At 42.5% G+C, this 144,179-nt stretch overlaps 4 protein-coding genes and 1 pseudogene across 8 annotated transcripts; 2 read left to right on the top strand and 3 right to left on the bottom strand.

Annotated features, from left to right (window-relative positions):
- Window positions 1-15,367: 15,367 nt before the first annotated feature.
- Window positions 15,368-33,080, bottom strand: LOC120056756 (glutaredoxin domain-containing cysteine-rich protein 2). The gene is made up of 3 exons (XM_039004964.1): window positions 32,727-33,080; window positions 16,241-16,480; window positions 15,368-15,612 (listed from the first exon to the last, which is right to left on the bottom strand). The coding sequence occupies exons 1-3, from the start codon at window positions 33,078-33,080 to the stop codon at window positions 15,436-15,438; spliced, it is 771 nt and encodes a 256-aa protein (XP_038860892.1). The 3' UTR covers window positions 15,368-15,435.
- Window positions 33,081-53,029: 19,949 nt separating this feature from the next.
- LOC120056442 (cornifelin homolog A-like) lies at window positions 53,030-56,091 on the bottom strand. Of its 3 annotated transcripts, XM_039004602.1 has the most exons (6): window positions 55,977-56,091; window positions 55,562-55,693; window positions 55,177-55,421; window positions 54,668-54,804; window positions 53,732-53,836; window positions 53,030-53,524 (listed from the first exon to the last, which is right to left on the bottom strand). In XM_039004602.1, exons 2-6 carry the CDS (start codon window positions 55,594-55,596, stop codon window positions 53,513-53,515), a joined length of 534 nt encoding a protein of 177 aa, XP_038860530.1. In that variant the 5' UTR covers window positions 55,597-55,693; window positions 55,977-56,091; the 3' UTR covers window positions 53,030-53,512. The 3 variants fall into 3 exon arrangements, with proteins under 3 accessions (XP_038860530.1, XP_038860529.1, XP_038860528.1); XM_039004601.1 differs by having other exon boundaries at window positions 53,030-53,836; window positions 55,562-55,611; XM_039004600.1 differs by having other exon boundaries at window positions 53,030-53,836; window positions 55,977-56,089.
- A 1,353-nt stretch (window positions 56,092-57,444) lies between these two features.
- LOC120056755 lies at window positions 57,445-93,659 on the bottom strand (annotated as a pseudogene).
- Window positions 93,660-93,803: 144 nt separating this feature from the next.
- Window positions 93,804-110,015, top strand: LOC120056863 (RNA-binding protein 27-like). 3 transcript variants are annotated; one of them, XM_039005115.1, is made up of 21 exons: window positions 93,804-93,986; window positions 94,866-94,984; window positions 95,139-95,266; window positions 95,358-95,440; window positions 95,705-95,895; window positions 96,144-96,431; window positions 97,226-97,456; window positions 98,097-98,258; window positions 98,951-99,097; window positions 100,829-100,994; window positions 101,144-101,327; window positions 101,490-101,714; window positions 101,878-102,006; window positions 102,137-102,265; window positions 102,378-102,452; window positions 104,207-104,377; window positions 105,925-106,029; window positions 106,901-107,110; window positions 107,318-107,401; window positions 107,513-107,632; window positions 107,754-110,015. In XM_039005115.1, the coding sequence occupies exons 1-21, from the start codon at window positions 93,925-93,927 to the stop codon at window positions 107,838-107,840; spliced, it is 3,096 nt and encodes a 1,031-aa protein (XP_038861043.1). In that variant the 5' UTR covers window positions 93,804-93,924; the 3' UTR covers window positions 107,841-110,015. The 3 variants fall into 3 exon arrangements, with proteins under 3 accessions (XP_038861043.1, XP_038861041.1, XP_038861044.1); XM_039005113.1 differs by having other exon boundaries at window positions 101,875-102,006; XM_039005116.1 differs by lacking the exon at window positions 98,097-98,258 and having other exon boundaries at window positions 101,875-102,006.
- An 8,239-nt stretch (window positions 110,016-118,254) lies between these two features.
- LOC120056864 (POU domain, class 4, transcription factor 3-like) lies at window positions 118,255-119,587 on the top strand. The gene is made up of 2 exons (XM_039005117.1): window positions 118,255-118,374; window positions 118,688-119,587. The coding sequence occupies exons 1-2, from the start codon at window positions 118,255-118,257 to the stop codon at window positions 119,585-119,587; spliced, it is 1,020 nt and encodes a 339-aa protein (XP_038861045.1).
- The last annotated feature ends 24,592 nt before the right edge of the window (window positions 119,588-144,179 follow it).

Here is a 144,179-nt window from a genome sequence, read left to right as displayed (position 1 = left end):
CCTCTGGCCGTGTGGCTGTGATCCCGTGTCACAGCTGTTCTTCCGGACGTATGGCTATGATCCCGTGTCACAGCTGTTCCTCTGGCCGTGTGGCTATGATCCCGTGTCTTTCTCTCGTTCTGCCAGAGATGATACGATTTAGCGCTGCTTCATGAAGGCAATTATTTTTCAGAACAAGTTCAATATTTGACTCTGACATTTAAATTTTTGCTGCAGATTATTTCAAAAGGTCTTAATCACTAGATCATGCAAATTATCTCATTTGACACATACATAATAAACTTGATAAGCTTTGAGGCATTTTGCTTCTGTGGGGTTAGAAGGGTTAGATGTGCTTTCATTGCTCTCATTGCCATACACACACACACGCACGCACCACTCTCCTCTACCAATGTAGACCCTTATAGTCAAACTACCCATCCATTTTCAATCGCCGCCCTTCTCGATACAGGGAGCTGCAGCTGCTTCCCATTCCATTATAAATTGGAGAGGCGCCCGACAGGATGTTAATTGGCATCTCATCATCTTCCCGAGCGCTGATTACGCTCCAGCTCCTGAAGATGAGCACCTTCTGTGCTGCATGGCACCGGGGCGAACCAGTGGGATTCACATAGAATGGATCATGGCATGTCCAAAAGCCATGCCTATGAAAAAGAGACGGATATGGACTGGAGTTAGCTATGCGAAAATTATATTTCCACAGTGTTTACTTTAGATACATTTGCAATTTCACACTTCAGAGAAAGATAAATGAGCTATGCATTAATCATGTTCTTCTGGAACATACAGTCATTTTTCTTCCTAAGGCTTATCTCACAGCATAAACAAAATTCCCTTTGCCCTCTCTTTTGAGGTTCAGAATGTATGTGTTTTGTGGAAATCTGGCTTCATGGTGGATCTTGATGAAGCATCCTGTGAAGATTGAATAACATTAGGTCTTCAGTGCAGAGCTAAAAGCAGCACAAAAAATTGCAGAAAACTTAACAATTATCCTGAAATTCAGGCAATTGTTATAGTTCCTACATTTTTGTCCGATCTTGATTTACAAGTTCTCCAAAGTTCTCAACATGAGAGTCTGTAGACTAGATCTGACAGCTTTATTAAAGTGCTCTGAGCCTAAAATGAAATCAGAGCTGTATTACAATTGGTTACGGTTTGGGTCAAGGTGGGTGTGTTTCAGAAGTATATAGCATTCTGTAAGAGATGTGAATTACTGGCATGATTGCAAAGCACTATAAAGACCCTGGCTGGGATATTATTGTACTCTAGACAAGGAATTGTTTAATCTAGACTAGATGACGATGCAGAGACAGTCTGACTTGGATCCGGTAATATTTTTGTCAATAAAGAATGTTCTTGAAGATTCGTCTAATGGAATTGGAACTGAGAGAGAGACTGCCAGGCAGTATTGCACTGATTAAAAATTAAATCGAATTCTTATTCCACGTAGGCTGTTATGAGGTATGAGTAATGAAGAGTGCTGAAGTCTGCATAATACATTATGAATTGGCTATATAGAGTTATGAACATTTATAATGGATCATAATGAAGGTGCTGTCAAACTTTTTGTTATATCCAACCTTGGTTACTGAAAGTTTGTTAGACTCAGACTTTACTGCTAAATCCAGATCAAATCAACGTTTATTTGTTGCATACACATATTAGCAGATGTTAAAGCAGGTGCAGCAAAATGCTTGTATTCAGCGGTGCAGTACATGTCTAACAGTACAATACTAATACACAAATAATCCCAAGGTGGGGCTATGGTGGGCAAAGTTGAGAGGATGGATGACCTTGTTTCACCCAGATCAGTGATTTTGAAAGGGACAACAGATGCACTGGTATTTCACATATGTACAGTACGTAGCTGTGACGTCTGGCCTGATGGTGGGCGGCAGTTAGCCTAGCGGTTAGAGCATTGGGCCAGTAATTGAGCCAGGCACTTAACCATAATTTCTCCAGGGTCACCGTTGATAATGGCAGACCCGGACTTGACCCTGGCCGTTACCCCGCTCTCAGAGGGTGTCTCAGGGAGAGTTGGGATATGCAAAAAACACATTTCCAATTCACACTTTAATACACACTTTAATACACACTTTAATACACACTTGTACATGTGTGAAACAGGACAAATATACACACCACCAAAAGTATTATTACGTCACCAGGCCCTCCCACTGGTGAAACAACAACACAGTGCCTAATGGGAAAGGTTCTATTCAGAGACATCCGTTGACTCATTTCCTCTAGTAGACTGAGTGGTATTCTTCTGTGAAAGAAAACTGCAGTCAGTGCCCTCTGACACAGTACACATTCTACTATGATAAAGTCCCTGTAACTCTGAGTTACCTTTGAGGTGTGCACATATTCCCCTCACACTCTAGTACAGAACAGGTCACTTGGGAACTAGATGGAGAATTAGGTCATGGTAGTCCAGAGCTCTGTTCTGTTCCACTTGACCCAAAGGCCCTTGGATGTACTGAGAGTAAAGACAGTGTTTGTGATAAGGCCTAACTTTAAGTGATGTGTGACAAATTACTTTAAAATTGACTTTGCCTCTTGTGTGGCACAGGGGTCAAAGGCACTACATTGCAGTGCTAGAGGCGTCACTACAGACCCTGGTTTGTTCCCAGGCTGTGTCACAACCGGCCGTCATCGGGAGTCCCATAGGGCGGCGCACAATTGGCCCAGCGTCGTCCGGTTTAGGGGAGGGTTTGGCCAGGGGGGGTAGGCCGTCATTTTAAATAAGAATTTGTTCTTAACTGACTTGCCTCGTTAAAAAAAAGGTTAAATACATTTTTAAATGTAAGTAGAACAAGTAGAACTCTAGTTAAAGTCCCAGAGTACATACCGTAGTTGTGCCAAATACCTTCCAAAGTAGTAATCCCGTTATATGCTTTGTTGTTCATTGGGCAATATTTGGATCCTTACAGACTTGTATTTTTCCCCACTCAATCTTAAGTGTAAGCTATTGATGTGGTTGCCAAAAACATTCTTTGTGAGTTGAAAAGTAAGATTTTCTTTGTGTCCGTTTGTAAAAGGCTAAACTAGCGTTCTGTAGTTTGAACACGTCCCCTGGCGTATCCACCTCTGGCCTCAGCACACAAACTAGGAGACATATTTATCCCAGCAGTTTTTGTTGCTCTTTGATAGAAAATGTACCCTTTGTTCTGAGAGGCGGGAAACAAAACCTGGACTCTTTAGTATTCTTCAGGGCTGTGTCTTTCTCCCAAGTGAGGAGAGTATACTCCTTTGAGCTTTCTGCATCATTTTCCCCCCATTTATTTATTTGTTTAAAGAAATAAAAAGGAATAATATGAAAAGGATAAACAGTGAGGGAGAATGCAAATGCAATTTTCAAAAGCAGTCACGCTAGTTCCTCGGGCACAACTACATAGCACAGCAGAGCAGTTGCTCTTGCTTAAAGCACCTCAGTCAGGTAGCGCAGGAGCCTGTGGTTAAGCTGCAGTAGTTACATTGTTCCTCTAACCAACTGAAACAGTATCAAAACACAGTGGACAGATTGTTCTTCAGATAACATCCACCTGGAATCTGTCTGAACATTATAGGGTTTGTTTTTGCAACAGATGTCATCATTTTTATTAAATTGTGGGCAGATGTCAAGTCTTTGATCTCTGTCAGAGAATGACAACTATCTACAGTAGATTCAGCCTTGCAACGATTTCTGTCGGAGCGGAAGGTTAGCGAGCCAGAACATAAATGTAATAAATGACACACTGCAAATTGAACACAACTAAGCCCAAAATGAGATTGTATTTGAAAAGAATAACAAATTCATACCTTAATTACATTGAGACGCGATAACATACTGTATATAAGTTTTTTTTTATTTTTTGCTGGTTTCCTGGTGATTTTACAGTCTTTTTTTACCCCCCAAAAATCACTTGCAGGGTGGATTTAGTCCGCTGGCCGCCTGTTGCCGACCCCCTGCATACTGTATATCCCCAGCTATGAACCCAGCCCGACCCCCTGCATACTGTATATCCCCAGCTATGAACCCAGCCCGACCCCCTGCATACTGTATATCCCCAGCTATGAACCCAGCCCGACCCCCTGCATACTGTATATCCCCAGCTATGAACCCAGCCCGACCCCCTGCATACTGTATATCCCCAGCTATGAACCCAGCCCGACCCCCTGCATACTGTATACTTCCAGATATCAACCCAGCCCGACCCCCTGCATACTGTATACTTCCAGATATCAACTCAGCCCGACCCCCTGCATACTGTATACTTCCAGATATCAACCCAGCCCGACCCCCTGCATACTGTATACTTCCAGATATCAACTCAGCCCGACCCCCGGCATACTGTATACTTCCAGATATCAACTCAGCCCGACCCCCGGCATACTGTATACTTCCAGATATCAACTCAGCCCGACCCCCGGCATACTGTATACTTCCAGATATCAACTCAGCCCGACCCCCTGCATACTGTATATTCCCAGCTATGAACCTAGCCCGACCAATGGCATACGTATATTCCCAGCTATGAACTCAGCCCGACCAATGGCATACGTATATTCCCAGCTATGAACCCAGCCCGACCAATGGCATACTGTATATTCCCAGATATGAACTCAGCCCGACCAATGGCATACTGTATATTCCCAGCTATGAACCCAGCCCGACCAATGGCATACTGTATATTCCCAGCTATGAACTCAGCCCGACCAATGGCATACTGTATATTCCCAGCTATGAACTCAGCCCGACCAATGGCATACTGTATATTCCCAGCTATGAACTCAGCCCGACCAATGGCATACTGTATATTCCCAGTTATGAACTCAGCCCGACCAATGGCATACTGTATATTCCCAGCTATGAACCCAGTCATCATAGGCATTTCACTGTTGATAGACATCATAACGAAAAATATTTTCTTTCTCTAGTTGATTTAATTGGAAGGGAAATTTGTCTAATTTACTGGCATTAAAATGTGCCAGCATCACAAAACTTTCACTGGCACTGAATCTCAATATCGCTTTCATCTCTACACCCATGGGACTAAACTGCTGGCTTAGCAGATCCAATATAGCCTACATCAGGATCTTAATATACATGTGGATATGTCAATATACAAGATTCATCTATAGCTGTACAACCTGTTTTGTTCCCCATTCTCCTTTAACCAGTCAGATGTGCACGGTCTAAGATGACCCCATAGAATCCCATCGATGTACACCACCCCATGATTACAGCAGGCCTGTAAGATCTACACAAGTTGAATGATTGATGAATTACCATATACATGGTGCCCACTTTGTTTTGTGTGTGTCAGCAAAATCCTGTGGTGCCTCATTTGTAGAGGAGTTCTGAGCGATTAGCGAACTCCCCTGGTGAGTCTGTGGGGAACGGCTCCCTTTTGAAGGCCAAGCACCACATTGCAGCTCCGTGCCGTTCTCCCGAGGCCACACGGTGCCCTGACCTATAGAGAGAAGGAAATCCAATCTAGTGACACAATGGCCTGAAAAATATCACTCAATGGCCCGAGTTCATTGAAAGCGGACTCTGGACACCGAGGTACGGGTAGCAGTGGCGCCGCTGCGATGGCCTCATCTGAGAAAAAGCAGCTGGCAGGAGAACTGTGTGCCCACAAGCAGATAATAGAGCCTCTCTCTTTTCAACTATTTTTCACAGGTGCTTAATGGACGTACCAATGACTATTATTACTGGTCTAACGACTCTAAGTGAGTTTCCATTTTCAAATCAAATCAAAGTTTATTGGTCGCTTATACAGTTTTGCAGATGTTATCGCAAGTGCAGTGAAATGATTATGTTTCTAGCTCCAACAATGCAGGAATATATAGCAATACAATAACAATGCACACAATATCTAAAAGTAAAAATAGAACAAGAAATTAAGACATAACAGAACGAGCAATGTCAGAATCCGGAACATAAATATATATATACAAACATGCTCAAATCTGTTGGTACCCTTCCACAAAAAACGAAGAATGCAAATTTTTCTCTGAAATAACTTGAAACTGACAAAAGTAATTGGCATCTGCCATTGTTTATTCCATATTTAATAGAAATCAGACTTTGCTTCTGATTTTTTATTCTACATATTATTGTAAATAATAAAACAAATGAAAATGGCATGGACAAAAATGATGGGACCCTTAACCTAATATTTTGTTGCACAACCTTTAGAGGCAATCACTGCAATCAAACAGCTCTGCAATCTGTAGCTCTCAATGAGACTTCTGCACCTGTTAACAGATAGTTTGGCCCACTCTTCCTGAGCAAACTGCTCCAGCTGTCTCAGGTTTGATGGGTGCCTTCTCCAGACTGCAAGTTTCAGCTCTTTCCGTGGATGTTCGATAGGATTCAGATCAGGACTCATAGAAGGCCACTTCAGAATAGTCCAATGTTTTGTTCTCATCCATTCTTGGGTGCTTTTAGCTGTGTGCTTTGGGTCATTATCCTGTTGGAGGACCTATGACCTGCGACTGAGACAGAGCTTTCTGACACCGGGCAGATCGTTTCACTCCAGAATGCCTTGATAGCCTTGAGATTTCATTGTTCCCTGCACAGATTCAAGGCACCCTGTGCCAGGAGCAGCAAAGCAGCCCCAAAACAGAACCCAGCCTCCTCCATGTTTCACTGTAGGTATGGTGTTCTTCTCTTTGAAAGCTTCATTTTATGTCTGTGAACATTAAGCTGATGTGACTTGCCAAAAAACTCCAGTTTTGACTCATCTGTCCAAAGGACATTCTCCCAGAAGGATTGTGGTTTGTCAATATGCATTTTAGCAAATTCCAGTCTGGATTTTTTATGTTTTTCTTTCAAAAGTGGAGTCCTCCTGGGTCTTCGTCCATGGAGCCCACTTTCGCTCAGAAACTGACGTGCCTTCACCTTGGACTTCAGCTTGTATCTCTTTGGCCTTGGTTCTTCATTCACACTGTCCTTCTGTTCAATCTGGGGTTGATTTTCCTCTTGCGGCCGCGCCCAGGGAGGTTGGCTACAGTTCCATGGACCTTAAACTTGTTAATAATATTTGCATCTGTTGTCACAGGAACATCAAGCTGCTAGGAGATGGTCTTTTAGCCTTTACCTTTACCATGCTTGTCTATTATTTTCTTTCTGATCTCCTCAGACAAATCTCTCCTTTGCTTTCTCTGGTCCATGTTCAGTGTGGCACACAATGATACCAAACAGCACAGTAACTACTTTTCTCCATTTAAATAGGCCGACTGACTGATTACAAGATTAAAGACGTGTGATACTAATTAAAGAAACAAATTAGTTTGAAATATCACTATATTCCAATTATTTATTATCTTTTCTAAGGGGTACTAACAAATGTGTCCAGGCCATTTTAGGATATCATTGTAGAATAAGCAATAATTCATATCTTTTCACAGCTTCTTTGCTTTATTCTATGACATACCAAAGGCATGCAAGTATACAAGATAAAATAGCTTTTAATTGCATCACTTTTCAGGAGGAATTAAGCATTATTTCAATGAGCTGTAAGGGTACCAACAAATTTGAGCACATCTGTATATGTACAGTATACAGTATACAGTATGGACAGCATCTGAATAGGAAAAGTGTGTACAGCAGTAGTTATATAGGATAAGCCATGACTAGAATACAGTAAAAACATATAGACTGGGTTAAACAGTACGTAAACATTATTAAAGTAACCAATGCTCAATGACTATGTACATAGGGCAGCAGTCTCTAAGGTGCAGGGTAGAGTAACTGGGTGGTAGCCGGCAAGTGGCAGTGACTAAAGTTCAGGGCAGGGTACTGGGCGGGGGCCTGCTAGTGGTGACTATTTAACAGTCTGATGGTCTGGCGATAGAAGCTGTTATTCAGTCTCTCGGTCCCAGCTATGATACACCTGTACTGACCTCGCCTTCTGGATGGTAGAGGGGTGAACAGGCTGTGGCTCAGGTGGCTGAGGTCCTTGATGATCTTCTTGGCCTTCCTGTGACACCGGGTGCTCTAGATGTCCCGGAGGGCAGGCAGTGTGCCCCTGATGATGCGTTGGGCTGAACGCACCCCCCAGTGTGCCCTGCGGTTTTCAGCGGTGCAGTTGCCGTACCAGGCAGTGATACAGTCCGACAGAATACTCTCAATGGTACATCTATAGAAGCTTGTGAGGATCTTATGGACCAAGCATAATTTCTTCAGCCCCCTGAGGTTGAAGAGGTTGTACCTTCTTCACCACACTGTGTGTGTGAAGGGGCTATTTCAAGTCCTCAGTGATGTGCATGCCAAGGAACTTGAAAGCTTTTGACCATTAACACTGCAGCCCTGTCAATGTGGATGGGGGCATGCTCTCTCTGCCGACTCCTGTAGTCCAAGCTTCTTCATTTTGTTGATGTTGAGGGAGAGGTAATTTTCCTGTCTCGTCGTTGTTGGTAATCAGGCTTAACACTGTTGTGTCGTCAGCAAACGTAATGGTTGAGTTAGAGACATGGGTGAACAGGAAGTACAGGAGGGGGCTGAGCACGCACCCTTGTGGGACCCACGCGTTGAGGATCAGCATGGTGGAGGTGTTGTTGCCTACCTTCACCACATGAGGTCGGCCTGTCAGGAAGTCTAGGACCTAATTGCACTGAGAGGGGTTTAAACCCATGGACTTGAGCTCAGTGATGAGCTTGAAGGGCACTGTGGAATTGAAGGCTGAGCTGTAGTCGATGAACAGCTTTCTTACTTAGGCATTCCTCTTGTCCAGGTGGGATAGGGCATTGTGCATTGTAACGGTGATTGCGTCATCAGTGGATCTGTGGGGCTGTATGGAAATTCTAGTGGGTCTACTCCAGGGTGTCTGGGATGATGGTGCTGATGTGAGCCATGACCAGCCTTTCAAAGCATTTTATGGCTACTGATGTGAGTCATTTAGACAGGTTACCTTGGTATTCTTGGGCATAGGGACTATGGTGGTCTGCCTGTAAGTATTACAGACTGGGTCAGGGAGAGGTTGAACATGTCAGTGAAGACACTTGCCAACTGGTCAGCAGATGCTCTGAGTAAGCGTCCTTTCCCCAGGGCCTTGTAAATGTGAGTTATCTTACACAGTGTTGAAACTGTCCATGGTGCTGATCATGGTGCAATAACACCAAATAGAGTCTTTAAGAAATATCATACTGTAGTAGAGAAAAACAACATGGCAGGAAAATAAACCCCCTGAACATACACATTAGGAGCACCTACAAAGCATTAGGAACACCTGCTCTTTCCATGACATAGACTGACCAGGTGAAACCAGGTGAAAGTTATGATCACTTATTGATGTCACTTGTTAAATCCACTTCAATCCGTGTAGATGAAGGGGAGGAAACAGGTTAAAGAAAGATTTTAAAGACAATTGAGACATGGATTGTGTATGTGTGCCATTCAGAGGGTGAATGCGCAAGACAATATTTAAGTACCTTTGAACGAGGTATGGTAATGGTAAGTGCCAGGTGCACCGATTTGGTGTCAAGAACTGCAATGCTGCTGGGTTTTTCACGGTCAACAGTTTCCCGTGTGTATCAAGAATGTTCCACCACCCAAAGAACATCCAGTGGTGGGAAGCATTGGAGTCAGCATGGGCCAGCATCCTTGTGGAATGCTTTTGACACCTTATAGAGTCCATGCCATGATGAATTGAGGCTGTTATGAGGGTAAAAGGGAGGGGTGCAATGCAATATTAGGAAGGTATTCTTAATGTTTTGTACACTCATTGTATATTCCAGGTACAGTATATGGAATATGTCTACCTTCAAGATCTATACTGAACAAAAATATAAACGCAACATGCAATAATTGAATAGATTTTACAGAGTTACAGTTAATATTAGAAAATCAGTCAATTGAAACAAATTAATTAGGCCCTAATCTATAGATTTCACATGACCGGGCAGGGGCGCAGCTGTGAGTGGGCCTGGGAGGACAGAGGCCCACCCCCTGGGGAGCCAGGTCCAGCCAATCAGAATTAGTTTTTGTCACGCAAAAGGGCTTTATTACAGACAGAAATACTTCTCAGTTTCATCAGCTGTCCGGGTGGCTTGTCTCAGACAATCACGCAAGTGAAGAAGTCAGATGTGGAGGTCCTGGGCTGGTGTGGTTACACGTGATCTACAGTTGTAAAGCCAGTTGAACGCACTGCCAAATTCTCTTAAACGACGTTGGAGGAGGCTTATGGTAGATAAATTAACATTCAATTCTATGGCAACAGCTCTGGTAGACATTCCCGCAGTCAGCATGCCAATTGCACGCTCCCTCAAAAATTTTGCCATCTGTGGCATTGTGTTGTGTGACAAAACTGCACATTTTAGAGTGACCGTATATTGTCCCCAGCACAAAGTGCACCTGTGTAATGTTCATGCTGTTTAATCAGCTTCTTGATTTGCCACACCTGTCAGGTGGATGGATTATCTTGTCAAAGGAGAAATGCTCACTAACAAGGATGTAAACAAATGTGTGCACAAAATTTGAACTAAGCTTTTTGTGCGTATGTAAAATGTCTAGGACCTTTTATTTCAGCTAATGAAACATGGGTGCAACAGTTTACATGTTGTGTTTATATTTTTGTTCAGTATAGTTAGGCAAACTGATGTGAACAGTAATATACTCTAAATGAGACATATTACATATTGATGAAGGTCCTGACATGAGGAGATATCAGGTAGGGTTAAATGGCTGGAATCCGGTTACTGAGATTGGCCAGAATTCTTTCATGCAAAACCACTCCCTTTTCCCAGGATAAATAACTGCGAGAAACCGGTAAATTATCATTAAAAAAATGATATGAACAGCAAGGCGTGAAATGGAACTGTTCAATTATATGTGATGTCTAAATCTGGCTTCTCTACGGCCTCTGCATGATTAATCATCAACACTCAGGGTGGGGACAGACATCTCTGTATGGAGCACAGTTCACAATACATGTAGACCTATCACCTCATGCTAACTTTTTTTATTTTACCTTTATTTAACTAGGCAAGTAAGTTAAGAACAAATTCTTATTTACAATGACGGCCTACCCCGGACGATGCTGGGCCAATTGTGCACCGCACTCACGGCCAGATGTGATGCAGCCTGGATTCGAACCAGGGACTGCAGTGATGCCTCTTGCACTGAGATGCAGTGCCTTAGACCGCTGCACACCACTCGGGAGGCCTACCTTCTTGTGACAGGTAGGCCTACATTTGCTGCAGCATAGCCTACGCAACAGTAATATAAAGACTGAATGTGTGTCTAATTTACCCATCTCCATCTGGCTTTCAGGGCTCACCATGTTTTTACATTGTAAAGATTTTAAAAATGTTATTGCAGCTGCAGAGTACTAAAACACTTGAATATCGTTGCTTTAAAACAGTGTACTCGCAAGCACTCTCTCGCAGTCTTTCTTTTTCTCTCTCCATCAACCTCATACAAATTGCATCCAAAATGGGTAATTCTGTTCTAGATTGATATATAACCCTATACAGTAGATGTCCTAGTCTATGCAGTATTAGCCTTATATTTAGCTAATAAATGAAGAGTTATGGATAATAAGCTTCTAACTTATAGTCGCTGTCTCTTGTGCAATACGCAAGCACCTGTGCTCCACGTGCCTCTCCTTAAAAATAATTCCTTAGCTCTTGGAGTCCCATGCAGGAAAAGCTAGACTAGAATAGCTTGCTGGACATAATTCTTTTTTTGCATTTCTTATACCAATATAATATTAGAAGAAGAATGCAAGCTCTTTTTTTCTGAATGTGGAATACAGCAGCCAATAGAGCTCACGGATGGTTTAAAAGAAGAGCAAACGTGCCATGGCGGTAGGCTACAGAAGATATTAATGCAGACCCAACCATTCAATCTTTGTGAAGAGAAGTGAAAGACTTCTGCATCTAATGACGGCCTTTCAGGTTATGTCGATATAAGACTTGTTTTACTGTGCATATAGATACTTTTGTACCTGTTTCCTCCAGCATCTTCACAAGGTCCTTTGCTGTTGTTCTGTGATTGATTTACACTTTTCGCACCATCTCTAAGAGACAGAACGCGTCTCCTTCTTGAGCGGTATGACGGCAGAGTGGTCCCATGGTATTGTTTGTACAGATGAACGTGGTACCTTCAGGCTTTTGGAAATTGCTCCGAAGGATGAACCAGACTTGTGGAGGTCTACAATTATCTTTCTGAGGTCTTGGCTGATTTCTTTTGATTTTCCCATGATGTCAAGCAAAGAGGCACTGAGTTTGAAGGTAGACCTTGAAATACATCCACAGGTACACCTCCAAAAAAAAATGTCACTCTTTACGCGATGAGCAATGCAGAGAACACTGGAAGAAGAATTATAATTGTATTACCGTAGTGAATTATTGTAAAGTTTGTTTGTGTCAATTAATCCCTTAAGGGATGAGTTGCCAATTGGCGATTTGACACGAAAATACAATTTTATTAATTAATTAATTCATTGTAATGTTGTAGGCCGCATGTTTTGCACCAGAATCTCATGTTCTCTCCGTGCTTTATCATGGTTTGAACTATGTGCATAATTCCAGTCCATATAATACAGTATAATACAGTACAGTAACACAGTTCACATCAAAAGAGATTAGCCTACTGGAGCTAGTTACATTTATTTACCCAAGAGAGCATATGGTAAGCTACATCTATGGGCTTTCTGTTTTTCTGTTGTGTGTAATGGGCAGTAGCCTACATCATATATGTATTGGATAACGGCAAAATCATTTGGGCTTTTTTGGACTTGGGCTCATTAAATGTCATTCATGTATGGCTCATCAGGCTCAGATAGCATCAGGTTTTACTTTTCATGCTGATCAAAGCTCCAGACATTTCTATGTTTTATAATGCTTTTGAATGATACTTCCGGTTTTGGCGGGAAATACAGGGTTACCCCGGGTTGGAACATTTGTAAAATAATATCAGGTGACTTGTTGTCATGTAGGCCTACACATCGAACACTTTCCTATCAGTGGAGGCTGCTGAGGGGAGGATGGCTCATAATAATGTCTCGAACGGAGTGAATGGAATGGAATCAAACGTGTGTTTTTTATGTGTTTGATGCCATTCCATTCACTCCATTCCTGCCATAAAACTCCATTCCAGCCATTATTATGAGCCATCCTCCCCTCAGCAACCTCCATTGTTTCCCATCCCATTTTTGCATTTCAAGATGGAGTGGATTTACAGTAATTTACAGTTGCTTCAGACATTTATGATCAACATTTATCCTCCAGATTTGACCATTTCAGGGGGAAAACGTGACTAGTTTGAATCCTTGGGATGTTCAGAGTACCTTTCTCAACTGCTTGGATAATGTACAGTTTATGTGTGTAGCCATTTGCATTCCACAATACTAGATGGATTATACTCTGGATAACACAGAGGTTATGTCACCCAAAGAGTGGTTATGAGGAAATCATTATGAGAAATATATTCAGTTGTATACTGATAGATCTTTTCTTATTCTCAGCTTCCTCAAACAGTAGGCCTACAAGTTCAAGGGCTGCGTAGCCTATTACAGTATCACAACATGTCATGTAACAGCATCATGTAACCACATCATCATGTACCTTGTAACAACAAACTTAACACCATATCGGTCTAATGTAACAACAAATAGTTAAGGGTGTGCTGTGGTTCGTATTGCTATCAGTGTTGAATTACTGACTGTTATTTTCAATTGCTCTGATTCGCTGGGATCCTCAGAAGACCACTGTGGACAAAATGAAAGGAGAACCACCAAGACAGAGGTCAATCTAATGAGCGCTATATCTGCTGGATGAAAACGGCCGCAAGCCAAAAGGTCAAAGTTGTGTGTACAGCAAACAACAAACAAGGCCTCAGAGGACTATCATAAGAAACATAAGGGACAAAACAAAATTATCCAAGAAACTAGTCTGAGCGGAGTCTCTTTGGCCACATTCCAGCACAAACAACACCATGTTTACATTTTCAGTACATTCTGAAGTCTTTTTAATAACAAGCCATCTTAACATGGGTCCTTTGAAACTTTGCTTCACACGTGCATAAGCTATCTGATTATCACCAGTGATGAGGGAGGCTGTAAACTTGTGAATATTTACCCACTTCACACTTTTCTATGTGTGAATAAGGAAGGTGTTGCATACACATAGTTTAGCCGATTGAGAACAGAAGGAAACCCTCACAAATAGAGCATAAAGACATCTTCCCATGTTTGGTTATAAACAGACTACATTTGGAGAGAAAAAACTCCATATAATGACTAGAAATTATTCATGAATGTTCAAATGAATTGGAATAACTTGGAATGTGAAATGAGCAGCACAGTTCACGAATGCACACAGCACATGAATCCAAGCGATCTACCATCTGATGAGAGATTTCCAGCTGCCAGTATTCCTGTTCTGATATGAAAGGCTAAGGGTTGAACCTCGCAGGATTATTGAAGCTAGCGCTCCATGCCGCAGGATGGATCCATGTAAGAGCAGCAACTCAAAGCTTTGATGCAGTACTATCCCCCACCCCACACAGGAGATGAGAGAGAACGAACGAGACCAGCTCTTTGGAAAAAGAGAGGAAAGAAAGCATTTTTGTGACTATGGTAAAGTATGTGTTCAGCTGAGATAAAGCCAAAAAGAAAGCCACAGCAACAACTGTATATCTGCTAACTTCTCTCAGGGATATTTGCTGAATCACTCATCAAGTATCTCCATTTTATACTAGTAAAAACAGAAGGCTATACATTCGGGGGTATACACATAGAAATAGAATGAATAGAACGGGCTTGGAACCTCTAACCCTGGCAATTTGAATGGACACCCATTCTATTAATTATGTTTCTATGAGTATAAGTAGATTCCTTCATTGACTAAAAAGAAGAGCCAATGAAAATAAGGCATGTGTCCATTTTATTCATTCTCACCAAGACAACTCTGGAAGCAATTACCTCAGCATTAGGAAGATAAAACACTAATTCATTTCTTTCTACCTCCAGAGCTGCCCAAAAGCCTCTCCATAATTTATTGAAAGTCTTCCCCTCTCTCCAAATGAAAGCATCAATTAGCCTTATATATAGGCCTAACATGGGAGATAAAAGCGGTTTTCTCTCTGGTGAATGTGGGGATGATAGGACAGCTTCCCTTGTGGATAAAATGCAATGGTTTTACATTATTTTAATTAAAATGATAAGTCATCATGAAACCAGTTGGAAGTTCATGTTATCTTTGCAGAGACTCAGATGCACCACCTACCACCAATAGAGTGAATCTGTTGTCTTATCATGTGTCTTTGTTCTCTATGGTTCAGCCAGCTGCACGTATGGTAGCCTCCTTCCCTTCCAACAATTGGATTCTGATTCCTTACAAAAACATATGCAGTGCTCCAATAACCATCATAACCATTTTATATTACAGTGCTATTACATCAGGAGAGACAATGGGCACACACACAGCCAGTGGTTGGTGTTATTTGGAACAGGACTGGCACCTCTCCAGTCCATCAGGGTAGCAGGCCTGGCATCGCAGCACACTGATAGACTCATTGAAGCGGTTGGCCAGCATGGACAGCTTACTGCCATGGCATAGAGAGCAGGGGGCACTGCCCGAACCTCCACAATGCTGGCAGTCAGACACTGCATCCTGCTGGAGGCACACACACATACACACAGTGTCACTAACAACCCAGAGAAGCACTGCCACCCATGTCAACTCATATGACATATCATTACTAATGAATCCAACAAAATGGTAGAAAAGTACAAGTCAAAAAAAGATGACCTGGGTCCAAACAGAGAATGTTAAAAAGGCAACAAAGAGAGAGAGAAAAAATGAAATATTAGAACATATGGAGAGGCAGAGGAAATGAGAAACCCATTGAGAGAAAGAGAGATGAGTTAGGAATGGAAAGACAGAGAGAGAGAGAGAGAGAGAGGGAGAGAGAGAATGGGGGGAGCGAGGGGGAGAGCAAGAGGGAGGGGGAGAGGGGAAGGGGGAGAGAGACGGAGAGCGAGAGGGGGGAGGGGGGGGAGGGGGAGAGAGGGGGAGAAAGAAGCAGAGAGTGCAACTGGCAATCAGTTGAAGAAGCGACCATGGGGAATTACTGAGAGTATCCCGGCTCATAAATGGCAGCAGAGAAATTGAGTAGTCATCACTATCTGCGCAGTCGGTAGGCAGAGACGGGAGACCATGTGGTTAGTGAAAGACAGAGAAGAGGATAGCATTGCTGAAGCACATTAACACGGTGCAAGGTGTTCTGGTCAGGCATTTTTACCCCGTCCTGTCGATGGGTGCTCTGCTCCTCCCCGTCCTGTGGATGTGTGCTCTGCTCCTCCCCGTGAGCACAGAGGGCGTTGGGCCTCCTCTTGCCCCCTCTGATACGCCCCTGTGAGTACTCGTCCACTCCCCCCGGGGTCTGAGGATGTCGCCCCGTTCCTTTTTCCCTCCGAGGGGCCCGGATGATCCGCAGATTGCTGGTGTAGATTATTATCTTTCCGAAGTCCAATACTGAAGACTAGAGGGCAAACAAAAAGCATGGTCATGGCCTTTGATGTGCATTACTTAGTACAAAGTAGTTGATGTCTCTTTGTTAACAACAGAGGCGTCGCTCCTAATGGCCGGTGATTTTAATGCAGGAAAACTGAAATCCATTTCACCTAATTTCTACCACCATGTCACCTGTGCAATTTGAGGGGTGATAAAACTCTAGATCACCTTCACTCCACACATAGAAACGCATACAAAGCTCTCTCTCATCCTCCATTTGGCAAATCTGACAATAACTCTATCCTCCGGATTCCTTCTTACAAGCTAAAACTCATACAGGAAGTACCAGTGACATGCCCAATACGGAAGTGGTCCGATGAAGTGGATGCTAAGCAACAGGACTGTTTCACTAGCACAGACTGGAATATGTTCCGAGACTCATCCGAAAGCATTGAGGAGTTTACCACATCAGTCACTGGCTTCATTAATAAGTTTATCGACAACGGCGTCCCAACAGTGACCGTACGTACTTATCCCAACCAGAAGCCATGGATTAAAGGCAACATCCACACTGAGCTAAAGGCTAGAGCTGCCGCTTTCAAGGAGTGGGACACTAACCTGAACGCTTATAAGAAGTCCCGCTACGCTCTCTGACGAACCATCAAACAAGCAAAGCGTCAATACAGGACTAAAATCGAATCATACTAAACAGGCTCTGATGCTCATTGAATGTAGCAGGGCTTCAAACAAGATGCCCAGTTACATGAGCACACCAGACTAAATGCCTTCTATGCTCACGTCGTGGCAAGCAACACTGAACCATGCGTAAGACTGTGATCACGCACTCCGTAGCCAATGTGAGCAAGACCTTGAAACAAGTTAACATTCACAAGGCCGTAGGGCCAGATGGATTACCAGGATGAGTACTCAGAGCACCCACTGACCATCTGGCAAGAGTCTTCACTAATATTTTCAACCTCTCTCTGACCCAGTCTGTAATACCTACATGTTTCAAGCAGACCACCATAGTCCCTGTGCCCAAGAACTCCAAAGGGAACCTGCCTAAATGACTATTGCTTCTTAGCAATCATATCTGTAGCCATTAAATGTTTTGAAAGGCTGGTCATGGCTCACATCAACACCATCATCCCAGACACCCTGGACCCACCCTCATTTGCATACTGCCCCAACATACCGACAGATGATGCAATCTCTATTGCACTCCACACTACCATTTCCCACTTGGACAAAAGGAACAGCTACATGAGAATGCTGGTCATTGACTACAACTCAGCATTCAACACAATAGTGCCCTCCAAGTTCATCACTAAGTTAAGGACCTGGGACTGGGACTGAACACCTCCCTCTGCAACTGGATCCTGGACTTCCTGACGGGAAGCCACCAGGTGGTGAGGGTAGACAACAACAGATCTGCCACGCTGACCGTCAACACGGGGCCCCTTAGAGGTGCGTGCCTAGTCCCCTCAAGTACTCCCTGTTCACCCACGATTGTGTGGCCGCGCACAACTCCAACACCATCATTAAGTTTGTCGACGACACAATGGTGGTAGGACTGATCACTGACGACGATGAGACAGCCTATAGGGAGGAGGCCAGAGACCTGGCTGTGTAGTGCCAGGACAACAACCTCTCCCTCAACGTCAGCAAGACAAAGGAGCTGATTGTGGACTACAGGAAAAGGAGGACTGAGCACGTCACCATTCTCATCAACGGGGCTGTAGTGGCGCAGGTTGAGAGCTTCAAGTTCCTTGGTGTCCACATCACTGATCTATCATGGTCCAAACACACCAATACAGTTGTGAAGAGGGCACAACAACGCCTCTTCCCACTCAGGAGGCTGAAAATATTTGGCATAGGCCCTCAGATCCTCCAAATGTTTTAGAGCTGCACCATTGAGAGCATCTTGACTTGCTGCATCACTGCTTGGTATGGCAACTGCTTGGCATTCGACTGCACGACGCTACAGAGGGTAGTGCATACGGCGCAGTACATCACTGGAGTCGAGCTCCCTGCCATCCAGGACCTTAAAACCAGGCGGTGTCAGAGGAAGGCCAAAAAATTGTCAAAGACTCCAGCCTTCTAAGTCATAGAATTAAAATATGGCACCGACAGATAGGGCAGCTGTGCTTCTAGCTCCTATGCAACTTAGTATTTTGTATTTTGTTATTTTATATATTATTTCTGACATTATTAGCCCAGACATTTTTTTGTGTTATTACATACAACTGGGAATAACATTTGGATATCAGATCGGCGGTAACTCACCGGCATTACCAGCATTACGATCAGGAGTACGACTTTCCCGAATTGGATCCTTTGTTCGTACTCCCCAGGGCAATTTAACTGATTCCAGAGGCTGATCCAAAATACAGCCAGCGTAGAAGAGGTATTTGGAGTGGACTCTTAGTCCGACTCAGGAGGCGCGCACACCACCAACCGCTTCCGAGTATATTACTCGCTAATGTTCAGTCTCTGGATAATAAAGTTGACGAGCTCAGGGCGAGGATCTCCTTCCAGAGAGACATCAGGGATTGTAACATACTCTGTTTCATGGAAACATGGCTCTCTCGGGATATACTGTTTGTGTCCGTACAGCCAGTTGGGTTCTCAGTTCATTGCGCAGACAGGAATAAAGATCTCCCCTTAAGAAGTGCGGGGTGTATGTTTCATTATTAACTAATCATGGTGTGATTGTGATAACATACAGAAATCCAAGTCCTTTTGTTCACCCGACCTAGAATACCTCAAAATCAAATGCCGACCGTATTACCTCCCACGAGAATTCTCTTCGGTTATAGTCACAGCCGTGTATATTTCCCCTCAAGCCAATACCCCGACGGCCCTCAAAGAACTACACTGGACTCTATGCAAACTGAAAACCATCTATCCGGAGGCCGCATTTATTGTAGCCAGGGATTTTAACAAACCTAATCTGAGGAAAACGCTACCGAAGTTCTACCAACACATTGACTGTAACACTCGCTCTGAGAAAACATTGGACCACTGCTACTCAACTTTTCAAAATATCTACAACGCCCTCACCCGCCCCCCTCCCTTTGGCAAATCTGATCACGACTCCATTTAGCTCTTCCCTTCCTATAGTCAGGAGCTCAAACAGGAAGTACCGTGCTACAGAGTATTCAATGCTGGTCTGACCAACCGGAGTCCATGCTTCAAGATTGTTTTGATCACGTGGACTGGGATATGTTCTGGGTAGCCTCTGAGAATAATATTGACGAATACACGGATATGGTGACTGAGTTTATCAAGAAATGTATATTAGATATTGTACCCACTGTGACTATTAAAACATACCCAAATGAGAAACCGTGGATAGATGGCAGCATTCGCACAAAACTGAAAGCATAAACCTCCAAAGGATAGAATTTGTAGATAATTGGCCCTCTTTCTGGGACTCACCCACAAACAGAACCAAGCCTGGCCTGTTGAGGAATGACGGACTCCATCCTAGCTGTAGGGGTGCTCTCATCTTATCTACGAACATAGACAGGGCTCTAACTCCCCTAGCTCCACAATGAAATAGGGTGCAGGCCAGGCAGCAGGCTGTTAGCCAGCCTGCCAGCTTAGTGGAGTCTGCCACTAGCACAGTCAGTGTAGTCAGCTCAGCTATCCCCATTGAGACCGTGTCTGTGCCTCGACCTATGTTGGGCAAAACTAAACATGGCGGTGTTCGCCTTAGCAATCTCACTAGAATAAAGACCTCCTCTATTCCTGCCTTTATTGAAAGAGATCGTGATACCTCACATCTCAAAATAGGGCTACTTAATGTTAGATCCCTCACTTTAAAGGCAGTTATAGTCAATGAACTAATCACTTATCAGAGATGAGATGCTTGAGATGCAGAGATGCTTGTTCTAGGTCCCAAGAAACAAAGAGATCTTCTGTTGAATCTGACAATTAATCTTGATGGTTGTAAAGTCGTCTCAAATAAAACTGGGAAGGACCTCGGCGTTACTCTCGACCCTGATCTCTCTTTTGACGAACATATCAAGACTGTTTCAAGGACAGCTTTTTTCCATCTACGTAACATTGCAAAAATCAGAAACTTTCTGTCCAAAAATGATGCAGAAAAATTAATCCATGCTTTTGTTACTTCTAGGTTAGACTACTGCAATGCTCTACTTTCCGGCTACCCGGATAAAGCACTAAATAAACTTCAGTTAGTGCTAAATACGGCTGCTAGAATCCTGACTAGAACCAAAAAAAAAAGAAGAAAAAGATTTGATCATATTACTCCAGTGCTAGCCTCCCTACACTGGCTTCCTGTTAAGGCAAGGGCTGATTTCAAGGTTTAACTATTAACCTACAAAGCGTTACATGGGCTTGCTCCTACCTATCTTTCCGAGTTGGTCCTGCCGTACATACCTACACGTATGCTACGGTCACAAGACGCAGGCCTCCTAATTGTCCCTAGCATTTCTAAGCAAACAGCTGGAGGCAGGGCTTTCTCCTATAGATCTCCATTTTTATGGAATGGTCTGCCTACCCATGTGAGAGACGCAGACTCGGTCTCAACTTTTACGTTTTTACTGAAGACTCATCTCTTCAGTGGGTCATATGATTGAGTGTAGTCTGGCCCAGGAGTGTGAAGGTGAACGGAAAGGCTCTGGAGCAACGAACCGCCCTTGCTGTCTCTGCCTGGCCGGTTCCCCTCTCTCCACTGGGATTCTCTACCTCTAACCCTATTACAGGGGCTGAGTCACTGGCTTACTGGTGCTCTTTCATGCCGTCCCTAGGAGGGGTGCGTCACTTGAGTGGGTTGAGTCACTGACATGATCTTCCTGTCTGGGTTGGCGCCCCCCCCTTGGTTTGTGCCGTGGCGGAGATCTTTGTGGGCTATACTCGGCCTTGTCTCAGGATGGTAAGTTGGTGATTGAAGGTATCCCTCTAGTGGTGTGGGGGCTGTGCTTTGGCAAAGTGGGTGGGGTTATATCCTTCCTGTTTGGCCCTGTCCGGGGGTATCATTGGATGGGGCCACAGTGTCTCCTGACCCCTCCTGTCTCAGCCTCCAGTATTTATGCTGCAGTAGTTTATGTGTCAGGGGGCTAGGGTCAGTTTGTTATATCTGGAGTACTGTCTTATGCAAATGAATTACTTAAAAATCATACAATGTGATTTTCTGGATTTTTGTTTTAGATTCCATCTCTCACAGTTGAAGTGTACCTATGATAAAAATGACAGACCTCTACATGCTTTGTAAGTAAGAAAACCTGCAAAATCGGCAGTGTATCAAATACTTGTTCTCCCCACTGTATATATATTTTTAAATCCGTGTCCAAAAATACCGATTTCCGATTGTTATGAAAACTTGAAATCAGCCCTAATTAATCAGCCATTCTGATTAATCGGTCGCCCTCTATTCTTAATACCATTCCTTTACTTTAGATCTGTGTGTATTGTGTGTATTGTTGTGAAATTGTTAGATATTACTTGTTAGATATTACTGCACTGTAGGAGCTAGAAAGACAATCACACCCGCAATAATATCTGCTGTGTATGTGACCGATACAATTTGATTTGATTTCTTTCTGCTACCGCACGGCAAGAAGCATTGACCCTTTTTTGCACTAACTTTTTGGCCTCATCACATTGGCTGCTGCTACTGTTTTTGTAACGGGCTTCCTCCTTCTCTTCATCCGAAGAGGAGTAGCAAGGATTGGACCAAAGTGCAGCGGGGTGTGAATTCATAATGATTTATTAAACAAAAACGACGAAACACGAAATAACACTTTAGAAATACAAAATAACCAAAACGAACTAAACAGACCTAAACTTACGAACTTACATGAAACGAAGAACACACGAACAGGAACAGACAAACCGAAACAGTCCCGTGTGGTAACATGTACTGACACGGAAGACAACCACCCACAACAAACAATGTGAAACAACCTACCTTAATATGACTCTCAATCAGAGGAAACGCCAAACACCTGCCTCTAATTGAGAGCCATACCAGGCAACCCATTAACCCAACATAGAAAACACATAACATAGACTACCCACCCAAAACTCACGCCCTGACCAATTAAACACATACCAAACAACAGAAAACAGGTCAGGAACGTGACAGTTTTCCATCTGTCACTGTATTCCTAGTTATATTTACATATCTACGTCAATTACCTCGTACTCAGGGGCGGACTGGCCATCTGGCATTTCGGGCAAATGACAGATAGGCTGGTAAATTTTTAGCCTAGTGGGCCTGTCTAAGCTAGTTATTTTTGCACAAAATGATCCTGATCTTGCTAATGATGGGGGCCTGTCATGCCAAATAGTCCCCCCCCCCCCCCCCCCCGCATCACAATGGGATTTAATGAGTTAACAGACTCCACTGATATAGTTATACATCTGTCATATTAGGGTGTCTAGCTATAAATTAAACGTGATCAATCAAATGGATAGGTGTAAGCAATTTTGGTAATTCCAAATGCCCTTAACTAGGTGTCTGTGCTAGACAGACAAAGAGAGAGGGGGGGGGGGGGAAAGTAAGAAAGAAAGGATGGAAGTGAGAGAGGGAGAGAGAGGTGGGAAAAGAGTGGAAGACAGAGAGAGAGATGAAGAGAGAGAAACAGAGAGAGAAAGACAGCAGTGGAAATGTACTTAGACTTGAGTATTTCAACAACCCTTCTCTTCCAACTTGTTAGGCAATCATATGTACCTACGGGGGAAGGATGGCCAGCTACACAGGAGGGTGATTTTTACTAAGGAGGAGGAGGCCGTGCTGACCGAGATGCACGCTGGCCATGTTGGAGTGAAGCACATAATTTTTTTATTTAAAAACAATTATAATTACCCCCTTTTTCTCCCCAATTTCGTGGTATCCAATTGGTAGTAGTTACTGTCTTGTCTCATCGCTGCAACTCCCATACGGACTCGGGAGAGGCGAAGGTCGAGAGCCATGCGTGCTCCGAAACACATCCCAACCAAGCCGCACTGCTTCTTGACACAATGCACATCCAACGCGGAAGCCAGTCGCACCAATGTGTCGGAGGAAACACCGTACACCTGGCCACCTGGTCAGCGTGCACTGCGCCCGGCCCGCCACAGGAGTCGCTAGTGCGCGATGAGACAAGGATATCCCTGCCGGCCAAACCCTCCCTAACCCGGACAACGCTGGGCCAATTGTGCGCCGCCCCATGGGCCTCCCGGTCGCGGCCGGCTGCGACAGAGCCTGGGCTCAAACCCAGAATCTCTGGTGGCACAGCTAGCACTGCGAGGCTGTGCCTTATACCACTGCGGCAACCGGGAGGCCCATGAAGTGCATGATTGCCAAATTCTTCTGATGGGGAATTGTCAAGGAGGTGGACAGCTGGGCAAATGAAATAACCTTTTGTTTATCAATCACATTCTATTATATCTGAATTTATTATAATTTCAATGAATGTCATATCTGAGAGTACACAATGTTTCAATTTGGCACTTTTTGCTTAAAGGTCAGTACCCTGTCTAGCCTGCCAAAAGTTTGAGAGGGTGAAGACTGTGGCACCGGAGTTGAAGCCCATCAAAGTTGTTTCACCATGGCACATGATTGGTATGTGTCCCAATTCAAATTTTGCCCTGATATGTTGTTTTGTAATGGTTGCTTTACTTGACCACAGCAGAGTTCAATATTATAGCACGTGTGTGTGTGTCAGTATGCTTACAAATATGAAAATCTGCATTCTGTATGACACAGATATGGGTAAGAATAAAGTAATCTTCTCTCTAACACTTCTCTCCACACAAATGTTATGGGTGGACCTCATCGGACCCTTCACGAAATCCAGAAATGGCAACAGCTGGTGTCTGCCGGCGACTGATCACTTTACCAAGTGGGTGACGGCAATACCCATTAAGGTCAGTAAAGGAAGAGTATGTGCTTAACTCTAAATTCCCTTCTATAACCCATTAAAAGGGTGATTGGAACCAAAAATAGATATTTGTTTTGTATGATACCCATCAAGTACGAGACTGGCGAGGCCACCTCCAAGGCAATGATAGACATCTTCAACACCCACGGTTCTCCTGAGGTCATCTTGAGTGACCGAGGTCATGAACGCTGGAACAATGTACGGATGTTATAGGTTATATTCTGTCAACAATGGTTTGTTTTATTTATTATTTACAATTCGTTTTTTGTTTTTCCATGGTACATAATCTGACATATTTCAATATCTTACATTGTCAATTGATATCCCTTTCCTACCCTCTCCTCCAGGTTTGGTGAATGGACCAACCAGACCCTCAAGACTGCCATGGGCAAGTACCTAAATTGGTACCAGGAAGGGTGGGCGAACAACCTGAAGGTAATTCTCACACATTCTACTTGGTTCTACTTGGTCACAATCCCGGATCCGGGAGCACCCCCATCAGTAAAAAAGCTGACTAGCATAGCCTAGCATAGCGTCACAAGTAAATACTAGCATCTAAATATCATTAAATCACAAGTCCAAGACACCAGATGAAAGATAGACATCTTGTGAATCCAGCCATCATTTCTGATTTTTAAAATGTTTTACAGGGAAGACACAATATGTATTTCTATTAGCTAACCACGATAGCAAAAGACACAACTTTTTTCTTCCACCATTTTTTTCCTGCATAGGTAGCTATCACAATTTCGACCAAATAAAGATATAAATAGTCACTAACCAAGAAACAACTTCATCAGATGACAGTCTGATAACATATTTATTGTATAGCATATGTTTTGTTAGAAAAATGTGCATATTTCAGGTATAAATCATAGTTTTACATGGCAGCCACCATCACAACTCTCACCAAAGCAACTAGAATAACTACAGAGACCAACGTGAATTACCTAAATACTCATCATAAAACATTTATGAAAAATACACAGCGTACAGCAAATGAAAGACAAAGATCTTGTGAATCCAACCAATATTTCAGATTTTTTAAGTGTTTTACAGCGAAAACACAATATAGCATTATATTAGCTTACTACAATAGCCAACCACACAACTGCATTGATTCAAGCCAACAATAGCGATAACGAATAATCCAGCAAAAGATATTAATTTTTTCACTAACCTTCTCAAACTTCTTCAGATGACAGTCCTTTAACCTTTTCTCAATAGGGGGTGCTGTTTGCACTTTGTAAAAAATTTGTTCCCAAATTAAACTGCCTCGTACTCAATTCTTGCTTGTACAATATGCATATTATTATTACTATTGGATAGAAAACACTCTCTAGTTTCTAAAACCGTTTGAATTATATCTGTGAGTAAAACAGAACTCGAGTTGGAGCAATTTTCCTATGAGGAAGTGAGAAATCTGAAATCTGCAGGCTGTTCTGAGGTCGGTTTATTAATTTGCATGTCTTCTATTGGTTGAGATGCACTGCATACGCCTTCCCCTGGATGTCAGCAAATAGTGAGAATTGGAATGGAGTTGCTAGGCAGATCTGAGGCCATATAAATGGGCTCGGAACGGGGGGTCCTCTCTTTCCTTTGTTCGCCATGACGCAAGACAGACCTCAGGATGGCGTTCTAGAAAGCTCCCGTTATAGCCCTTAGATATATCCGGCTCTGATTTTATTCGATATAGGTGTTAAAGACATCATAATGTTGTTATTTTAAACCGAGTTATATCAGTTTATATCAGTATATTGCGATTTTCGGATATTTATTTGTGCTGCGTTCTAGTCAGTTTGGCACGTCTGGGCCACATGGCTAATGTTTACTGCTAATTCCAAAGTTGAAGGCGACAATCTACAACCGAGCAACGATTCTTTTGGACAAAGGACAACTTGCCCAAGATTCCGATGGGAGCTCATCAAAAAGTAAGAACTATTTATGATGTTAATTCGTTGTTCTGAAAAATGTAAAACTCATATTCCGCCATTAATTTCGGTGTGGTCTCGCTTTAACGCACGCTGTATGTCGTAGTAACGTTAATTTAAAAAATCTAACACAGCGGTTGCATTAAGAACTAATGTATCTTTCATTTGCTGTCCAACCTGTATTTTTTAGTCAAGTTTAGGATTAGTTACTGATTAGATTAGGTGCCTCTCCCAAGATTTCTCCCGACATATTGTTGGCAGCTTGGCTACTATTCTCATTGTATAACCACGATTTGTGCCGCTAAATATGCACATTTTCGAACAAACTCTATATGTATTGTGTAATATGATGTTATAGGACTGTCATCTGAAGAAGTTTGAGAAGGTTAGTGAAAAAATTAATATCTTTTGCTGGTTTATTCGTTATCGTTATTGTTGGCTTGAATCAATGCTGTTGTGTGGTTGGCTATTGTAGTAAGCTAATATAATGCTATATTGTGTTTTCGCTGTAAAACACTTAAAAAATCTGAAATATTGGCTGGATTCACAAGATCTTTGTCTTTCATTTGCTGTACGCTGTGTATTTTTTAAGAAATGTTTTATGATGAGTATTTAGGTAATTCACGTTGGTCTCTGTAGTTATTCTAGTTGCTTTGGTGAGAGTTGTGATGGTGGCTGCAATGGTAAACTATGATTTATACCTGAAATATGCACATTTTTCTAACAAAACATATGCTATACAATAAATATGTTATCAGACTGTCATCTGATGAAGTTGTTTCTTGGTTAGTGGCTATTTATATCTTTATTTGGTCGAAATTGTGATAGCTACCTATGCAGGAAAAAAATGGTGGAAAAAAAAAGTTGTGTCTTTTGCTATCGTGGTTAGCTAATAGATTTACATATTGTGTCTTCCCTGTAAAACATTTTAAAAATCAGAAATGATGGCTGGATTCACAAGATGTGTATCTTTCATCTGGTGTCTTGGACTTGTGATTTAATGATATTTAGATGCTAGTATTTACTTGTGACGCTATGCTAGGCTATGCTAGTCAGCTTTTTTACTGATGGGGGTGCTCCCGGATCCGGGATTGTGTGCAAGTAGAAGATAACATCTTATTACACAATACATATAGAGTTTGTTCGAAAATGTGCATATTTAGCGGCACAAATTGTGGTTATACAATGAGAATAGTAGCCAAGCTGCCAACAAAATGTCGGGAGAAATCTTGGGAGAGGCACCTAATCTAATCAGTAACTAATCATAAACTTGACTAAAAAATACAGGTTGGACAGCAAATGAAAGATACATTAGTTCTTAATGCAACCGCTGTGTTAGATTTTTAAAATTAACGTTACTACGACATACAGCGTGCGTTAAAGCGAGACCGCACCGAAATTAATGGCGGAATAGTATTTTTACATTTTTCAACAGAACAACGAATTAACATCATAAATACTTCTTACTTTTTGATGAGCTCCCATCAGAATCTTGGGCAAGTTGTCCTTTGTCCAGAGGAATCGTTGCTCGGTTGTAGATTGTCGCCTTCAACTTTGGAATTAGCAGTAAACATTAGCCATGTGGCGAAGACGTGTCCACCTCACTATAACGCAGCACTAATAAATATCCGAAAATCGCAATATACTGATATAAACTGATATAACTCGGTTTAAAATAACAACATTATGATGTCTTTAACACCTATATCGAATAAAATCAGAGCCGGATATATCTAAGGGCTATAACGGGAGCTTTCCAGAACGCAATCCTGAGGTCTGTCTTGCGTCATGGCGAATGATGAAAAGACTGGACCCCACGTTCCCAGACCCTTTATATGGCCTCAGATCTGCCTAGCAACTCCATTCCAATTCTCACTATTTGCTGACATCTAGGGGAAGGCATATGCAGTGCAACTCGACCAATAGAAGACATGCAAATTAATAAACTGACCCCAGAACAGCCTGCCTAATTTCAGATTTCTCACTTCCTCACAGGAAGTTTGCTCCAACTTGAGTTCTGTTTTACTCACAGATATAATTCAAACGGTTTTAGAAACTAGAGAGTGTTTTCTATCCAATAGTAATAATAATATGCATATTGTACGAGCAAGAATTGAGTACGAGGCAGTTTAATTTGGGAACGAAATTTTTACAAAGTGAAAACAGCACCCCCTATTGAGAAAAGGTTAATTTCTTTCATCACATTCCCAGTGGGTGAGAAACTTACATACACTCAATTAGTATTTGGTAGCATTGCCTTTAAATTGTTTAACTTGAGTCAAACATTTCAGGTAGCCTTCCACAAGCTTCCCACAATAAATTGGGTGAATTATGGCCCATTCCTCCTGACAGAGCTGGTGTAACTGAGTCAGGTTTGTAGGCCTCCTTGCTCACACACGCTTTTTCAGTTCTGCCCAAACATTTTCTATCGAATTGAGGTCAGGGCTTTGTGATGGCCATGCCAAAACCTTGACATTGTTGTCCTTAGGCCATTTTTCCACAACTTTGGAAGTATGCTTGGGGTCATTGTCCATTTGGAAGACCCATTTAAGACCAAGCTTTAACTTCCTGACTGATGTCTTGAGATGTTGCTTCAATATATCCACATAATTTTCCTGCCTCATGATGCCATCTATTTTGTGAAGTGCACCAGTCCCTCCTGCAGCAAAGCACCCGCACAACATGTTGCTGCCACCCCCGTGCTTCACATTTGGGATGGTGTTCTTTGGCTTGCAAGCCTCCCCCTTTTTCCTCCAAACATAACGATGGTCATTATGGCCAAACAGTTCTATTTTTGTTTCATCAGTCCAGAGGACATTTCTCCAAAAAGTACGATCTTTGTCCCCATGTGCAGTTGCAAACTGTATTCTGGCTTTTTTATGGTGGTTTTTGAGAAATGGCTTCTTCCTTGCTAAGCGGCCTTTCAGGTTATGTCGACATATGACTCGTTTTACTGTGGATATAGATACTTTTGTACCTGTTTCCTCCAGCATCTTCACAAGGTCCTCTGCTGTTGTTCTGGGATTGATTTGCACTTTTCGCACCAAAGTACGTTCATCTCTAGGAAACAGAATGCGTCTCCTTCCTGAGATTTTTTAAATATAAATATGAACTTTATCGAACAGAACATACATGTATTGTGTAACATGAAGTCCTATGAGTGTCATCTGATGAAGATCATCAAAGGTTAGTGATTAATTCTATCTCTATTTCTGATTTTTGTGACTCCTCTCTTTGGCTGGAAAAATGGCTGTGTTTTTCTGTGACTTGGCTCTGACCTAACATAATCGTTTGTGGTGCTTTCGTCGTAAAGCCTATTTGAAATCGAACACTGTGGTGGGATTAACAAGAAGTGTATCTTTAAAATGGTGTGAAATACTTCTATGTTTGAGGAATTTTAATTATGGGATTTCTGTTGTTTTGAATTTAGCGCCCTGCCAAAAGCCCTTTCACTGGCTGTTGTCATATCGATCCCATTAACGCGATCGCAACCAATAGGAAATCGGTGGAGTGGTTAAAAAACTAGTTGTAATGTCTCCAACCTAAGTGTATGTAAACTTCCGACTTCAACTGTATTTGTTCCACATTATTCATTGTTGTATACTGGGACCTACAATAGATACATATATATTCAACCACAAGGATGTACTAATGAGCTATGCAAGATATATATTTTCTATCATAATAGAGGACTTCTGAAATTATATTATTTCAGTGTAGATAACAGAAGGGCAGGTTGAAATACAAACATGACAGCCAGACAAGCCAGTGTATGAATAAAAAGGATTTGCATATGAATGAAGTGGAAATTTGCTGATTTAGTGATCTGTAAATTAAGTCATTTTAATGTGTCAAGCAGATTACATGTTTTCTTTGCCATTTCCGAAACATAGCAACATTTAAGAAATGGATTTCATGGTAACCAAAAGTAGTTCGAAGTTTTATTAGCTAAATAAAACTTGTTTATACAGCAAAATTGTTGCAGAAATCAGCCTTGTTTGCAGAGCGATGATGAAAATAACGTCATTTAGGCTGTAACGATCTCCAAAATTCTATTCAGTACATCATCACACCGTTGACATAGCGACAGATGCTAATAGTTTATCGAATCCCATTGTGACGCAGAGGGGGACACTTTTTGGCATGACAGGCCTCAAGGAAAATAACAGGCCTGTTTTGGGGGCCTCAAGGGAAATAATGGTCTGGTGTGTTAGAAATACCAGGTTTTTGGTCCCAGTCCAACCCTGTTCGTTTTCCTGCACATTGACTCAGTACTGGTACTACTTGTATGAAGCCTAGTTATTGTTACTCATTGTGTATCTATTACTACTTTGAATATTATGTGTTTTACTTTTCTATTATTTCTCTCTACATTATAAGTAAGCATTTCACTGTCAGTCCACACCTGTTGTTACGAAGCATGCGACTCATAACATTTGAATCGTTTTGATTTGATAGACGGACTTGAATAAAAATGTCTGTTTTAGTGGTTAATACCTGTGTGATAAAATACTAATTTGCTTGTTTACAACGTTTTACTGTCTCTTTTTAAGTGTATTTATTTGCTATTCAGCGGACAACTTGACAACACTCCGAGGGCGTTTGTAAGTGTACAATCAAACTTTTTATTGGACTGTGTGATACTTGCCTTAGTCTTTTAGTCTTTTCATTAAAAGTAATTTGGAGAAATGTGACATAGTGATAAAAGTAAACATCTTATGCTTTTCGTATTTTGTTCAGTCTGAACTTCACAGGACAGACTAAAGTAAAGACATTTATCCTGACTGGCTCCAGAGAATGAAACACTGAAGATGTGACTGTTATCTGATCAGCTGATACTTTATTGCTGTATTGCCACAATATTGTACACACATTGAGGTCGGTAAATAACAGCATAAAACAAAAACATTGTTGTGTCCTTCATTTTAACACAGTTTCATAAGCTATAGCCCAACAGCTCATATGGTATAATGAAATGCTTTGCAATTATGCAGAATTAAAATTGTACAGCCTTTTAATTTGCAGGGATGGGCACTCTTGAATGTCTTAATTATAGGCTACCCCAACTTGCTCTGTTTCTTACTTCTATCATGTTAAATATTAGCCATCACTAGGCCTAATAACCACATATTAAACTGCCAATGTACTGTTTGTTCCCTTCAGTTGCTATAGCCATTGTTTTGTTAACCTTCATTAGCTTCCTCTGTAAACGCTGTCACGGCCGTGTGGTTGTTGCTGAGGATCATTAGTAACAGTTGATAATATAAAAAAAGTAATGCAGGGTAATTAAATCGTTATGGACCGGAGCGCAGACCAAGCCATAACAGTTTGAACCCGACGCATGGCTCAATACTTGGTTGTGTCATCCACAGTTCCATGGTTAGTGCAGGCAATAGACGAGGGTATAACCTACTAGTGTACACTATTCTCCCTATTATAATTCTATGTACACTCATCTTCTAACATTACCATGGGTTAAAGAACTGAATGAATCAAACCACTGTTTTCTTTCTTTTGTGTGTAAAGGCTATCCAAACCTGTTTTTATGATTCATAAATACGTTCCTTAACCTAAATAATCAAATAATTTATCTACCAATTGTTGCTTAAATGGAGATGAATATGCATATATTTATATATATATATATTATATATATATATATAACAAACTCTGAACCAATTATATTAATTTGGGGACAGGCTAAAAAGCATTAAACATTTATGGCAATTTAGCTAGCTAGCTTGCACTTGCTAGCTAATTTGTCCTATTTACCTGAAATGCACAAGGTCCTCTACTCCACCAATTAATCAACACATAAAACGGTCAACCGAATCGTTTCTAGTCATTTCTCATCCTTCCAGGCTTTTTCTTCTCTTGACTTTATATTGCAATTGGCAACTTTCATAAATTAGGTGCATTACTGCCACTGACCTCATTCGTCTTCAGTCACCCACGTGGGTATAACCATTGAGGAGATGGCATGTGGGTACCTGCTTCTATAAACCAATAAGGAGATGGGAGAGGCAGGACTTGCAGCGCGATCTGCGTCAGAAATAGAACTGACTTCTATTTTAGCCCTTAGCAACGCAGACGCTCATTGGTGTGCGCGAGCAGTGTGGGTGCAATAATTGAATAATATAGATTTCTACATTTATTTTGCAACGCTCGCGCACGCGACGCGAGTGGTGTAGTAAGCCTGTAAGTCTGAATCTCAAATACTGAGAAGTGAGGAGGAGAAGTGAGTGCATTTCCTAAGTCTGAATCGGCCCCTTAGATTCTAATCGGCAAGCAGACACCCACCAGGATAGAATTCATTACTGATCTAAGACAATTAACCATGCATTCCAAAAGGCAATGAAAGCAAATAGGGGTGTGGTGAAGGTTGTGTATTGTGCTACAAATCAACAGTTTCATAGCAGGGTTTTTCAACCAAGCCACAACTACTCACATTGGGGACTCCCTCCGGTGTATCGCTGTGGGCAGAGGGTCTGTAGTTAGCCCCCCCCCTGTAGACGTTGATCCTCTGGGCCATCAGTCCGGTAGGGGGGTACAGACCCTGGTCCTGCATGTCCTGGAAGCCACAGAGCTGCTCCATCTCCAGGTGTCTGGGCATCTTGTGGCTGTGGAAGCTATGGGGGTATTTCTCCTCTGGGCTGTCCAGCTCCTGGCCATCCTCGTACACATGCTTCAGCACTCTGCCGCTGACCGACGAGGCCAGCTTGAACCTCACCTTTCTGGGTTTGCTGTCATACAGCTGATCGCTGTCATACCTCTTGTCCAGTTTCCTCTGGAGCTCCTCCATGGTTCTCCTGCTGAAAGATGTGACTTTGAGAATCCGCCTGAGACCCTAAGGACCCTATATACTGTATCTACCTGAACAAGGAGCTGATATGATACGGGAGTGTTCCATGGACTGCTTGAGATCAGCCTACCTCTACCTGCTGTCTGTCTTTAGCTATCACAGCTGAATTATTCAGTGTCAGATCGTATTCACTAAAGGATAATGGGGAAACTGAGACCATATCATCAAATAATCATGTTTGCAGGAGTAGTGGAGTGTTCCTAAAAGCAAGAATTGTGGGCATGGAGCAGAGTGTGAATTACGAGGGGCCCAGGAGGTTCTCAGGCCCCCTGAATGAGACACGAATCCCCCTAAATGCAACAAAGTATAACTGGGGAGGGGGTCCTCTAAATAATGCTAATTTATCCATTCTCCTATTTGTTTAAAATGCAATTTCTACTGCTACAGTGGTACATATTCAAATTAAACAAACAAATTAAACAAACACCCCCAACCGCTGAGTCATGGTTTAAAACATTTTTCTTTTTTTTCGTGGCTGCATCCTGGAACAGTCCCGTATTTCAGCCACTTTTCAAATCAAATCAAAGTTTATTGGTTGCGTACACAGATTTGTAGTTGTTTTCGCAGGTGCAGTGAAATGCTTGTGTTTCTAGTTCCAACAGTGCAGTAATAATACCTAGTAATACAAAACAATTTTCACCAATCCAAAAAGTTTAAAGAAAGAAATTAAGAAATATCAGAATGAGCAATGTCAGGGTCCAGAATATAAATATACACTGAATGTATAAAATATTAGTAACAACTTCCTAATATTGAGTTGCACCCCCCACCTTTTGCCCTCAGAACAACCTCATTTCATCAGGGCATGGACTCTGCAAGGTGTCAAAACGTTTCAAAGGGATTCTGGCCCATGTTGACTACAATACTTCCCACAGTTGTGTCAAGTTGGTTGGATGTTCTTTGGGTGGTGGACCATTCTTGAATACCAAATACTGAAAAGTGAGTATAACGACTTGGAGCTAGCCAATGTAAGTTCAGAGTCACTCGCCCCAACAGTGCGTATGTGCTGGAGGCGAGCAAAATCTCGGGAGAGAGGGGTGAGTGTGGTTGGGGTATCAGATAGGGTGAGACAGGCCAGGGCAGACGGTGAAAAGATTTCCAGGTCGAATCCAAGCAGCAGTGCAGCAGGCAACGGGAGTAGGTGTCACCTATTTGGGAGAAGCTTTTATTTCTAGAGGGAGATTTCTTGTAGAAAATCCCAGTGGACGGTCTCTGAACAGTGGGAGGGGGCTTCAAAGGCCCCTGGATTTGGGTGGGGTAGGCTGTGAGAGACTCATGCCAATTGTTGGGCTTGAAGGCTTCGACACCTCTCACTTCACACCTCAGTGCTAATTGAAGTTGTATCTGGTCTGTCTCAGTTCCGGGTTGGATGGTGTCTCCAGGTCTCTGCTGTTTGTTTGCCAGAGCACCGTCTATATAGCTTGGAAAAAGGAATCCTTGGTAGTAGTAATCCTTCCAGGTAATTTTGTCCAAAATTAGGTTGTAGGTTTGGAGTTTTGAATCTGGAGTGAAGGTTATGCTGTGGAGGGTAGCATCTTGTATACAGTTGAAGTCGGAAGTTTACATACACCTTAGCCAAATACGTGTAAACTCAGTTTTTCAAAATTCCTGACATTTAATCCAAGGAAAAAATCCCTGCCTTAGGTCAGTTAGGATCACCACTTTATTTTAAGAATGTAAAATGTCAGATTAATAGTAGAGAGAATGATTTATTTCAGCTTTTATTTCTTTCACCTTCCCACATTCCCAGTGGGTCCGAAGTTTACATACACTTAATTAGTATTTGGTAGCATTGCCTTTAAATTGTTTAATTTGGGTCAAACGTTTCAGGAAGCCTTCCACAAGCTTCCCACAATAAGTTGGGTGAATTTTGGCCCATTCCTCCTGAAAGAGCTGGTGTAACTGAGTTCAGGTTTGTAGGCCTCCTTGCACGCACACGCTTTTTTGGTTCTGCCCACACATTTTCTATAGAATTGAGGTCAGGGCTTTGTGATGGCCACTCATACCTTGACATTGTTGTCCTTAAAGCCATTTTGCCACAACTTTGGAAGTATGCTTTGGGTCAAGGTCCATTTGGAAGACCCATTTGAGACCAAGCTTTAACTTCCTGACTGATGTCTTGAGATGTTGCTTCAATATATCCACATCATTTTCCTACCTCATGATGCCATCTATTTTGTGAAGTGCACCAGACCCTCCTGCAGAAAAGCACCCCCACAACATGATGCTGCCACCCCCGTGTTTCACGGTTGGGATGGGGTTCTTCGGCTTGCAAGCCTTCCCCTTTTTCCTCCAAACATAACAATGGTCATTATGGCCAAACAATTCTATTTTTGTTTCATCAGACCAGAGGACATTTCTCCAAAAAGTACGATCTCTGTCCCCACGTGCAGTTAAAAAACCGTAGTCTGTTTTTTTATGGCGGTTTTAGAGCAGTGGCTTCTTCCTTGCTGAGCGGCCTTTCAGGTTATGTCGATATAGGACTTGTTTTACTGTGGATATAGATACTTTTGCACCTCTTTCCTCCAGCATCTTTACAAGGTCCTTTGCTGTTGTTCTGGGATTGATTTGCACTTTTCACACCAAAGTACGTTCATCTCTAGGAGACAGAGCGCGTCTCCTTCTTGAGCAGTATGATGGCTGTGCGGTCCATTGGTGTTTATACTTGCGTACTATTGTTTGTACAGATGAACGTGGTACCTTCAGGCGTTTGGAAATTGCTCCAAGGATGAACCAGACTTGTGGAGGTCTACAATTTATTTTCTGAGGTCTTGGCTGATTTCTTTTGATTTTCCCACGATGTCAAGCAAAGAGGCACTGAGTTTGAAGGTAGGCCTTGAAATACATCCACAGGTACACCTCCAATTGACTCAAATTATGTCAATTAGCCTATCAGAAGCTTCTATAGCCATGACATCATTTTCTGGAATTTTCTAAGCTGTTTAAAGGCACAGTCAACTTAGTGTATGTAAACGTCTGACCCACTGGAATTGTGAAAGTGAATTTTAAGTGAAATAATCTGTCTGTAAACAATTGTTGGAAAAATTACTTGTATCATGCACAAAGTAGATGTCCTAACCGACTTGCCAAAACTATAGTTTGTTAACAAGAAATTTGTGGAGTGGTTGAAAAACGAGTTTTAATGACTCCAACCTAAGTGTATGTAAACTTCCAACTTCAACTGTATGTCCCTGCCGAAAAATTATGCAGCTGTGTCTCTCTCTCTCTCCCTCTCTCTAAACGTGATGCATTAAATTTACTAGTTACCTGTCCAAAATTGTAACCAGTAACGTAACTTTTGGATTACCCAAACTCAGTAACGTAATCTGATTACATTCTGTTCTTTTTAGATTACTTTCCCCTTAAGAGACATTAGAAGAAGACAAAAATGTATGTTACCAATTCAACGACATTTATTGCAGGATAAATCAATGTTAAAGGTTACATAGCTGGCCATATATGGATGTTAATTTTACTTTATGGGTTGGTTATGTAGGCTTCTTCTAACCCATCGCTTTCTACTACATATAATAATATGATTCAATTATATATGTACATTAAAAACCAAAGTCTATTAGAATTCCAGTCATTCCAATAAATGTTATACCCCTTGATCCTCAAGAATAGGACTTGGTAATATGGAAGTATAGATTATCCAAATTGTTTTACCCAAGCATGACCCCAAACCTAAGGACTTATTAGCCAGCCCTACTCTCTTGTTTATGATTTTGTTGTCATGGAGGACTGATTGGGCTCATTGATTTGAGTTGAAAAATAAATGCTGCGCTCATGGAATGGCATGCTTTCAGCACTACTGAAAAGTTATATTTACATGTGAAAAATGAATGCCATATGCTGCATTTTCAATAGGCCTATTGTTTACCTTTTTGTTTGCGACACTTTGATATCTTGATAATATGCAGCTGTTTAAAGGGCAAATCCATTGATGAAACAATAACAAAACGGTTGCCCCGCCTCTATTTTGGGTAAAAAGCTGAGGGATGGGCCTGGAGAAATGTAACCACTCTCAGAATAATAGACAGAGCTATGGATGCAAGGACTAACCATCCATGATATAACAAGTATTGTTTTAACCATGTTATGAGGCTATACAGTGTTAGTTTACATTTACAATGTTTACAAACATTGGAGTAAAACAAGGTTATTTTCTGGGGTTCTCATGGAGTGTGACAGTTCATGGAGTGTAACTAAGCTCACGAGTTATATTCTTCAAGAATCAACGGATATATATAATTCATAAGTCCAAAAATGGATGTAGCAGCTACAGATTGTCCCTTTAAGTCTATCAAAAGTGTGTGAGTTTGAGCAAGTGTCCATTAGGTCTATGGATAAAAAATGTTATCAGCATGAATTAGATTGAGCAATAAAAGCCCCACTTTTATTCCATAGATTTGGATCTGCACTATGCAGCTGTTGCGAGAGCCCATTCTTCACTGGCTACCCACTGGTTTCAAAAACAATGATTGATAGGCAGCTTAAACTTCTTGAATTCAACCATTATTGGGTTCAAATACACATTTAGATTTGTGAACAGCCATCCACAACAACCACAATCCGTAAGGCACAAATAGCTAAATGAGAGAGCAGCAGTGTGATTCACATCAATGCGCTACGTATATATTAATAATAGGTGATATCCGTATCGCTGTAGACCACAACACTCCTGTCATCTTCACCTCCAAGCGTTTATTCCATTTGGATCATCTTTGGATGCCGACAGCAGTCGCACCATTGGAAGACATAGCTTGGACTGTAGCCTACAAAAGCCTATTCGTGATATTTTCCCGTGATCCATCAAACACATTTGGTGTGTCATCATCGTGGTCTTTGACTTGTGGTCAGACTCACTCAGGTGGAACAAACTTAAACTAGCACCTTTTTTCAATGCTGATTTGAATGTCATTGAGAAAACAGAGAAGTGTCAAAGATGTTTTTTGCAAACCTCCTTTCTGAATTTAGAAGCAATCGTCGAAGTAATCATCTAGTTTTTCAAAAGTATCTGTAATCTGATTACAATATTTTAGCTGGTAACGTAATGGATTACAGCTACCGTTTTTTGTAATCCCTTACATGTAATGGATTACATGTAATCCATTATTCCCCAACCCTGTCCTTACTGAAGTATGCCCAGTTTGTCATTTATCAACTTTAACAGATCGCTTTCCACCCTTACCAGTCCCGGTGGTGAAAAGCATAAATCGTCTGTATCCGTCGAGGAGTCGTATTTTTGGGGGGGGAGATTGATTCTCCTCGTTTACTCTCCATCCTGTCTGAGTGTTGCTTGTTTTCGTAATATTTGTTGATACTTTTCTCTTGCCTTATGATTTGTTTTCTGTTAATATCCAGATCGAAGGATATTAACTACAAGTATATGAAGTGCTAATATTTAGTCCAATTTACTGACATTGAATATTATGTTTTTATCTTGAGGCGATCTGCTCCGCTGTGTTCAGTCCGCCATTTTAAGAAATTATTGGCAAAAGAGCTGATCTGATTGGTCAAAAAAAAGATCAGAATTGTGCTGCCTGTGTAAACATAGCCATAAATATTCAGACTATCATGCTCCCATGGAGTGTGTTAATATCTCGGTTTAGAAATCTCAAATGGCATTAGTAACTTTTAGGGTTGGGGCTTAATGCCTGTGGAGAGCCATTTTAGATAGGCCCACTAATCTAATCAATGGCTGCCATTAACCCCCGTGCATGTCTAAATCAATCTTGCAATTATCTCCACGGAGGACTGTTATTGTATTATGCTTAGATTAATCCCCTTTTTTGTTTCCTTTTACCCAGTCCAAGTCTGTGTAATCTGTTTGCGCTACAACTGTGGGCTCGTTCATGCAAGAAATTGTTTTGGGTGCTTCAAAGTAAAGGAATAACTTAAAGTGTCAGGAATCCTACTGGTTTGGTTGAAATGATTGACACTGTAATCTACATGTAGGCTATGATGTATATTATTAAAGCAATTTGACACAAGGGGGTGTGGTATATGGCAAATATACCACAGCTAAGGGATTTTCTTATGCACGACGCAAAGCGGAGTGCCTGGATACAGACCTTAGCCGTGATATATAGGCCATATACCACACCCACTGATGTGCCTTAATGCTATTGTAAACTGGTTACCAACGTAATTAGAGCAGTAAAAATACATGTTTTGTCATACTGGTGGTATACGGTCTGATATTCCACGGCTGTCAGCGAATCAGTATTCAGTGCTGGAACCACCCGATTTATAATATTCCTTTTAGCACTCAAATGATGCATTTCATATATGTTCATCTAATAAGGCCATAATAAATAACAGTTTTCAGGTACACATCCCGCAAAGTATACCTCTGCTTGTCTTCAGCATGCGCTTGCAGATACAATAAAGACTTGAATATATTCCATGTCTGGGCTAAATAATATATTGTATATGGCTTAAAAAACACACAAAAAAATGAAGTCATGACTATCTAAAAAATAAATCGGAACTATTTTTGAAGGCCTTTACAAGGTTTTACACTACATTATTTCTCATTTCAATGGCCTCTTATGGTATACAATCTGGAAATAGGATTGAGCCCAATTTCAAATTCTCCCATGTGTTAAATCATATATAATCCTAATAGGACATAGCTGAAAATCTGTCAGAAGATTTAATTCACTAAAAACAGGGGCAAAGTTACTGAGAGAGCCCTACCAGAGTTACTGAGGAACAGCTCCTCTTTGTAAGATGACTTCAATAGGCTTTCGTGAGTCCAGCCCAAGAAAATACCATTTCTGAATGGCAGCCAATATAGTTCCCTTTTAGAATCTCATCCATAATGCATTGCAGGTGATTTGTTCCAGGCAGACATTACGGGTCTATTACCGTCCTGCACATGGAAGTGAAGTTGTACTTTTTGACTTTGTCATCACACTCCAGCCTCCTCTGAAAAGAAGGGACGCTACAGATGAGCATGCAATATTCATGTCTGTCTTAAATGACTGGCAAACTGATTCAATACATCATTATTTTGGACTGGGATTTGGTATTTTGGTATTGGTATTTTATTAGGATCCCCATTAGCTGTTGCAAAAGCAGCAGCTACTCTTCCTGGGGTCCGACATTTGAATAGCATTTATTGCAGCACAATGGATTTTATTTGGCGAACAGACAAAGAGATGATTCAGGAGTTTCAGACGTGTTGAGGGAATCTGTTGAGCAGGGACAAAGCACAAACATACCATTTTTACAGGGTAGGTGATCTATTAGGCTGGTATTCAACAAATAGTAAAGTATTGAATAAACATAATTATCTTAATTACAGCATCTATCAAATGACAAAATGTGGTTAGTCCTTCTCATATTAATATAAGAGCACAGTGCCAGGCCTGATGACTCACAGTGCCAGACCTGATGCCTTACAGAGCACAGTGCCAGGCCTGATGCCTCACAGAGCACAGTGCCAGGCTTGATGCCTCACAGAGCACAGTGCCAGACCTGATGCCTCACAGAGCACAGTGCCAGGCCTGATGCCTCACGGAGCACAGTGCCAGGCTTGATGCCTCACAGAGCACAGTGCCAGGCCTGATGCCTCACAGAGCACAGTGCCAGGCCTGATGCCTCACAGAGCACAGTGCCAGGCCTGATGCCTCACAGAGCACAGTTCCAGGCCTGATGCCTCACAGAGCACAGTGCCAGGCTTGATGCCTCACAGAGCACAGTGCCAGGCTTGATGCCATAGGCAGAGAAGACACCCAGAGGCTGCTGTTTGGACAAGAGGCTGCTGCTGGTAAGAGGGCAACATATAGGTAGAGGCAGATGCCTATTGTGACAAAATGCAGTATGTACTTGGACAAGAGCATGTCAAGTGAGGTGTAGAAAAAGTAAAACATTAAGGTTATCCAACTGACAATATAATCATTCCTGGACCTATGTACTGTCAGTCAATTGTTTTACAGACCAGGTTGAGAAACAAGGAATTATGAATGTTGAATGTGATTCCATGTGATACCCTATTGGCACTTTCACTGCCTCAATATCTTACACTTTGGCTTGAATGCCATCAAAATGTAACCTGCTAGGACTAAAGAGGATAACTTTAGCAACATGGATTTTTACTATCATATTACCAGCAGTGAGTTAGGAATATGTTTTCCTTCTTCATTCTCATTTTAATTGCCCTAATGATAGGCGGCTGGGAGCCCACTGCTACCACTCAGTATAGTGTATTCAGTATAATAGAAGTGCTTTAAACTATCACTAATTTCCATTATTCATCAAGGAGCTCTTTTAGTGCAAACCCAACAGTGCTTAATTTAGAATGCAGAGCCAAGGCACATCGCTCACTGTTTCTTAGACCAATTAAAAAAATTCTGTTTACATGTGTTATTTTAGCAAAAAAATAGAAAAATAATAATACTTTTTTCAGAGAGATTCAGTTTTTGTCTGATGAGGGTGTTTTCACTGGCCGTGTGCATCTGGATACAAAATGAGCAGTTAGTATTTTTGCATCAAGAGGACCCACAGATAACTCCGTAAGAGACCAACTGAGAAGTTGCAGTTTGAAAGAGCAGAGCTGAGGGAGGTTATCTATAGTTTGACACATTCCACTAGATTCTGTCGGATAATAAGTACAAAGCATCGTTTTTTTAGGTGACAAGCTTTAGTCTGTGGGAAGCAAACTCAGAAGTTTATTTCCTTGGTGCTAAAGCTCCCGAGGAATCATCTCTTTAAAAAAAAGCTCTGACTAGCTGTTTGAATGGATTATCGATTGAATGGCAGCTGCCAATATCAGATAAGACGGTGGATGACTCCCAAATGGCACCCTATTGTCTACATAGTGCACTGTTTTTGACCAGAGCCCTTTGGGATGCAACCTGTGTCTGACTGAATCACAAGCTTCTTCTGGTGGTGGTGAACCTCACTCTGAGCCCATGACGCTTGACTGGTGAAGACTAACAGAGCGTGAAGACGCTGATGGCCTTTCCCTCTCAGTGGTTCTCTAACACATTACTGGGACGCATTATCCCAGCCTGTATGTCTTGGCAAAGTTGTGTCCATTCTTGAGCCTTCCTGCACCTAACCACAACAGCCTTCAGGCTTCCTGCATGCTGTAAGATAAAGGGAAAGAACACAGGACATCTACCTAAAACCAGAGTGAGGAGCTGAACCCACACCTGCCAGGTGAGGCGCCCAGGAAAGAGGGAAGTCGAGCAGGAGAAGTGTCTTTCAGACTCTTTGAGACTTCTGTCTTTCATATCACTTTGCTCTACACCTGGCTGGAGCCAAGAGCTAAAATAAGAACTGAACTTCTGAAAGAAACTATTCCAAGTTTCAGGAAGTTGAGGGCAGAATCTGGGCTATGGCAGTTGAGTTGGGTCAGCCATTTGGAAGATACTGTGCAACTACCATCGGGACCCACACTGAGTCGTCTCACCTATATCTCATGCAGTACTGTAAATTACTGACTAGCCATGCATGTTTGTTTTAGCAGTACAGTACTGTAAATTACTGACTTGCTATGCCTGTTTGTTTTAGCAGTACAGTACTGTAAATTACTGACTAGTCATGCCTGTTTTAGCAGTACAGGGATGTAAATTACTGACTAGCCATGCCTGTTTGTTTTAGCAGTACAGGGATGTAAATTACTGACTAGCCATGCCTGTTTGTTTTAGCAGTACAGGGATGTAAATTACTGACTAGCCATGCCTGTTTGTTTTAGCAGTACAGGGATGTAAATTACTGACTAGCCATGCCTGTTTGTTTTAGCAGTACAGGGATGTAAATTACTGACTAGCCATGCCTGTTTGTTTTAGCAGTACAGGGATGTAAATTACTGACTAGCCATGCCTGTTTGTTTTAGCAGTACAGGGGATGGACGCTCGATCATAGAAGCATTGAGATTCTCAGGAATTCCTAAGGAGGTGGACCTGTCTTTTGAGTGATGGCCCTTGTGGCTGAAATTGAACCTTCATATGACACTTATTGGGAGAGAACAAGTAGAGTAATTCTGCGTGTGTGTGTGTGTGTGTGTGTGTGTGTGTGTGTGTGTGTGTGTGTGTGTGTGTGTGTGTGTGTGTGTGTGTGTGTGTGTGTGTGTGTGTGTGTGTGTGTGTGTGTGTGTGTGTGTGTGTGTGTCAGGTCCACTGTTGCTGACCTCACAGATGTTTCTCTCCAGGCCCACATCGACCCAGACCACTGTCACAATGAACAAGTCTTATTACAGGAAACCGAGACAGTCACGCTGTGAGCTCATTGGGTTTTATCAGTGTTATTAAGACGTCCTGCAGGCACCAGCTCTGAGAACCAGTAGCGATGCAGGCCAGGATATGGATAAGCCATTTATGACCTGTCTAGAACTCATGCCTCAAACTCTGAATAATTCAGCAGTCCCATCCCTACCCAGGTTTTCCCCTCTCTGCTCTGGCTCCTGCTCTGCAGCATTCAGACCAGCGCCCTATGAAAAAGCATGGCACGCCACTGGAGAGAGGCTGAAAGTGTTGCTATTCGTTGTTCACAGGCGGATGGATGACATTTTAACATCAATGTAAATGACCCACAGCAGGCACAGTGCAGTGTGTAAGGTCTCCAGAATCCATGCCCTCATAGTTACAGGGCCTTAACTACCTCGATAAATATGCATGTACATAGAGGCATTACATTGAACAAGTCAATGAAAAAGGAGAAATTCTACAAGACCTGCAACTGGTAGAGTCTGGTAGTTAAGGTCAACATGACTAAAGGTTGTTTTTCCACTTCATCATACTGAAACACCTCACCTTATAGGCATAGACAAAGTCATCCATTACTTTGGCTTTGGAGCAAAGCCCTTCACTGCACATACACAGGATGCTCATAGACGAGCGGTGCAGGGCCGTGAAGAGCCTCAACGTGTCATCCCAGGCTGCAAACACGGAAGCACTGGCATAACAGTGAATTTAATGATTACAAATATAGCATGTGACTCCGTGTTTGTGGAATTAAGAGACAGGACAATGTAGTTAATGCCGTGGTGAGAGGGAGAGGAGACTTCTGAGTGGTCCAAGTCTCTCCACTCCACTCTTTTCATTATTTATTTAACCTTTATTTAACTAGTCAGTTAAGAACAAATTCTTATTTACAATGATGACCTACTAGGGAACAGTGGGTTAACTGTCTTGTACAGAACATCAGATTTTTACCTTGTCAGCTCGGGGATTCGATCCAGCAACCTTTCGGTTACTGGCCCAACGCTCTAATCATTAGGCTCCCCCGCCCCCAAACTTAATCAGTCCAATCCACACATGGCCGTGGCTCACACTGCACGCTTGTGCAAGTTACGCAATGGTCACACTCTTTTCGCCAGTAAAACTCATTCCACTTGGTGGAGCAGTGAACCCTCTCTTTTTCACCACATAAGCAGCTTCAATTACAGATGCCTGTCAACCTGATTTCCATGCATGGGTGAAGCAGGCATTGAAAAGATAGAGGCCTATAACTGATAGCTGACCTTTTCCAATAGCAAAGCAGATTAAGGCTTCACTGAAAGGGATTTGTCCTTTTTTTAAATGACCCCTGGTGATCCTTTTTCCTAATTATAGTAACCAAGCAAATGACATAGTGTCCAACAAACGTGCATAGGGCTATCATAGCTAGACTATTAATGTTCTTTGTCCATGAAAGCATTGGAAATGGACTAAAGCACTGTCATGCAGAGACAAAGACATGTTTGTGAAAAAGCATTGTTGGTGGAACAGCTAAGGGTGAAAAGGACACACTGTTTGGAGTTTCAAAGTTACCACAGCTTTGTGGACTACTCAGTAAGATCACCTTGCCTTACTGTAGGCAGCAGTCTGAAGAGAGGGGGAAATTCTGCTCTTTTTTATCTATAAATAGCTGCCAGGTGGTGTTGTGTTCAGAATACCTGTGGGGATTAACATGTGTGTATCTATCACGGCGCTAAACACAGTAAGATGGTCATCTATCGCTTTCATCCGTCTCTCTGTTTGGCGGATAACCACTGCACCCAACTCAAACAAACACTGCTCTACAGTGGCTGAAGATATGTTCTGAACAGGCTGTTAGACAACCTTGGGGTTTCTTTATCTCTTTTCTTCTTCAGGGCAACTTCAGAGATAATGGTGATCATTAGCTACTAACTTGTTTGAAATAATGTGATCTGCTTGTGGTGTTAGATGTAATTGTGTGTCATTTGAGCGAGGCCTTTTGAGAAATCAAGGGAGGCAAATCAAATCAAATGTGATTTGTCACGTACACATGCTTAGCAGATGTTACCCGCAATAACATCTGCTAAACGTGTATGTGACAAATAAAATGTGGACTACTGATTTTATGTAATTGTGGGTCATTTGTGGGTCAGTCCACCCAGGCCGTTATTCTCCACAATTAACTTATTTTTTCCCCCTACCTTAATAAATACAATTTCCCTAAGATATTAAAGTCCTCTACACACCAATACAACTCTGCCCCAATTATTCCTCTCCCTCTGGGTTGCTGAAACGATGAATGACGCAGACTTTGGCTGTTCTCTTATTATCCTCCATGCATGCCCGAAGCTAGCTCTACCTGAATTATAGCCGAGGCCTACATCTGAAGCTAGCTCTACCTGAATTATAGCCGAGGCTTACATCTGAAGCTAGCTCTACCTGAATTATAGCCGAGGCCCACATCTGAAGCTAGATCTACCTGAGTTATAGCCGAGGCCCACATCTGAAGCTAGCTCTACCTGAGTTATAGCCGAGGATTACATCTGAAGCTAGCTCTACCTGAATTATAGCCGAGGCCCACATCTGAAGCTGGGTCTACCTGAAGTATAGACAAGGCCCACATCTGAAGCTGGGTCTACCTGAATTATAGACAAGGCCCACATCTGAAGCTAGGTCTACCTGAAATATAGACGAGGCCTACATCTGAAGCTAGCTCTACCTGAATTATAGCCGAGGCCCACATCTGAAGCTGGGTCTACCTGAATTATAGCCGAGGCTTACATCTGAAGCTAGCTCTACCTGAATTATAGCCGAGGCTTACATCTGAAGCTAGCTCTACCTGAATTATAGACAAGGCCCACATCTGAAGCTGGGTCTACCTGAAGTATAGACGAGGCCTACATCTGAAGCTAGCTCTACCTGAAGTATAGACAAGGCCCACATCTGAAGCTAGGTCTACCTGAAGTATAGCCGAGGCCTACATCTGAAGCTGGGTCTACCTGAAGTATAGACGAGGCCCACATCTGAAGCTAGGTCTACCTGAATTATAGCCGAGGCCTACATCTGAAGCTGGGTCTACCTGAAGTATAGACGAGGCCCACATCTGAAGCTAGGTCTACCTTATTTCTTAGACGAGACCCACATCTGAAGCTGGGTCTACCTGAATTATAGACGAGGCCCACATCTGAAGCTAGCTCTACCTGAAGTATAGACGAGGCCCACATCTGAAGCTAGCTCTACCTGAAGTATAGACGAGGCCCACATCTGAAGCTAGCTCTACCTGAAGTATAGATGAGGCCCACATCTGAAGCTAGCTCTACCTGAAGTATAGACGAGGCCCACATCTGAAGCTAGCTCTACCTGAATTATAGACGAGGCCCACATCTGAAGCTGGGTCTACCTGAAGTATAGACGAGGCCCACATCTGAAGCTAGCTCTACCTGAATTATAGATGAGGCTTACATCTGAAGCTGGGTCTACCTGATCAGTTATTCTTCTGCTATTTCTTCTGTTACCAAAAATATTTACATGTTAACAGCATCTTCTTATTACAATTATTATATATTTTTTTACATTGAGTCATTTAGCAGATGCTTACAATTAGTGCATTAATCTTAAGATAGCTAGGAAGACCAGACAATCACAGTCGGATCAAGTACATTTGCCCTCAACAAAGCATTATCAGCAAAGTCGGTGCTAGCAGAAAAAGAAAAGTGCTTTTTACAACATATTAGCTTCCAAAATGTAAGTAGGTATATTTCAGGACCCTGTCTTTCAAAGATAATTCGTAAAAATCCAAATAACTTCACAGATCTTCATTGTAAAGGGTATAACACTGTTTCCCATGCTTGTTCAATGAACCATAAACAATTAATGAACATGCACCTGTGGAACAGTTGTTAAGACACTAACAGCTTACAAACGGTAGGCAATTAAGGTCACAGTTATGAAAACTTAGGACACTAAAGAGGCCTTTCTACTGACTCTGAAAAACACCAAAAGAAAGATGCCCAGAGTCCCTGCTCATCTGTGTGAACGTGCTTAGGAATGCTGGAAGGAGGCATGAGGACTGCAGATGTGGCCAGGGCAATAAATTGCAATGTCCGTACTGTGAGATGCCTAAGACAGTGCTACGGGGAGACAGGACGGACAGCTGATCGTCCTCGCAGTGGCAGACCATGTGTAACAACACCTGCACAGGATCGGTACATCCGAACATCACACCTGCGGGACAGGTACAGGATGGCAACAACAACTGCCCGAGTTTCAGCAGGAACGCACAATCCCTCCATCAGTGTTCAGACTGTCCACAATAGGCTGAGAGAGACTGGACTGAGGGCTTGTAGGCCTGTTGTAAGGCAGGTCCTCACCAGACAACAACGGCAACAACGTTGCCTATGGGCACAAACCCACCGTCGCTGGACCAGACAGGACTGGCAAAAAGTGCTCTTCACTGACGAGGTGCGGTTTTGTCTCAACAGGCGTGATGGTCGGATTCGCGATTATCGTTGAAGGAATGAGCGTTACACCGAGGCCTGTACTCTTGAGCGGGATCGATTTGAAGGTGGAGGGCCCGTCATGGTCTGGGGCGGTGTGTCACAGCATCATCGGACTGAGCTTGTTGTCATTGCAGGCAATCTCAATGCTGTGCGTTACAGGGAAAACATCCTTCTCCCTCATGTGGTACCCTTCCTGCAGGCTCATCCTGACATGACCCTCCAGCATGACAATGCCACCAGCCATACTGCTCGTTCTGTTCGTGATTTCCTGCAAGACAGGAATGTCAGTGTTCTGCCATGGCCAGCGAAGAGCCTGGATCTCAATCCCATTGAGCACGTCTGGGACCTGTTGGATCGGAGGGTGAGGGCTAGGGCCATTCCCCCCAGAAATGTCCGGGAACTTGCAGGTACTTTGGTGGAAGAGTGGGGTAACAATCTCACAGCAAGAACTGGCAAATCTGGTGCAGTTCATGAGGAGGAGATGCACTGCAGTACTTAATGCAGCTGGTGGCCACACCAGATACTGACTGCTACTTTAGATTTTTGACCCCCCCCCCTTTGTTCAGGGACACATTATTCCATTTCTGTTCGTCACATGTCTGTGGAACTTGTTCACTTTATGTCTCAGTTGTTGAATCTTGTTACGTTCATACAAATATTTACACATGTTAAGTTTGCTGAAAACGCAGTTGACAGTGAGAGGACGTTTCTTTTGTTGCTGAGTTTAGCTGTCTGATTACACAATCTGATGGAATGGATTGTCCTGCACTTTGTAAAAACCCAGAGTGCATTGAGTGAATGTTGAGCTTTTTTTTATCAGCTAATACAGGACTTTTTCAAAATTCTATTATTATTCTGATTTTTCAGGGGGTGCTGCAGCACCCTCAGCATCCCTACTTCCCACGGCTATGCCCCAGAGTACACATTAAAGAGGATTGAGATTGGTTATTTTAAATAGGACTATATGTGAAAACACCCTACGTCTACCCGAAGTATAGACGAGGCATACGTCTGAAGTTAGGTCTTCCTGAAGTACTGTATAGACGAAGCCCACATTACCTTAGTCTCCGTCAAGGTTCTGCACCCACTTGCACTGACTTGCACACACACACACACACACACACACACACACACACACACACACACACACACACACACACACACACACACACACACACACACACACACACACACACACACACACACACACACACACACACACACACACACACACACACACACACACACAACTTTGTGTGGATTTGTCATCGAGTGCTGTGTGAGAGGTCCTGCTCTGTAATGCTCTGCTCTCGCCTCTGACAGGCTGATGTCTGCTGACGTACGCCAGAGTGGGCGCCAGCACACATATGGTATAATTGAATCCCTGATGCCACTCTCACTCTTCCCCATCTCTCTCTCCAGTCTCCTTTTCTAGAAGTTTCCATTTCGGCTCTGCCTGTGTCTATGTGTGTGTATGCGGCAGCAGGCAGAAAGGGGTGTGTGTGTGGGCTGAGTGAACCAATGAGCTATTGCAAACTCAAAACAGTCAGACATGCTTCATCACCCTCCCTTGTACTCTGTTGACTTGAGTGACACGTCATCCACACAATATGTTTAAGCCGCTCACATGTCTAGATTGGACATGCTTCTACGATCTTCTAGTCTATTTGAAGACAGACAGCGCTCGTATATTTTTTTTGCTTCATACTTTTAGAGTTCTAGGAAAGTACAACTCTCTGACGGAGGGATGGTGATCAGTTGACAAGAGCCGTGCTTCTTCAAATAAGGTTACTCTTGTGGAACGATGAGGCTCCTACTCTCGTCTCTCATCTCTGGACAAACAGAAAATAAAAATCCCAAATTAAAATTATTTTCATTTTCTATCCAGACCTGCATGTATCATCAGTCCGATTTACTGGAATGAATCTGAAAATTATAGTTATGTTTCTGGAACAATAAATGTCAACAGTTGTTTGCTGACACCTGCTTTCTATCCCACTGATTGACCTAGTGGCTGTGGCTGGCATTCCATTGCAGGAAATATGAGAAGCAGTCTCCTCCACAGTGGAAGCTTCAAGCGGACCCCCAGCCTGCCAGGAGAATCCCCAGTCATGGGACCATACATGGAGTTATTAATAGGGTGAACCCTCCCGTTCTGTGTACAGAGAACGTTGGATGAAAGGTGGTCTGACCCACCTTCCCACTCCCCTCAATCACTATTCCCCTCCAGACGAAGAGAAGGATGAAAATATCCGCCTGAGATACTATCGGTCTTATTAATGAAGAGAAAATAATGACTTGGTATGGGTAATGAGTTTGGTGAGAAATGCTGGGATTAGAGTGACAACAAATGTATGCAGCCATGTACAGAATGAAATGGCTGTTCAGTGCTGTGGCCATTGAGATAACTCCCAGATGAAGTTAGTCCCACTCCCTCAACAGGGAAGATTCTACTTTCATTTCTTTGTTGAAAGGATCTCAATGGAGCCGAGGTGTGTTAGTCCATCTGTTATAAAATGTTTGTAGGACAGTTACAGTATCACAGTGAGGGGACCTGTGTGTGTGTGTGTGTGTGTGTGTGTGTGTGTGTGTGTGTGTGTGTGTGTGTGTGTGTGTGTGTGTGTGTGTGTGTGTGTGTGTGTGTGTGTGTGTGTGTGTGTGTGTGTGTGTGTGTGCTTGCGTGCGGGGCACAGTTGGATAAATATGCATTATTCGAGGCGTCTGATCGTGTTTTAATGAGCTCCATAGAGCGGTTTGTTTTGATGTTCTACAGAAAACTGGTGCATCTGTTGTTCTGTGTCTGTGTGTGTGTGTGTGCACCATCACGTGCACGTCTTGTGCTGTGCCGTCTTTAGGTTCTTTATACTTGTGCTATGACATCAAACTGTCCCAAAAAGAGCAGTATGCTGAGTGTGAGGGGTCATGTGTGGTCCTTATGATTAAGTGAGAGATTGGGGGGGGGGGGGGGGGTGGGGGGGTTCTCATCTGTCTATAGTCAAGGTAACAAACCTCCTTGGACCACATCCAAAGCCAGAACATACCCAAGCCAGGGAGATGAGGAGCAAATATTCACAAAGAGAGGAGCTATGATAGATGTGCCAAGATCTATCCTCCGCTGCTCTGCATCAGTGCCACACACACACACACACACACACACACACACACACACACACACACACACACACACACACACACACACACACACACACACACACACACAGCATCAATGCCATTCACCACATCTTGCCACAGTGAAAGCCTCTTCACACACAACAACAAGAGACACCATGCCATGTCGGACGAAAGAGCAGCAACATCAACGGGACCAGGACCTTATGAATCCTGTATGTAGAGCTAAATAAAAAACACACTTCAGCTTGGAGGTGTGAGACAAGATGATGCAGAGAAGGGATAGACAGATGGGGTCCTTCTAACCAACTACTGTAGCCATGCCTGTTCTCCGATCCCTTCATACGGCTGGAGGAGGGGAGAGGAACAAGAGGAAATGGATTCCACAGGGAAGCAGCAAAGACATGCCCCTAGCCAAGACTGATGCAGTGGACCATGGCAGAGGAACACAGAGCAGACTAGCCCTCCAAAAGCATGCCAGCGGTAATTAGACGAAATAATGACCATCACCCCCTAACTGCCTTGGGGCGGCTGTGACTGACTATGCATGCATCACTTGATTATACACCCCCCCCCCCCCCCCCCCCCCCCACTCCAAAATATTTGACAAATGTAAATCCCTCTCCTCTCCTCTGGCCATCTATACAGTAAAGAGAACTTGCTGGCTGCCAGGCTCTTAACATCTGAACAGTCCTTCCCGTGTGTGCGTGTGTGTGCGGCATGTGTGTGTATGTGTGTGTATGTGTGTGTGTGTGAATCTGCCTGGGAAGCGGACTCTGTTATGTAAGCCCCAGGTGGCTGTTGTTGTCCTGGACAGAGTTATCACCAAGGGGACAACTTCCTAGGTCCCCCTGCACCACACCTCCTTTTCTTCCCACGTCATACGCTTGTGAGAGGCTGAGTGACTGAGACATGCTCTGTAGGAGGGATGGTATGGCAGACAAGAGGAGTGTAAGAAATGTCAATAAATCCAGGGGCCAACTCCTCTTAAAGCATCATTTAAACTGAATCTGAATACCTAGAAGCTGGAACGGTTATGCCAACAACAGAAGCCGTCATAATGGCTTCACTGCATGGAAGGGAAACGATGAGACAGTGTGTGTAAAATATAAAACACATTATTTAACAAGCCTACCACACTGTGAATGTATGAGAAGAATACACAGGCAGGCTGGGTATGCATCTACAGTATCACATCTACAGTTGTTTTTCCCCCTTTCCTCTCCTCCCTCTCTCTTCTCCCTCTTCTCCTCCCTCCCTCTCATCATCTCCTGGGCTCTGCAGTGGTTTGGCTCCAGCAGTCCCGCCCCCCAGGGGGTCTCACCACAGACCAACAGCATCACCTGCACACCTGGTGCACCAGGCGGGAGGCACACGCAAGCAGCTTTCTGGTCCCTGCAGAAGCCCAGGAGGCAGCAGAGCAGCAGTACTGCAGTTCAGGCAACACTGCCATCTACTGGTAGACATATGTAAATGGAGCTGGGCTGATGACACGGTCACTAAGGCTGTCCATCTGGTTAGAACCAGATTGCCATTAGACTGAGAAACCTTTTTCCATAATGAGAGCATGATGCTGATTGTTATTAGAGGATACATTCTGATGAAATCATAATACTGTATTAGCTAGCATGCTACTATCATCAAGCTACTATCACCATGCTCCTAGCTAGCCACCCTCTTCACAGGTTGTCATTCATGCATATTTCATCTAGGATCATACAGCATACAAAGGTCAGGGGTCAAGGGGTCAAGCAAGGACTGCTGTTCTACAACAGGGAGATTAAATGTGAAGGATTGTTGGAAACTCACACTACCTCTTATGAACTCACTCAGTTGGATCAATGTGCTTCTAGTATGGACTTTTAAAAAACTGTGTTCCGTATTTGATGTATAATGCTGAATTAAGCAATAAACAGCAGTTAACAAATTGCATATTCAGCCTTTGGATACATCCCGGCTTGGTGTTGGTTGGCATTTGCGGTTCAGAGAGGGACGTGCAAAATTAGCTTACCGTGATTGTCAGCCGCAGGGTAAGGTCAGAAAAAGAATAATACAATAATAATACAAATAGGTTTTATTATTTAATGGCTTAGCCTACATGGACTGTTTCATACAATTGGTTAGGAATTTTATTTTACTTTACAAACATTTATGAAACATTGTCTGGTAAAGTATCACTGATGTTCCACATCCAACATAGGCTCAAATACTAAGCCTACTCCAAGTCCCCATCCCCAAATACATTCTTAACTTAATTCTTAACTTAACCAACTTTACTTTACATATGCCCGACTCATCTTTAACAGGGATGTCCTCAGAAACCCTAGAATGATCACGAGGGCTCTCATAAGACACCAAACGGGCACCTGTAGTATGATGACCCCCATAGAGACCTGTAATAATCACCATCTAGACGGATGTGACATAGTAATCTGTAATAGTAATCATCCATCCATCTGTGACATAGTAATCATCCATCCATCTGTGACATAGTAATCATCCATCCATCTGTGACATAGTAATCATCCATCCATCTGTGACATAGTAATCATCCATCCATCTGTGACATAGTAATATGCAGACATCAGTGATGCACCAATGAAATGACATGAGCCTCTGAAGGTTCTATACACAAGCCAAGTTTGCTATAGGTACCAAGGTTAGATCATGAATATTGTAATATGAATAAGATGTGGTCCTGGCCTGGATGAATGAATCTAGCACACAGACAGCCATGTTGTCAGGAGCACTCTAGTGCAGTGGATACCTTGTAGGTTTGGCTCTTCATCCTCCTCTTCATCTCTCGGATCATCTGACAGATGGCCAGGGGGTAGCAGCAATACACTGTAGTCCAGTCCTCACAGACGCTGCCCTGCGCGCGCACGAACACACACGCACACGCACGCACACACACACACACACACACACACACACACACACACACACACACACACACACACACACACACACACACACACACACACACACACACACACACACACACACACACACACACACACACACACACACACACACACACACACACACACACACACACACACACACAACAGGGGAAAGTTCACATCTGGTCTCAGGCAGGGGCCTTTATTTCTATCTGAAGCCTGGCTGCTGAACTACATAAAAAAATCTGAATGTGTCTTTACATAACAAATCTGAATGTGTCTTTACATAACAAATCAGAATGTGTCTTTACATAAAAAATCAGAATGTGTCTTTACATAACAAATCAGAATGAGTCTTTACGTAACAAATCAGAATGAGTCGTTACTTTACAAATCAGAATGAGTCGTTACTTTACAAATCAGAATGAGTCGTTACTTTACAAATCAGAATGAGTCGTTACTTTACAAATCAGAATGAGTCTTTATGTAACAAATCAGAATGAGTCTTTACGTTACAAATCAGAAACAAATTTCCCACCGCATGCAATACAAAATAAAATATGGTGTACAGCCACAGCTGCGTAGACAGGAGGAAAGTAAATGTGAGGGAGTGAGTGACACATAATTTGTTGTACAATAATTTGTTGTACATGATGTGCAACCTACATCTCTTGAAATAAATTGTGATACCGAATTGCTCTGTGAGAGAACACTGCTTTGGTCCCCATGACACCAGCGGGTCGTTAATGGATTCTAATAACACCCATTAACCCCCATCATTATTCCGTAACAATCCTCACCTGTATCTTGTATCTCTCCCTGATGCCCACCCGCATGGCGAATGTGGAGCCAGGGAGCAGGGGCAGACACAGACACTCCCCGTACTGGTGGGCCAGACTCAGGTCCAAGCAACAGGGCACAAAGGCCCCTAAGAGACCTGGGGAAAACGAGAGCGATACAGGGCTTAGGAAAAACTCTACTAGGTTTAGTGCAATGTCATTTTCCACAAGATAGTAGCAGTTGGTTACGGAAAACGTTTTCAATTTGAATACATGTTTTGCAACCCTACAGAGTATTGTAGATTGATATGGTATTATGCAAGAGAATCGTCATCTTTACGAAGTATCCTCTCTTTAACATTGGGTAACATTGAATGTCCATAATTAACATAGGTAGAGCGTAAGCATGTAAGATAGCAGTATAGCCATCCACCATCTGACTATTTCAGTTACTCAAACCGGCAACTGTGACTTTTACACTTGAGTGTGTACAATGCAGTGTAATAAGCCCAATGCTGTGTCTGCCTCACATGTGCTCCTGTCTCCACACACGTTGAACAGACTGCTGCTCCAGTCCCCTCCCGTCTGAGTGATGGTGGTCACTGTTGTCGTGGTTACCCCCAGGCCAGGCTGCGTGAGCACAGGGAGTTTCATCACAGCAGAAGCGGCACTCTGTGTGTTCCAGCTTTCTGTTCCTATGTCCCAGCCCCCAGCTTCCTCGTCCTCCTCATCACCTGGGGCCTGCTGCTTTGCAGCTTTGGTGACTGGTGCACAACTGAGATAAACAAAAAAGGAACTATAAAATGTAGAAATGAATGTAGGCTTAGCTGTGTTGCAATGCGGCTTAAGAACATGTTGGAATGATTCATTACACCCAACAATGGTGATCTCTACTGATAAAGGCCTAACACTTACTGGTCTGTGGTGACTATGGCTGTGGTGTCCTCCATGCTGACGGCTGCTCCCTGCCAGGGAAGGAAGGGGAGACTGGTTGAGTTTCCCACTGAGACTGGGTGTACTACTCCAGAGAGGGCTGGAGCTCAGCGGCTGCTCTGGGAAGATAAGACATGTTGGACCTCCTCTTCTAGGGGCTCATAACACCCTCTTAGTACAGCATGTGCGCCGCCACAGCAAACAAGGACAGAGCCGGCCTGTTCAAGACTGTCTGGAATGGAGCCTCTAATTCAAAGTGCAAATGCCACATTTCCTCAGTGTAGGGGCCAAGGCCAAGGCAAGCCAGCGGATCAGTAAGTTCATACTCCCAACACATGCATAAACGGGCAGCAGTGACAACGAGAAAATCCTTGTAAAATGAAAAGGCAACACTTACCCGAATCACAGACAACAGCAACGTGCTACCGCTTAGTCCTGGACACAAGTGAGCTGTCACACATCCTCCTGATCACTTCTGCTTTTTGGTGCACAGTGTTGGTATGAGAATCGGCTGGGGGAGGCTTGTGGTAAAATAAGAAACATCTCAACCGGTTTCTCTGAACAGCCGAGGACATTTCCTGCTGAGTGAGAGCAAAAAGCAGAACATCTATTGTGTAGTGTTTATAGAAACAGAGGCAGACTGTGTTTCAACTGCATGACTGATTTCCAAGGGGGATTTAATTAGCGGTGCTCATACTGCCAGTAGATTGGCTACAGTCCATTATAGAGATGTTTTTCATGTGATTCACGCCAAACTGGTAACCTAGAAGACCACTGCAGATGGAGTCTAATGTGGCCGTATGTCGCAACATGAATGAAAAGAAAGAAATGCACCACCCAAATACATAAAAATGTGTTTATTCAATCTCTGACAATTATGCCAGAATATTTTTTGTTTTGTTGACACATTTGTGGAAATGATTAATTGTATACGGTAGTTACTGGACATATAAGTACTGCTGAAGAGATGTTCAGAAGACACCTTTGCCTGGAACCCCTCAACATATGAATACAAAATATATGGCTTGTATCTAGTGGAAAGAGACTGTAGGCAGAGGGCTGTACAGGTATGCTCAAGAGAAGCTTTATTCCGTCCGTACTTTAGCGCATAATGGCAGACACTGAGCCTCTGAAACAACATAATTACATTTAATGTCACATAAGATGAGAGGACGAAGGTACACATTCTATTTACACAAGGCAAGACTTGTGCCTGTGCCTGCTGCCCGAACAACTCTCCTTGTTCGGGCGGCGTTCGGAGGACGACGTCACCGGCTTTCTAGCCATCGTCGCTCCATTTTTCATGTATCCATTTGTTTTGTCTTGTTCCCTGCACACCTGGTTTTCATTCCCCAATCACACTACATGTATTTATTCCTCTGTTCCCCATCATGTCTTTGTGTAAGATTGTTTGTGTTACGTGTGTATTGTTGACACGCCAGACTGGCTTGTTTTTCCGGGTTATTTTTCACTAAGACGTTTATTGTTAAACATAATTCTTGTGACTGTTTTGCGCGTTTTGCACTTTTGCCTAAATAAAGTGTGCACCTGTTCACAAATCTCTGCTCTCCTGCACCTGACTTCGCTACCAGTACGCACACATTCTGACAGCCTGGCTATACGTCACAGAGCTGTGCATGTTATCTACATAGACCTCAGACTCAGCAGGAAAATAGTGTCTTGTCATTCTGCTACAGCCCCAGCTGTTCAGTCCCACCCCTCTACACAGAGAGCAGGGCCCTGTTCAAATACTGTTAACATGCAACCTTCCTACCTTCCTAGAAGGTAATCACTGATATCTATGAGACTAGATGAGCCCTTGTCAGACCAGTGATAGAAGTCTTAAAACAGGCCCCAGACCTGTGCTATTGTAACAGGTAAACCAGGGTGTCTCCTATATCCACGCTGATGCCATTGTCTGTCATGAGGACCTTCCTGTCGGCCAGGCTGATGCTGAAGGAAGACTTGTCAGAGATGGGCAGCTTACCCTGCTCCTCCCTCCCCAGGACGGGCACCTGGCGAGGCCCCAGGACCGGGTCCTCAAGCGCATCAGCTCCACTTTGGAAAGGTCTGCATGGGGACCGAGGGGACATGTAGGAGGTCAGGCACCATGGTTACATTGCAGGGTTAAACAACAATAACCTTGTAGATGCCTCACTTCAGTCAGGTCTGCAGGACATAACAGGGGACGTGTGTTGAACTGCAGCCTAAAACAACATCATTCTGCTAATTGTATGATCAAAAGTTACTGTGTGAAAACTAAGAGCAGAGCACTCATCTAAATGACTACTAGACATAAACTATTTGTACATCTTAAGGACAACCCTCAGTAAACCCTCACCCTCAGTAAAACTAACTTTTACATTTAATTAAGGGAATGGCAACAGGCCAAGGCAGGCAATTCAAAAAACATGATCAAATATGGTTAAATTATAAGCTATCAATAGGAAAGCATTGAAGTCGCAATGTCTTTAGGGGCTTAGAAATATACCTTTAATTAGCCTGATGGCTTTGGATAGTCTGCGGATGATGCCGTCTCTGCTGTCGCCCTGTCGGATGTTGATGGTGATGGTAAACAGACCATTGGATGGATGGGGGTTGACCAGGAACACTGCCACACCAAGCTAGGAGACACACACAGCTCACTGGTCTGAACTATACTCATAATTCATAAAGTGTTCAAATAATTTCACAGACAGACATACATGTTGTCATAAATAATATGTTGTGTCAAGTGTCAAGTTATTATTTATCATCGCTTTCAAAATGTTTAAGTAAACATTTAACATGGACTGATTGAACACGTTTAGTGGTATCAGTGTTTTTAAGATGAAATAATGAATAATAAAGAGGTCTCTCTGGAAACTATGTTGCTGTTACTATAATGATTCTAATACCATCTAAAATGCCCTGTCTGTTTCTCTGTGTGGGGGGCTGATCAAGCAGAAATACAAACTAGTGAAACAACTGACAGGCGGGTCTTTGTGGCAGAATGGCAGCTCAAACAAAAGGATGTGTCTGTCCATCTACCTCGGATCTGAAGACACTGAACGGTTTCCCAAGGCAACAGTCCTCCTTTATTTTGTCATCTCTCTGATGTGAACACAGCATCTATCTGATCAAGCTGGGGAGAAGAAGAAGAAGAAGAAGAAGAAGAAGAAGAAGAAGAAGAAGAAGAAGAAGAAGAAGAAAAAGGAGGAGGAGAAGAAGAAGAAAAAGGAGGAGGAGGAGGAGGAGGAGAGGTAGGACAGGGAGGAGAGGGAGGAGAGGGAGAGAGAGATAGGGAGAAAGATTGAGGGAGAAACCATTAACACAGTAGTTTAATATTTGATAGGGCCAGAGTGTTTGGAGAGTGAGAGCAGAGTGTTTGGAGCGTTGTGAATTCATACTGTGGGGAACAGGGGAGATGGTTGGCATTAGCCTGAAATCCTCATGCGATTGGCACTGCAGAAAAGTTACCCACATTACACATTCAAGGCAACTGTTGTTGTTTCAGTATAATTAAGACTGGTTAGAGAGGGTATTAGAAACTAGATACAGTTTGTTAGACAGCCCTGGTGTGCTATCAAATGCCCCAAATAAACATCACAGGCTGGCTGAATCACTATGGTCGCTATGGGAGTTATGTAAGGGATAATCAACAAGGGGCTATGCATTCTATGGTAAATAATGAACGACGTGGAAAGTGTGTTCCAAGATGTTGTAGCGGAGTGCCGCCAACCTTCCACGGAGTTGCATTATTTTCCAGAGAAAGCATAGAGCCATGGTATAATATTACAGAACTAATAAAGTCAGCATCTGTATTGGGGAATTAGCTTGGATAATGAATGAGGTGGAACATAGGCGAGATAAATAAAACACATCGGGCTGTATAGATGGACAATAGTGCTCTTAAGCAGATAGAAAATAGCTGCATTCAACTCTGGAGGTGGAGGACAAACTGAAAGTCAAACTGAAAACTGTCAATTGGGAGAAGGAATGTAAAAAAAAGGAAACGCTTGATAGATGTTTCAGAGATTACCAGGGGGCGGAGTTAAGAGAATGAATAACAGGTTGTAGAGCCTATCCTTCACAACTCATTCCATGAAACATGCACAGCTGAGAGAAAGTGGGGGAAGAGTGTTAGGTGTAGCTACCTCCAGAGAGTTTGTCAAACTATGTTTTCCAGGAGCACTGCACCCGCCCACTCAGGTCAGAGTGTTATCATCGTCCGAAGGAAGAAGACGTACATTTCTCAGCACTTTTTATTGTCGACATTAACACCAATGTCTAAATGTTGTGAATCGAACTGTAAGTTACGGTGGAGGGGGGGTTATTGGGTGTTTTACATGCTGTGTAATAATAGGTAATTACCACTACTGACTTCCTGTTACTTTGATAAGTTTCAGCCATGTGTTCTACTGTATGGCTGTTACTACTCTCATTAATGTTAGAGTTGCCAATACAGCTCTGCGTATTGTTTATCTATGTAGTATTATTCCGTACAGCCATAACCGTTATTATTCCATTAGTTGCACAAGTACTTTTGCAGAAGTAGGTAAAAAAAAAAATCTCTCTTTTGCACAGAAGTATCTCTACTTGCACATCATCATCTGCACATCTACCACTCCAGTGTTAATGCTAAATTGTAATTATTTCGCCTCTATGGCCTATTTATTGCCTTACCTCCCTAATCTTACAACATTTGCGCACACTGTACATATATTTTTCTATTGTGTTATTGACTGTACGTTTGTTTATCCCATGTGTAACTCTGTGTGGTTGTTTTTGTCGCACTGCTTTGCTTTATCTTGGCCAGGTCGCAGTTGTAAATGAGAACTTGTTCTCAATTGGCCTACCTGGTTAAATAAAGGTGAAATAAAATTTAAAAAATTAATTGTTGTATTGGTAAACATAGTATTTTGCATGCACACGCTACCACAGTGTTTTCCATAGTGGCTTTTATTTAGGTGTTTTATTGTGCTGTCATGGGCGAGCTTCTAGAGTCATCCCAGAGGGTTCTTGGAGCTTGCTCGTGCGACCCTGTGGTGCCAAGACAGATCTGATAAGAGCTCAGCCTGCCAGAGAGAGGGTGTCATAAATATTGACCCTTTGTCAATCCAAGTAATTTGTTTATCTCTCTCTCCAAGAGGTGAATGTTTAAGTCTATGTTTATATTGATGCTGTGTTTATAGCCCTTTATAGACATGTTGTAAGTGTAATGCCATTTGTCATTTATTAATGTACATATATGTATATTTCATAGTGATAACCCTTACTGTTTAAATGTGTGCATATATTTTCCTTATAAAACCACAACAATAAGATTTCCAAGTCATTCGGATTACCAAAATCATATAAACATCCTCAAATGGAAACAGCTGTGTCTGTGTGTAATTTGGCAGTGACTTTCAAGAGTACAGTGAAGGGCCTCAACATCATGTTCTGACCGGACAGCACCACAGTGGGCCAAACCAAACCAATAACTATATAGCGGGTGAGGGCATTCACAGCCGACCACTCAGACGGGTGAGGGCATACCAGCCAAACATTTTTACGTGGTCTTTCTAGCCGGAATTAGTGACCAACAGTTTTACATGGTCCGCCATTTCTCCTGATTTAGAGACCAATAGTTTTTACCCACACACCCACATTGGCCTAAGAGCCATAGATTGGACCTATACAGTAGGGTTTTACAGTCCCAATACAGGCAATCATCTGGCTTGGAATATATTGTTTGTTGGATATTTGATCACTTTGTTGCAGTCATACCTCTAGCAATACCCATGCTAAGCTCTGAACGACTGAGAAAGGCTATCCAATATTGATCACTGTGGTGCTGGCCCGGTAGTGAATATGGGTTGTGCTGGCTCGGTAGTGAATATGGGTCGCGCTGGCCCGGTAGTGAATATGGGTCGCGCTGGCCCGGTAGTGAATATGGGTCGCGCTGGCCCGGTTGTGAATATGGGTCGCGCTGGCCCGGTAGTGAATATGGGTCGCGCTGGCCCGGTAGTGAATATGGGTCGCGCTGGCCCGGTAGTGAATATGGGTCGCGCTGGCCCGGTAGTGAATATGGGTCGCGCTGGCCCGGTAGTGAATATGGGTCGCGCTGGCCCGGTAGTGAATATGGGTCGCGCTGGCCCGGTAGTGAATATGGGTCGCGCTGGCCCGGTAGTCAATATGGGTTGCGCTGGCCCGGTAGTGAATATGGGTTGCGCTGGCCCGGTAGTGAATATGGGTTGTGCTGGCCCGGTAGTGAATATGGGTTGTGCTGGCCCGGTAGTGAATATAGGTTGTGCTGGCCTGTGTAGTCAATATGGGTTGTGCTGGCCCGGTAGTGAATATGGGTTGCGCTGGCCCGGTAGTGAATATGGGTTGTGCTGGCCCGGTAGTGAATATGGGTTGTGCTGGCCCGGTAGTGAATATAGGTTGTGCTGGCCTGTGTAGTCAATATGGGTTGTGCTGGCCCGGTAGTGAATATAGGTTGTGCTGGCCCGGTAGTGAATATGGGTTGTGCTGGCCCAATAGTGAATATAGGTTGTGCTGGCCCGGTAGTGAATATAGGTTGTGCTGGCCCGGTAGTGAATATGGGTTGTGCTGGCCCGGTAGTGAATATGGGTTGTGCTGGCCCGGTAGTGAATATGGGTTGTGCTGGCCCGGTAGTGAATATGGGTTGTGCTGGCCCGGTAGTGAATATGGAATGTAGAAATACAAGTGATCTAATGACGGAAACAATGTCCTCAATGTGCTTACCAACTGTACAGAGCAATATATGTTTTTCAAAAAAATGCAGCGAGCCTAGCAGAGGTCAGCCAAGGGCCGTGTTATAGTGAGGCCCTGGCCCCCACCACAGAGACAGACCAGGGCCCTGGGGGGTGGAGAGGGGCCAACTCTCCTGTCCTCACCCTCACCTTGATCACAGCAAGGAACAGTATAACTCTCTCCATCTGTTTCTACAGCTCCGGCAGGGCGCCCAGCTCCATGGCAATGACCTTGGTATCAGGCAGTGCGCCCTTGTTGCTCTGAGAACACACATCCAGGGAAGAACAACACCCCCCCCCCCCCCCCCCCCACACACACACACACACACACACACACACACACTACACATGGGAGTGTCAGTCTATATATCATCAGGGGGATTCCAGGCCGTCAGCAGCATAGCGACTTTCTCTGCCTGTGGGCGGATCACAGCTCACAGTAGGGTCTCTATATTCTGCAGCCACTCCTCCCCAAAACAACAGGAGGGACAAGCTGAAATGCAGATACGTTTCAGAACCATCTATTTCTATGTCTCAAATGGCACTCTATTCCCTAGCTGCATTTACACAGGCAGCCAAATTCTGATATTGACCAATCAGATCAGCTCTTTAGTCAATAATTGGGCAAAATAAGCACAGCAATAAATGCAGCCATTGTGCACTACTTTTGACCAGAGTCCTATAGCACCCTATTCCCTATATAGTGCTATTTGGGACATAGAGTCAAGTTCATAGGCTCACTCGGTCTTCCCGGTCTGATTCCCAACCAAGCAGATTCCTGGGGGTTAGTACTTGCCTTGTAGTGTTTTCCCAGCAGAGAGAAGGCATTGTGCTGCCAGGAGGGGTACGTCTTGGCCACGTAGATGGTGTAGTAGAAGGGCTTGGCCGGGGGTTTCACGTCGCCCTTCTGTAAAGGGAGGGAGGGAGACGGAGTAACAGACAGAGAAACAGACAGACAATAGAGAGATCAGTCAGTCTGCAGCTTGCTAGCACAGCAGTAGTGTTAGCCTGGCTGTGATGCTCATCAGAGCAGGAAGTCCTGACCCAGCCAGACGTCCATTAGCACCTGGGCTAACATGACATGACTGAGAAATGTCACTCTCTAGTTAATGCTGCCAAGTCTACTGTGTTATATAAGACATTAAACCTATCTGGAGGATGCGTATTCATTGTCCCCCCTCTAAGAGCTACTGTGTGAACTAGTCTCAGTGCCAAGTAGAGCTGGGCATCCGTGAACTCATTTAACATGACAGCTGTCGACTCTCTTCTAGTTACCACACGGGACACTGCCGCCACGTTCGTTTTTCTCTCTTCTCAGATGAGTAGTGGGGGGTGTGTGAGCCATACATTAAAGATGCTGTCTAGTCCCTATGGCAGAAAGCTACAGCTAGGCTAATGGTCTGTAAATAGGTCTCTTTGAAGAAGAGCTGTTTTCACTGACTGTTACCAACTATCCTACTCATAGGGGATGTGTAATAGCCGTGTTTATGTTTTCTATGGAAAAAAGAATTTCTCTTTACTACATGCACCAAAAAATATAGACAGTGACTGAAGAGCCATCTGTCAAGGCTGGCAGAATACAGCGTCACGTTGTCAATATACTCCTCGCCATAGAATTACATATGGAACCATCTATGGAGATGTACACAAGATAGGCTACAAGATCAGAGTAGCATTTTAACTTCTGTCTAGGACTGCAGCCACTTGACTGAGAACTCCTTGGTCTCTGTGATAACATTAGAATACAATGAGACCTAAATGTCACCATTGGGTAATTGCTTTACAACTTAGTGACATATGCCTGTATCCAAGGCTGCTTGGTATTTTCAGGGTTTAATGAAGAGACTTGTTTTCTGTCTCACTGTGCTGTGTGAAAGGGAGAGGATTCCGCAGGACCATTATGTCCCATCTAACAATTAAGCTATTCATCAACATTGACCACAAAGGTACATTTCAAACTTAGTTCAGCTCCATTAACCCTTTATACTCGTGGGGAATTGGCCTACATGGATAGAGCTAATTTGAAATGTTTCTTACAGAAGAAATATGAAAAGCATAGGCATGACCCTGGTAGCAATTGAAAGGGAACAGTTTGGAGATTATGGGGACATTATTAGACACAGAAGTTCACCAGACTGAATCCAAACAAGACACTGTTGATTTGGTGTGCATTTTAAATGTATTGTACTTTTCGCCCGCATTTGTTGACAACGAAATCAGAAAATACTCTGGATACATTCAGTAACATGATAAGAATGTAAGAAGAAAAGGAAGAAAAAATCCTGGAAAATGTGGTTTAGGTGCAACATAAGACAAAAAATTACAAGTGAGAGGACTACTGGTGTCTCCAAGTGGCCACACACCTCTCCAAAGTGTGCACAGTTCCTACGTAATTTCAGTGCACTTTCAACTACAGTTTAAACTCAGTTTTTCACAATTCCTGACATTTAATCCAAGGAAAACATTCCCTGTTTTAGGCCAGTTAGGATCACCACTTTATTTTAAGAATGTGAAATGTCAGATTAATAATAGAGACAATGATTTATTTCAGCTTTAATTTCCTTCATCACATTCCCAGTGGGTCAGAAGTTTACATACACTCAATTAGTATTTGGTAGCATTGCCTTTAAATTGTTTAACTTGGGTCAAACATTTCGGGTAGCCTTCCACAAGCTTCCCAAAATAAGTTGGGTGAATGTTGGCCCATTTCTCCTGACAGAGCTGGTGTAACTGAGTCAGGTTTGTAGGCCTCCTTGCTCGTACACGCTTTTTCAGATCTGCCCACAAATGTTCAATAGGATTGAGGTCAGGGCTTTGTGATGGCCACTCCAATACCTTGACATTGTTGTCCTGAAGACATTTTGCCACCACTTTGGAAGTGTGTTTGGGGTCAAAAAAAGGGTACCTGTTTCTTCCAGCATCTTCACAAGGTCCTTTGCTGTTGTTCTGGGATTGATTTGCACTTTTTGTACCAAAGTACGTTCATCTCTAGGAGACAGAACGCGTTTCCATCCTGAGCGGTATGACAGCTGCGTGGTCCCATGGTGTTTATACTTGCGTACGATTGTTTGTACAGATGAACGTGGTACCTTCAGGCATTTGGAAATTGCTCCCAAGGATGAACCAGACTTGTGGAGGTCTACAATTTATTTTCTGAGGTCTTGGCTGATATATTTAGATTTTCCCATGATGTCAAGCAAAGAGGCACTGAGTTTGAAGGAAGGCCTTGAAATACATCCACAGATACACCTCCAATGGACTCAAATTATGTAAATTCGTCTATCAGAAGCTTCTAAAGCCATGACATCATTTTGTGGAATTTTCCAAGCTGTTTAAAGGCACAGTCAACTTAGTGTATGTAAACTTCTGACCCACTGGAATTGTGATACAGTGAATTATAAGTGAAATAATCTGTCTGTAAACAAATGTTGGAAGAAAAGAAATTGGATTCCTATCTTGTCACGTTGAATGAGTGGATTACTCAAATCGATGGTGCCAACTAAACAGACTTTTTGGGATATAAAGAAGGATTTTATCTAACAAAACGACACTACATGTTATAGCTGGGACCCTTTGGATGACAAATCAAAGGAAGATTTTCAAAAGGTAAGTGAATTTTTAATCTCTATTTGTGAATTTCTGAAACCTGTGCCGGTGGAAAAATATTTAGATGTGGGGCGCCGTACTCAAACAATCGCATGGCATGCTTTCGCTGTAAAGCCTACAGTAAATCGGACAGTGCAGTTAGATTAACAAGAATTTAAGCTTTCAACCGATATAAGACACTTGTATGTACCTAAATGTTTAATATCCAGAATTATTATGATTATTTATTTGAATTGCACGCCCTCCAGTTTTACCAGAAGTTGTCCCGCTAGCAGGACGCCTAGCCTTTTTAATGACTCCAACCTAAGTGTATATAAACTTCCGACTTCATCTGTATAAGCTTCTATTTTGAGCTCTCCTAGCTGTGCCATTGGGGAACTAAAGAAAGCACACGTGTAGATATTTTGAACACAACCCTGCATCCCCGTCATCACACAATTAATGTTGTTCATGCCAGGTATTCCCAAACTGGGGTACGCAATGCCGTCGGGGGGTAAGCTAAATAAAAATGTGATTCACATTTAAAAAGTACCAGCAGTACAACACCTGCACCTGTCGACGACACAAGTTGTTCTGCTTCCACGAGCACATCCAATGCTAGCATCAGTAATTCTACATTTGTTGTTAGCCCAGCTAGCATGGATACTGACAGTTGTGAATCTGATGCAGCCGAAGAGCTACTGCCCACTTACCCGGGAAAGCACCAAACAACAGGCAGGGACGTGGACCATTGAAGAGGCGCAAATATGATGAGAACTACATTGATTTGGGGTTCACTTATATTGGGAGTAGTGCCTTTCCTCAGCCACAGTGTGTTATATGTGCAAAAGTACTATCTCACAACTCGATGAAACCTTCACTCTTGCACAGACATTTAGAAACAAAACATGCCAATTTGAAATATAAGCCACAGGAGTTTTTTGAGTGAGAATTAAGACGACTTTCGAGTTGTAAGACATGTATAAAAGCAACAGATACCATTAATTAGAAGGGGCTAGAAGTGTCTTATATGGTGAGCTACCGAGGTGCTAGGACAGGCAAGCCCCATACTATTGTGGAGGACTTCATTCTTCCTGCTGCCGCGGATATGGCTGGGACAATGCTGGGGGAAAAGGCCAAAAAAACTATACAGACAATGACTTCATCAAACAACACTGTTCCACAACGCATCAGTGACATGGTAGGAGATGTTTTGAAACAATTACTGCATTGCATACAAGCCAATGAATTCTATGCGTTACAGCTGGATGAGTCAACAGACGTGGCAGGCCTGGCACAGCTCCTGGTATACCTCCGTTTTGTTTATGGGGGTTCAATTAAGGAATACATCCTCTTCTGCAAACCACTGGAAACCAGGACAACAGGAGAGGATATTTTTAAAGTACTGGACTTTGGTGGTCAAGATGTGTTGGTATCTGTACTGATAGCGCAAAAGCCATGACAGGGGTGACATAGTGGAGTGGTAACGGGCGTGCAAGCAGTTGCTCCCGACACCACTTGGGTACACTGCATTATCCACCTAGAGGCTCTTGCTGCCAAGGGAATGCTTGACAGCTTGAAAGACGTTTTGGACACTACAATGAAAATGGTTAACTTTGTTAATTAAAGCAAGGCCCCTGAACTCTCCGGTATTTTCTGCACTACGCAATGATATGGACAGTGACCATGTAATGCTTTTACAACATACAGAAGTGCGCTGGTTATCAAGGGGAAAAGTATTGCCAAGTTTCTTTGAATTGAGAGATGAGCTTAAAGTTTTCTTTACTGACCATAATTTTCACTTGTCTGACTGCTTGCATGATGACGAGTTTCTCACACAACTGGCCTATCTGGGTGATGTTTTTTCTTGCCTGAATGATCTGAATCTAGGATTACAGGGACTCTCCGCAACTATATTCAATGTGCGGGACAAAATTGAGGCTATGATTAAGAAGTTGCAAGGACAACACACAGGTCTTTCCATCACTGTATGATTTTTTTGTGTGCAAATGAACTCAAGCTTACGGACAATGTTAAATGTGATATAGCGAAGGACCTGAGTAATTTGGGAGTGCAATTACGCAGGTACTTTCCCGAAACTGATGACACAAACAACTGGATTCATTATCCCTTTCATGCCCTGCCTCCAGTCCACATAACAATATCTGAACAAGAGAGCCTCATCGAAATTGCAACAAGCGGTTCTGTGAAAATTGAATTCAATCAGAAGCCACTGCCAGAGTATCCTGCCTTGGCAAATCGCTCTATTAAGACACTGATGCCCTCTGCAACCACGTACCTATGTGAGAGTGTATTCTCGGCCCTCACTAGCATGAAAACTAAATACAGGCACAGACTGTGTGTGGACAATTATTTAAGACTGAGACTCTCTCCAATACAACCCAACATTGCAGAGTTATGAGCATCCTTTCAAGCACACCCTTCTCATTAACCTGTGGTGAGTTATTCACAATTCACAATCGATGAACAAATACAGTTTTATATGTAAGACGGTTAAATAAAGAGCAAAATGATTGATTATTATTCGATTATTATTTGTGCCCTGGTCCTATAAGAGCTCTTTGTCACTTCCCACGAGTCGGGTTGTGACAAAAACTCACACTCATTCTTATGTTTAATAAATGTATCGTATAGTGTGTGTGTGGAAGGCTTACAACGATGGCAAAAAAACAACATTTGAGAGTGCGCTGACCCTGGTGCAAGAGGGGGTACGCAGCTGGAGGTTGAATGTTTGAAGGGGTATGGGACTATAAAAAGTTTTGGAACCACTGGTTTATGCAATCCAAAAACGGTCCATTACAATCACAATCTGGTTCAGGTGGGCATCATTTGAAAGACTGTTCTATTGCCAACATGACTAGCTAAGTTATAAAATACAATATTTCACTGTTAGGCTTTCACAATGCAATTCAGGGACTTCATTATTTTCCATGGAAAGGAGTCGTGAGTGCAGTCAAGTGGATGTAACGCGGCAAAACAGACAAAGATAGGCTGATTCTGTTCAGAACAACCCAGGGTGATGAGCTGATTCTGTTCAGAACAACCCAGGGTGATGGGCTGATTCTGTTCAGAACAACCCAGGGTGATAGGCTGATTCTGTTCAGAACAACCCAGGGTGATGGGCTGATTCTGTTCAGAACAACCCAGGGTGATGGGCTGATTCTGTTCAGAACAACCCAGGGTGATGAGCTGATTCTGTTCAGAACAACCCAGGGTGATGGGCTGATTCTGTTCAGAACAACCCAGGGTGATGAGCTGATTCTGTTCAGAACAACCCAGGGTGATGGGCTGATTCTGTTCAGAACAACCCAGGGTGATGGGCTGATTCTGTTCAGAACAACCCAGGGTGATGGGCTGATTCTGTTCAAAACAACCCAGGGTGATGGGCTGATTCTGTTCAGAACAACCCAGGGTGATGAGCTGATTCTGTTCAGAACAACCCAGGGTGATGGGCTGATTCTGTTCAGAACAACCCAGGGTGATGGGCTGATTCTGTTCAGAACAACCCAGGGTGATGGGCTGATTCTGTTCAGAACAACCCAGGGTGATGGGCTGATTCTGTTCAGGACAACCCAGGGTGATGGGCTGATTCTGTTCAGAACAACCCAGGGTGATAGGCTGATTCTGTTCAGAACAACCCAGGGCGATGAGCTGATTCTGTTCAGTACAACCCAGGGCGATGAGCTGATTCTGTTCAGAACAACCCAGGGCGATGGGCTGATTCTGTTCAGAACAATCCAGGGCGATGGGCTGATTCTGTTCAGAACAACCCAGGGCGATGGGCTGATTCTGTTCAGAACAACCCAGGGTGATGGGCTGATTCTGTTCAGAACAACCCAGGGTGATGAGCTGATTCTGTTCAGTACAACCCAGGGCGATGAGCTGATTCTGTTCAGAACAACCCAGGGCGATGGGCTGATTCTGTTCAGAACAACCCAGGGCGATGAGCTGATTCTGTTCAGAACAACCCAGGGCGATGAGCTGATTCTGTTCAGAACAACCCAGGGCGATGAGCTGATTCTGTTCAGAACAACCCAGGGCGATGGGCTGATTCTGTTCAGAACAACCCAGGGCGATGAGCTGATTCTGTTCAGAACAACCCAGGGCGATGAGCTGATTCTGTTCAGAACAACCCAGGGCGATGGGCTGATTCTGTTCAGAACAACCCAGGGCGATGGGCTGATTCTGTTCAGAACAACCCAGGGCGATGAGCTGATTCTGTTCAGAACAACCCAGGGCGATGGGCTGATTCTGTTCAGAACAACCCAGGGCGATGAGCTGATTCTGTTCAGAACAACCCAGGGCGATAGGCTGATTCTGTTCAGAACAACCCAGGGCGATGAGCTGATTCTGTTCAGAACAACCCAGGGCGATGGGCTGATTCTGTTCAGAACAACCCAGGGCGATGAGCTGATTCTGTTCAGAACAACCCAGGGTATGACGCCATGTCATCTTGTAAATGAACATCAAACATAGTGATCATAAACGTTGCCATTGCATATGACATGAGTTTTATGATATGGTAATGTGAAGTGAACAATTGGACTCACAGGTGTTTGGGTTGCTTGTATGACATCAAATAGTTATTTATTATAATCCTCAATGTCTCATCTTTCAAAATACATTGAGTCCTCTTAATTTATAGCATTTCCCTCACTCAGAAAACAAAATGCAAAAGTTGCCCAATTAATGGGAGGGTTGGGGGCAACTTCTTGTCGCGCAAGATGCTCAAGTTCAGAACGGCTGTCAGTTAAAACCCATACAAAGCTGTGAAGCGTAGAGCCATAGCTCTGACGTCATCTATAGCATGTTACTGTACAGCCACTGAGTTACAATTTAGGCGTTTATCAGTGCCCAAATCTGCCATTTTCAACACGTATACGAGTATGAGTGTAAAGGGCTACAGCACTTGCACATTAAGATGAACCTCTCTTGGGTAGGGGGCAGTATTTTCACGTCCGGATGAAAAGCGTGCCCAAAGTAAACTGCCTGTTACTCAGGCCCAGAAGCTAGGATATGCATATAATTGGTAGATTTGGATATAAAACACTCTAAAGTTTCTAAAACTGTTAACTTCTTGAGCCTATGGGGGCGCCATTTCGACTTTGTTAAAATGAGTTCCCAAATTAAACTGCCTCGTACTCAATTCTTGCTCGTACAATATGCATATTATTATTACTATTGGATAGAAAACACTCTCTAGTTTCTAAAACCGTTTAGAATTATGAATTATTTCTCTGAGTGAAACAGAACTCATTCTGCAGCACATTTCCTGTCAGGGAGTGAGATTTCAGAAATCGAGGTCCCTGTTCTGAGGTCAGTTTATAAGTCCCCATGTAAGCCATCGGGCTACATGCACTGCATACGTCTTCCTCTAGATGTCAGTAAGCGGGGAGAATTTGAATGGAGTGGATTGCGCAATCTGGGGCCCTTTATAAGACCGTGGAACGGAAGTACCGTCCTTTTCAACGGTGCGCCTGACGCATGAAGACATCACAATGGCGTCCTGCAAACGCTTTCGTTTTAGTAGTTCTATATCTCCGGTCATGTTTTTATTCGTTATAGGTGTTAAAGACATCATAAGGTAGTTAATTTAAACCGACTTAGCAGTTTATAGCAGTTTATTGCGATTTTCTGGGATTTCTTTGTCATGCGCTTTCACGAGTTGGACACCTCTCCAGTTGGCGGCTAACATTAGCGGCTATTTCGACCGGACAAGAGGACATCTTTCAACCCAAAGACGATTGTTCTGGAGAAAGGACACCTTGCCCAAGATTCTGATGGAAGCTCAGCTAATAGTAAGCAGTCTTTATGCTGTTAATTCGTACTTATGTTGACAAATGTCAGATAATAATTCCGCCATGAATTATGGTGCGGTCTCGCTTTAGCGCACGCTGTATGCTTGAAGTAACGTTAATTTTAAAAATGTAACCCAGCGATTGCATTAAGAACTAATTTGTCTTTCAATTGCTGTCCAACCTGTATTTTTTAGTCAAGTTTTGGAATAGTTACTGATTAGAATAGGTGCCTCTTCAAAGATTTCTCCTGCCATTTTCTGGGCAGCTTTGCTACTTTTCTCATTGTATAACCACGATTTGTGCCGCTAAATATGCACATTTTCGAACAAACTCTATATGCATTGTGTAATATGATGTTATAGGACTGTCATCTGAAGAATTCTGAGAAGGTTAGTGAAAAAATTAATATCTTTTGGTGGTTTATACGTAATCGCTATGTTTGGCTTGAATCAATGCGGTTGTGATGTTTGCTATTGTGGTATGCTAATATAACGCTATATTGTGTTTTCGCTGTAAAACACTTAGAAAATCTGAAATATTGTCTGGATTCACAAGATCTGTGTCTTTCAATTGCTGTACGCTGTGTATTTTTAAGAAATGTTTTATGATGAGTAATTAGGTAATACACGTTGCTCTCTGTAGTTATTCTAGTCGCTTTGGTGAGAGTTGTGATGGTGGCTGCAATGGTAAACTATGATTTATACCTGAAATATGCACATTTTTCTAACAAAACATATGCTATACAATAAATATGTTATCAGACTGTCATCTGATGAAGTTGTTTCTTGGTTAGTGGCTATTTATATCTTTATTTGGTCGAATTTGTGATAGCTACTGATGGAGTAAAAAACTGGTGGAGTAAAACAAGTGGTGTCTTTTGCTAACGTGGTTAGCTAATAGATTTACATATTGTGTCTTCCCTGTAAAACATTTTAAAAATCAGAAATGATGGCTGGATTCACAAGATGTGTATCTTTCATCTGGTGTCTTGGACTTGTGATTTAATGATATTTAGATGCTAGTATTTACTTGTGACGCTATGCTAGGCTATGCTAGTAGCTTTTCTACTGATGGGGGTGCTCCCGGATCCGGGTTTGGGAGGTGTTAGAGGTTAAAATAATGTCTGTGAGTATAACAAAACAGATATGGCAGGCGAAACCCCAAGGACAAAAAGATTTCAGCCTACCACTATTTTCAATGGCTGTCACTTTTATTCGATTTTTGGAAAAATTAGCCAGAAATTGTAGTTTTTCTAGGTGGTTCCCATTTTGGCTGTAGTGTTTCCAAGCGAGTGAATGAGAGCGCGTTCTTTGGTATTTTCCAAAAAAAAACAATAACGATTCTCCGTCTTAAAACCTCTTATGGCTGCAAGGTAAAGTATTGAGTAGCCAGTTAAATCGTGCCCATTTCAAACGGCCTCGTACTCAATTCTTGCTCGTACAATATGCATATTATTATTATTATTGGATAGAAAACACTCTCTAGTTTCTAAAACCGTTGGAATTATTTCTCTGAGTGAAACAGAACTCCTTCTGCAGCACTTTTCCTGACCAGGAAGTGGAATGTCAGAAATCGATGCTCTGTTCAACTTCTTGCCTATACATGGGCATAAGACGTAAGAGCCTACGTACATTTCATACACCTTCCCCTGGTTGGTCAAGAGGTGGTGAGAGAAAAAAAATTGTGTTTATCTTGGTCTAAGGTGGAATAAAAGCTATTTCTTTGACGTGACCGTCCACTTCCGGTTTCTGGAGCGCGCAAAGGGGACATGGATTTGGCTTCTTTTTAGCTGTCGTTATGAACGAATAACTTCTCCGTCTTAGATTTTTTTTGATACATGTGTCCATATTATCGTAAAGTATGTTTTTTCAATATAGTTTAATCAGATTATTGAAATTTTTTCGGGAGTTTTGCCGTGATCCGTTCTCTGACTTTGATTACGTTGGAGATATATGTAGCACTTGGCAAGTGCCCATGCTAAATGAAGAGGGGAATTTGCCGTTCCAGTTCAAAACAACGACTTTTCTGGACAAAGAACACCTTGTCCAACATTCTGACGAAAGATCACCAAAAGTAAGAAACATTTTATAATGCTATTTCTAATATCTGTCGTGCATGTGAACTGGTCGTGGGCGCCCAAGTGTTTCTGGCTATTGTGGCTACGCTAATATAACGCTACATTTTGTTTTCACACATCTTGTGAATCCAGCCATCATTTCCGATTTTTAAAATGTTTTACAGCGAAAACACAATATGTATTTCTATTAGCTAACCACAATAGCAAAAGACTCAACCACATATTTTCACCATTTTTTTACCGCATAGGTAGCTATCACAAAACCGACCAAATAGATATATAATATATAATTAGTCACTAACCAAGAAACAACTTCATCAGATGACAGTCTTATAACATGTTATACAATAAATCTATGTTTTGTTCGAAAATGTGCATATTTGAGGTATAAATCATAGTTTTACATTGCAGCTACCATAAAAAATATCTCCAAAGCAGCCGGAATAATTACAGAGAGCAACGTGAAATACCTAAATACTCATCATAAAACATTTATGAAAAATACATGGTGTACAGCAAATGAAAGATAAACATCTTGTGAATCCAGCCAATATTTCAGATGTTTTAAGTGTTTTACAGCGAAAACACAATATAGCATTATATTAGCTTACCACAATAGCCAACCACACAACCGCATTCATTCACCGCAAAGGTAGCGATCGCAAAAAAACAGCAAAAGATATAAAATTATTCACTAACCTTGACAAACTTCATCAGATGACAGTCCTATAACATCATGTTACACAATACATATATGTTTTGTTCGAAAATGTGCATATTTAGTGGTACAAATCGTGGTTTTACAATGTGAATACGTAGCCAAACTGCACAAAATTATCCGGAGATATTTTGGACAGTCACCTAATCTAATCAAAGAACTCATAATCTTTACTAAAAAATACATGTTGTACAGCAAATGAAAGATACACTAGTTCTTAATGCAATCGCCGTGTTCGATTTTTTAAAATAACTTTAGTACGACATACAGCATACGTTATAGCGAGACAGCGCCTGCAATGAGGGCGGAAAATAGAACTAAACATTTTCCACAGAAATACGAAATAACATCATAAATGGTTCCTACTTTTGCTGAGCTTCCATCAGAATCTTGTACAAGGAGACCTTCGTCCAGAATAAATCGTTGTTTGGTTTTAGAATGTTCTCTTTGCCTGTCGAATTAGCAATCTTAGCTAGCCAAGTGGCGCGAAGATGTCCATCTTCACCAAACGCAGAGAAGAGAAAACGCCAAAACTCCCGATAAACGTTCAATAATCTGATAAAACTATATTGAAAAAACATACTTTACGATGATATTATCACATGTATCAAATAAAATCAAAGCCGGAGTTATTAGACGTCTATACCGAACGCTTTTCAGAAGCCAATGTCGATGTCCTTCCCGCGCCTTGCTAGACAAAGGAAATTGGGGTCACGTCATTCCAAGAGCTCTTGTTCGACCTCAGATCAAGCTAGACACCCCATTCCACCTCCCACTGCCTGTTGACATCTAGTGGAAGGCGTATGAAGTGCATGTATATCCATAGATTTCAAGCAAATGAATAGGAAGGCCCTGGAACAGAGCCTCGATTTCAGATTTTTCACTTCCTGTCAGGAAGTTTGCTGCAAAATGAGTTCTGTTTTACTCACAGATATAATTCAAACGGTTTTAGAAACTTGGGAGTGTTTTCTATCCAATAGTAATAATAATATGCATATTGTACGAGCTAGAATAGAGTACGAGGCAGTTTCATTTGGGAACGATTTTTTACAAAGTGAAAACAGCGCCCCCCTATTGAGAAAAGGTTTTAAGCTTTATTTTGATGTATTACACTTGTGATTTTATGAAAGTTAAATATTTATAATTCTGTAGTTTGAATTTCGCGCTCCGCAATTTCACCAGATGTTGGCCAGGTGTGACGCTACCGTCCCACCTGCCCATAAGTGTAACGAATGTCGTCGGGAGAAGGAGAAGAGGACCAAGGTGCAGCGTGGTAAGTATTCATAATACTTTTAATAAATACGAACACTTGAACAAAAACAACAAAGCGACAAACGAACAGTTCTGCAAGATGCAATACACAAAACAGAAAACAACTACCCACCAAGCACAGGTGGGAATGAGGCTACCTAAGTATGGTAATATTCACTCGCCAGCTATTACTGGTACAAATGGATTGTCCCTTGGCAGAGCACTGAGCCTTACGTTATCTTGCTTTTCGGGGAGCGCCAGGTAGCTAGATTTAACCTTGGTCTTGGGTGGCTGCAGGTAGCTAGATATAACCTTGCTCTTGGGTGGCTGCAGGCAGCTAGATATAACCTTGCTCTGGGTTGGCTGCAGGTAGCTAGATATAACCTTGCTCTTGGGTGGCTGCAGGTAGCTAGATATAACCTTGCTCTTGTGTGGCTGCAGGTAGCTAGATATAACCTTGCTCTTGGGGGGCGCCAGATAACTAGATATAACCTTGCTCTTGGGTGGCTGCAGGTTTCTAGGTATAACCTTGCTCTTGGGGCGCCAGATATCTAGATATAACCTTGCTCTTGGGTGGCTGCAGGTTTCTAGGTATAACCTTGCTCTTGGGTGGCTGCAGGTTTCTAGGTATAACCTTGCTCTTGGGGGGCGCCAGATAGCTAGATATAACCTTGCTCTTGGGTGGCTGCAGGTTTCTAGGTATAACCTTGCTCTTGGGGGGCGCCAGATAGCTAGATATAACCTTGCTCTTGGGGGGCTGCAGGTTTCTAGGTATAACCTTGCTCTTGGGGGGCGCCAGGTAGCTAGATATAACCTTGCTCTTGGGTGGCTGCAGGTTTCTAGGTATAACCTTGCTCTTGTGTGGCTGCAGGTTTCTAGGTATAACCTTGCTCTTGTGTGGCTGCAGGTAGCTAGATATAACCTTGCTCTTGGGGGGCGCCAGATAGCTAGATATAACCTTGCTCTTGGGTGGCTGCAGGTTTCTAGGTATAACCTTGCTCTTGGGGGGCGCCAGATAGCTAGATATAACCTTGCTCTTGGGTGGCTGCAGGTTTCTAGGTATAACCTTGCTCTTGGGTGGCTGCAGGTTTCTAGGTATAACCTTGCTCTTGGGGGGCGCCAGATAGCTAGATATAACCTTGCTCTTGGGTGGCTGCAGGTTTCTAGGTATAACCTTGCTCTTGGGGGGCGCCAGATAGCTAGATATAACCTTGCTCTTGGGGGGCTGCAGGTTTCTAGGTATAACCTTGCTCTTGGGGGGCGCCAGGTAGCTAGATATAACCTTGCTCTTGGGGGGCGCCAGATAGCTAGATATAACCTTGCTCTTGGGTGGCTGCAGGTTTCTAGGTATAACATTTCTCTTGGGGGGCGCCAGGTAGCTAGATATAACCTTGCTCTTGGGGGGCGCCAGATAGCTAGATATAACCTTGCTCTTGGGTGGCTGCAGGTTTCTAGGTATAACCTTGCTCTTGGGGGGCGCCAGGTAGCTAGATATAACCTTGCTCTTGGGGAGCGCCAGATAGCTAGATATAACCTTGCTCTTGGGTGGCTGCAGGTTTCTAGGTATAACCTTGCTCTTGGGTGGCTGCAGGTTTCTAGGTATAACCTTGCTCTTGTGTGGCTGCAGGTTTCTAGGTATAACCTTGCTCTTGTGTGGCTGCAGGTAGCTAGATATAACCTTGCTCTTGGGTGGCTGCAGGTTTCTAGGTATAACCTTGCTCTTGTGTGGCTGCGGGTTTCTAGGTATAACCTTGCTCTTGTGTGGCTGCAGGTAGCTAGATATAACCTTGCTCTTGGGGGGCGCCAGGTAGCTAGATATAATCCTGCTCTTGGGGGGCTGCAGGTTTCTAGATATAATCCTGCTCTTGGGGGGCGCCAGGTAGCTAGATATAACCTTGCTCTTGGGTGGCTGCAGGTAGCTAGATATAACCTTGCTCTTGGTTGGCTGCAGGTTTCTAGGTATAACCTTGCTCTTGGGGGGCGCCAGGTAGCTAGATATAACCTTGCTCTTGGGGGGCGCCAGATAGCTAGATATAACCTTGCTCTTGGGTGGCTGCAGGTTTCTAGGTATAACCTTGCTCTTGGGTGGCTGCAGGTTTCTAGGTATAACCTTGCTCTTGTGTGGCTGCAGGTTTCTAGGTATAACCTTGCTCTTGTGTGGCTGCAGGTAGCTAGATATAACCTTGCTCTTGGGTGGCTGCAGGTTTCTAGGTATAACCTTGCTCTTGTGTGGCTGCGGGTTTCTAGGTATAACCTTGCTCTTGTGTGGCTGCAGGTAGCTAGATATAACCTTGCTCTTGGGGGGCACCAGGTAGCTAGATATAATCCTGCTCTTGGGGGGCTGCAGGTTTCTAGATATAACCTTGCTCTTGGGGGGCGCCAGGTAGCTAGATATAATCCTGCTCTTGGGGGGCTGCAGGTTTCTAGATATAATCCTGCTCTTGGGGGGCGCCAGGTAGCTAGATATAATCCTGCTCTTGGTTGGCTGCAGGTTTCTAGGTATAACCTTGCTCTTGGGGGGCGCCAGGTAGCTAGATATAACCTTGCTCTTGGGGGGCGCCAGGTAGCTAGATATAATCCTGCTCTTGGGGGGCTGCAGGTTTCTAGATATAACCTTGCTCTTGGTTGGCTGCAGGTTTCTAGGTATAACCTTGCTCTTGGGGGGTGACAGGTTTCTAGGTATAACCTTGCTCTTGTGTGGCTGCAGGTAGCTAGATATAATCCTGCTCTTGGGGGGCTGCAGGTTTCTAGGTATAACCTTGCTCTTGGGGGGCGCCAGGTAGCTAGATATAATCCTGCTCTTGGGGGGCTGCAGGTTTCTAGGTATAACCAGTCTGTGGGAGACAGGAAGGGTCATTATGGTGTTACTTTATGTCCAAAATAAGCTTGCTATTTTTTGGTTTGTGGTTCCAACTTCAGTAGGAAAGGCTGATCCTAAAGATAAAAAATCTACCAAAAAGAAAACAAACATCATTATTTTGTCATCCAGAGTCACATTTATTTATTTTCAAAGCTATAGCACCCAATATTTTACATACATCAAGTTTTACATACATACAGGACCAAAGACTTTGGTCTGCTGCATGTTTTCATTTTTGGCAGCATGGAAAAAAATATTGCGATACTGGTATCGTCCCAGGCCTAATGCATAACCTATTATAATGTGTACATCTCCTGGTTATAGTGAACCATGGTCCTATGTGGCTCAGTTGGTAGAGTGTGGCACTTGCAATGTCAAGGATCATCGGTTTGATTCCCACTGGGGCACGGATGACTAAGTCGCTCTGGATAAAAGTGTCTGCTAAATGGAATATACACAACCATTCAAAAGTTTGGGGTCATTTAGAAATGTCCTTGTTTTTGAAAAAAAAGCACATTTTTTGTTCATTAAAATAACATAAAATTGATCAGAAATACAGTGTATACATCGTTAATGTTGTAAATGAATATTGTAGCTGGAAATGGCAGATTTTTTTATGAAATATCTACATAGGCATATAGAGGCCCATTATCAGCAACCATCACTCCTGTGTTCCAATGGCACATTTTGTTAACTAATCCAAGTTTATAATCTTAAAGGCTAATTGATCATTAGAAAACCCTTTCACAATTATGTTAGCACAGCTGAAAACTGTTAAAGAAGCAATAAAACTGGCCTTTAGACTAGTTGAGTATCTGGATCATCAGCATTTGTGGGTTTGATTACAGGCTCAAAATGGCCAGAAACAAAGAACTTTCTTCTGAAACTCGTCAGTCTATTCTTGTTCTGAGAAATGAAGGCTATTCCATGCGACAAATTGCCAAGAAACTGAAGATCTCGTACAACGCTGTGTACTACTGCCTTCACAGAACAGCGCAAACTGCCTCTAATCAGAATAGAACGAGAAGTGGGAGGCCCCGGTGCACAATTGAGCAAGAGGACAAATACATTAGAGTGTCTAGTTTGAGAAACAGACGCTTCACAAGTCCTCAACTGGCAGCTTCATTAAATAGTACCCACAAAACACTAACTAAACGTCAACAGTGAAGAGGCGACTCCTGGATGCTGGCCTTCTAGGCAAAGTTCCTTTGTCCCGTGTCTGTGTTCTTTTGCCCATCTTAATCTTTTATTTTTATTGGCCAGTGCAGTCAGCATGTTAGAACTATGCTAAGGTAAGACATTTCTCCTTGATTGAGATAAATTCGTTGGAGCTTGGATGATGATTCCACACTGTGTTAGATTCAATTATCTCATTGGACATTGCAAACTACCTGGCGAAAGCTGGCCCTGCCCTCAGGTTGTTCTGATTGGATATCATCTCCTTGAAACACTCCACCCAGGTGTAGAGGTGCAGGACGCCAGCATCGGCCATGGCCTCCACAAAGTTAGCGTCTTCCACTGTGTCCCCTGGACATCCATGGGCAAGGACACAGACAACATGGTAAGGCAGTGTTTTACACTCAGGACACACACAACATGGTAATGGCTGTGTTTAACACGCAGGACACACACAACATGGTAAGCCTGTGTTTAACACTCAGGACACACACAACATGGTAATGGCTGTGTTTAACACTCAGGACACGCAACATGGTAAGGCTGTGTTTAACACTCAGGACACGCAACATGGTAAGACTGTGTTTAACACTCAGGACACGCAACATGGTAAAGCTGTGTTTAACACTCAGGACACGCAACATGGTAAGACTGTGTTTAACACGCAGGACACGCAACATGGTAAAGCTGTGTTTAACACTCAGGACACGCAACATGGTAAGGCTGTGTTTAACACGCAGGACACGCAACATGGTAAGACTGTGTTTAACACTCAGGACACGCAACATGGTAAAGCTGTGTTTAACACTCAGGACACGCAACATGGTAAGACTGTGTTTAACACGCAGGACACACACAACATGGTAAGGCTGTGTTTAACACTCAGGACACACACAACATGGTAAGGCTGTGCTTAACACTCAGGACACACACACACACACACACATACCATATTACAGTGGCACTGGTAGAAACAAAGCACTTTGACACTAAAAGCAGAATTTTTGCAATTAGTATAATGATGCATAATGACAGCCTTACATAATCCCTTCTCCATCCCCCCTCCTGTCTTCTACAAAAGTATGTGAAGAGAACAGTGCATTTAGGCAGTCCCACTTCTTCATAAATAACCAGAAGGAAGCAATCAGCCAGAGGAATGGCATCAAATCAACATGACTAATTTACAACCACCACTCTGGGCCAGACCATGGTGTTTATTTCTACTCTCCAAGTAGGAAGAGGTGGTCAGAAGGAATGCAGGAAACGCTATCTCACTGCTCTGCTACCCCTTCCAATTCCTCTTCTGTTTCCAAAATAAAGCAAACCCACCCTTCCATCAGAGGAGAAATAGCAGGAAACATTTAGCCATCAAGAAGTAAAGAATGACTAATTGATTATGCTAATGACTTCTGGAGAAAAGGCCTGTAAAATAATGACTGTTCCTCTCATAAAGCTTCCTAGTAATTAGGAGATGGTGAGTTAAGAGGCTGGAAGGCTTATAGGGCCCTACTTACCGTCAGCAGAGAACTTGGAGATGGCGATACTCAGAGTGAAGATGTTGCCATCTGATGAATATGAACAAAGACTGTCAGTAGGATCACACACACACACGCACGCACGCACGCACGCACGCACGCACGCACGCACGCACGCACGCACGCACGCACGCACACACACACACACACACACACACACACACACACACACACACACACACACACACACACACACACACACACACACACACACAGTATTTGTGCATGACACTTGCCGTCTTCAGACCATATCAAACACACAGGTCCCATGATGCCAGAGCAGGCGACAGAGAGAGTTCAGTGCATCGGTGACTTGTTTGTAGTTAACAAAACCTCTTTCATAGAAGGGAAAACGTGCCTTTTCAGAGTTGAGTAACAGGTGACCATTCACCCGGACTGCCTGCAGCCATTTTCTGCTGTGTACACAAAGATAATCTCCTTCAAAACATGAGAATCTCTAGAGGGGTTGTCTTCTCATCCGTACCATCTGCACAGTGCCTTACCCCATAACTGGTTACACCCTGCAGTAATTAGGCTTATCCTGCCAATCCTTTCAAATAATAGAGGTATGGAACTGCCTAATTATTCTACACTTGTAAGGACACCAGCTGTATCTAATGTATGTGGACATTAGTCTTATAGTATGACAAGAATAGGACGTACAAGTTCACCCAAAACTGCATAAATCAGAAAAGACAAACAAACCACTTCCAGGTCTCATTAATATACAGCACCTGCACCCATTTCATCATAAAATAAAGGATCAATTAACTAAATCAATACAGCATTCCAGCATTCAATATAGCAAAACAATATTCCCATAAAGCCCAAATAGCTTGTATCCCTGTAGAAGTCCTAGCACCGTAGAGAGGCAGGCTGGCAGACAGGCAGGTAGCCAGGCTGGGGGTTCATCTCACCTGTCATTGGTCCACACGGCCACGTGGTTGTACAGGTGGTTGAGCACCAGGTCCTTCCCAGACACACGGGCATCCATGGGGTACAAGTACTCAAACTACCGTGAATCCCAGTTCCACCATGAATGTTCGTTGTGTTCGATAAAGTTCATCTTTATGTCCAAATACCTCCTTTTTGTTAGCGCGTTTAGTTCACCAATCGAAATTCACAAGGCGCGGGTACTAAGTCCAGACGAAAAGTCAATAAAGTTCCATTACAGTTCGTAGAAACATGTCAAACGATGTATATAATCAATCTTTAGGATGTTTTTATCATAAATCTTCAATAATGTTTCAACCGGACAATTCCTTTGTCTTTAGAAATGAAAAGGAACTGAGCTCGCGCTCACGGCCGTGCGCGAGACTTAGCTCAAGGCATTCTGCCTGACCCCTGATTCAAACAGCTCTTATTCGCTCCCCATTCACAGTAGAAGCCTGAAACAGCATTTTAAAGACTGTTGACATCTAGTGGAAGCCTTAGGAAGTGCAATATGACCCCATTTACACTGTATATTAGATAGGCCATCACTTGAAAAACTACAAACCTCAGATTTCCCACTTTCTGGTTGGATTTTTCTCAGGTTTTCACCTGCCATATGAGTTCTGTTATACTCACAGACATCATTCAAACAGTTTTAGAAACTTCAGAGTGTATTATATCCAAACCTACTAATACTATTCATATATTCGCTTCTGGGCCTGAGTAGCAGGCAGTTTACTCTGGGCACGCTTTTCATCCGAATGTGAAAATACTGCCCCCTATCCCAAACAGGTTTTAAAAAACTCTGGCACACCGCTTTCATCCTCTTCCACAAAATAAGGTTGAAGTCGGAAGTTTACATACACTTAGGTTGGAGTCATTAAAACTTGTTTTTCAACCCCTCCACAAATGTCTTGTTAACAAACTATAGTTTTGGCAAGTCGGTTAGGAAATCTACTTTTTGCATGACACAAGTCATTTTTTCAACAATTGTTTACAGACACATTATTTCACTTATTATTCACTGTATCACAATTCCAGTGGGTCAGAAGTTTAAATACACTAAGTTGACTGTGCCTTTAAACAACTTGACATCATGGGAAAATCAAAAGAAATCAGCCAAGACCTCAGAAAATAAATTGTAGACCTCCACAAGTCTGGTTCATCCTTGGGAGCAACTTCCAAACACCTGAAGGTACTACGTTCATCTGTACAAACAATAGTACACAAGTATAAACACCATGGGACCACGCAGCCATCATACGCTCAGGAAGGAGACGCATTCTGTCTCCTAGAGATGAACGTACTTCGGTGCGAAAAGTGCAAATCAATCCCAGAACAACAGCAAAGAACCTTGTGAAGATGCTGGAGGAAACAGGTACAAAAGTATCTATATCCACAGTAAAACGAGTCATATGTCGACATAACCTGAAAGGCCGCTCAGCAAGGAAGAAGCCACTGCTCCAAAACCGCCATAAAAAAGCCAGACTACGGTTTGCAACTGCACATGGGGACAAAGGTCGTACTTTTTGGAGAAATGTCCTCTGGGCTGATGAAACAAAAATAGAACTGTTTGGCCATAATGACCATTGTTATGTTTGGAAGAAAAAGGGGGAGGCTTGCAAGCAGAAGAACACCATCCCAACCGTGAAGCACGTGGGTGGCAGCATCATGTTGTGGGGGTGCTTTGCTGCAGTAGGGACTGGTGCACTTGACAAAATAGATGGCGTCATGAGGGTGGAAAATTATGTGGATATATTGAAGCAACATCTCAAGACATCAGTCAGGAAGTTATTAAAGCTTGGTCTCAAATGGGTCTTCCAAATGGACAATGACCCCAAGCATACTTCCAAAGTCAACGTATTGGAGTTGCCATCACAAAGCCCTGACCTCAATCCTATAGAAAATGTGTGGGCAGAACTGAAAAAGTGTGTGCGAGCAAGGAGGCCTACAAACCTGACTCTCTCTGTCAGGAGGAATGGGCCATAATTCACCCAACTTCTGTGGGAAGCTTGTGGAAGGCTTTCTGAAACGTTTGACCCAATTTAAAGGCAATGCTACCAAATACTAATTGAGTGTATGTAAACTTCTGACCCACTGGGAATGTGATGAAAGAAATTAAAGCTGAAATAAATCATTCTCTCTAATATTATTCTGTCATTTCACATTCTTAAAATAAAGTGGTGATCCTAACTGGCCTAAGCCAGGGAATTTTTACTAGGATTAAATGTCAGGAATTGTGAAAAACTGAATTTAAATGTATTTGGCTCAGGTGTATGTAAACTTCCGACTTCAACTGTATATGCATGTGCAAAATAATACATTATAATCATATCTCCAACTATTACATTACAAACTTTCTCTATTGCAATAATGTGTTGAAAAGGTCATATTAAGGAGTTATAATGCCCTCATTCTGCATCTACAGAAGCCTATTCCCCATAAATTAAATAACCCTGTGAGAGTATAGAGTAGTGCATACTTGATCCCTTGAGGCGACGGTCCCTGTCCGTTGAGCACTCCCCCTGGAGGAAGTGAGCCACGGTGTCGTAGGCCGTGTAAATGGTTGAGTCAGACAGGGACTTGATTAGCCACTGCTGGTCCCATGGCAACCTTGTTCCTATAGCAACAAGCACACCGGACAAAAAAAAAGACCAAGAAAGAAAAACAATCAACCACCTTCTAGTGTGAACGGTAAGGCATATGCTTATCATATAATTACTGTGGTTTTACACACTGGGTCCTCCATTTAAATGGAAAACTGATCATTAAGCATGTGAAACATGTGTCCTTCCTGTTGTTTGGCACATTATCTACTAAAACATGCTTCCTTATTCTGGGTATTTTGCCTCCAAGCAAATTTTACACCATCCCAAAATTCCCCAAAGCCTCTGGTCTCAAAAGATGTGTTCCCGGACGTGAGAGGTTATTTTCTGGAACCATTACATGCCCCCATCTCATTGTTATCTAATTATTAGAGATATAGAAATGTTTTTTTGCACCCACCATGCGTCCTGTCCGCAATGGTCATGTGAGGTGAAATGTATATATTTTTTGGATGTGAGCACTCAGTGTGTTTGACCTGACGAAGTTCCGTTTCGGGCCCAGAATTTAGTCAGACTGTATGTTACTGGTAGAAATAGGCCCAGAGTTTAGTCAGACTGTATGTTACTGGTAGAAATAGGCCCAGAGTTTAGTCAGACTGTATGTTATAGGTAGAACTGGGCCCAGAGTTTAGTCAGTGTCACGCCCTGACCTTAAAGATCCTTATTATTCTCTATGTTTGGTTAGGTCAGGGTGTGACTCTGGTGGGAAAGTCTATGTTTTCTATTTCTTTGTTTTTGGCCGAGTGTGGTTCCGAATCAGAGGCAACTGTCTATCGTTGTCTCTGATTGGGGATCATATATAAGTTGTCATTTTCCTTTTAGGTTTTGTGGGATCTTGTTTTCCGTTTAGTGTCTGTGCCTGACAGAACTGTTCGCTTTCGTTTTCGCTTTTGTTATTTTGTTTAAGTGTTTTTTGAATTAAAGGAATCATGAACACTTACCACGCTGCGCTTTGGTCTACTATTCCTACCACCAACGAGAGTCGTTACAGAAGATCCCACCAAAAACGGACCATACAGCGTGGCCAGGATGAGTGGACATGGGAGGAAATCCTGAATAGAGAAGGATCCTGGACGCGGGTCGGAGAGTATTGCCGTCAAAGGGAGCAGATGGAGGCAGCGAAAGCGGAACGGCGACGATACGAGGAGTTAGATCAACAAAGGAAGCCCGACAGGCAACTCCCCCAAAAATTTCGGGGGGGCACACGGGGAGATTGGCGGAGTCAGGGTTTAGACCTGAGCCAACTCCCCTTGCTTACTGTGGGGGGTGTGTGACCGGAAAGGCACCGTGTTATGCGGTGATGCGCACTGTGTCTCCAGTGCGCATTCACAGCCGGGTGCGCTTTCGTTTTCGCTTTTGTTATTTTGTTTAAGTGTTTTTTGAATAAAAGGAATCATGAACACTTACCACGCTGCGCTTTGGCCTACTATTCCTACCACCAACGAGAGTCGTTACAGGCAGACTGTATGTTATAGGTAGAACTAGGCCCAGAGTTTAGTCAGACTGTCTGTTACTGGTATAACTGGGACCAGAGTTTAGTCAGACTGTATGTTACTGGTAGAACTGGGCCCAGAGTTTAGTCAAACTGTATGTTACTGGTAGAACTGGTCAGTAAAAATCCTGGCCCTGCACAGGACATGCTTTGCTGTGACACCAAACTAACTCCACTGATCCTGTCCCATGTCCCCTGTCCAAACTAACTCCACTGATCCTGTCGCATGTCCCCCGTCCAAATTAACTCCACTGATTATGTCCCATGACCCCTGTCCAAACTAACTCCACTGATCCTGCCCCATGACCAAACTAAAACTACTGATCCTGTCCCCTGTCCAAGGTAACTCCACTGATCATGTCCAATCTCCAAACTAACTCCACTGATCCTTCCCCCTGTCCAAACTAACTCCACTGATCCTGCCCCATGTGCCTGTCCCCCTCCTTACCCAGGGCATAGGTACGAGAGCAGGCGTGCTCCTGGAGCCAGTCCAGAGTGGCCTCAAAGTTCTTCCTGGTCTCATCACAGAACCTAAAGAGTGTGTGGTCACAGAGTGCCACCACACACTCATCTGCAGAGCGCGACATCACCTGCTTCTCTGGCTCCATAGAGATCAAAGCTTGGCCCTGGAACATTGGTAGAGGTCCAGGTTAGAACACACTAATGCATAACAAAGAAACGTATCAAACACATCAGTGAACAGCCCACGTCAACAACAGTAGCAAACAGCCCACGTCAACAACCATAGCAAACAGCCCACGTCAACAACCATAGCAAAGAGCCCACGTCAACAACCATAGCAAAGAGCCCACGTCAACAACCATAGCAAAGAGCCCACGTCAACAACCGTAGCAAACAGCCCACAGTGTAAACAAACAATATAGTTAAACAGCATAAACATGAACACAATAAATATAGATTGGTGTGGTATCTGTGGCAGCGTGAGAAGCATGGGCATAGGTGAAGGAGTCCCAGTGCAGCACCATGGACAGCAGCACTCAGTTCAGCACTGCGGAAGACTGCACTTCGTTCAAAACCAGGCCAGCCGAAGACAGCTCCACAACTCCTCTCACCCAACACACATGGTACAGGATTACTAATCAGCACACTTGCAAGGCATTCCTTAATCAACTGACTGGCACAAGAGTGCTGGACTCTTGTGGCTGGACCTCACTCAGCTGGAGCAGTTAGGAAGACAGCCAGCCTACTCACACTGTGTTATCGCTCTCCTGCCACAGACTCTGCCAGTGAGGCCACATTGCCACAAGAGACTACAGGTGGGCGCCATCTTTAACCACCCTCTTGCCTGAACGGCTTGTGGACAAGAACTCCAGAGACGCTGAAAGCTAGAGTAAAAGTTTATGAACCTTGAACTCTGTTGTGTGTTTACTCTTTTTCCACTTGTGTAGTTGGGCACACCCCACTCTTCCCGACAGTATCAAATAATGGATTTCAACCAAGGTACCTTCTCCTCCATCATTGGCTTCTGGATGGGTTTATTGACGTCCTGCACTTTTTCGGCCCTTGTAGCATTCAACCTGCATAATCTGAGAGAAGAAGACAGTTCATTACAAACTATGTTGTTGACTTTTTTAAATATTATTCTAGGTTGTTGTATAGGTCTGCTGCACCTCTGTAGCCATAGCTGTCCTACGAGGATAAATAAACTGGTATTGTATTACATGTATGCATAGTTGAGATGTTATGTGTAGCCATTAGGACTCACTCCTTCATAGAAGCCCTCGAGGTAGACCCTCTCCTTGGCCTCTGCCAGCTTCTCACGGTCATTCTGGCTCGGGATTGTCAACTGGTCACAGAACTGGAGGAGCCGACAGGTTCCCATAGCCAGGGATCTCAATGATGGGCAGATGGAGTAGAGCAGCGTGAGTACAAGGCACACAGTACACTGTCTGGTCATTTACAACCGAATAAAGGTTGCGAGAGGCAGCTTACCAGCTCAAAAGGTAAGACCATCTTGTATTTGATTCCATATTTTTCTCTCAGAGGAATCCAAGTGATCTCCAATTACTTCATTGACCAAAACATATTTTGCAATGCATAGGTTAACTAATATAGACCAGTAGCCACAAACAAGCACAAAGTAAATACTTAAGTAGTACAGTTAAAGCATCACCTGTTTCTTTTTTATATCCCTGAGTGCAGCAATGTCATTGGGTGCATCGGACGGAACGCTGGTGACAATTCCAGTGCCAGGGTGTCACAAAGCAAGTGGACCAAAGTCACATGAGAAACACAACCAACACCCAGAGGCACAAAAATGCCCCTGCGGTGTCCTCAGAGAATGTTTTCCCTCATTTCCCTCACCCCTTCTCTACCAAACACAGGACATTGTGCATGAGCGAGAGAACAAAGTCATAGACATCTGCATTCTGACGTTTCAATTTAGTCAGACAATTTCAATGCAGATGTAAACCCCTGGAGCAAAACAGACCAAAATAATTAATTGTAATGACTCATAGCAAAAGAGGCAATCCAAGAGCAATGCTGTGGGAGTTGTGTGTAGCATCCCCTCAGGTCCTAAATCAGTAACCATCATCTTTTTACTTTATTTCAATGTTTACTGTGCTCTACAATGACTTATGCCTCCCTCACTTTAGCTCTTCAAAAGGAGGAAGGCCTCAAGCCCGATCTTGACGTGCTGGAGCAGAGACATCATGGAAGCAATTAAGTGGTATTTGGAGCATTCTTGACTATTCCAATACCTTTGTCCTCCTTGATGGTGAGCATGGGCAGAGCATAGATGGTCTGGTAAGATGTCAGCGGGGCACTAAGAGCACATCCAAGAATATCTTACGGAGAGAGTTAAACGTGAGTGTGTGTGGTCACATGAGATGTAGTGTGTGTCTGTATGTGTCAGGCTCACGTAAGTTGCAGCGTGTAAGTGTATGTGCAGATACTTAAACATAAGGATGTCATTTAAATGTACATCTCTTTCCCAGAACATCCATGATCCCTGTGACCTTGCCGTTCTTCTTCGTGAAGCCCTGGTAAGACATGTGTACTAGTAGACCTCCGTGTGTTGATGAACACGTCTCCACTGGCCGTCTCGAAGGCTATGTACTTGATGTCAGGATGGACCCAGCAGTTAGTGGGGCTCTGTTCTGAGAGTAGCTGCCACCAAGAAGATGCTCTGATTTTTAAGGCCACTGCAGGGTTAGGGTTATCAGGAAAATAGTGTTCAGAAGAGTGCCATTTTTTTTTTTTGTAATCTCAAGCAGCAACCTGCTATAATCTGCTGTAACCTGCTATTAGGACAACCAACGTGCACCTTATGTCACAATTAACAACACAAAATTGATTGGTTACATCAATGAAAAAGTTGTTCCGAGTCTCATGCTACTAAATAAAATACAGTGTGTCGGGTTCACATAGAGTAGTACCTTAGTTTTGCAGGGTAGGGCTCGACAACCTTCATCGTAATGAGGGTGTAATCCTGTGAATCCCAAGAATGTAAAAACATTATGATTTTTTTTAATTTCACCTTTATTTAACCAGGTAGGCCAGTTGAGAACAAGTTCTCATTTACAACTGCGACCTGGACAAGATAAAGCAAAGCAGCGTGACAAAAACAACACAGAGTTACACATGGGATAAACAATCGTACAGTCAATAACACAATAGAAAAATCTGTATACAGTGTGTGCAAATGAAGTAATGAGGTTAGGCAATAAATAGTCCAATAGTGGCGAAGTAATTACAATTTATCAATTTACACTGGAGTGATATATGTGCAGATGCGGATGTGCAAGTAGAAATACTGGTGTGCAAAAGAGCAGAACAACAAAAACAAATATGGGGATGAGTTAGGTAGTTGGTTGGATGGGCTATTTACAGATGGGCTGTGTACAGCTGCAGCGATCGATCGGTAAGCTGCTCTGACAGCTGACGCTTAAAGTTAGTGAGGGAGATACAAGTCTCCAACTTCAGTGATTTTTGCAATTAGTTCCAGTCATTGGCAGCAGAGAAGTGGAAGGAAAGGCAGCTTAAGAAGGAGTTGGCTTTGGAGATGAGCAGTGAGATATACCTGCTGGAGCGCGTGCTGCGGGTGGGTGTTGCTATGGTGACCAGTGAGCTAAGATAAGGCGGAGGTTTACCTAGCAAAGACTTATAGATGACCTGGAGCCAGTGGGTTTGGCGACGAATATGTAGTGAGGACCAGCCAACGAGAGCATACAGGTCGCCGTGGTGGGTAGTATATGGGGCTTTGATGACAAAAGCTGCAGAGCTGTAGTCACACAACTCATTGAGATTATGTAGTGGTAAGAACATTTTACCTCTCCAGTCTGCCTGTCGTGGTCCATACACAGCTTTTCATCTTTCGGTGATTAGATGGTATACCTGCAAAAAGTAATGGCATGACAATGTAATAATGCTACATGGAAAATGCAGGGATATTCATAACCATTTCCAACAGCTTACCTTTTACCAAACTTAAATTTATTCCTCTCATTTAGGGCGATAAACTGCCACCTCACAAAGGAGTCGTAGAAAGGCTTCACAACGGTTGTGATGAAGGCGCGTCGCCAGTACCACCTGTGATATAATCACCTTTTTTAATAACATTGTCAGCACCTGAAATACTTTTTCAAAGTGAACTAAAGCATGTTTGTTGCTCTGCACATTCAGGTCTGAATCTTAACTTGAGATCCACACACTTAACTTCCACAATAATTATACATTGATGTAAATGCGAGATTTGCAAGAAAATTTAAGTTATTAGCACAGATCTCGAGTTAGGAATCAGTTCTCATGAAACAAATGTATGTCTATTGGTTAACATCAGGCTTCCTGGTACTGTATAAGATAACATTAAGAAACAAGCTCAGTTTGATGGTTTCTTGTCATAATCAGTCACCTTTACACCCATCATCTTTTGGTCTTTCACGGCCTGGGGTAGGAAGTACTCCAGCCAGTGCTCCATGTTGGCAAACGGCACCATCTCTTTGTCACTCAACCCCAGAGACCACATAATGTCCCATTGGAACTTGGACTCTACAGCCTTTGCCACTGCTTTGCTCTGAAGATCACACACAAGAGATAAGTTACATTTTGAATTGTGCATTAAAGGAAACAATTTCCCCCAAGCTTACAAGTAGTGCAGAGGATCAATTGATATTTGCATAAAATGTTCACCTTTATGGCCTTATATTTGTCTTTAAAGATGAACTCATCTGCAAACTTGGGGTTCTCTTCCTCCTCATCAGGGAACCTCCATCTCTCACTTCAGCTTGCTTGCACAGGCCTGTGAATTAAGATGAATGTAACCTTCTTAAATAACAGCCGATCATGTATGATGTGCACAGCAAGCTTCCTGTACAATGCAACCCAAATGGAAATAGGCATTGCTTCCCTTTTAAGCAATGGAAACCAACAGCAAACTACAACGAAATAAAGAGCAATGTGTAAAATACATTTTTCACAGAGGATCTTGAAGGTAATAAGACCTACACTTAGTACATCTACAAGTCAAATCTATATATATCTTACTTCGAAAGGGAGAAAGTATGACTGAGATGCAGCCTTCCATTCAAGTAGGGGTGGGTGACAAAGTACTTGTTTTTGCTGTGAATGAAAGGGTGGTACATTAGGTTGGGAAAAGTGGGCGTGAAAACTAAAGTAGGGCATGGATAATCATAATAACGGTCCAAGTAGGCTTACTATGTGCTTTCACCAATAGTGGTGGGTGAGTCACAATCAAACCTTCTTTCCTTCTCCCATTTCTGTTGGATTTCCCCCTCTATCTTTTGAGAAAGTCCAACTTTGCTGTTCCGTTTCGCTCCTAAAATTAATATGTATAATTAATTTAGATTGAAGAACAACAACATCCTTGTTCCTCATCATTATTTCTGCAATCAGCAGTTTAAACAATAACAAAGATAATTCCCTGGTAAAAAGGTAAGGGATGGGGCTGGAGAAATGTAGCCACTCTCATATTCATAGACAGGGCTATGGATGCAAGGGCTGACCATCTAAATTATAGTTTTAACCATGTTTTGAGGCTATATAATGTTTGTTTAGATTTACTTTGTTTACAAACATTGGAGTAAAACGAACCTTCAGCACTTAGCTGTTGACATCTACAGCTCATTCACACAGCGCAGACTTCTGGGAAATGTAGTATAAGTGAGGGGCTCTTTCACGGTGAGGGCTAGAAGGGATCAGCTTTTGTCAAATTACCGTAAAAAAAATGTTTTGCATTTAGCTAATCTTAACTTCCTTCTCCTGACCTGCTACGTTAATTACACTAACCTGCTGCGTAATTTCTCCTAACCTGCTACGAAAAGTCCAATCTGACATTAATTTGTCAAAAACTGGATCCCTTCTGGCCATGAACCTCTTTCACAGCAGAAGGAAGCAGCCTACTGTACTTTCTCTGGAGTACGAAAACACAATCAGAATATTTCACACCAATATTTATTTATTTTTTATTTCACCTTTATTTAACCAGGTAGGCCAGTTGAGAAAACAACAACACAGAGTTAGACATGGGATAAACAAACAGTCAATAACACAATAAATAACACAATAAAAAAAATATGTATACAGTGTGTGCAAATGAAGTAAGGAGGTTAGGCAATAAATAGGCCAATAGTGGCGAAGTAATTACAATTTAGCAAATTAGACTAGAGTGTTATATGTGCAGATGAGGATGTGCAAGTAGAAATACTGGTGTGCAAAAGAGAAGAAAAACAAATATGGGGATGAGATAGGTAGTTGGTTGGATGGGTTATTTACAGATGGGCTGTATACAGCTGCAGCGATCGGTAAACTGCTCTGACAGCTGATGCTTAAAGTTAGTGAGGGAGATATAAGTCTCCAACTTCAGTGATTTTTGCAATTCGTTCCAATCATTGGCAGCAGAAAACTGGAAGGAAAGGCTGCCAAAGTAGGTGTTGGCTTTGGAGATGACCAGTGAAATATACCTCCTATACCTATCATTGGAAATACATATTTATAGATTATAATTTACATTGTTCATATTTTTTAAAGGAGTGAAAAAAAATGTGATAAAAGATTTTAGTTAAGAGTCAACCCGTGCCTGAAGTTTGTTCAAAGAATATTGAAACTTCGACATTAATAAAAAATTTAAATAGAGCTGCAAAACCAAAGAGTTTTAGGATTCAGTTTCAGGGTGATTGGTTGCTGGTTACTTAGGGTCAGTGCTATCGGGATTCCTTGGGACGTCCCTACCCTAAACCCTAACATTAACCTTGCCCAGTTAAATAAAGGATAAAAAATATATAAAAATAAAAATTACCATAACCATTTTAAATATAAACTTCAATGGGGGTAGGGACGTCTTAAGGATCCCGGATAGCACTAAACCCCAATCTTAGTGTGGCCAGCTGATCGGTTTACGACATTGCCAGTTAAGTTGCAATGCCTGTGTTTGAACGTAAAGCAATTCGTCCGACCTGCAAGTGGAGTGACTATTGAAGGCCTAGCTAAGCCTAATATACATTTATAGACGATGAAAGGAGGAATACCACAACGCACATTGAACTTGTAGTCAGTATTGTTAAGTCGTTTTCATGATGATCATAGAAAATGTGGAAGCTTTGAAGTCTTGGCTGGCAAAACTCCTGGAGCCAATGTGAGTGTTGATTAATTGAAATGGCATTTAGCTAGATTGCACGAGTTAGCACTAGCTACGCCACCGCTAACGTTAACTTGTTATATGGCAATAAAAATACACATTTCACGTTTGTTCTGTCAATTATGCGACGTTACACATGCTGCATATCAGATTTGTTGGGTAAATTGCAGACACTAATCTGATTATAACATTTTAGATGTGTTTTGCTGTCGCTGCCGCAATTTAGCTAACTAATTAAGTAGCTAACGTTACAGTAGTTAACTTGGCCAGCTAACTAAAAGCTAGCTTGCTCAACTGAATCAACATCGTCCCAATCAAGGTGAATTATTTATATGAATGGCTGCACAGCACGTTTGGCTTGTGATGAATGGGTAACTACTTAGTCTACTCCTAGTTTAACATCCTATCATACATGTAGTGGCTAAGTTAGCTGCATCTACCCGGCCTTAGACAGTGCTAGCAGTGACGTCTAGCATTTAGCCAACCAGCTAACTAAGCCAGTTAAGAAGCATGTCATCCAAGTTGATGTAACTACGTGTGTGTTGTCATTTGTAGCATATGTGTTATGTAGCACGAGATTAGGGTCTAACCTTCTGCCTTAAAAACCTAAACTTTTTCCTTACAACTCTCTTGGTTACAAATGAATGATTCTAGCTAGATATTGTCTAATGCAGTGTTTCCAACCTTTTTCGGTTACTGCACCACCAACTGAATTTTGCCCTGCCCGGAGTACCCCACATGGGCATTTTACAAGTATCCTATGGTCTTCTAAAGTACCCCATGTCGATAGCGAAAGTACCCACAGGTATCCTAGTACCTCTGGTTGGGAACTATGCAAACCCTGTTGAGTAATATGGATAATGTTTGCGTTTGCAGATGTGAGGCGGACCCCTCTGCTTTAGCCAACTATGTTGTGGCTTTGGTAAAGAAGGACAAACCTGAGAAAGAGTTGAAAGCACTTTGTGCAGATCAACTGGATGTCTTTTTACAAAAAGGTAGGCTACGTAACTCCTTAATGTCAGTGTTGGTTTGCATCTCACCAACTAACGTTAGTATTTTCGTTGTGTAAACATGTAGTAGACTGACTGTGAAATCATTTGAGAGAAATGTTTATAAAAGTCTTATGCCTCGATGCTTTCCCTATTGCAGAAACCACTGGTTTTGTTGATAAGCTCTTTGAATGTTTGACCACCAAAAACTACTTGGGGAATCCACCTCCTAAGGAAGTTCCCAAAGAGGAGCCCAAACTCCCTGTGTTAAAACAGGAGGCTGTGGAGGTAAGGGCTTTTTTTGAGCTTCCTCTGTCGTATTATGTCGCAGTCTTTGATAGTGGGGATATACCTAGCTAACTATTGTTGTTTTCTTAAGGCTGAAAATGTAGAAGAAGATAGGGGGGATAACAGGAGGCGGAGAAGTCCACTGAGAAACCGCTCTGACTTAAACGAATCAAGGTGAGGCTGGAATCTATATGTTTGTTGTTTCCTGGTGTTCTCAAGAGTTCCTCTTGACAGTGATGAAGCTCTCTGGGGTCAAGATGTTAGTTTGATTAGGCCCTTGAGTCTAATGGACTGCACCTTTGACACAATTTAGTTATTGTTGTTGAAATGCTAGTCACATCAATAGTATAGATTACCACAAAGACAGGAAACTCCTTGAGTTCCAGTGCTGTATAAAAAGTGCTGCTAAATGACCAACCTACATGCCTGACCACACAGGGGACGTGGTGACCGCAGACGAGATGACCGCAAGCGGCGTGACATGGACCGCCACGGTAAAAGCACCGATTCCCACCGGGAGAGGCATGACCGGCACGGAGGCAACTCTCGTGGGCGCAGCTACAGTCGCAGCAGGAGCCGAAGTGGGAGCCGAGGCAAGAGCAGGGACAAGGAGCACAGCCGAGGGAGAGGTGAGACTCACAGGGGCGCGGACATGGATATATGCTTTACTTCAAATGTTTAACCTGAAAGGTTGAAAATAAATCTTTGCTAAGAACAAACAAAAGACATTAGCGTATTGATTGGACTTTTACTGGGGGATCCTTAAATGCCCTCTGGTGAGAATGTTTCCTAAAGGGGGTATTTTTTTCCTGGGTAATGTTGCAATTTGTGTCCTTTTAGGTTCAAGCTTTTCTGTGTGTCTGTGTATGTTAAACAGATTACAGGTCAAAGTTTGAAGTGGAGAGAAAGGAGCCTGAGAGTTTCAACTCCACCTCTGGGTCCCTGGTAACCCACCAGCACCCTCCGCCCCTCCTACCTACCCCCCAGCAGCACCCATTTCCCTCCTCCGGGGGCCAAGCAGTCCCCAACTCTGTTACCGTGGTAGCACCCGCTCACCTGCCCGACAGCACTACAGAGAGCTGGTCTAATTACTACTCTAATCACAGGGAGGGCAAGCCGTTCAACAAGGGCACTTCAGTCAAGCACCGCTGCCGTGACTATGACGGTAAGGGCTAACTAAAATGGTCTTATTTCACTCTGGTCTATATTATATGTTACAGATTTGCTGTGAATCTAGCAACAATATCTGGGTTTTATTTTTGCCAGGTAAGTCATTGAGGACACGTTCTCTTTTACAAGAACAACCATTTAATATATATATATATATATATATATTATGTAGCTAAACAGCTCTATCTTTTTTTGTGAATGAAAGGCACAAGACTAACTTACCTATAATCAAAATAAGTTCTAATGTAATGTATGTACTTGCAAAAACGTGTAAACGGATGTTGAATATGGAAGCAGGTGGCCTCGCATGGCCTTCTAATCATTGTGTGCTTCAGGGTTCATATAAGCTTATGTCTACTCTAATAAAATTGTACAAATATTTAGTAAAATACCAGTCGATTGTGTTTTATTTATGGATTAAATGCAATCGGTTGTGTGGTATTCCAACCCTCAGTAGGGTGTTTGCCTGGTTTAAAGCTGCGCTAATGACCCAAGTTGAACATCCTTCCCCTGAGGGACACTGTTTATATTCATCCAACAGTCTCAACAGCAATGATATTTCACTCCACCCCACCTTGAGGGTTCAGAGAAGAGCCTGGATCTTGTCAGGAACTGTAAACAAAAAGTGTCAAGGTTGCCAAACCGATAATCTCATTTGGGCTGATATAATTTCTATATTACATTTTTTAAAAGCTATTATTGGCAAGCATCTTGCTGAGCGCATTTACAGTAAGAAAGCCATTCATATATCTTTTTAATGGAATTTTGATCAGTCTCTGTCTTCCACAGAAAAAGGTTTCTGTGTGCGTGGTGACCTCTGTCCCTTTGACCACGGCAATGATCCTCTGATCGTGGACGACGTCACGCTGCCCGCCATGATTCCGTTTCCTCCACCTGGCATGCCTCCACCGTCCCGCATGGTCATGCCCCCCCACGGCCAGCCACCCCCGGCCATCAGGATGCCAATGCCCCCCCACGGCCAGCCGCCCCCACCGGGCATCTTCCCTATGCCGCCTCCTGGTGAGTAATGTTATGTTTCTCCAATTAGGAACTCAACACTGAACCCGGAATGCTCACCAGTCATTGTTTGACATAGGCTAAGGCCAAGAGTTTTTCCTGGTCAGGCCACGTGATTAAGAAAAACCCAGGGCCCTAGCTTTAGTTCCTGATGTGGTGAGAGCCTAGAGATGGAGGACTCATCATGGATATAACCCGTTTTAGCGTGGACATTGCCATTGAGGGCTTCCACCATTTTTAAAGTAGTCAAGTAGGTGGGGATTCCTATGGGTTGTAGCCTCAATGGCACTGCCCATGCTGTCACAGATGCTACAATGGCACAGATATAAAGACAAGTTCTATGGATGACTCATTTTAGGATGTATGGATGTGTGTTTGTATCAATGAGAAGAAAGCTGTTTCCCTGTTCAAGGCTTGCCTGTTCCATGGAGAAATGGCATGTAATAAGGACTCTGTTGTGCTACATAGAAACACACCTCAGGGAAACAGCTGTCTTTGTTGTCTTACCCTCACTAGTACTCACCCTATACTTAATGTTTATGTCTGCAGTACTTTACCTAGCCTATTCTGTTTAGGAGTTTATTAAGTAAATGACCAGTGTCTATTATTTACTGGGTTCAGCTTGTAATTGTATCTCCCATAGGGCCCCCATTGATACCATCAAGTGGGATAGAAACTCCCAACCACTCAGGGACTAGTTCTGCGTCCTCTCTAGGACCGCCTGGAGTGGGACTTCCTCCTCTTCCTCTACCACCACCACCTCCCTCTTCTGTCTCTCTACACCCCCAATATTCTCAGTCAGAATGTAAGCAGCTATGCTTTTCTCAATAAGCTTGGCAAAGTGGTACTTTCATGAGCATAGCTCCCATATTGTTCACATTTTTGTCAGTTTGTTTTCTTTTGACATACACTGACTTTCAAATCCATGTGAAGCAAATGGTATTGTTTGACTGTAGTGTGGAAGGACATAGAAATGCTGTTGTCTTAAAGTATTTATGTTCACATGGTTCATTCATGTGTTGCAAATTATTTCCTTTTTGAGTTGGGGTGTTAGTTTTGTTTTTGTGCTACTGCCTGGCCTGCATGATCTCGTTGTTTCTTTAGGGTGCAGTAGCATCTTTTGACCAGAGGGTTGCACTGTTGATGAACTAAAGTCCACTGTTCCTGTAAGCTGCACATTAGACAGTGCAAAAACTCTATTTTAGTAGTCCTGCCCACATAAGAGAGGAAATTAAAATGGGGTGCGTTTCACTACTCTCAATTGAAATATTATTTTTAGTTGCTCTAGTTTAGTGCATGCATTATTGAGTCCCAAGCCATTGAACATTATAGAGCAAACGCAGACTGTATAATATTGAGTTCAATACTAGAACTGTATTTTTATTTCTCCCTGTAGTGTAGCCATATAGTTAAAGTAGGTGTTGTGATGGATAGACCTATTTGGGTCAACAATGACTTCTTGTAATGATGTTTGTCTGTTCTCCCTTGTATTGCCAGATAATTATGACCCAGAGGGTTACAACCCAGAGTCTCCAGGCATGACAGCAGCCGGCCGGCCCCAGTACAGGCAGTTCATCCCCCGCATCCAGACCCAGAGGCCCAACCTGATCGGCCTCACTTCCGGGGATGGCCAGGGATCCAGAGGTATCACATGTGGGTCTTACTTTGGTGGTTTAGTTTGGGCTTTCTTTCTGATCCAACCCTATAGTAAACATGAGGACTTCTGTATTTAGGGTGCTATGAAATCTGTTTATTTTTTTTACCTGGTTCCATTTAGATTTTTCCAAAAATAATTTGGATGTTCTAAGTCCACAGCAATGCTTAAATCACATCCGTAGACCACTTTTGAGGTCAGGGTAAAATATTAGATTTTGGAGTAGTTACTGTAATTGAATTGTGCACCTATCCAAGAGTCTGTTTAGCAGTGTTTTTTGTAGCGCCCATGTGATGGTAGAGTTTTCAAAACAAATACCCACTGGACTGATTTAACATAATCCTGATAAAATTCTGCCAGGTAAGTATAGGGCCTTGTGAAATTATGCAATTATATCCTAAAGTTTGTAGTTAGCATTTAATTGAGAAGGTTTTTGGGAAAGTCTTTCCATCAACCAGAAGATTGTTTTCATTAGCTAGCATCATCGCTAATCGCTACACACAGTGGTAGAGGTGTGCACCACACAGACACAGTGGCATTCTTGTTGCCTCTTCAGAAAGTTGCAGGAAATGCGAATCACTGATGCATTCTATTCATGTCTTACGATAAACTTGGGCAAATTAATTAATGTTCAATACATTTCAACTGAACAAGAATATAAATGCAACATGTAAAGTGCTGGTCCCATGTTTCATGAGCTGAAATAAAAATCCCAGAAATTCTCCATATGCATTAAAAGCTTATTTCGCTCATATTTTGAGCCCAAATTTGTTTATATCCCTGTTAGTGAGCATTTCTCCTTTGCCAAGATAATCCATCCACCTGACAGGTGTGGTATATCAAGAAGCTGGTTAAACAGCATGATCATTACACAGGTGTAGCTTGTGCTGGGGACAATAAAGGGCTACTTTAAAATGTCCCGTTTTGTCACGCCACATGTCTCAAGTTGAGGGAGTTTGCAATTGGCATTCTGACTGCAGGAATGTCCACCAGAGCTGTTGCCAGAGAATTAAAATGTTAATTTCTCTACAAATGTAATTTGAGAGAATTTGGCAGTAAGTCCAACCGGCCTGACAACCGCAGACCAAGATACTCAAAGCATATTTACAACCTTTATTATTCAAAAACATAACATTTGAAAAATATGGTATTTTTCCATATCGCCCAGCCCCACTACCATAGCCATTTGACCTTTGATATTTTTGAATGAGCTAATGTAATGTTGCAATGTTTTACATTAAAGGGTGGATAACCATCCTCCAGGCTATTATTCCAGTCCCCCTTTAACTACCCACATTTTAGAAATGAGCTGCTCAACCAAACCTTGATAAACCGACTCTGTGTTTGAGCAGGGCTGGATCAAAGCCTGCTCACGAAGTAGCTCTCCAGACTGAGGGTTGACCACATTTTTTTTATTTTTTATATATACAGTTGCCTAACAGGTATTCTACTTTGTGGTGTTTAAGTGCCTTGCACAACGACAGGAGATGGTACATAGGATCAGAGAGCAGTCACTCAGCGTCCAATCCACATTCATGCTTTTTTTTTAATACGTACGTAGACTACACCAATTGTTGGTCATGGGAATTTGGTGAAAAGTCACAATAGCATCTGTCAAAATGTGTATGAATCCTGCCTTTACGTACCCTCAGTGTCATCCAGATACAGCGGTCCAGATTCGAGCTGTCATTATGAATGACGATGTGTTTCTCCTGTCCCAGCGGCTAACATCGTGATCCAGACAGAGCCGGCGGTGGCCAGTGTCCCCAGCAGTGTGTGTCGCTACAGCAGCACAGAGCATGAGAGTAGGAAGAGGCCCCTGGGGCCCACAGAGGGTCCACTGCGGCCCACAGAGGGTCCACTGCCCAAAAAACCCTGGATGGACAAGTAAGAACATTGTAAAATTGTATTTGTCACATGTGCCGAATACTTACAGTGAAATGCTTACTTACAAGCCCTTAACCAACAATACAGTTTTAAGAAAATACCTATTAAAAAAAAAAAAAAAGTAAGAAGAATAACTCATTCTCTTCCAGGCCCAACTACCAGGCCAACAACCAGCTCAACTTCCCCAACAACAAGCCCCAACACGGGGGCTTCCCCAAGAAGAATCACTACGTCAACACTAAGCTTGAAGTTCGCAAAATCCCCCGAGATCTCAACAACATCACCAAATTGAATGAGCACTTTAGCAAGTTTGGTACCATCGTAAACATTCAGGTAAGAAATCTGACAATACCTTGAAACCATGTGTACCACTAAACAATGAGTCTTAGATCAATAAATGTTAGGGTGTGTACATGCATTTTACTTTGGATGGTGATCAGGGACATAACTTCTGGCCTTCCCGTTTACTACTTTCTGACCTGTCTCCTCCAATAGGTGGTATTTGGTGGTGACCCCGAGGCAGCGCTGATCCAGTACACAGCCAACGAGGAGGCACGGAAGGCCATCTCCAGCACTGAGGCGGTGCTCAACAACCGCTTCATCCGTGTGTACTGGCACCGTGAGGCCAATACCCAGCAGGGACAGGGCATGGGTCAGGGCCAGGGGGACGGACATGGACAGAGCTCTGCTATGGGGCAGCAGCACCCCAGCGTTCATAAGGTGGACAGAGCACTTCTCACTACTGCTAAAACCTTTTTAGCTGGCCAAGCATTTATTCATTCGGACAGTAGTTTTGATTTTGAATGGAGAAGTTCAAAGTTCCAGGTTAGATGTGATCAACATTTCTTTCATGACTCTTATGTATCTCTGTATAAACCAGCAGGTAATCAAACAACACAATCCCGGAGCCTATGTGCTGAATAATAAGACGGTGTCCAAACATGGCCTTGGTGTTGGAGCTGTGGCTGGAGGCAAACTGGATATCCTGCACCCCAGCGCAGACCCTGCAGCGGTAAGCCGTCAGCTCATTTGGTCTGAGAGTGCCCCTATGCAGAGCTACAGCATGGTGTTGTATGATGGCAAAGAGAGTAGATTGACACGGGGGTAAGGTAGTAATCAAAGGGTCTCTCTTCCTGTCCTAGGCACTCTTCTCTACTTCTGTGGCCCTTCAGAAGGGGCCCTACAGCTCCACAGTCCACAAGGGAGCGTCCAAGTCACTTGGTAAAACTGCCAAAGCACTTGAAGCACAGGAGATCTTGAAAAAGAAGCAGGCAAGTAATTTTTGCCGTCTGCATTTTGAATGACTTTCATAGTCAGTCAATACCTTTTATACACAAATCAAAATTACACTGTAAATAATTGTTTGCTTTATTCTTGTTTCAGGAGACATTGAAGTTGCAGCAGGACATGAGGAAAAAGAAGCAGGAGATGCTGGAGAAGCAGATTGAATGTCAAAAGGTAAGATGGTTGCTTATACTACATACAGTTGAAGTCGGAAGTTTACATACACTTAGGTTGGAGTCATTGTCTTGTTAACGAACTATAATTTTGGCAAGTCGGTTAGGACATCTACTTTGTGCATGACACAAGTCATTTTTACAACAATTGTTTACAGTCAGATTATTTCACTTATAATTCACTGTATAACAATTCCAGTGGGTCAGAAGTTTACATACACTAAGTTGACTGCCTTTAAACAGCTTGGAAAATTCCAGAAAATGATGTCATGGCTTTAGAAGCTTCTGATAGGCTAATTGCCATCATTTGAGTCAATTGGAGGTGTACATGTGGATGTATTTCAAGGCCTACCTTCAAACTCAGTGCCACTTTGCTTGACATCATGGGAAAATCAAAAGAAATCAGCCAAGACCTCAGAAAGAAATTGTAGACCACAAGTCTGGTTCATTCTTGGGAGAAATTTCCAAACACCTGAAGGTACCACAATCATCTTTACAAACAATAGTACGCAAGTATAAACACCATGGGACCACGCAGCCGTCATAGCGCTCAGGAAGGAGACGTGTTCTGTCTCCTAGAGATTAACGTACTTTGGTGCTAAAAGTGCAAATCAATCCCAGAACAACAGCAAAGGACCTTGTGAAGATGCTGGAGGAATTGGGTACAAAAGTATCTATATCCACAGTAAAACGAGTCCTATATCGACATAACCTGAAAGGCCGCTCAGCAAGGAAGAAGCCACTGCTCCAAAACCGCCACAAAAAAGCCAGACTACGGTTTGCAACTGCACATGGGGACAAAGATTGTACTTTTTGATGTCTGATGAAACAAAAATAGAACTGTTTGAGGGGATGCTTGCAAGCCGAAGAACACCATCCCAACGGTGAAACACGGGGGTGCAGCATCATGTTGTGGGGGTGCTTTGCTTCAGGAGGGACTGGTGCACTTCACAAAATAAATGGCATCATAAGGAAGGAAAATTATGTGGATATATTGAAGCAACATCTCAAGACATCAGTCAGGAAGTTAAAGCTTGGTCGCAAATGGGACTTCCAAATGGACAATGACCCCAAGCATACTTCCAAAGTTGTGGCAAAATGGTTTAAGGACAACAAAGTCAAGGTATTTGAGTGGCCATCACAAAGCCCTGACCTCAATCCTATAGAAAATGTGTGGGCAGAACTGAAAAAGTGTGTTCGAGCAAGGAGGCCTACAAACCTGACTCAGTTACACCAGCTCTGTCAGGAATGGGCCAAAATTCACCCAACTTATTGTGGGAAGCTTGTGAAGGGCTACCCAAAACGTTTGACCCAAGTTAAACAATTTAAAGGCAATGCTACCAAATACTAATTGAGTGTATGTAAACTTCTGACCCACTGGGAATGTGATGAAATAAATAAAAGCTGAAATAAATCATTCTCTACTATTATTCTGACATTTCACATAATTAAAATAGTGGTGATCCTAACTGACCTCAGAATGGGAATTTTTACTAGGATTAAATGTCAGGAATTGTGAAACTGAGTTTGAATGTATTTTGGCTAAGGTGTATGTAAACTTCCGACTTAATTTAAAGGATGCCACCATCACCACCTTTCCTTTTAGTCGCAAATAAACCACATTCTGTGATCATCATCGTGTTGTCACTATCAAAACAAGGACACCTCTAGACCAAGAGACCCTGGGTGTTGTCCTGGATACCCTGCTCGTCTTACATTGATTAGTCAGTTAATCTCATGTCCTCCCTCCTATAGGCTCTGATCAACAGACTTGAAAAGAACAGGGCCACATTGAAGCCAGAGGAGAGGGCCAACATTATGAAGACTTTGAAGGATCTGACCGACAAGATCTCCCAGCTTCAAAACGAGATGAACCCAGCCTCCCATTCCACAGCCAACACGGCTCAGTCCAAGACTAAGACAGATGTAAGTCTACCTACCATATCATATTCTGTGATTTGTTGAATCAACTCAACTGACATGACAAAAAATACATTCCATTGCATGCGCTTGATCATAATTTGAATGAACATTTTACATTAACATGGAAATGATTGCATCACAATACCAGGCAGCCATTGTAAACCCATGAGTTTACCAGTCAAATTGTCAGGGTTAAGCCCAGTGTCCACTGGCACTTAAAATTAGGGCAAATTCGAGCTGGGTCGGGGGAAACCCGGGCCAGCGCAGCCCAGTTTCACAACTGGTGACGACGTTACTATGCAACCACCAGCTAATCACTGCTGGATGCTGACACATTTAGCTAGCTCGTCTGGGCTTGTTGCTGTTAGCTAGCACATGGACAAGCAGTATTGTAACAGTCAGACATTACACAAATTACCACCTTAGCTGGATCCTTCATTTTGGCGCTACACAAACTTTTACAAGAACAGTCAGCCTTCTAATGCTAGCTACCAAACGTTAGCTAGTAAATCAGTTGAAACAAGCTAGCAAGCTAACTTGAGAATAGGAATTGTATCCGGCCAGGTCATATTAAAATCTAGCTACATATCAAACCTGTCGTCTGGTTTGCTTGGTTAGCTAGCTAGCTAATAACCAATGTCACGGCAAGCAAGGTAGGAATTAAGCTAACTAGCCTGTTATGCTAGCGACGACACTAACCGTTTTGCTAGCGTTAGCAACTTAAATACATGGCTATGATTCTGGCTGGCACTGGCAGGAGTATGGGGTGCTAGATAGCTAGCAACATTAGCGAAGCCACCTGCACAGTCACAAATTGGCTACCTAGCAAAATGACATTTCTAATTCCCAGAGGCACTGGAAACGCAATTCGAGCTAGCCCACCAAGGTCAGCCCAACCTGGGTTGACTTCAAAGTTCTAATTGAAACTGGGCTTTAGAGGCTCCAAGCCCCTTCTGTACTCTGAGTCTATTTACGTCATAAGAAGGAATTCCCTTTGACCACGCCCACAAATTGGAGGAAACAATAATTCTTTCCCATTAACCCCCATTGTAAAAGAGTCAACTTTATTGTCTATTTTTTTATGTTAGGTTCTACAGAAATAACAAAACATGACAAAGATGTGGTGTTCAATATACATGTAACCTGGTCAAAAATCTGACCTGCATGTAGGGAAGCCTGCCAGAAGAGCCCTCATGTGGCTACTAGCTTCATTTAAAAGGGGCATGAGGGAAGCCCTAAAATATTACATATTTTTAAGTAGTGAGAACACTCTGGAGCAGGCAATGTTGAAAGTAATCTTTAGACATGTTGTACTTTTCCTACATGTTTTTTTGCAATTGACTATAACAAGCAGACAACAAGAACATTGTGTTTTGAAAAGGGTAAAGTTTTTGCTGTGGGGTAACCAAGGTAACCTCAGGTTGTTTTCCCCCACGGCAGTGGGCCAGAACATTCTGTCTAATACCAAATTGGAGTATTCATTCTATTTCTATGGCGCATGCATTGTGGAAATCCCAAAATAATATCAATGGTGCTCTCCTCTCCCTCAGGCACAAAAGGAGCTTCTGGACGCAGAGCTTGATTTCCACAAGAAGATGAGTTCTGGAGAGGACACGACCGACCTGAAGAGGAGACTGGGTCAGCTGCAGGTTGAGGTGGGTACACAGGGCATCCATAATTTGGGAAGTGCGCTCTAGCATTAATGATCATTTCTGGAATGTGGCAGTCTTCTGACATACTAAAGGAGGAGTGGCAGCCTGGGCATATCCAGAACACGTGTACTGTTGGTTAAAATGCAACCTTTACAAGAATGGTCTGAAGTGAGCAGAAAGGATGTGAACATATGTCTTGTCCCACAGCTGTTCTGTCTGTCGCTAGTCACATTATGTCATCCTTGATGTCAGAGGATCAGGCTGGAAACAAGAAATGTATTTTTGTTAACAACAGCCCTCTGCATGGCTTTTCCAGCATGGTGTGCTTAAATTAGCCGCCATGAAATATGCATGGCTTTACCCCTCTTCTGCACATTAAACTGCAGGCACTTAACAAGCCCAGAGGACACCCACTAATGAATCCTAACCAAACAGAGATCCTACATTGATGCATCTGATGTCATTAAAGTTTGAGATTGTGTTCCTTGTAAGAAAGTGGAGGGATGACAGGAGGAGGAGGGAGTGTTGGTGCTCTGCTCCAAGCCATCAGGGCCACCAGTCAGTCTGCTGGTACATGTTCCCTTGGACACATTAAATATGGATACCAAGCCTGTGGGAACACTGGTTCTCAGTAGCACTATATTTTCTTCCTGGATACTGACGCTGCTGCCTGGCACTGTTTGGTGAGGACATGCCAGGTAGCACCATCTCCACCACCTTGGTTTGGGGTCTGGTGACACGGCCAGCTGTCTTGGTTCCACATGTGGATCTGTGGCATCACCTTATAGTGTCAGCTGGCACCTCGTGCTGTGTGTTGTTGAGAAATGGAAGTTAGCTGTGGATCTGATGACCTTGTTGACTGTGTTTCCCCCAGGCCACCCGGTTGGGCCTGATACCAACCGGGCGTGGGAAGGTGGGCGACGCAGCAGGCATCAGGGGCAGGGGCCGAGGAAGGGGCAGGGGACGGGGACACAGAGGAGGTGGCAGAGGGGGCAATCACATGGTGGTGGACCACAGGCCCCGAGCCATCGCTATCCTGGGAGTCACACAGGAAGAGAAGGAGGAACTGATGCCTCACTTTGTGGTAAGAAAATACACCCTTATCAAATCCAGCTAGTCGTATAATTTTCCCAAAGTGTCTTATTTGAATATTGAAAAGTCTGTGCTAGAACTCAAGTGGGACAAAGCATGAATCATTATAGTTGTAAAAACAGTGCTTCCACCAGAGAGATGTGTAAAGGAGTTTCTACTGGTACTTACGGCTGTTTCTGTATTCTCGTCTTTGTCACAGAAATTTGGTGAGATAGAGGAGCTCCGTGATCAGGACGCTACCAGTGTTGTCATGACGTTCAAGACCCGGAGCGACGCGGAGAATGTATGTCCTGCAGATGGCATGCACACAGTAACATTTTGATGCCTTTTATAACTGAGAAAGTTTTCAAGTTTTAATTAAATTTTACCATTCATGATCATTTTCACGTTATAGGCTGCAAACCAAGGAGCAAAGTTCAAAGGTCGCGTTCTACAGATTTCATGGTTCAAGCCGAAGACACCATCCGTATCCACAGAACCTGAGGAGGAGGACTCGAAGGAAGAGGTCAATGCGGTAAGTTACTGTACTTCTCTCCTTATTTCCTGTTTTATTATAGCATTTTGGAAAACCATGTAAAATCATCACTCAATGAACCGCTTGATCTAAAGATTATTATTTCATGTGATTCCTCCAGGAGGTCAGCCCCTACTTGCTTATGGAGGAAGAGGAGGAAGACGACGATGAGGATGACGAGTATGAGAGTCGTTCATGGAGGCGATGAAGGCAATACGAACGTCACACTTTTTCGTGGGAAGGACTTTGATATATTTTTTAAACTAATTCAAGCTGATTTGACAGAAATCACTTCTTTAGGTTTTTTTAGACCAGCTTCCAGTATTTTGAGACTGAAGAAGTAAGGACTAATATGAGACAAAGTCTATACTTTAATCATACGTGTGAAGCTTGAAAGGGCCGACTGTTTTCTCTTGAAACATCTGAATAATTATTAAAATCTCACTTTTGCTGAGATAAATCTAAACCGTTATAAATAAATGTTTCGATGTGGTTACCAGATAATATCAGTACAACATTTATGACTACTGTGAATAGGTATTTTTATAAATATTTAAGCTATGGTTTCATCCTCTCTTATTTGGCTGATGATGTCTATAATTACGAGGCTCAAGGTCCAGGGATGGCTACTCTGTCACAGCTACGTTTACAGAAGGCATCAGCGTCCCCTGTTGAAATGTAAATGAGATACAGCCTCCATCTTGGATTCAAAGAGAGACACTTGATATTCCACTGAGTATTTTGTTGTCGACTAAATGTGTGGTGCCACTTTATGCACATATGAACACCAAGACTAATGTTACGCACTTTTGAGATGGTGTATAACAACTCTATTTTCTCTGTTTCCGAGTCATCTCTTCTGTCATCTGAGACCAAAGATATCTTTGGATGAGGATGTCTTCATCTATTGTCAAACTTGTTGGAGATCTGTAGACAATGGTGTTTGAATGTATACTGAGCATTTGGTTTTATATATAATTTTGTCTTGCATAATCAGAAGGCTGCATTTTTACGAGATTTGTTATTTTTCTTGCAATAGGAATAACTTTGTTATTTTTTCAGTTTGTCATTTGAATGAATGTTGAAATTGTGTCAGGAAAAGAGGTCCCATTTTTATTTTCAAGCAAGAGTACTTAATGTCCCTACTTAAGGTAGGTTTGTGTTAAACCAACCCTTGTGGCGTCACTTCACAACACATTCTTACCAGCTCATGTCTGCCAGGATTTAGCTGCATGGTTTTGAGAGCTGACAAGTAAACCATGCACAGTTTCTGATCTTATTTTACAGTAGCAATATTCGGCAGCAGTTTAATCCATTCGATGTGAGGCACTTAGTGTTAATGAGTGAGAACTCACTGCAAGTCAAGAAGCATTGTGTTGGTGGCTCTGAAATGAGCAAAGTAACATACTCTTTTGAATGTGTATACTTGAAAAAAGGTGTGTATTATTTGTCCTTACATACTGTATTTACATTTTGTCAGGAGAGGAAAAATGAATCCTGTATAGCTGCTGCTGATCTATAGATACTGAACTCTAGAGCATGTTCTTCTTTCATATTTGGCCAGGGCCTCTAACTCAAGACTAGACCATCTAATTCAACGTTAAGTGCAAAAAAAAAACAGTTTTATGTTGCCGTAGCCCCTACCAGATTTTGATCCCTGTTCATTTTGCAGTCCTATTGAAAGAGTTAGATTAGAGACATGTGGAAAGTGGGAGGCTTACTCTTGGACTCCTAGGCTTTGCTTCATCTACATCAGTGAGGCTTGGTGTTACCATCTAACAGACATCAGCATGGCACTTATATCAGGTGGCAACATATTTAGTTTTGGAAATAAATAAAATGCCAATTGAAATGTGAGAAAGGGACAAAAGTAAGACCAGAAGGAAAAGGCTAAAGAATAAGATGTTCTTTTTCACTGCACAGTACCCTCACACTTGTTTGCTATGTGCTTTTATGAACAGTCCTTTTCTTGAACATGTCAGTAAAGGACAGATCTAATGACAGGATTATTACATATTAAAGTGGGATTTCAGAAATTGCTTTGAGAAACTTCTACACTTGTTTATACTGCAATGTGGATGCTACTGTGACATCGTAGTGTAAAATGGAACCCATTTATTGGAAGAATCATTTTGGGATTTGTTACTGTTTATATTTGCGGGATGTGGATGTATTTTTGATTTATTCTGTTTGTAAAATGGATTTCTAACTCACTAGCATGTTTGCTTTTACCAATAAAGATTGAGGAATGGGGTGCTTGGAAGAGAAACAAAATACAAAATATAAACAATTTGAATTAGACACAAGCAACAACAAAAAAAAGAAATGCATTCAAATTTCTACCTGGGTGGGAGAACATTCCAAAAGAATATTACCTTCAAAACCTGTGTTGTCATTCCTTTACTATTGTCTTAACTTTTTCACCGATCGTTCATGATTATCCATAATTATGGTAGCATCCACATTCGTGTAAAAGTGTTGACAAAAGTCACTCCTAAATGACACGATACATTATTCACCATTCACTTCCTATTGGAGAAAACAATCCGAAACAAGCTGTAAATGCATCGAACAAGTTTGTAGTTACAAGCTTGATGTGGTCATTGTGTGCAAGAAATATGGGACAAAATACTAAACTTTCTCCAACTTGAATACACTAAGTAAAATTTGTCCTAGTACTCGTGACATCTTCAAATCGGGGTACTAGATATATAAAGTGCTTTCATTTATTAACGGTAAATCAGATGTATGAAAATATCCTCAAATAAAAGGTAACATTCTGTACTGTTACCTCATGAAACATTTGATCTCAAACCTAAAATGCTGGAGTGTACCGGCACGTAGTTTTATTTGTATGCTGATGGGAAAACAGGGTCATTCTCGGGTGGGCTTCTGCCATGGCACCCATCCCACCCACCAAAACAGAATTCCAACACGGAGAGGAACTTAAATTGGCTTCAGTGACTTTGACATATTCAAATGTTGATAAATAATGCATGAACATTCCTTACTTTAGGAAGTGAAGTGAAAAACACTCAAGAGTCTATTTGATTTAATGCAAGCGCTGTTGGGTTACCCGTGGGACGAAATGTCAACCACAGCCACTCGTCGTCCTCGAAACCCCGGTCGCCCTGGTGATGAGCACTACGTGCACGCGCCACAGATCCCAAAGTGGAGACAGACAATTGGAGGGTCATTTGGTGAAGGAAACCTTTGGAGCTGTACACAGGCTAGGGAGATGAGTGCTGCTGTCACATCTTGATACAAACAAATCCATAAAACATGTCAGATGCAATCTTCAGAATGGGAATGCACACAGATGACAAGCCAACAATCCACCACAATGACCACTGAATTATACATACTGTTATTAAGAAGTCTAAGAATAAGAGAGAGAAGGACATTATACTTAATTCGGGATAAAATATTGAATGGAATAATACATGACATAGTTTGTTTCTCCTCTCTGAACATCTTTGCAGCCCAGCTGGGCAATGAGTCGGACTTCCTTTAAAGTATAGGCCTACTGCACAGTATACAAAAAGTCTACCCTGCCAAGATGGGTTTTTTTTTTTTTTTTTCTCTCTCTCTCTCTCTCTCTCTCTCTCTCTCTCTCTCTCTCTCTCTCTCTCTCTCTCTCTCTCTCTCTCTCTCTCTCTCTCTCTCTCTCTCTCTCTCTCTCTCTCTCTCAATTCAATTCAATTCAATTCAATTCAATTGACTTTATTGACATGGCAAGTTCATTATTACTTACATTGTCAAAGTATACATATCGAAAAATAAAAATCGAATATATATGTATATATATACAAAATATATATATATTTATATATAAATAAATGGTGGAACCAACAGTAATAATAATAGTAGTAGTGGACATGGGATTACCATTAACAGCAACTACAACAACAATATTAATCAGAACAACAATATATTAAATCAATGGTAGTAGACCAGTGTCAACATGACTTGAGAAGACATATGACCTGGTATGAAAGACAAAACAAAACTAAGCTAAATGGGAAATATTATCAACATTACTTTGCATTTTTCACTGGCTGTCCCTCAGGTTGTGGCAGGAGGACACATATTTGGCTGCCAAAACTGCACATTTTGGCTTTTCACCCAATAAATATTTGATTTTTTCTTCATCTTTTATAGTTTCAAATTCTTTGTATTGAGTTATAATTTTGGGAAAGAAATATGCTCTTAGGTCTGAGTATTTGTCACAGTGTAGTAGGAAATGCACCTCTGTCTCTACCTCTCCCCTGGAGCAGAGTGAGCACAGCCTGTCCTCTCTGGGCAGCCAGGTTTGTCTGTGACGACCGGTCTCTATAGCCAGACTGTGCTCACTGAGTCTGTACCTAGTCAATGTTTTCCTCAGTTTTCTATCAGTCACAGTGGTCAGATAGTCTGCCACCATGTACTGTCTGTTTAGAGCCAAATAGCATTGAAGTTTACTTTGATTTTTTGTGGTGTCTTTCCAATAGGTGATATATTTTTCTTTTTGTTTTGTGATGATTTGGTTGGGCCAGATTTTCTGAGGGCTGTCCCGAGGCTCTATGGGGTTGGTTTGGGTTGGTGAACTGAGCCTCAGAACTAGCTGGCTGAGGGGACTCTTCTCTGGTTTCATCTCTTGACATTGTAGAGCTGTGTGATGGAATGTTTTGGGGTCACTTGTTTTTAGATGGTTGTAATATTTGATGGCTCTTTTTTCTATTCGAATGAGGAGGGGGTATTGGCCCAATTCTGCCCTACATGCGTTATTTGGAGTTTTTCTTTGTACTTGCAATACAGTCTTGCAAAACTCTGCATGCAATATTTCAATTGGATGTTTGTCCCATTTGGTAAATTCATTATTAGAGAGTGGACCCCATACTTCACTGCCATATAGAGCAATTGGTTCTATAACTGATTGAAAAATTTTGAGCCAGATTCTAATTGGAATTTCAATTTTGATGTTCCTTTTAATGGCATAGAATGCTCTTCTTGCTTTGTCTCTCAGCTCATTCACAGCCATGTGAAAGCTACCTGTGTTGCTGATATTTAGTCCTAGATATGTGTAGTTTTTGGTGTGTTCTAATAGAACTGTGTCCAAATAGAATTTATATTTGTCATCCTTATTTCCCGACCTTTTTTGGAATATCATTATATTTGTTTTTTTTAGGTTAACGGTCAGAGCCCAGGTCTGACAGAACCTGTGAAGACGATCTAGGTGCTGCTGTAACCCCTCTTTAGTGGGAGACAGCAGCACCAGGTCATCTGCGTACAGCAGACACTTGATTTCAGTGTTGTGTAGGGTGATACCAGGTGCTGCCGATTCTTCTAATATTTTTGCCAATTCATTAATGTAGATGTTAAATAATGTTGGACTTATTGGGCAGCCCTGTTTCACTCCACGCCCCTGAGAGAAGAAGTCTGTTTGCTTGTTGCCAATTTTAACCGCACATTTGTTTTTAGTGTACATTGATTTAATAAAATCATATGTTTTCCCTCCAATACCACTTTCTATTAGTTTATAAAAAAGACCTTCGTGCCAAATTGAATCAAATGCTTTCTTGAAATCTACAAAACACGAGTAGATTTTGCCTTTGTTTTGGTTAACTTGTTTATCAATTAGAGTGTGGAGGGTGTAAATGTGGTCTGTTGTACGATAATTTTTTAGAAATCCAATCTGGCTTCTGCTCAGGACGTTGTGTTCGTCAAGGAAATGATGTAGTCTGCAATTTATAATACTGCAGAGAATTTTCCCCAAGTTGCTGTTAACGCAAATTCCTCTGTAATTATTTGGGTCAAATTTGTCTCCATTTTTATAGATTGGTGTGATCAATCCCTGGTTCCAAATATCGGGGAAAATACCTGCAGTGAGGATAATGTTGAAGAGTTTGAGTATAGCCAATTTGAATTTGTGGTCTGTATATTATTATCTCTCTCTCTCTCTCTCTCTCTCTCTCTCTCTCTCTCTCTCTCTCTCTCTCTCTCTCTCTCTCTCTCTCTCTCTCTCTCTCTCTCTCTCTCTCTCTCTCTCTCTCTCTCTCTCTCTCTCTCTCTCTCTCTCTCTCTCTCTCTCAATTCAATTCAATTCAATTCAATTCAATTGACTTTATTGACATGGCAAGTTCATTATTACTTACATTGTCAAAGTATACATATCGAAAAATAAAAATCGAATATATATGTATATATATACAAAATATATATATATTTATATATAAATAAATGGTGGAACCAACAGTAATAATAATAGTAGTAGTGGACATGGGATTACCATTAACAGCAACTACAACAACAATATTAATCAGAACAACAATATATTAAATCAATGGTAGTAGACCAGTGTCAACATGACTTGAGAAGACATATGACCTGGTATGAAAGACAAAACAAAACTAAGCTAAATGGGAAATATTATCAACATTACTTTGCATTTTTCACTGGCTGTCCCTCAGGTTGTGGCAGGAGGACACATATTTGGCTGCCAAAACTGCACATTTTGGCTTTTCACCCAATAAATATTTGATTTTTTCTTCATCTTTTATAGTTTCAAATTCTTTGTATTGAGTTATAATTTTGGGAAAGAAATATGCTCTTAGGTCTGAGTATTTGTCACAGTGTAGTAGGAAATGCACCTCTGTCTCTACCTCTCCCCTGGAGCAGAGTGAGCACAGCCTGTCCTCTCTGGGCAGCCAGGTTTGTCTGTGACGACCGGTCTCTATAGCCAGACTGTGCTCACTGAGTCTGTACCTAGTCAATGTTTTCCTCAGTTTTCTATCAGTCACAGTGGTCAGATAGTCTGCCACCATGTACTGTCTGTTTAGAGCCAAATAGCATTGAAGTTTACTTTGATTTTTTGTGGTGTCTTTCCAATAGGTGATATATTTTTCTTTTTGTTTTGTGATGATTTGGTTGGGCCAGATTTTCTGAGGGCTGTCCCGAGGCTCTATGGGGTTGGTTTGGGTTGGTGAACTGAGCCTCAGAACTAGCTGGCTGAGGGGACTCTTCTCTGGTTTCATCTCTTGACATTGTAGAGCTGTGTGATGGAATGTTTTGGGGTCACTTGTTTTTAGATGGTTGTAATATTTGATGGCTCTTTTTTCTATTCGAATGAGGAGGGGGTATTGGCCCAATTCTGCCCTACATGCGTTATTTGGAGTTTTTCTTTGTACTTGCAATACAGTCTTGCAAAACTCTGCATGCAATATTTCAATTGGATGTTTGTCCCATTTGGTAAATTCATTATTAGAGAGTGGACCCCATACTTCACTGCCATATAGAGCAATTGGTTCTATAACTGATTGAAAAATTTTGAGCCAGATTCTAATTGGAATTTCAATTTTGATGTTCCTTTTAATGGCATAGAATGCTCTTCTTGCTTTGTCTCTCAGCTCATTCACAGCCATGTGAAAGCTACCTGTGTTGCTGATATTTAGTCCTAGATATGTGTAGTTTTTGGTGTGTTCTAATAGAACTGTGTCCAAATAGAATTTATATTTGTCATCCTTATTTCCCGACCTTTTTTGGAATATCATTATATTTGTTTTTTTTAGGTTAACGGTCAGAGCCCAGGTCTGACAGAACCTGTGAAGACGATCTAGGTGCTGCTGTAACCCCTCTTTAGTGGGAGACAGCAGCACCAGGTCATCTGCGTACAGCAGACACTTGATTTCAGTGTTGTGTAGGGTGATACCAGGTGCTGCCGATTCTTCTAATATTTTTGCCAATTCATTAATGTAGATGTTAAATAATGTTGGACTTATTGGGCAGCCCTGTTTCACTCCACGCCCCTGAGAGAAGAAGTCTGTTTGCTTGTTGCCAATTTTAACCGCACATTTGTTTTTAGTGTACATTGATTTAATAAAATCATATGTTTTCCCTCCAATACCACTTTCTATTAGTTTATAAAAAAGACCTTCGTGCCAAATTGAATCAAATGCTTTCTTGAAATCTACAAAACACGAGTAGATTTTGCCTTTGTTTTGGTTAACTTGTTTATCAATTAGAGTGTGGAGGGTGTAAATGTGGTCTGTTGTACGATAATTTTTTAGAAATCCAATCTGGCTTCTGCTCAGGACGTTGTGTTCGTCAAGGAAATGATGTAGTCTGCAATTTATAATACTGCAGAGAATTTTCCCCAAGTTGCTGTTAACGCAAATTCCTCTGTAATTATTTGGGTCAAATTTGTCTCCATTTTTATAGATTGGTGTGATCAATCCCTGGTTCCAAATATCGGGGAAAATACCTGCAGTGAGGATAATGTTGAAGAGTTTGAGTATAGCCAATTTGAATTTGTGGTCTGTATATTATTATCTCTCTCTCTCTCTCTCTCTCTCTCTCTCTCTCTCTCTCTCTCTCTCTCTCTCTCTCTCTCTCTCTCTCTCTCTCTCTCTCTCTCTCTCTCTCTCTCTCTCTCTCTCTCTCTCTCTCTCTCTCTCTCTCTCTCTCTCTCTCTCTCTCTCTCTCTCTCTCTCTCTCTCTCTCTCTCTCTCTCTCTCTCTCTCTCTCTCTCTCTCTCTCTCTCTCTCTCTCTCTCTCTCTCTCTCTCTCTCAACAGGTCCAGTGGTGAGAAAAGACCTTGCCTGTTTTAATCTCTATAATGAATAAGGACATGCCAACGTGGTAATGGATGCCTGCCACCATGCTGCTGAATTATTCACTGTCTGAGGAACCAGAGGAGAGGTGGCCAGGATCAGATGGAAGCGCTGTGTCACTGGCCTGCCTGGCTCCTCTTTCTACTGCTGGGAGAGGCATTCAGCCTGCCACATGAGATCTAATGCACTGAGGACAGGTGCTCTGTTCTCCTGCATGGGGAGGGAGACCAGAGCAAGGCCCTGTCCTGACCTGCTCCAATTAAATGCAGCCAATATTGCTGTTGTGTGTACTGTAGGTGCCTTATCTACAAGATCCTGTAATCAGATTTGGCCAACGTTGATAATCTTGAACTGACCCTATCCCAATGCAATGATGGTCTATGTCGTTTTGGATGGGCAGCATTAAAGTGATCACTATTTCAGTCAGTCCAGATTCAACTGACTACTTTTGGCTTTAGCCTGGTGCTATATGAGCCCATAGGAAGGCTGCAGTTTTAGAATAATTTTGACGATCATATTTTTTGATTACTAATAAAAAACATTTTTACATGTTTTTGTACTTTTACCCCTTTTTCTGCCCAATTTGTAGTTACAGTCTTGTCCCATCGCTGCAACTCCCGTACCGACTCGAGAGGCGAAGGTCGAGAGCCATGCTTCCTCCGAAACACGACCCGCCAGGCCGCACTGCTTCTTGACACCCTGTTCGCTTAACCCGGAAGCCAGCCACACCTATGTGTCGGAGGAAACACCGTACACCTGGCGACTGTGTGAGCGTGCATGCGCCCGTCCCGCCACAGGAGTCGCTAGAGCGCGATGGGACAAGGACATCCCCGCCTGCCAAACCCTCCCCTAACCCGGACGACGTTGGGCTAATTATGCGCCGCCTCATGTTCTCTCGGTCGCGGCCAGCTGAGACACAGCCCGGTATCGAACCCGGATCTGTAGTGACGCCTTAGACGGCTGCGCCACTCGGGAGGTCTTAACTAATCATTTTAATGATTTTTTAAATTTATCAGTAATTGCTCGAGAGATAGACATGGGATTAATAAATTACCCAAATCATATTTTCAAGAGAAATCTTATTATAGATTGCTCTTTCGTTTTTGAAAAGTATGAAGTACGCTAGTTCTTTATCTATACATTTTTAAATCAATGTAGGCCTATAACGTTACATAATGTCGATCATTTTTTAAGGAATTTTCTTTTTTAATGTGACCATTTTTTAAATGTATTTGTTTCTTTTTGATCTACCTTTGTTTCTTTTTTGCCTCTTGAAAAAATGTTTGTACATAAATCAAGAGTGGTTTCATATTCTAAGCATACATTGACTGGATTGAAGGGAATTAATCTATTGGTATATTTCATCTACACATTTTATAATTTCATTAATGCTATAGAATTTGTGTGGTATTAGATTTCACGTCTGCTATTCATTTGCCACACCCTCTGATTGTTGAAGACTGGCTGAAGCACCGTTCCCTCATGTAACTGTGTGGGAATCACCTGTCGCCTCGAGAAGCCTGGGGCTGTCCATGCTGCTGAAGCTAACCACGCTCCTGTTTTACCCTTGACGAGGAAAAAACTGCTAAGAAACATGACAAATTAATAAAAATAGACTGCACACATTATCTGTGTTCATTATATTACGTCTGGAACCACAAGTTAATGCAGCAGAAATATATAGGCCTAGAGTAGTTTATTGAGAATATGAACAAACAATTGTATAGGCCTAATCATATTTATAATCTATTATCACATGTTATGTATAGCTGATAATGAGCCTCTTAGGCCCATTGTTTTTAGTTTCATGGGCAATTTAATTGCGTTCACTTTCAACCGTGCATCACGCTTGCGCACAGCACCCAGCCCATTCCCATGACTTGTAACTTGTAAGTTGAGTAAAGGAGCAGGTGGGGTGAGAGAGAGGCAGAACGGGAGGCGCTGCCAATGGAAATAGCTCACTAACAGCAACGAGCCAGAGAACCGAGCCTGCCTCTATGTCAGGGCCACTTACCTGCAAAGTGCGCATCGAAGATGATGACCATGAACGGCAAGCAGCATTTCTCTATGCACCCTGTGCTGCAGGAGCCCAAATACTCTGGCCTGCACGCGAGTTCGGAAGGCATGCGCAGAGTTTGTCTGCCTGCCCCGCAGGTATGTTTCTCAGTCAATTATTTGAGGCACAAATGTATGAACAAATATCAATTTAAAACGTTTTAAGTGGATCAGAAAGGACTTTGTTTTCTCCCCTCTCGTACTCGTTCTTTCTTTCGTTCTCCCTCACAACCCCTCCCCCTCCCTCTCTTTCGCTCTCTCATCATCTCGTCTATTCAAGCAAAGCTGCTGCTTTCATATTAATGTTTATGACCTGTGCTTTGAGGAGGGTTCTCCCTGTGCTTAACATTTATTTGAATCCTGAGTTGACAGAATTCCCCACTGATTCCAGTATGCGCACTCTTGCTTCCAGCTCCAGGGCAATATCTTCGGTGGCTTTGATGAGAGTCTACTGGCACGCGCGGAAGCTCTGGCGGCTGCTGACATAGTCTCTCACGGCAAGAGTCACCATTTCAAGCCAGACGTGACATACCATACCATGAGTAGTGTCCCCTGCACCTCCAACTCCTCTACGGTGCCCATCTCCCATCCTTCCACCCTGACCTCTCACCAACACCACCACCACCACCACCACCTCAACCAGAGCTTAGAGGGGGATCTTCTGGATCACATCTCATCCAGTCTCTCAGTGAGCGGGATGGGGGCTCCGGATTCCTCTATGATTACCACGCACCAGCACCACCTCCAGACCATGGGTCACCTCCACCAGGCTATGGCCATGGGTCATCCGCACTCTCTATCTGTGCACAACGGAATGTCGTGTGTCAACGACGTGGAGTCAGATCCTAGGGAGCTGGAAGCCTTTGCTGAGCGGTTCAAACAAAGGAGGATAAAGCTCGGAGTGACGCAGGCGGACGTTGGCTCAGCCCTCGCCAACCTGAAGATACCCGGGGTGGGCTCTCTCAGCCAGAGTACAATCTGCAGGTTTGAGTCCCTCACCCTCTCTCACAATAATATGATTGCGCTAAAACCTGTCCTCCAAGCCTGGCTCGAGGAGGCCGAGGCTGCTTACCGGGAGAAAAACAGCAAGCCAGACCTTTTTAATGGTAACGAAAGGAAACGAAAACGCACTTCTATAGCCGCACCTGAGAAGCGCTCGTTGGAGGCCTATTTTGCGATCCAGCCCCGTCCATCTTCGGAAAAAATTGCTGCAATTGCTGAAAAGCTGGACCTTAAAAAGAACGTGGTTCGTGTGTGGTTTTGCAACCAACGGCAAAAACAGAAAAGGATGAAATATTCTGCTGTGCATTAGTTCATTAACATTATGCATAACATACGACATTTTGAAAAGATAACAGGGATCTATCAACATTTCATCATGTCCGACTGGAATTTACAACCGAGACTCTATAGATTTATTTAAATGTTCATTATGTTGTCTCGTTCACTTTTTTTGTCCTCTAAAAGGCATTTTTTTGTTGTAGATTGGAATGAAACGTGTCGTGCTCAAGGTCTCTTGGATTAAGTTTTCGTTGTTGTTGCTTTTACTTGACTGCATATCACAACTCTCTTCAATCACATAACTATAACAAATAGGCCTATAGAAAATGACCTATCTCTATCATGTGAGATGTCCTGTTGAATGCTCGTAAGTCCGGTTAGTTGTTTGGACAATTTAATGAATTACACCAACATTTTCACGTTTACTGTATGTCTCGGACTGTTTGGATTCATACTTGTATAGGATGGAATTAATGTGTTTTCACTCTATAGGTGTAACACACCCCCTTAAAAAACATATTGCACATGAATATGCTCTCTTTGTGAACTAGCTGAACTTCGTTGAAAAATTAATTCACAGTTGTGTGCAAAAGAGGAAAATCACATTTCACAATATTAATGACACAACACGAGTTGATTTTCTTTAATAATTTTCAAGATGTCACTATTTTAACTAAGGCACGTCAAAAGGGCATGGGAAAGCTGCTATATTTTGACATTACGTATTTTGATGTGAACATGTAAAACAGTTTGGAGTATCACTGAAATATTGTGAGTATTTTTCTTCACTCTTGAATTTCACTTGACAAAATGTGTGAAGTTGAAAATAAATGAATAAATCATTGAATATTTTATAAAATTCAGTTGAATCAGAAATTGATTATTTTGATTACATTGTACATGCTTAATTTGTGTTTTTGTCAGTTTTAGATAATTAGACCTAGCATTATCACTTAATTTAAAGACAGGAAGAAAAAGTTTACCTAGGCTTAAAGTAATTTTGCTATTTGTGTGAGTCTATGTTAAATACAATATCTCTTTCGTTTCTGGGGTTGGAGTAAGGGAATATTGACTCAGGGTTTGTTCTTCCGTGGTCTTTGAATAAATCATGCCTCAAGATAAAGATGGGCAATAAAATCATTGTAAAACCTTGAGTTTCACAGAGAACTTGACGTGTTGTATTTATGAATTCCCAATGCTCTGCTACGATTAAAAAGGAATCATATAGCACATAAATATAGAAAACAAAGATTATCAGTGCTGAATTTATAAACCAAAGTCAAACACCACGCAACACCACGCAACAATAACAATAAGAGACACATCATTTATGTTTTCCTTTTCTTTGACGCACTGTTACCAGGATCTTGGTCCTAATTAGAACTGTTTAAACAACGAATGCCCGTGTGTTACTGGGGTATTTCGTGGGGTTTGAAATGATTAAATAATGAAGATGCAATATTAATTATATATTGGTATAAAATGAGGATTGTTGCTGTGCGGAGGGCTGAGAGTGTGGGAGCTCGTGACTCGAGGGATAGAGGCTTGTGACTCTCACAATTTCAGGTAAGGATTTGAAGACTTGTATTTATCTTTTAAACCCGTGCGAAAATAACAGATTGTTTTCCACCCCTTTTATCTGTGTAGGTTTTTTACCCCGTGATTTTAAATGTGTGATTATCTAACTTACTATTAAGGGTACAGCTATGTTTTTTTTTCTCCAGTCGGTTAGATGTTTTTAAATCTTTATATAAAGGAGTTTTTTGACTCAAGTTGAGTCTGTTATTATACGAATAAAAATACAACAATAGAATTTTGAAATAGTATGTCAAACTGTTATTAGAATTATTTAAACTAATAACAACTCACGTCATTGTAATTGTATTTATTCTCTTCGTGATTAACAAGTACTGTTGTATGAGTAATTTAGTATTGGATATTTTTTTGTAAAAGTGGAACAGGAGGTCTATAGGCTTTAAATAAATACAAATTTGGTTCGACTTGTGTAAATTCGATGCATGTATTAAGGGGAAGTGAAAACAAAAACAAAATATTGTTGATGAAAATAGAAAACAATATACTGTAGGGTGAATTAGGAATAAGTGGGACACTTTGCATTTTCGTCTTCTGTAACCTCTTTCGAAGTCTATCCAACATATTAGCCCAACACATGATACATTTCTGAAATCCTCAAGATGTGTCCCAATCACACACACACACAAAAAAGCATATTCACAGGAGGCATGACACACCCATGTGTGTACACTGAGTCAAAACAATATTTTCAGTTCTCATTTGGTAGGTTATAACTTGGGACAGCAGGTTATAACTTGGGACAGAACGTTAAACTGGGACAGCAGGTTATAACTTGGGACAGCAGGTTATAACTTGAGACAGCAGGTTATAACTTGGGACAGCAGGTTATAACTTGAGACAGCAGGTTATAACTTGGGACAGCAGGTTATAACTTGAGACAGCAGGTTATAACTTGGGACAGCAGGTTATAACTTGAGACAGCAGGTTATAACTTGAGACAGCAGGTTATAACTTGGGACAGCAGGTTATAACTTGGGACAGCAGGTTATAACTTGAGACAGCAGGTTATAACTTGGGACAGCAGGTTATAACTTGGGACAGAACGTTAAACTGGGACAGCAGGTTATAACTTGAGACAGCAGGTTATAACTTGGGACAGCAGGTTATAACTTGAGACAGCAGGTTATAACTTGGGACAGCAGGTTATAACTTGGGACAGCAGGTTATAACTTGGGACAGCAGGTTAAACTGGGACACCATTATTATAGTCCTAATCGTACCCCATGACAATTCAATTCAATTCAATTTTGTGTGATTTATAAACGTCACACTTTTTCTGAATTCACTCAAATAACAGTACCAATAACAGTACTAATAACAGTACCAATAACAGTGCTACAAGAAAAAATTAACAGGATGTAGTATTACAAGAACCAGAGCCCTGCCTAGCCTAATTACAGTGGGTTCCTAATGCAAACGGGATCAATGTCCTCCAGTGGAAATGCTTATAAGACTGTCCCACTTTGTAACACACTTTAGCTACTCCATGCTGTCCCACTTTGCAACATATTTTAGCTACTCCATGCTGTCCCACTTTGCAACATATTTTAGCTACTCCATGCTGTCCCACTTTGCAACACACTTTAGCTACTCCATGTTGTCCCACTTTGCAACACACTTTAGCTACTCCATGCTGTCCCACTTTACAACACACTTTAGCTACTCCATGCTGTCCCACTTTGCAACACACTTTAGCTACTCCATGCTGTCCCACTTTGCAACACACTTTAGCTACTCCATGCTGTCCCACTTCGCAACACACTTTAGCTACTCCATGCTGTCCCACTTTACAACACACTTTAGCTACTCCATGCTGTCCCACTTCGCAACACACTTTAGCTACACCATGTTGTCCCACTTTACAACACACTTTAGCTACTCCATGTTGTCCCACTTTACAACACACTTTAGCTACTCCATGCTGTCCCACTTCGCAACACACTTTAGCTACTCCATGCTGTCCCACTTTACAACACACTTTAGCTACTCCATGTTGTCCCACTTTGTGACACACTTTAGCTACTCCATGTTGTCCCACTTCGCAACACACTTTAGCTACTCCATGTTGTCCCACTCTAAAACACACTTTAGCTACACCATGTTGTCCCACTCTACAACACACTTTAGCTACTCCATGCTGTCCCACTTTGTAACACACTTTAGCTACTCCATGCTGTTCCACTTCGCAACACACTTTAGCTACTCCATGCTGTCCCACTTTACAACACACTTTAGCTACTCCATGTTGTCCCACTTTGTAACACACTTTAGCTACTCCATGTTGTCCCACTTCGCAACACACTTTAGCTACTCCATGCTGTCCCACTTTACAACACGCTTTAGCTACTCCATGTTGTCCCACTTTGTAACACACTTTAGCTACTCCATGTTGTCCCACTTCGCAACACACTTTAGCTACTCCATGCTGTCCCACTTTACAACACGCTTTAGCTACTCCATGTTGTCCCACTCTACAACACACTTTAGCTACTCCATGCTGTCCCACTTTGTAACACACTTTAGCTACTCCATGCTGTCCCACTTTGTAACACACTTTAGCTACTCCATGTTGTCCCACTTCGCAACACACTTTAGCTACTCCATGCTGTCCCACTTTGCAACACACTTTAGCTACTCCATGCTGTCCCACTTTGCAACACACTTTAGCTACTCCATGCTGTCCCACTTTGCAACACACTTTAGCTACTCCAAGTTGTCCCACTTTACAACACACTTTAGCATTCCATGTTGTCCCACTTTACAACACACTTTAGCTACTCCATGTTGTCCCACTTTGTAACACACTTTAGCTACTCCATGTTGTCCCACTTTACAACACACTTTAGCATTCCATGTTGTCCCACTTTACAACACACTTTAGCTACTCCATGTTGTCCCACTTTGTAACACACTTTAGTATTCCATGTTGTCCCACTTTACAACACACTTTAGCTACTCCATGCTGTCCCACTTTACAACACGCTTTAGTATTCCATGTTGTCCCACTTTGTAACACACTTTAGCTACTCCATGTTGTCCCACTTCGCAACACACTTTAGCTACTCCATGCTGTCCCACTTCGCAACACACTTTAGCTACTCCATGCTGTCCCACTTCGCAACACACTTTAGCTACTCCATGTTGTCCCACTTTACAACACACTTTAGCTACACCATATTGTCCCACTTTACAACACACTTTAGCTACTCCATGTTGTCCCACTTTACAACACACTTTAGCTACTCCATGTTGTCCCACTTTACAACACACTTTAGCTACTCCATGTTGTCCCACTTTACAACACACTTTAGCTACTCCATGTTGTCCCACTTTACAACACACTTTAGCTACTCCATGTTGTCCCACTTTACAACACACTTTAGCTACTCCATGCTGTCCCACTTCGCAACACACTTTAGCTACTCCATGCTGTCCCACTTTACAACACACTTTAGCTACTCCATGCTGTCCCACTTTGCAACACACTTTAGCTACTCCATGCTGTCCCACTTTGCAACACACTTTAGCTACTCCATGCTGTCCCACTTCGCAACACACTTTAGCTACTCCATGCTGTCCCACTTTACAACACACTTTAGCTACTCCATGCTGTCCCACTTCGCAACACACTTTAGCTACACCATGTTGTCCCACTTTACAACACACTTTAGCTACTCCATGTTGTCCCACTTTACAACACACTTTAGCTACTCCATGCTGTCCCACTTCGCAACACACTTTAGCTACTCCATGCTGTCCCACTTTACAACACACTTTAGCTACTCCATGTTGTCCCACTTTGTGACACACTTTAGCTACTCCATGTTGTCCCACTTCGCAACACACTTTAGCTACTCCATGTTGTCCCACTCTACAACACGCTTTAGCTACTCCATGTTGTCCCACTCTACAACACACTTTAGCTACTCCATGCTGTCCCACTTTGTAACACACTTTAGCTACTCCATGCTGTTCCACTTCGCAACACACTTTAGCTACTCCATGCTGTCCCACTTTACAACACACTTTAGCTACTCCATGTTGTCCCACTTTGTAACACACTTTAGCTACTCCATGTTGTCCCACTTCGCAACACACTTTAGCTACTCCATGCTGTCCCACTTTACAACACGCTTTAGCTACTCCATGTTGTCCCACTCTACAACACACTTTAGCTACTCCATGCTGTCCCACTTTGTAACACACTTTAGCTACTCCATGCTGTCCCACTTTGTAACACACTTTAGCTACTCCATGTTGTCCCACTTCGCAACACACTTTAGCTACTCCATGCTGTCCCACTTTGCAACACACTTTAGCTACTCCATGTTGTCCCACTTTGCAACACACTTTAGCTACTCCATGCTGTCCCACTTTGCAACACACTTTAGCTACTCCAAGTTGTCCCACTTTACAACACACTTTAGCATTCCATGTTGTCCCACTTTACAACACACTTTAGCTACTCCATGTTGTCCCACTTTGTAACACACTTTAGCTACTCCATGTTGTCCCACTTTACAACACACTTTAGCATTCCATGTTGTCCCACTTTACAGAACACTTTAGCTACTCCATGTTGTCCCACTTTGTAACACACTTTAGTATTCCATGTTGTCCCACTTTACAACACACTTTAGCTACTCCATGCTGTCCCACTTTACAACACGCTTTAGTATTCCATGTTGTCCCACTTTGTAACACACTTTAGCTACTCCATGTTGTCCCACTTCGCAACAAACTTTAGCTACTCCATGCTGTCCCACTTCGCAACACACTTTAGCTACTCCATGCTGTCCCACTTCGCAACACACTTTAGCTACTCCATGTTGTCCCACTTTACAACACACTTTAGCTACACCATATTGTCCCACTTTACAACACACTTTAGCTACTCCATGTTGTCCCACTTTACAACACACTTTAGCTACTCCATGTTGTCCCACTTTACAACACACTTTAGCTACTCCATGTTGTCCCACTTTACAACACACTTTAGCTACTCCATGTTGTCCCACTTTACAACACACTTTAGCTACTCCATGCTGTCCCACTTCGCAACACACTTTAGCTACTCCATGCTGTCCCACTTTACAACACACTTTAGCTACTCCATGTTGTCCCACTTTACAACACACTTTAGTATTCCATGTTGTCCCACTTTACAACACACTTTAGTATTCCATGTTGTCCCACTTTACAACACACTTTAGCTACACCATATTGTCCCACTTTACAACACACTTTAGCTACTCCATGTTGTCCCACTTTACAACACACTTTAGTATTCCATGTTGTCCCACTTTGCAACACACTTTAGCTACTCCATGCTGTCCCACTTTACAACACACTTTAGTATTCCATGTTGTCCCACTTTGCAACACACTTTAGCTACTCCATGCTGTCCCACTTTACAACACACTTTAGCTACTCCATGCTGTCCCACTTTACAACACACTTTAGCTACTCCATGCTGTCCCACTTTGTAACACACTTTAGCTACTCCATGCTGTCCCACTTTGTAACACACTTTAGCTACTCCATGTTGTCCCACTTTGCAACACACTTTAGCTACTCCATGTTGTCCCACTTTGCAACACACTTTAGCTACTCCATGTTGTCCCACTTTGCAACACACTTTAGCTACTCCATGTTGTCCCACTTTGCAACACACTTTAGCTACTCCATGCTGTCCCACTTTGAAACACACTTTAGCTACTCCATGCTGTCCCACTTTGCAACACACTTTAGCTACTCCATGCTGTCCCACTTCGCAACACACTTTAGCTACTCCATGCTGTCCCACTTTGCAACACACTTTAGCTACTCCATGCTGTCCCACTTCACAACACACTTTAGCTACTCCATGCTGTCCCACTTTGCAACACACTTTAGCTACTCCATGTTGTCCCACTTTACAACACACTTTAGCTACACCATATTGTCCCACTTTACAACACACTTTAGCTACTCCATGTTGTCCCACTTTACAACACACTTTAGCTACTCCATGTTGTCCCACTTTACAACACACTTTAGCTACTCCATGTTGTCCCACTTTACAACACACTTTAGCTACTCCATGTTGTCCCACTTTACAACACACTTTAGCTACTCCATGTTGTCCCACTTTACAACACACTTTAGCTACTCCATGCTGTCCCACTTCGCAACACACTTTAGCTACTCCATGCTGTCCCACTTTACAACACACTTTAGCTACTCCATGCTGTCCCACTTTGCAACACACTTTAGCTACTCCATGCTGTCCCACTTTGCAACACACTTTAGCTACTCCATGCTGTCCCACTTCGCAACACACTTTAGCTACTCCATGCTGTCCCACTTTACAACACACTTTAGCTACTCCATGCTGTCCCACTTCGCAACACACTTTAGCTACACCATGTTGTCCCACTTTACAACACACTTTAGCTACTCCATGTTGTCCCACTTTACAACACACTTTAGCTACTCCATGCTGTCCCACTTCGCAACACACTTTAGCTACTCCATGCTGTCCCACTTTACAACACACTTTAGCTACTCCATGTTGTCCCACTTTGTGACACACTTTAGCTACTCCATGTTGTCCCACTTCGCAACACACTTTAGCTACTCCATGTTGTCCCACTCTACAACACGCTTTAGCTACTCCATGTTGTCCCACTCTACAACACACTTTAGCTACTCCATGCTGTCCCACTTTGTAACACACTTTAGCTACTCCATGCTGTTCCACTTCGCAACACACTTTAGCTACTCCATGCTGTCCCACTTTACAACACACTTTAGCTACTCCATGTTGTCCCACTTTGTAACACACTTTAGCTACTCCATGTTGTCCCACTTCGCAACACACTTTAGCTACTCCATGCTGTCCCACTTTACAACACGCTTTAGCTACTCCATGTTGTCCCACTCTACAACACACTTTAGCTACTCCATGCTGTCCCACTTTGTAACACACTTTAGCTACTCCATGCTGTCCCACTTTGTAACACACTTTAGCTACTCCATGTTGTCCCACTTCGCAACACACTTTAGCTACTCCATGCTGTCCCACTTTGCAACACACTTTAGCTACTCCAAGTTGTCCCACTTTACAACACACTTTAGCATTCCATGTTGTCCCACTTTACAACACACTTTAGCTACTCCATGTTGTCCCACTTTGTAACACACTTTAGCTACTCCATGTTGTCCCACTTTACAACACACTTTAGCATTCCATGTTGTCCCACTTTACAACACACTTTAGCTACTCCATGTTGTCCCACTTTGTAACACACTTTAGTATTCCATGTTGTCCCACTTTACAACACACTTTAGCTACTCCATGCTGTCCCACTTTACAACACGCTTTAGTATTCCATGTTGTCCCACTTTGTAACACACTTTAGCTACTCCATGTTGTCCCACTTCGCAACAAACTTTAGCTACTCCATGCTGTCCCACTTCGCAACACACTTTAGCTACTCCATGCTGTCCCACTTCGCAACACACTTTAGCTACTCCATGTTGTCCCACTTTACAACACACTTTAGCTACACCATATTGTCCCACTTTACAACACACTTTAGCTACTCCATGTTGTCCCACTTTACAACACACTTTAGCTACTCCATGTTGTCCCACTTTACAACACACTTTAGCTACTCCATGTTGTCCCACTTTACAACACACTTTAGCTACTCCATGTTGTCCCACTTTACAACACACTTTAGCTACTCCATGCTGTCCCACTTCGCAACACACTTTAGCTACTCCATGCTGTCCCACTTTACAACACACTTTAGCTACTCCATGCTGTCCCACTTTACAACACACTTTAGCTACTCCATGTTGTCCCACTTTACAACACACTTTAGCATTCCATGTTGTCCCACTTTACAGAACACTTTAGCTACTCCATGTTGTCCCACTTTGTAACACACTTTAGTATTCCATGTTGTCCCACTTTACAACACACTTTAGCTACTCCATGCTGTCCCACTTTACAACACGCTTTAGTATTCCATGTTGTCCCACTTTGTAACACACTTTAGCTACTCCATGTTGTCCCACTTCGCAACAAACTTTAGCTACTCCATGCTGTCCCACTTCGCAACACACTTTAGCTACTCCATGCTGTCCCACTTCGCAACACACTTTAGCTACTCCATGTTGTCCCACTTTACAACACACTTTAGCTACACCATATTGTCCCACTTTACAACACACTTTAGCTACTCCATGTTGTCCCACTTTACAACACACTTTAGCTACTCCATGTTGTCCCACTTTACAACACACTTTAGCTACTCCATGTTGTCCCACTTTACAACACACTTTAGCTACTCCATGTTGTCCCACTTTACAACACACTTTAGCTACTCCATGCTGTCCCACTTCGCAACACACTTTAGCTACTCCATGCTGTCCCACTTTACAACACACTTTAGCTACTCCATGTTGTCCCACTTTACAACACACTTTAGTATTCCATGTTGTCCCACTTTACAACACACTTTAGTATTCCATGTTGTCCCACTTTACAACACACTTTAGCTACACCATATTGTCCCACTTTACAACACACTTTAGCTACTCCATGTTGTCCCACTTTACAACACACTTTAGTATTCCATGTTGTCCCACTTTGCAACACACTTTAGCTACTCCATGCTGTCCCACTTTACAACACACTTTAGTATTCCATGTTGTCCCACTTTGCAACACACTTTAGCTACTCCATGCTGTCCCACTTTACAACACACTTTAGCTACTCCATGCTGTCCCACTTTACAACACACTTTAGCTACTCCATGCTGTCCCACTTTGTAACACACTTTAGCTACTCCATGCTGTCCCACTTTGTAACACACTTTAGCTACTCCATGTTGTCCCACTTTGCAACACACTTTAGCTACTCCATGTTGTCCCACTTTGCAACACACTTTAGCTACTCCATGTTGTCCCACTTTGCAACACACTTTAGCTACTCCATGTTGTCCCACTTTGCAACACACTTTAGCTACTCCATGCTGTCCCACTTTGAAACACACTTTAGCTACTCCATGCTGTCCCACTTTGCAACACACTTTAGCTACTCCATGCTGTCCCACTTCGCAACACACTTTAGCTACTCCATGCTGTCCCACTTTGCAACACACTTTAGCTACTCCATGCTGTCCCACTTCACAACACACTTTAGCTACTCCATGCTGTCCCACTTTGCAACACACTTTAGCTACTCCATGTTGTCCCACTTTACAACACACTTTAGCTACACCATATTGTCCCACTTTACAACACACTTTAGCTACTCCATGTTGTCCCACTTTACAACACACTTTAGCTACTCCATGTTGTCCCACTTTACAACACACTTTAGCTACTCCATGTTGTCCCACTTTACAACACACTTTAGCTACTCCATGTTGTCCCACTTTACAACACACTTTAGCTACTCCATGTTGTCCCACTTTACAACACACTTTAGCTACTCCATGCTGTCCCACTTCGCAACACACTTTAGCTACTCCATGCTGTCCCACTTTACAACACACTTTAGCTACTCCATGCTGTCCCACTTTGCAACACACTTTAGCTACTCCATGCTGTCCCACTTTGCAACACACTTTAGCTACTCCATGCTGTCCCACTTCGCAACACTCTTTAGCTACTCCATGCTGTCCCACTTTACAACACACTTTAGCTACTCCATGCTGTCCCACTTCGCAACACACTTTAGCTACACCATGTTGTCCCACTTTACAACACACTTTAGCTACTCCATGTTGTCCCACTTTACAACACACTTTAGCTACTCCATGCTGTCCCACTTCGCAACACACTTTAGCTACTCCATGCTGTCCCACTTTACAACACACTTTAGCTACTCCATGTTGTCCCACTTTGTGACACACTTTAGCTACTCCATGTTGTCCCACTTCGCAACACACTTTAGCTACTCCATGTTGTCCCACTCTACAACACGCTTTAGCTACTCCATGTTGTCCCACTCTACAACACACTTTAGCTACTCCATGCTGTCCCACTTTGTAACACACTTTAGCTACTCCATGCTGTTCCACTTCGCAACACACTTTAGCTACTCCATGCTGTCCCACTTTACAACACACTTTAGCTACTCCATGTTGTCCCACTTTGTAACACACTTTAGCTACTCCATGTTGTCCCACTTCGCAACACACTTTAGCTACTCCATGCTGTCCCACTTTACAACACGCTTTAGCTACTCCATGTTGTCCCACTCTACAACACACTTTAGCTACTCCATGCTGTCCCACTTTGTAACACACTTTAGCTACTCCATGCTGTCCCACTTTGTAACACACTTTAGCTACTCCATGCTGTCCCACTTCGCAACACACTTTAGCTACTCCATGCTGTCCCACTTTGCAACACACTTTAGCTACTCCAAGTTGTCCCACTTTACAACACACTTTAGCATTCCATGTTGTCCCACTTTACAACACACTTTAGCTACTCCATGTTGTCCCACTTTGTAACACACTTTAGCTACTCCATGTTGTCCCACTTTACAACACACTTTAGCATTCCATGTTGTCCCACTTTACAACACACTTTAGCTACTCCATGTTGTCCCACTTTGTAACACACTTTAGTATTCCATGTTGTCCCACTTTACAACACACTTTAGCTACTCCATGCTGTCCCACTTTACAACACGCTTTAGTATTCCATGTTGTCCCACTTTGTAACACACTTTAGCTACTCCATGTTGTCCCACTTCGCAACAAACTTTAGCTACTCCATGCTGTCCCACTTCGCAACACACTTTAGCTACTCCATGCTGTCCCACTTCGCAACACACTTTAGCTACTCCATGTTGTCCCACTTTACAACACACTTTAGCTACACCATATTGTCCCACTTTACAACACACTTTAGCTACTCCATGTTGTCCCACTTTACAACACACTTTAGCTACTCCATGTTGTCCCACTTTACAACACACTTTAGCTACTCCATGTTGTCCCACTTTACAACACACTTTAGCTACTCCATGTTGTCCCACTTTACAACACACTTTAGCTACTCCATGCTGTCCCACTTCGCAACACACTTTAGCTACTCCATGCTGTCCCACTTTACAACACACTTTAGCTACTCCATGTTGTCCCACTTTACAACACACTTTAGTATTCCATGTTGTCCCACTTTACAACACACTTTAGTATTCCATGTTGTCCCACTTTACAACACACTTTAGCTACACCATATTGTCCCACTTTACAACACACTTTAGCTACTCCATGTTGTCCCACTTTACAACACACTTTAGTATTCCATGTTGTCCCACTTTGCAACACACTTTAGCTACTCCATGCTGTCCCACTTTACAACACACTTTAGTATTCCATGTTGTCCCACTTTGCAACACACTTTAGCTACTCCATGCTGTCCCACTTTACAACACACTTTAGCTACTCCATGCTGTCCCACTTTACAACACACTTTAGCTACTCCATGCTGTCCCACTTTGTAACACACTTTAGCTACTCCATGCTGTCCCACTTTGTAACACACTTTAGCTACTCCATGTTGTCCCACTTTGCAACACACTTTAGCTACTCCATGTTGTCCCACTTTGCAACACACTTTAGCTACTCCATGTTGTCCCACTTTGCAACACACTTTAGCTACTCCATGTTGTCCCACTTTGCAACACACTTTAGCTACTCCATGCTGTCCCACTTTGAAACACACTTTAGCTACTCCATGCTGTCCCACTTTACAACACACTTTAGCTACTCCATGCTGTCCCACTTCGCAACACACTTTAGCTACTCCATGCTGTCCCACTTTGCAACACACTTTAGCTACTCCATGCTGTCCCACTTCACAACACACTTTAGCTACTCCATGCTGTCCCACTTTGCAACACACTTTAGCTACTCCATGCTGTCCCACTTTGCAACACGCTTTAGTATTCCATGTTGTCCCACTTTATCTAGCTATAGTTGGTAAAGCGGGACAAAAAAAAGACTGAATTACAAAATGTAAACAATATTGGCAACTTGTTTCTGTATTTTGATGCACCAGTACATAGTATACACATTTACATCACAATTTGGCACAGTTAATTATTTCTGACAGTTTTATAACCTAAACATCCAAACAGAAGAAAATATATGTCACTGATCTTACCATGTGCATTGCGGAGTGAGCTTCCAGTTTGAAGCTCACTCTGCACTCTATGATGTCACAGAAATGAGCTGATGAGATTTTGATCATGTGGTTTCTCTGCAAGGGCTTAGTAACAATAGTTTAGATTTTCTCTTGTCAGACCATGAAATAAACACTTCAAGATTAAGCTGCCCCAGTTTCTGAATTCGCCCTATGTTATATGTCAATTTAACCTGCAGTTATGCTATTTTCCCAAGTGTGATCCAGGCTCTCTCCTGGATATTTTAGCCGGAGGATCAATATTTTGCAAATGAAATATATTCTCTTTGATCTTGAGATATAATTAATTGCTTAGGCAATGTATAATTTACTTCGATAAAGACGAATTTGAAAGAGTGGCAAAAGCAATGCAAATATATAATTGTCTGCTTGCTCATTATGATAACCTAATGGACACAATTCTCTCTCTTTTTCTATGTCTTGGGATCATGTGATATGTGGCTGCTATAGAGACAGTTTTAAATCAGGTTAAAGGCGTATTGTAGACGCTTTTATCTCAATATCAAATCAATTCTTGGTAACAATTAAGTACCTTAGTGTTATTTATTTTATTTTATTAAAATGGTCAAAAATAAACAAAAATAGCTTCTTAGCAAAGAGCTATTTCTCAAGCAAGAATTTAGCTAAGAGTGTTTGTGAGTGGTCTGCGTGAGGGGCCTAATTGGTTGAGGCTAATGGGAGGGATCTGTAACTTAAAAATGAGCTGTTATTGGCAGAGAGGTTTGAAACTCTCTTTGTTATTGGTCTATTAACTTACAGTGCATTCTGAAAGTACACAGACAGACCCCTTGACCTTCTACACATTTTGTTACATTACAGCCTTATTATAAAATGGATTAAATAGTTTTAAACTACACACAATAGCCCATAATGACAAAGCAAAAATAGGTTTTTAGAATTTTTGGGAAATTTATTAGAAATAAAAACGTAAATATCACATTAACATAAGTATTCAGACCCTTTACTCAGTACCGAATTCTTATTGGCAGACTCAATAGCCTTGGCATCTCAAATGACTGCCTCGCCTGGTTCACCAAGTACTTCTCAGATAGAGTTCAGTGTGTCAAGTCGGAGGACCTGTTGTCCAAACCTCTGACAGTCTCTATGGGCGTGCCACAGGGTTCAATTCTCGGGCCGACTCTTTTCTCTGTATATATCCATGTGTCGCTGTTGCTGCTGGTGATTCTCTGATCCACCTCTATGCAGACGACACCATTCTGTATACTTCTGGCCCTTCTTTGGACACTGCTCTAACAAACCTCCAAACAAGCTTCAATGCCATACAACATCCTTCCGTGGCCTCCAACTACTTTTAAATGCTGGTAAAACTAAGTTCATGCTCTTCTTGCTGCCCGCACCCTCCCGCCTGACTAGCATCACTACTCTGGACGGTTCTGACTTAGAATATGTGGACAACTACAAATACCTAGGTGTCTGGTTAGACTGTAAATTCTCCTTCCAGACTCACATTAAGCATCTCCAATCTAAAATTAAATCTAGAATCGGCTTCCTATTTCGCAACAAAGCTTTCTTCACTCATGCAACAACCAAACATACCCTTGTAAAACGGACTATCCTACCGATCCTTGACTTCGGCGATGTCATTTACAAAATAGTCTCCAACACTCTACCCAGCAAACTGGATGTAGTCTGTCACAGTGCCATCTGTTTTGTCACCAAGCCCCATATACTACCCACCACTGCGACCTGTATGCTCTGGTTGGCTGGCCCTCACTACATATTTGTCGCCAAACCCACTGGCTCCAGGTCATCTATAAGTCTTTGCTAGGTAAAGCCCCACCTTATCTCAGCTCACTGGTCACCATAGCAACACCCACCCGTAGCACGCGCTCCAGCAGGTCTATTTCACTGGTCATCCCCAAAGCCAACACGTTCTTTGGCCACCTTTCCTTCCAGTTCTCTGCTGCCAATGACTTATATCTCCCTCTAACTTTAAGCATCAGCTGTCAGAGCAGCTTTCCGATAACTGTACCTGTACACAGCCAATCTGTAAATAGCACACCCAACTACCTCACCCCCCATATTGTTACTTATCCTTTTGCTCTTTTACACCCCAGTATCTCTACTTACACATCCATCACTCCAGTGTAAATGCTAAATTGTAATTATTTTGCCTCCATGGCTTATTTATTGCCTTACCTCTCCACAATATTTTTCTATTGTGTTATTGAGTGTACGTTTGTCCATCCCATGTGTAACTCCGTGTTGTTGTTTTTGTCGCACTTTATTGCTTTATCTTGGCCAGGTCGCAGTTGTAAATGAGAACTTGTTCTCAACTGGCCTACCTGGTAAAAAAATAAAAAAATAAAAAAAATAAAATAACTTTGTTGAAGCACCTTTGGCAGCGATTACATCCTCGAAACTTCTTGGGTATGACGCTACAAGCTTGGCACACCTGTATTTGGGGAGTTTCTCGCATTCATCTCTGCAGATCAAGGACATTTAGAGACTTGTCCTGAAGCCACTCCTACGTTGTCTTGGCTGTGTGATTAGGGTTATTGTCCTGTTGGAAGGTGAACCTTCGCTCCAGTATGAGGTCCTGAGTGCACTGGATCAGGTTTTCTTCAAGGATCTCTCTGTACTTTGCTCTGTTCATCTTTCCCTCGATCATGACTAGTCTCGCAGTCCCTGCCGCTGAAAAACATCCCCACAGCATGATGGTGCCAGGTTTCCTCCAATCTTGTTTCTCATGGTCTGAGAGTCCTTTAGGTGCATTTTGGCAAACTCCAAGCGGGCTGTCATGTGCCTTTTACTGACAGTTTTGTGGCTTCCAAATCATGTGAAATCAATTGAATTTACCACAGGTGGACTCCAATCAAGTTGTAGATACATCTCAAGGATGATCAATGGAAACAGGATGCACCTGAGTTAAAGTCTCATAGTAAAGGGTCTGACTTTACTTTACTGAATACTTATGTAAATAAGGTATTTTGTATATATTATTGTTTTGAAAACTTTTTTAAAAACCATTTTTTTCTTTGTCATGATGAGGTGTTGTGTGTAGATTGAAGATGTTTTTATTTTATTTAATCCATTTTAGAAAAAGGCTGTAATGTAACAAAATGTGGAAAAGGCAGGCCAAAACTCCATCCCACCCAAACAGGCTGAAATTGCAGGCGGTCTTTTCAAACGTCTCTGACACTAAAAGGGCATTATCATAATTTCCACAATTTCACAGTATTATTCCAACCTCATAGAGTGGAAATATGCAGTACCAGTCTGGACAAAGTTTGGATATACCTACTCATTCAAGGGGTTTTCTTTATTTTTACTATTTTCTACATTGTAGAATAATAGTGAAGACATCAGAACTATGAAATAACACGTATGGAATCATGTAGTAACCCAAACAGTGTTAATGAAAATATATTTTTTATTATAGATTCTTCAAAGTATCCACCCTTTGCCTTGATGACAGCTTTGCACACTCTTGGCATTCTCTCAACCAGCTTCATGAGGAATGCTTTTCCAACAGTCTTGAAGGAGTTCTCACATGCTGAGCACTTTTTGGCTGCTTTTCCTTCACTCTGCGGTCCAACTCATCCCAAACCATCTCAATTGGATTGAGGTTGGGTGATTGTGAAGGCCAGGTCATCGGATGCAGCACGCCATCACTCTCCTTCAAGATCAAATAGCCCTTACACAGCCTGGAGGTGTGTTGTGTCATTGTCCAATTGAAAAACAAATGATAGTCCCACTAAGCGCAAACCAGATGGGATGGCTTATCGCTGCAGAATGCTGGGGTAGCCATGCTGGTTAAGTGTGCCTTGAATTCTAAATAAATCAGTGACAGTGTCACCAGAAAATCACTCCCACACCATCACACCTCCTCCTCCATGCTTTATGGTGGGAAACACACATGCGGAGATCATTCATTCACCTGCTCTGCGTCTCACAGAGACACGGCGGTTGGAACCAAAAATCTCATGTCTGGACTCATCAGACCAAAGGACAGATTTCCATCAGTCTAATGTCCATTGCTTGTGTTTCTTGGCACAAGCAAGTCTCTTCTTCTTATTAGTGTTTTTTAGTAGTAGTTTCTTTGCAGCAATTCGACCATGAAGGCCTGATTCACACAGTCTCCTCTGAACAGTTGATGTTGAGATGTGTCTGTTACTTGAACTCTGTGAAGCATTTATTTAGGCTGCAATCTGGGGTGCAGTTAACTCTAATGAACGTATTCTCTGTAGCAGAGGTAACTCTGGGTATTGCTTTCCTGTGGGGGTCCTCATGAGAGCCAGTTTCATCATAGCGCATGGTTTTTGTGACTGCACTTGAATAAACTTTCAAAGTCCTTGAAATTGACTGACCTTCATGTCTTAAAGTAATGATGGACTGTTGTTTCTCTTTGCTTGTTTGAGCTGTTCTTGCCATAATATGGACTTGGTCTTTTACCAAATAGGGCTATTTTCTGTATACCACCCCTACCTTGACACAACACAACTGATTGGCTCAAACGCATTAAGAAGGAAAGACATTACACAAATTAACTTTTAACAAGGCACACCTGTTCATTGAAATGCATTCCAGGTGACTACCTCATGAAGCTGGTTGAGAGAATGTCAAGAGTGTGCAAAGCTGTCGTCAAGGCAAAGGGTGGCTCCTTTGAAGAATCTCAAATATAAAATATATTTTGATTTATTTAACACTTTTTTGGTTACTACATGATTTCATCTGTATTATGTAGAATGTAGAAAATAGTTAAAATAAGAAAAAATCTTTGAATGACTAGGTGTGTCCAAACCTTTTGACTGGTAGTGTATATAAAACACATGAAAATCACATTTTTGACAGCACTGGACCTTTAAATAAGATTCACCAAAAAGTTAAAGGTATAAATGCTCATATCATTCAATTGAACTGTTTTGTTAGCGTTGTTTGCATGTGTTTCTGTTGACGTTTTACAAACTTTAGACTAGAGCATTTTCTGAATGTATTTTATCTCCCTGATTTAAGTTGTTTGGACAATTTGACCATATTAATGTTAAATAAATGAGAGGAGGGTTAAATCTTTTTTTGGCCAGGAAGCCGTGTGTAAATTATTGATTGCTGTAATAGCTCTATTGATATCATGATTCATAACCCTCTTCTTGCTATGAGGTAAGTTGAGCTAAAGGTTAGCGCAGACAAGGAACGTGTGGCGAGTGAGTCCTGTTCTATTATTCATTCCCAGTTGAAAGGTATTGCAATTTCGCATTGCAATTACTGAGCTGCATTGGCTCTGTGGAACCTGTATTTATTAAACATTGTTATGTGCATTTTCACTTCGGTTCATTTGCAAAATTGCTGCAAAATATAGCTGAAATAAGGCTCTGAAATCTAAGTATTAGATTGAGTATTTTTCAAGTCAATTAACAATATATGGGGGAGAAAATGTTAAGCCAGCCACAAGAATGGTACATTTTAGGTATTGCAAAATTTAGGACATACAAATATAGTAACCAAACATGACATTTCTTATTAAATGGGGATTCATTGTCGTGGGTAAAATATTGAAGAATAAGATGCATTTTGGTTGTCAAGTCTTTTTGGGTGGTGGCCTTGATATGTCTGTATTTGTGGGTGTGAGTGTTCGAGAGAAAGAGAAGAGAGAGGGGTAGAGAGCGAGAGGGAAAAGGAGAGGGAGAAGGAAAGGGAGAAGGAGAAAGTTACGTTTGCTTGAGATGTTTTCATGGAGCGGAGATGCGGTGCTTGACAGAATGGGGATGAGAGCACTGTTTAATTGCTGCAGACTGCATCCAGGACAGTGTTCTGCACCCCACACCTCTCCCTTCCCCTCCCCTCCCCTTTGCCTACCCTGGGTGGTTGTTCAGTGTTCAGCAATCCCTGTGAGGAGAGCGAGGGGGGGAGGTAGAGGCGATGGCAGAACCAAGACACCACCATCTCAATTATTCATAAAGTGCCAGCAGCAACAAATGAGAATGTGACCAATGTGGAGGCAGACAGCTACCTCTGTGCGTTTTATTAGTCTTCTCTTATTATCATCACATGCCAAGCCATTCCAGGCCTCAGCTCCTCCCCAGCATGTCACCGAGTCATCCCATCCAGAGGGATTCTGTTACTGGGAAACATGAGGCTAGCCACCCTTCAAACGTGAACTTCGAGCGTCCTCTATTCCCCTGTTTCCTTCCTCTCTTTCTCTCCTCCCCCACTTTTGTTTTACTTGTCTTTTCTCTCTGCTGTTTCATGAACCTTTCTCTCTGGTGATGAATCTTAATCGAGATGTTTTTCAACAAAAGTGACAGAGGTGTGCCTGTATGACAATGGATACTTGCCACTGCTACCGTATACACTGAGTGTACAAAACAGTACGAACACCTTCCTAATATTGAGTTGCACTCCAATGCTTCTCACAGTTGTGTCAAGTTGGCTGGATATCCTTTGTTTGGTGGACCATTGTTGATTCACAAGGGAAACTGTTGAACATGAAAAACCCAGCTGCATTTCGGTTCTTGACACAAACTGGTGGGCCTGGCACCTACTACCATACCCCGTTCAAAGGCACTTACATCTTTTGTCTTGCCCATTCACCTTCTGAAAGGCACACATACACAATCCATGTCTCAATTGTCTCCTCCCCTTTATCTACGCTGATCGAAGTGGATTTAACAAGTGATATTAATAAGGGATCATAGCTTTCACCTGGATTCACCTGGTCAGTCTATGTCATGGAAAGAGCAGGTGTTCCTAATGATTTGTCCACCCAGTGTACGTTACTAACATTGCTTTTGATTATCTTTCCCACCTTGAATACCATCACCTGTATACATTTCTACATACAGTAGAATACATATGGACACCAGGTTGGGATTATTTTTGTCACTTTTAGTCTCAGTCTCTTTACAAGGGAGGAACCTTGTTACAGAAGTATTTTAAACATTGTTCAACTGAGCTTGTGAAAATGTTTTTTTTAAACAAAGACTACACTGCCCCATTCTCACTCTTCATACTAAATAATACAACCAAACCTAGCTGCCCAGAATACCTGTCTCTCCATATAGGCTCCCACAGTCCCCCCATGCTCAGCCTGTCCAGCAGGGTCTTACGTTGAGAGGGGATGTGTGGAAAGCTGGCTATTCAATAGCCTCTACAATCAGGGTATTCTCAATTCCGGTCCTGGAGGGCCAAACCACTTGTAGTTTTTGTTTATACCTGGTGTCCCAGGTCTGAATCATTCTCTGATTAGAAGGAGAAGATGAAAACCAGAAGTGTTTCAGCACTCTAGGACCAGAATTGAATATCCCTGCATTATGAATGGGTCAGTGGTTATTTCAGGCTGCTTTTCCCTTGACCTCCCATACTGACACTCTGCTCTTCATTTCAGCACAAGCACAACAGAGAGACTCACAATAGTCCTCCTGACTAAGGTATCTGATTACCCTCGGTTCGGACACCCAAATTGCACAATTTGACCTTATGCAAATGTACGCTGCTGCAATTGTTTGCAATCTGTAGTTAACGTCGCTGTTTAGATACAATTTGTGTTAATAGGGAAAACAGACTAAGCCTATTTAAGTTGCATATTTAAATCATGAATCTGTTTTTATAGCTCACATGAAACTAAGGATAAATATGCGCAAATCCAAGAGCATTGCTATATTTTCTTAACATCTTTTTTTTTTTTTACAGTCAAGCACATAAAACACTGGTAAGATGTCTTCTCACTGTGCTAGCTAATTCAAACAGTGAGTCAGGGTAGGGAGGGCTACTGTTAGGACATACAGCCTGGGATGCCACCTGCTTCATTCAGCACCCTCAAGAATAGTATTATACACCACATGCATAATTAAACAACGCTCCATTATAAAAGTGCCATGAGAAATGAGATTAACCCACTCAGAAATAACTCACACTGGCGTGATTTCCACAGAAAAGCACTTAAAAGAGCTTGTGAAACCAGAAAGATATGAACACATCTCCTCAGTCTCTAGAAACCTTATCCAAAAAGTTAACAGAGAGAGGGAGAAAAGGTAGGAAGCCTTCAAAATAGTACGGCCATCTTGTTTCATCTCTACTTTTCCAAGTCGATCACATCAGGTGGGTTCACTTTATGACCTGTGGAGTTTGACAGTAAGATCTTGTGACAACAGGCGCCCATAGAAAGCATCCGGACCGAAGCACTAGAGTGGGCTGCAGGGCAATCACATTATTGTCAGGAGTTGAATTCTGTCACTCTCCATGGGCTGGCTTTTGAAGAGACATGAAAACAGGGCGAGACCATAGAGGGGCCCCTGGATATCCCACAGCAGGGGCAGCCAGTGGCCTTCTGCTCCCCAGGCCTGAAGACTGCCCTGGGGCTAAACTCCCAATATCACAAGATAAAAACCCCTGCCAATGGATTTGGCTAAGGCTTACAAATAGTATTCCTGAGCTCAATTACAAAGGGATTTTATATGTGGTTGTGGTTCTACCTGCACAGATCAGATGTGATCGAGGAAGCCTGTGTGATCAAGTTGAATGGGAGGGCAAATTCCATAGCCTCCAGGCATCAGCTCATTACTGTTTAATAAGGTATTCTCTTGGGGATTGGGATCCTAACTGTACTATAGAAAGATGGGTTACCGGAAACCTTCATTACCTCCTATTCTTGCCATCTGCAACAGTATTCAACGCAACCCTTGGCCCTAAAAATAATAATTCTGCAGTTTCTCCTGTTATTTATGTGATATTGAAGATACCAAAATCTATAGCTAAGAGGTTTCCTTGAGATATACAAATAATGACAGGCAAGGACATGCAACACCCCAGAATATATCAAACTAAATCTAGCTCACCCATGTTTACCGTGAATAAATAATGAAATATTAAGCATAAAGCTGAATAATTCAACGTCGCCATGAATAATCATATTCTCTCTGCCTTAAGGAGTTGATAGACCAGTGAGCAGAAGCACCACCAGCAGGGTACAGTGTTGCACTATAAAAATGGTGCTGATGGCAAAGGAGGGAGACTCTGGTTTTATTTAGTAATAAGGTAGCACATACAGCGATGGATGGCTGCTAGCCAGTAGTAAAGCTCCAACTGTGTGGCCTCCACTCAGAGCTCACCTTGCATCAAGTCACTGAGTGATCTATACATTGTCCATTTACTTTATGTTCGTATTCTTACCTATTAATATTTCTTATTGTTGTTGCATTGTCGAGAAGTAAGAATTTGGTTAAACGGTGGATATACCATGCGTATCCTTGTCATGTGACAAATCAAAACTTGAACTTGAACATTGTCCAGGGAAGGAGGACAGTGGCAAAGCAAGTTCACGCCAAAAGCTCTTCAGCCCCAGCATTTACAGTAAGGCCCACTACAGGTAGACCCAGAGCATCTAAAATCATTGCTAGCAAACACAAAGTAATAGTGATTTAAAGTGTATGTGAGTGAGATGTCAGTAAGTTTTGCAATCCGTAGTCTTCTATTTAGATTTCAGCTACTGTGGATGAAGGCCAGGATAATTCGTTTTTTTGCGATCTCAGTGGGAAGGAACAGTCTAACATGTCGATTGACAATTAATGTAAGTCATTGGAAAAATTTCTGCTAGATTTGAAAGTTGAAAACAAATGACATATAGTTGTATTTTACTTTAGTAAAAATATTGTTTATCACAATTTTCACATTGTTAACAGGTGTTACCAGATTTTCTGTCCACATTTGTTTAGGTTGTTGAGTAATCTCCTGAGCTCCACCTGGATGCCTTTGCTCTTCTCCACAACGGTGCAGTTTTTCTGAAAAAGTCTCAGCTCGTTTTTATTGACAATGGTGCTGGCTCTGCCAAGTCCTCACGCATTGGGCAACTGAGACATATTGTTATGCTTTTATTGTTGATCTCTGGTAATGTGCGACCAAACCCTGGCCCGGTAGATACCATGCAATCTCTACCGACTCCCTAGGATCTAAAAAACAGAACAGGCTTTGGCCTCTTGCATGTTATTTCCAAAAATAGACATGTTTAGAATTTGGGCCAATACGACAAATACAGACATCATGGTTTTTATCAGAAACTTGGCTAAAGAAATCTGTGTCAAATAACTCGATTTCTATCGATGGGTACACGGTTTTTAGACCGGGGTTGCAATTTATGTGAAATCCAAGTTTAACGCCTCATTAAGAACGAGACAAACAAGCTGCCTAGGGACAGAGATAGCACAGCTGGTTATTATGACCAAGGCCCACATTAAGAACGAGACAAACAAGCTGCCTAGGGACAGAGATAGCACAGCTGGTTATTATGACCAAGGCCCACATTAAGAACGAGACAAACAAGCTGCCTAGGGACAGAGATAGCACCGCTGGTTATTATGACCAAGGCCCACATTAAGAACGAGACAAACAAGCTGCCTAGGGACAGAGATAGCACAGCTGGTTATTATGACCAAGGCCCACATTAAGAACGAGACAAACAAGCTGCCTAGGGACAGAGATAGCACCGCTGGTTATTATGACCAAGGCCCACATTAAGAACGAGACAAACAAGCTGCCTAGGGACAGAGATAGCACCGCTGGTTATTATGACCAAGGCCCACATTAAGAGCGAGACAAACAAGCTGCCTAGGGACAGAGATAGCACCACTGGTTATTATGACCAAGGCCCAAATTAAGAACGAGACAAACAAGCTGCCTAGGGACAGAGATAGCACAGCTGGTTATTATGACCAAGGCCCACATTAAGAGCGAGACAAACAAGCTGCCTAGAGACAGAGATAGCACCGCTGGTTATTATGACCAAGGCCCACATTAAGAACGAGACAAACAAGCTGCCTAGGGACAGAGATAGCACCGCTGGTTATTATGACCAA

The sequence above is a fragment of the Salvelinus namaycush genome, chromosome 12 (assembly GCF_016432855.1).
Source record: "Salvelinus namaycush isolate Seneca chromosome 12, SaNama_1.0, whole genome shotgun sequence".
Classification (NCBI taxonomy): domain Eukaryota; kingdom Metazoa; phylum Chordata; class Actinopteri; order Salmoniformes; family Salmonidae; genus Salvelinus; species Salvelinus namaycush.
Note: the sequence above shows the minus strand (reverse complement) of the source record. Positions and strands in the feature narration are given on the sequence as shown.

Excerpts from the sequence above, each read along its gene's own strand:
- LOC120056756 (XM_039004964.1), bottom strand. The coding sequence starts at position 33,080 with ATGGAGGAGCTCCAGAGGAAACTGGACAAGAGGTATGACAGCGATCAG. Across the intron at positions 16,481-32,726 it reads CACCGGAGGGAGTCCCCAAT|TCTTCAGTATTGGACTTCGG; the intron begins GTGAGTAGTTGT and ends TTTGCCCTCTAG. Across the intron at positions 15,613-16,240 it reads GCACCCATCGACAGGACGGG|CAGGATGCAGTGTCTGACTG; the intron begins GTAAAAATGCCT and ends GTGTGCCTCCAG.
- LOC120056442 (XM_039004601.1), bottom strand. The coding sequence starts at position 55,596 with ATGGAGGACACCACAGCCATAGTCACCACAGACCA. Across the intron at positions 55,422-55,561 it reads GCCATAGTCACCACAGACCA|TTGTGCACCAGTCACCAAAG; the intron begins GTAAGTGTTAGG and ends TGTTTATCTCAG. Across the intron at positions 54,805-55,176 it reads GTGTGGAGACAGGAGCACAT|GTCTCTTAGGGGCCTTTGTG; the intron begins GTGAGGCAGACA and ends CGTTTTCCCCAG.
- LOC120056863 (XM_039005113.1), top strand. The coding sequence starts at position 93,925 with ATGATGATCATAGAAAATGTGGAAGCTTTGAAGTCTTGGCTGGCAAAA. Across the intron at positions 99,098-100,828 it reads GGATGGCCAGGGATCCAGAG|CGGCTAACATCGTGATCCAG; the intron begins GTATCACATGTG and ends CTCCTGTCCCAG. Across the intron at positions 102,453-104,206 it reads AGCAGATTGAATGTCAAAAG|GCTCTGATCAACAGACTTGA; the intron begins GTAAGATGGTTG and ends TCCCTCCTATAG.
- LOC120056864 (XM_039005117.1), top strand. The coding sequence starts at position 118,255 with ATGATGACCATGAACGGCAAGCAGCATTTCTCTATGCACCCTGTGCTG. Across the intron at positions 118,375-118,687 it reads TTTGTCTGCCTGCCCCGCAG|CTCCAGGGCAATATCTTCGG; the intron begins GTATGTTTCTCA and ends TCTTGCTTCCAG.